At 43.1% G+C, this 136352-nt stretch overlaps 2 protein-coding genes across 3 annotated transcripts; one reads left to right on the top strand and one right to left on the bottom strand.

The window, feature by feature from the left end:
* Positions 1 to 5911: 5911 nt before the first annotated feature.
* Positions 5912 to 33894, bottom strand: BEST3 (bestrophin 3). Its single transcript, XM_077839399.1, has 9 exons — positions 33743 to 33894; positions 31074 to 31168; positions 30272 to 30505; positions 21975 to 22129; positions 21167 to 21244; positions 20565 to 20717; positions 11376 to 11456; positions 9748 to 9899; positions 5912 to 6833 (listed from the first exon to the last, which is right to left on the bottom strand). The coding sequence occupies exons 1-9, from the start codon at positions 33892 to 33894 to the stop codon at positions 5912 to 5914; spliced, it is 2022 nt and encodes a 673-aa protein (XP_077695525.1).
* Positions 33895 to 62625: 28731 nt separating this feature from the next.
* On the top strand, positions 62626 to 122763 carry RAB3IP (RAB3A interacting protein). Of its 2 annotated transcripts, XM_077832907.1 has the most exons (11): positions 62626 to 62753; positions 81351 to 81626; positions 81856 to 82117; positions 88885 to 88980; positions 93294 to 93371; positions 93777 to 93980; positions 97488 to 97616; positions 111497 to 111609; positions 116340 to 116439; positions 116541 to 116610; positions 122407 to 122763. In XM_077832907.1, the coding sequence occupies exons 1-11, from the start codon at positions 62635 to 62637 to the stop codon at positions 122487 to 122489; spliced, it is 1530 nt and encodes a 509-aa protein (XP_077689033.1). In that variant the 5' UTR covers positions 62626 to 62634; the 3' UTR covers positions 122490 to 122763. The 2 variants fall into 2 exon arrangements, with proteins under 2 accessions (XP_077689033.1, XP_077689040.1); XM_077832914.1 differs by lacking the exons at positions 62626 to 62753; positions 81856 to 82117 and having other exon boundaries at positions 81496 to 81626.
* Positions 122764 to 136352: the final 13589 nt, after the last annotated feature.

Genomic DNA, 136352 nt, shown 5'->3' with positions numbered 1-136352 from the left:
CATCTTGCTTGTTAGATCTGATTCTAGCTATTAACATACAAATGAATAAAATTTGATCAAGAAAAATTGGTTTGAGTTGGTGCTTTTTTCATTTCATTTTATATTTTCTTTCAATGGAAAATAAGTTATCTAGGGCCATGTTAATGAAAAAAAGGAAGGGAAAATCCCAAAGACATCATAAGGGAGGGGAGGGAAGCACACAGCCAAGCAACATGCTCCAAATGCCTCTTCCTCTCCTCCAAGAGCCATTGAATGTCCATTTGTGGCGATCCCACATGCTCAGAAGTCTGCTGGGGATGATCAGGACTTTGTGGGGACAGGTTGTAGGGCGGGGCAGCTGTTGTAGGTAGCATATTGCTCACGCAAGCAGAAGGATACCTGTCCCCAAGTTGATTTTCAAGGATTACATAAATCCTTCAGTCTTTTTCTGCCTGCAGCATATTCCCAGGAAAAGCTTTGTTACTTTAGTTTCCCGATATGCAGTCTAACTGTTGGTCTAGAAGATTAAGTATTGTGAAGGGCTGATTTATGTGGGTTCTAAATGTGCTATGGCTTCCACTTGACCAGGAAGTGTGGAGTAGTCTCATATAGTGACTACTCTTTCTTGGCTGCCACCTGACATGATCAGGGCAGCTTCTCAGTGGTTGCCGCACCCACTAGCATCACACCCTGTGTGGGAAGCATTCTGCAGAGAGGTGGCCCAGCAGCTGCAGGCAGAGGCAAATTAAGATTTATTGGAGCCCTGGTCACAAAGAACATTTTGGACTCCCAGACCCCAGGGGGAACCGGAACTCGGGGGGGGGGGGACAGACAGTAGGACATGCCCCCCGACTTTTTAACATGGGCATAGTAGCCTTGGGCAGGCATGGTGGCAGTGGTAGGGGCTGCACTTCACAGTGGAGGAGCTGATTAAGATGATTAGCTCTCCTGGTGTGAAGCACAGCCCCTGCTAGTTCTTCCCAGTGGGGGGCTGATATGGGCCTTAGCCCTGCCCTCGCCATGGGACCCTGTCCCCTGCCTCTCCTCTCCCCCCAGGCCCCACCCCCTGGCCAGTGCGGAGGCTGGAACCAGGCAGTAGTAAGAGCCTCCCAGGAATCCCTGGACCCTCCACCTGCCATGGGTTGCACTCCCGGGGGGTGGGGACATGGACCAGGGTCTGCTCTTTGGCAGCCTAACCCCCTGCCCAGGACAGGTAGAAGGTCCGGGGTCCCTAGGCAGCTCTTACCATTGCATGACTCCAGCTTCTGGCCTGGCCAGGTGGTGGGGCCCCAGGGGGTGGAGGAGGAACAGGGGCCAGGGCTACAGTTCCAGTGCAGGTGGTCCCCTCTACTTCCACACACATTCTGGTGCTCCGATAGGGGCCCACAAATTAGCCAGGACCCTGTGGGCTTGTGCATTAATCCATCACTGGCTGCCGGCGGTTTAAGCAGGTACTGTTCCTCTGGGTAGGCGGGGGTAAAATGGGTCCCAGCTGGAGCCATCTTTTCCACCCCCAGAGCCTCTTGGCCCCAGAACTATATTGACTTCTTGGGGACTAGGACCATGTGGCGTCCCTCTCCCCACAGACATGTGGCAGGGAGGAGCCAGCCAGATACTTGAAGGCAGCAGAGCAGCGGCTGGATATGTTTGTGCTGCGAGTGACAGACACTGATGATGTCAGCAGACTGCTTTCTGCAGTTCTCATTCTGACCACACTCTGCCCTGTGCTGACTGGCTGTTTGCACCAACTCTCTCCCTTCGTTTGACTTTCCAGATAGCTACGCCCCGCAGAACACCACGCCACTGAGAAGATTTAAATACACAGATAAATAAATAAGCATGATTCATGGAAGTAACATGACATTTGCCATTGTCACGTTGCTCACTTGGCTTGTGTATTCTACCCTTTCCCCTGCCCAGTCTGTCTTGTTTATTTAGACTGTAGGCTCTTCAGTGCAGGGACTGTCTCAGAGTGTGTCTATACGACAATGGAAGGTGTGATTGCAGCTCTCTTGGCCCCACACTATAGCTCTAATCTACCTAGCACATCGTGGGTTCTACAAGCCTACCTGGTCCCCCTGGCTCCATATTCGGCTTGCTAGCCAGGACTGAAGCCCATGCCACTGCATCTTCGCTGCCGGTTTTAACTCCAAGGTTATGCCTACCAGAGCTGCAATCACACCTGCCATAGCAGTGTGGACATATCCTTATTCTGTGTTTGTACAGTGCTTAGCATATCGCTTGGTCCCCTGGGCACTTCCATGATATATACATGTTTGAAATGACGGACACAGTCATTTACAAATGACACTTTATGCCGTCACTTCTGACACTCACTTTAAACTCTGGAATGCAAAAGCGATCAGCTGAATTCAAAGAAGACTTCTGGTGCTATGGAAATGTACACGTATTACAGCAAGCTTCCTTAAATCTCCTTCCACCGCTCTCCCAGGTGACAGGATTATGCGTTTGGGGTGTTCCCTCTGATAACTATGTTCTGATTAGTCAAAACGGAATGATCTGGGCTAATGTTTGGAAGGTTCTGCCAGATGAAGCCTACTATGCAGGCTAGTGCACAGGACAACTAGATACCCAATCTTACAGAATAGAAATTCTGAGGTTGGAGGGGCTGATAGGTTGGGCACCTAGCCCACATCAAAGTGAGCAGGTTCAATTGTTAACAATATGCTTTAAAATAATCTCCATGTTTAAGGACATATTCTTGAGGCAGCCATATTCCTACTCAAGGCTTGGTCCCAATAAACTGATTTCCTTTAGATGCAATACTCCAGACCAGTTACCAGATATAGGCGCACAGCATGTAGTCTCCCTTTTATGGAAACCAATCCTTTAAGAAGAGCACTGACCCAACAAATAAGGAGCAGTGTCAATTGAGAAACTTGATAATGCTGTACTTCAGGACAAGCTTAGTGGTTCTGAACAAATAGAAGACCCATTTCTGGCATTGACAAAGTTTGACACACGGACTTTTAGACTTGAAGCTTTTGTTGTTACAGACCTAGGAAGTCTATGCACAGATATCTCTGGAATAGTGGTTTTGGTTTCTAATGTGTACTATAGTATGTATTTATATTTCCCAGCATTATAATGTCATGGCTCTGTACTCATCAGTAAAAGGCTATACCGCATATATTTGATCTGACAGGCTATGTCCCAGCCCACAAGAGACAGTTGCCATTGACCAGTTTTTGCAGAATAGGGTAAGCTATACAAATATGATTTACTCCACGTCTATTTTGTGTATATGCTTTTTTCTCAATTTTATTCTTAAAGTATGCAGTGCTCATAAGCAAACTTTTCTGTCTAGATAAACTTTATTTATTTGGTCCTAAAATAAGACTTCATAAAGCTGTATCGTTTATTTAGCAGCAGCCTGGATATTTTTGCTTCCTTAGATGAGTAGTTGAATTACATTTTGTACATTTCCATTATATAGATATACATACAATTATTATTCTAACAGAAAATTACAGTCTACTCACATTTCTATCATATATGAATAAGTGTTGCCAGAAAGTTCCATAAAATGTGAACATTCTGCCGTCCGGGTTCTTTGAAATTCTGATTTAGAATGCAAACACCTAGAAAGTTGCAGTATTGGTCAGCTCATCATACCACAGACATTATGGTCATATATCCCACCTTGTCCAAGATTAGCCCCAGGAGATGGTAACAAACTGTTGCTTTAACATATGCCTCTGTTCTAGCCTTGTTTTCTCCCCAGTCTTTTCCAGCTTCACTAACATCTGTAGCTCCTGCCCTCTGATGCTCTTGTTCTCCAAAGTGGCCTACTCTATTGGTCAGGTCCTTGTTGGGGCAAGTCTTGACATAGTTTAATACAACCAAAGCAACCTCATTTTTTAAAAAATTGCTTTTTTATGTAATAAATTGTTACATTGTTTATGCTGGTAAACGTGAACCATAAATTGTTTGGGCTGCTAGTGTTATAATTAGTCAATTTATTAAACTAGTGTTAAAAAAAAATTGTAGCGAGAGGCGCTTAGGTGACCAACTTGGTCCAAAAGATAATTCAGCACCAGATGAATGCAATAGTGGGCTCAAAAACAAACTAACTAACAAGAGGAAATTTTGAAAATGGCCATAACTAAGTCCCATTCTGTACAAGTAATGGACAGAATATTTGAAGTTATTCCTGTAATTAGTTGCTATTTGTGAAATACCTGTAAGCATTTTCCCATTGTACCGTATCCTTTTCTAGCGTTATGAGACTCTGTGAGAGGACGCTAATCTCTTACACTGGTGGTCCAGGTTTGGTGCATGGCTACATGTAATGGAAGCATGAATGAAACATTAATGGAAGCAGGCCTACTACATGGGTATAAAGCAGGCCTACTACACAGCTACGAATGAGAGGGGAGAGAATTTGAATGACAACTCTGCAGCCAACCAGCAGGATGCAGTAGCTGGTCTTGAGGTTAGCCAAACAGGTGTGAAAGAAAGAGGAGGCCAAGCATTTAAATCATTGGTCAGCGGTTGTGTGATCAAGCACTGATGTAAAAGGTGTGGTGTGGAGTCAACTAGAGAAGCAGGCAGTGGAAGGTAAACACAGTTAAACAGTGGGGAAAATGTGCTTAGTTTTGTTTCAGCTGAGTACTGTGTGGGAGGGAGGGTAAACTGAAGTCTGGGATGGAGCAGATGATTACTGTGTTCCAATACAACTACGAGCCTGTTGGAAGCAGAGAGAAAGGAGGCTGAAGATGGTGGCAAGATGGTGATTGGACCCTGAAGGCAGATTAGGCAAGATCTCTGCAATCGGAAAAGACGGAGAGAAAAGAGACAAAAGAACCAGTGGCCTGGAATCCCAGGCTCAAATCCTCTCCCCTGAGATACTCCCATTTCCTCAGGCTTGTGTTCTGTCGGGGGCTGGCTATGGAATCCTCTTACCCAAATGGTGGACCTGCTTTGTGGTTGCTGTTACTCTCCCTCCTGCAGCTATGGCCATCCTTCTCCTCATGCAGGACTGGGGGGAGTTTGGTCAGTGAACCTACATAGCTGTGGATCCACTGGTCACACCCCACACTTCTCAGGCCTTCCTATGCTGCCATAGAGCAAGCCACAGAGGAGTGCTTCAGGCACACGGGAGCTGTGCACTCCCAAGGAGGGTGCTCTGCCTCCTGCCATGAGTAGAGTAACTGCATTAGTTCCATCGCTTTTGGAGCCATCTACCCCCCTGGGTGGTGGAGGAGGGATGTGGTGTTAGTGAATTGTACTGGCATGACATCAGTATGATTCCTTAACACTTGCCCTTGCTATTTCGTGACATTTGAATAAGACTTGAGGGGAAAATAATGACTTGGCTGTGTTATAAAAGCAATTTGATTTGCAAAAAGATGGATTCCAAGAAAGAAGAGCCGGGCGTGTATGTGCTGGAGAGAAATCTCCTTTCCCACTGCTGAAAGAGAGGGAAAACATCCCTTTCCATTGTGGCCATAGACAGCATGAGCTCCCTTTCCCGAGCCACGTATAAAGGTGGAGTCCGTGCTGAGAGAAAGGCCGAAGAACACTGCCAAAGCTGGGTACTGGCTGGTGAATGGGAATGGGGCTCCCGGCTGGCTGAGATTATTTTTCAATTTAAATTTAATATTGCCCTGCCAGAATCATTATTGAGAGAGGAAAGCTTTAACATAGCAATCTGAGTAATTTCCCTTGGGAATAAGATCAGCCGTATGATGTACTGTATGTCTGGTCTGAGCAGTGTATTTGTAGTTCTGTATTTTCAGAAATCTGAATAAGAACCAGTTTCAAAAGAGACAGAAAGTTCCAATTGTTTCGCAAAATGAAACTGTTCTGTGTTTGGGGAACCCCTGAATGGCTGCAGGGGCTCTTAAGCATTTCACCCCACTATAAATAATAGAATAGAATTGGAATCTAGAAGATTCTGACAACCTTGTCAGAGATTTCCTTCATTCTTCTCATGAATGAATTCTAGTATAGCTGTTTCTTTAGCATCCAGATGTTCCAATAAGTGATGCATATCAACTGTATCTCGAGCAGCAGAGGGAGCAGCAATGTTACTTTCACCACGTAAGGTGCTTTGTCCAGAGGGTGTTCCGAAATTCAATAAAAGAGGTGCAGCATCTGTACGCAATGTAATACTGAGTGTATGGAAGTCTGGGGAACATCTTTCAGAGCTCCTGTGTTGATCTTTGCTATCACCTGCTGTCGTACTTTTGTGTAAATCAGGGTTTGGGTCCTGTGTTACAATGGTGAATGATTTATGCTGCCCAGAATCAGTAAAAGACATAGCCATTTCTGAACGAGGTCGTGGCGCATCCACAGGATCAGAATGTCGCTCAGCTGGACTGCCTAGGGGCTCCTGTTCTGTTGGCATGTTTGTGGAAGTGTCTGTCTGTAAAGTCTGGCTGTCTGACGCGTTGGGTGTTCTGGCCTCAGTTGTAGCGACAACTGCTTCGGGGACTGGCAAAGCTATCTTAGTTGTCGTGTCATTGACACTAGATTGGTAGCTTTCTAAAATGTTGGTTCTGCTAGTTTCACTAATAGTTGCTAGATCTATGCTAGCGTGCAGTCGGGGATTCCTGTCAGCCAGCTCATGTTTCTTCTTGACCTTTGAGGCAAAATGTCTCCCTCTAGAATGCATTTCTTGCAAACTGCTGATGTGACCCTTTTCATGCGCAGGGAAAAACACAGAGTTCTCACTTGTCTGTCTGCTATAGTGCCTCCTGGTTGGGGAGGGAGAACTTTCATGGACACTCAGAAATCGCTTAACTCTTCTCAGCACTGAGGGCTGTCGCCTGTATTTCTCATCATCCCAGGGCCAGTTTTCCCCTCGGAGGAACTCTGTATCGGACAGCCTGTAAGATAAAGCGATGCAGCGTGTGTCACTCTGTATTTGTTTTATTCTAGAATCACAAGAAGTGTAGTGTTTGCGGTAAGGTTTCATGTTCAATGGAAAACAAGGTTTATATAATGATCCATTTTCTGTCTGCCTGTCATTAGCGGAATGGAGCTACATTAACAGTGAGTGATGAGAGTCAGAGAACTTAAGGAACAAATGCGTTCCTAATAAAGGGCCTCCATGAGGTATAGGAGGAACAAATATGAGCAAAGTAGGGCTGAAAATCTTCAGAGGCACTGAAAGGGGTGAGGAGCACAGCAATGCTGATGTGTTCTCCCTCCTGTCTCAGAACAATGGAACGCTCCTCGATGGCAGCTCCACATGATCAGAGCTTTGCGGGAGCAGGAGGAGAACAATTGCTCTGTGCAGTGTATTCCTCATTCTATCAGGAAGAGTCTCAGGCAAAAGTTAATGGTGCTCCTGGAAGTGTGGACAGTGTTTAATTTGTGCCAGGAGCTCTAGCACTTCTCGGCTTGGCAGTTCATAGCCCCAGAAACTCTAGGCTTGGTAGTTCATAGCTCCAGTACCACTGGGCTTGCCACTTCAGTTATGAAAGTAAAAAAAACTGCTTGAGCCCCAGCACCTAATTGCTTGAGCCCCGACACCTCTCACATTACAAATTGAGCACTGAGCATGGGGTAGGATTTTCAAAAGTGCTTAAGAGATTTAGGAGCAGAAGTGCTATTGAAAGTCAATGGGCCTTGTGGTCCATGTCTCTTAGGTCCTTTTGAAAATCCCACCCATTAGTTTCTGCTTTTCTGCCTGGCTTCTGAGGTTAATGATGAGTTACTGCAGCCACACCATTTGGTGAGTGGAGCACATTTAGTACTTGCCATGGGGTGTAAAGACAATGGGAGGGAACAGTAGAAGAAGTTGACTGTCCTGAGAGTAGGGATTTCAGGTATGGACATGGCAACTTTGATGGATTGATTAATTCCTTCCAGTACTTATAAATGGGATGCTCTGTGACAGTGGATGATTTAGTTTGGCAGAGAGCACCAGGGAGGATAGACTTGTCACTAGGAGGAGGACTAGAATGAAGGAGGAGAGTGGTGAATCTTCTTCCTCTCTGGAATTTGGCTGACGTGGAATTTGGCTTTAGATATTTGTTTTGGACTTGGCTGAAACAAGCTACACCTTTAGACCTTGGTTTTGAACTCTGGCTGAAGGAAACCTTGTTATATTTGTTACAGCTGGTTGGAAAAAAACGGAGAAATGGTTTGGGGAAAAATACAGAATTTCAAAGTTTTTACCATTTCAAAGGATTTAAAATGGAACAATATATATATATATATATATATTTTCATGAAATATTTTTTATAAAAATGTGAGAAGTTTGGACTTTGGGTCCTCCCCGTTCCTCTTTTTTCTCCTCCCCCTTTCTCTTCACAGAATGCAATAAATCAAATGATGGCCAAGGCGTGTTTTTTCCCTTCATTTTTCCTTTTGCTACTCTGTAACTTTTCCAAAGTTGAAGAACTTTGGAAAAGTTACTGTGTGGCAAAACAAAAAGTAGGAAAAAACATCCTGAACACAGTTCTTTCTGTTGTATTTTGTGGCAAAAAAGAGAATTAAGGAGAAAAAACTAACCCCTCCAAAAATTTCAACTTTTCTGGGTTCAGTGAAAAACTGGAAAATTTTTTGAAAAAAAAAAAGAAAGTTTTAGGTTTTGAAAAAGCCACTTTTGCTTTTTAAAAAAGTTTCAAATGAAAAATTTCTACCAGCGCTAGTATTTGTTTGGTTCTTAAAGGGACAGGATATTCTTCATGTTCACCGATCTGTTTTACGCTAGAGCACATCATACGTGTTTTAACTCAGCCTTTCATGCTCTGCCTGGCCTGTCCCCTTATTTTATGAGGGTACATCTATACTGCATGTTTCTTTTGGCAAGCGTGTAGTGTACATACTGCCCAGCATGGATATAAATAGCAGTGTAGATGGAGGGACATGGCTTAGGTGAGTAAAGTATAAACACTCCTGAAGGGTGTGTATGTGAATACATACCTTCCACAGCTTGCTACTCACTACTCTGCTAAACATACCAGTGTAGTGTCCCACTGCCAGAGCCTTTCTCCATTGCAGGAAGAGACTCTGCCAGCAGGGAAAAGGTCCGGCAGGAGGGAAAACAGACTTTCCCCGCTGCCTCCCCTCTGCCAGAGCCTCACTGACACGTGTAGCTACAGACGGCAGTGCGGACACAGCCTACTTTTCACTGTGGCGTGTAGCTACACGTACACCACACGCCTCCACCAGCGGTGTAGACTCAGAGTGCCAGAACAACGAGCAGTGTCACATACTCCGGCTGGTTCTTTGCAATAGGGTTGGTATACATGCAAGAAAACAATTCTGGGTTATTATTAATTGAAAAGTCATAAGACCATTTCTATAGTTTGTCTCCCAAAAGGTCTGGAATGATCTTACCCAGCAAGAAGAAAGGGAGTGTCTGTATAAGAAACAAGCAAATAAATGGGTATTGTGCTAATTGTTGTATCATGTACATAGAGGATTTAGTACCTTGACAATTTCTTTGAAAAACCTTGCTGTTTCTTTGGTTTATGCTGTTTTATACAGCTACAATACCACAAAAAACCCAAAGGGCTAAGTTTGTGTCACTCTCCTAAAAGGATCATGTAAATCACTAGTTTTCTAATGGCCACTGAGCTTTCCCAGGCGTTGAATTTGTACACGTCTGTGCATATCAAAAGAAACCATTACATAGTTTTAAACCTATTTATTTTTAAATGTTAAACTTCAAATTTGAAGTCATATTTATGCATGATATACATTTAAAATCCATAGGCCATTATGATGATTGGATACACATTTTTGTAGCCTTAATGACATCATGAAAAGATGGCAGCCTTACTTACCCCATTTCAATAGTTGAGCCAAGGAAAGATGGAATACAGTAATCGGCAGCTGCCAGTGTGTATGGTGGCTGAGCAGCTGAATCATCCCAGTAAATATCTTTGTCCATCTTTGGTAAGTTCATGTGCATTTCATCCACAGCCAGAAGTGAGACCTGGGGTCGTAGTTGTAATTACACTACTTTAAATATGGTTTTGTGTGTAATATACTATTTCCTGCTATATGGGAAATATTCTTTAGGAAAGTTTTATGACATTATGTAAGATGTACATAGTGACTACAGCCTGATCCATGTTAATAGGCACTATATAGAAAGCTGAAATAGATTATTTCTGCTCCCACAATGGCAACAAATTTAATTGACTTTAATTAGAATGGGATAGAGCCCCAGACGTTTGCAAAACAATTCCCTTCATCTTACATCACATTTAATCACAAATGATAAAGTATTAACTTTTCTGGCAAGCATTCTTATTAACTGGATTATTTAGCTAAATGGTCATAGAATCATAGAATATCAGGGTTGGAAGGGACCTCAGGAGGTCATCTAGTCCAACCCCCTGCTCAAAAGCAGGACCCATCCCCAATTAAATGTGATTCTCTGATGTGCCATGTTTTCAGGAAATATATGAGGACTATTATTGTGCTATTTGTAGAGATGTTTCTTATGCAGAAGTTCACACAGAGGAATCTTTAAGCAAACTTTGTCCATATTTTTAAAAATATTTCCAACAGAGCACGTGAACAGCCTTGTACCATTGACTTACGTATGTAAAAATAAAGGGCTCAGCTGTGTCTTTGTGACAAGTTGTCTTTAGCTGCATTCCCCCAGGAATGGCCAAGACTGACTCAGAGCCCTATATCAGGTGCAGATACTTCTCTGATGATGCAGGCTCAGCTGAGCTGGCCAGCACACTGTGAGGGGTGGAACCAAGGTTGCCTTGATTGCCTGTGACTCCTCCCTCCGCCCCCACTCGCTTCACACCTGCTCTGGAGTGGTGACCCCATGGAGACTGGTCACCTTCCTGTTCTGCTACCTCCAATGTGAGTTGCCCATGCAGGGAAGTAATGGAGCTCTTCATGTGCCTTACTCTCCTGGGCGGCAGGGTCACAATTGTGCCATAAGAGATGTAGGAATAATTTCAACAGCAAGATTTGGCAGTGCTGACTTCTCCTGTAAATTATTTACCGGCTCTCTGCTCTGTACAAATATAGGGCCAAAATCTGCTATCCATTATACTGGTGCAACCTTATTGATTTCAGTGAGTTTGCAAAGGTGTCAATGAGAACAGAATTTGGTTCAGAGTAGTCTTGCCAGGATCTCCTACGTGGCTGAACTGGTGAGTACAGGCAGGGTTACACGAAATGAGCTTGTGGTTAGAGGGCAGCTCAGGTGTCTTCGCTTTGCATCCTTTCCCCAGCAGACAAGGCATATGGAATGGTGAATTAATAATATATTGACTCTAAAAACAAAACATGGAGGATTCTGGAGATATGATCCCCTTTGGGTAAAGAATCATTTTGTATAACTCTCAGTCCCACTAGCTAGTGTCTCAGACCTATAAGGAATACATTTATAATATATTACAGTAAAGCAGAAGAGAGGAAAGTAGAGACCAAAAATACTGACCTGCAAATTTCTATCAATGCACCAATTTGTTTCAAAATCATCATCATCTTCCCCAAATGGATTAATAAGCTGCTCAGCAACCTACAATTAAAATCACAGACTGAATAAATGCCAATATGCAAAGCTTAATGCTGTTGCCTTAAAATGGCTTTGAAGAGACTGACTGTTAAGATTTCATTTTCTCTTTCTCCTGTGCCCCTTGTTTCCCCTAACATGAATTCCATTGTGATGTTTTGCCAGTCTAGTTGCACCGACTCAGTTGTAAAGGTACTTTGGCATTTTAGGTAATGTCAGCATATTAATTTTCGTTTGGTCACAGGTAATACAGATCTTAATGTATATGGAATTGCAGTGATAAAATTAACATATCTCAGACTTCTGCACCAAATAACTAACAAAGTTATTCCTACCGGGCAGCAGAGTCGGCCTTAAGTCACTACACCTTCAGGAGGTACCTTTAAGAAAATCAGTGTCTGTATTTCATAAAGGTAAGCCTGAACCAAAACAGATCTGTACTCCTCTGAACACAGGGAATGTTCAGCTCTGGGTCCCAGCTTTGAATTTAGCAGTCATGAAAGCTGTTTGATTGACTGTCCTGGATCATGAAGTGTTGTAACTGTGTCAGTCCTGGGATATTAGAGACATAAGGTGGGTGAGGTAATATCTTTTATTGGACTGACTTCTGTTGGTGAGAAAGACAAGCTTTTAAGCTTAATTACTTCAGGACCTGAAGAAGAGCTCTGTGTAAGCTCAAAAGCTTGTCTCTCTCACCAACAGAAGTTGGTCCAGTAAAAGATATCACAACACCCACCTTGTCTTGCCGGATAGTGAAGTCATCTGTATACAGTATCTGTAGAATAAGCACACAGTACCTAGGCAGTGCTATGGGACGCTTTCCCCACAGTGTCCAACAAATGTATCTCAAATTGATCTGGGGGGAACCATATTTAGAGAGCAGATTGAACTATCCTCTCCTTGCAATACTGTCAGTCACAACTGTGGTGGTTCTAAAGTGGACACCAATGCCCTAGGAACTGTACTGAGACCACCTGTTCATTCCATGTAGGTCTCTGTGATAAGCTGGGCCTCTCTCTAGGGTCACAGTCAGGCGGTTACAGAGTCTCTTTCCCTTTAAAAGTCCTTTCCCCACTTGGGAACGTCATTCCAGGCTTTCTGGGGTCCCATTTAAGGGAGTGTTCATTCTCTTGGCTTCCTTATAAAGGTCTAATTTGTCCTTGTGGGCAGTAGAGGCTTGCTAGCTGTTTCCCTTCTCAGTGACCCTGGAACAAGCATCAGCTTGCTGGGGCACAGAAGTTTTCTCGCTGATTGCACTTCTTTCTGTGACAAGCGCTCCTTTTAAACTTGCTTCCTTCAGCTCATGCAGACCCTGCAGATGTGCCTATCTGATAGCAGGTGAACCCAGAGGGGCTTGTTAGCTTTCTCCAGACTGGGGTGTGGGAGTGCCCCAACACAGTCATCCAACACCCACATCTTTGCAATAACATTTGATTAGTGGTGACCTGGACTGGATTTGAATTGGGGATTTTGCAGCTAAAGGCTTTGCATCCCATTACTAGCTTTCTCAAGGGGAGGAGGATGGCAACCTTCACGCAGTCCTCCCTGCACAATCAATGCCATCAACATGGCGACTGAATGCCGACTGATGGCCTCACTGTCTAAAAAGCAACTCAGGGGACCAGCCCTCTCAACTGTCTATGATAGTCTTTTACCCTGCTGAAAACATCACAGCTGGAATCTCCTCGAAATCAATCACATCCCCTTTCCATCCTTAAGTCTGGTCAGCATGACCCTGTGATGGGATAGCTATTGTTGAGCTTGCAGCCACACAACAGTCATACTGAGTGTTTCTCTCTAGCCTGGTGTTAGTCAAGAAAAGCACGCCGCCTTAAAAATGGAATGCAATGAAAGCCAGGGTGCCCTTTTACCTGGCTTATTGCAAACAGGAAACAGACTCTACATTTTGTTTTTATTCAGACTGAATTATTTTAAATTTTATTTTGAAATCATTTAAGTTGAGAAGGAGGCTCGGCCTTCAGGAAAGCAGGGGGCTCCCATTCTGTAGTGACGGTAACTGGGCAGAGTCAGGCTGGGACAAGGTCTTTGCAATGGGGCTAGTAAAGGAATCCACCTGAGCTGGCAATAGCCTTCTCCGTTTTTTTCTGAAAAAAGACGTATCTGTGGGATGGGGGACATGGTCACAGGGAGAGGAAGAGATCTCTGAGACGGCTTGAAATTTGTGGGAAACTCAGACTGTCCTCTGGGTTTAGGGCCTGAGACTGAAGCTTCAAGAACAGGATGAGCTGGAACTTGCCCTAAAGCTGGGGGTGTTTCCAGCCAGCCTCTCCCTCAACAGCCCAGGAAAGCAAGGCTGACTCTTGTAGCCAACAGGAAAGTCAGGATTGCAGTACAGGGCTATGGACAGCTTTGCTGGGAAGATGACTGGCCAGAGGGGTTTCTCCTAGCAAAAGGGGCAAATGACACACCATTTCCCCCTTATGTTTGCTCTTTCTTTTCAAACATCTGGCTTTCATTTGGAAAAGCCTTTGTGAACAATCCCTGGGGAAAGTCGTATGAATCCCAGAAAGCCCCGCGTAGGGGCAGGTTTTGTACTAACTTTGGAAAGAATTCCACAGTGTGGCCTTTGTTTTCTTTGGAATGCTCCACTTACAAAGAAGGGCTGTATATATAAGAATGGCTATATTGGGTCAGACCAATGGTCCATCTAGCCCAGTATCCCATCTTCCGACTGTGGCCAATGCCAGGTGCTTCAGAGGGAACGAACAGAACAGATATGTCTACGTAAGCAGTGTCAGGATGAGCTCCACCCTGACATCTGGTGGTGAGGTGTGGCAAGTTGTGGAAAAGAACTTCAGGGGCCGATCTCATTTGCATAGGCACACCCACCCTGCCTAGAATGAGGCCATAGCTGCCCAAATGGTCACTTTGGCTGCTGTGGGATCTCCAGTGTCTCTGTTATTGGGGCAGGAAGAATAAATTGTTGTTACGCTGATTATGGGAACTGTGCTTGGAACTGTACTTGGCCTTTTGTTATGATGAAGGGACTCACCATCAACTAAGTAGCACTCGCTAGGCAAGAGTCTTGGGTTTTAAAACTCTGTGAGGGGAGAGAGGCTGGGGACAAGTATTAATACTTGGTGGCATGGGCCCCTTGGTGAGGGCCTTACATGCTAATTGCACTTCCTCCTCTCTCCACTGTAGAATATCAGACTAATTTTGATTCCATTAGGAGTCTAGTTACAGGCTGCTGAGCTCACTTTGGGCTAATAGTGCACCAGCACTGAGGCTCCCCTTCTACAAGCTGAATTCACCAAAGATCTGAACTGACTAGAGCTGAAATCACTGAGCGTTGTGTCAAGTAGTGGGGGAGCCTGAAGATATATTGTGGAGCAGTTTGCGGGACGGCTGGAGTGCCTTGTGGACAGGCTGGTGGAGCAGTTCGTAGGACGGCGGGAGCTGCTGGTGGGACGCGGAGCAGTTTGTGGACCGGCTGGTGGAGCAGATCGTGGGACAGCGGGAGCTGCTTGTGGGCCGCGGAGCGGAGCTGAGCGAAGGAGTTCGTGGGGCGGCTGGCAGAGCGGAGGCCTATGGAGCTGTGGGGCGGTCAGTTTCAGATCATGTAAGGTGCCTCTTATCCCCATCCCATCTCCACCCAGGTTGGGAGGTAAAGCTCCACAGATAAACATTCGAACTCTGGGGCTGCCCTGACCAGGGACAGAGACTTTTGGGTCATTGGACTTTTGGGACTTTGGGTGATTTGGGGTTGCTGGACTCAAGAACCAAAGGGAAAGGGGCATGCCCCAATTTGCTTGGGGTGGGTTTTTTGCTCATGGGTTGTGTTATGAATCCTGTTGGTGGTGTTTCCCCAACATAATGCCACGTTGTTTCTCTCTGTTATGAAAAGGCTTTTTGCTACACTCAGACTCTGTGCTTGCGAGAGGGGAAGTATTGCCTCTTGGAGGCGCCCCCAGCGGGGGTGGTATATATTTGTCCCAGGTCACTGGGTGGGGGCTTGAGCCGGTTTGCCTTGTGTTATTGGAATGGATCGCCTAGATATTGAACTCGGCCCTTGTTGCTGCCAACTCTGACGGGCAGAAGGGTTACATCTATAATCTATGATTATCATAGAGGGGCACTCCTGTGTTTCAGCTGTTCTCTGGGGGGAGCACTGGATGTGTTAGTGACTCAGAGTCATTCTTTTAGGGGTCTATGTGTCTTAAATGAACCAGGAGGATCTCCAGTGATCTTCGTCACTCTCCCAAATCTTGCTTGCTTGGGCTGGGTGGAGAAGGCTCCTCCCCCTTTCAACCTGCCCACTGATTCTGTGCTATAACAGGTCTGGGGGTCTTGTGGTTAAGGCCCTGCCCTCAACCCAGGAGATTGGGAGTCAATTCCCAAATCTACCATAGATTTCATTTGACTTTGGGCAAGTCACTTAATTTTCTGGGCTTCAGTTCCGCATCTGGAAAATGGAGAGACAAATACTTATTTTCTCCCACTGTTTGCCTGTCATGGCTAATTAGATTTCAATCCTGCAATTTACAATTTGGGGGTGAATTGCTGGGCCGACCCAGAGCCCCTTAGAAGTCAATGGGTTTCTGTGTGGGTGCAGCACACTCAGCCTGCACATCGTAAATTGTAAGAGTTAGGGCTTAGATTGGAAGCTCTTTGGGGGAAAGGGTCTCTTCCTAAGTGTTTGTACAGCCCACATTCAGTGGGGCTCTAATCTGTAGTTGCTCCCATAATACAAATAACTAGCAAGAGTAATAAGAATAATTTCCTGTGCATTTGCGATCTAGTAAAGATTTTTCTACATCATGCCATTCAGTGTTCACAGGAAAATTGTATCTGGGTCTCATGCACTAGCTAGGGGAAGATAAGAATTAAAATCCCAGACTCAGCGAGGGAGGAGGGGAGAGATGCCTTTGGTATGTGGCATTAACATTGCAAGTATAGCTATGTTGCTGCTTGGATAGAAATAAACCAGAGAACAAGCTGCCTCGTGGCATCTAAGTGGAGCCACTTCCTCAGCTAAGTCAGCGAGCCCACAGCACGCACGGCACCTAACAGAAGCTGATAGGCACACTCAGGTGCAGTGGCAGGGAAAACCTCAGCCGGGGCCTTTTGACTGGCTGACCTGCCACCAGCATATAGCCCATGAGAACATCCTCTGAAAACGAATTCAGTGCAGTACAGTGAAGATCTATTTTTGGATTGCTGGCTATCACAACTGAATGGATTATAAATTAGTCTGGGACAAGCATCTCATGTGATGGGAAACCTTGTCCTGTGTATGGTATGGGTAACAAATCAGACGCACAGCCTAAGAATGGATAGCAGTTTAGCCACGTTTATGTTATTGAACTTCAAAATAGTGGTTCGAGACGCTATCTGCAATCCTGTATGAAGGCCCTGGGGAGTTTGTGGAAAACAGGATTTACATTTGGCCAAACTCCTGGATTCTATGGCACTCTTGGAGCAGCAGACTGGAAATTCAGTGGCAGCTTTGTTTAAATTGTAAAAGCAGCCCAGTGGCCCCTCTTTTTGTTTATTCTGTTATTAAATTAAGTTTATGCAGACTGTCACTACATTTTTGGGTTTTGATATAAAGTGATTTTTATAATGAAAATTACATCTGAAGTTGCCAGGACCAAGCTGGTAGAGGTCTTGAGCTCAACTAGAAAAGGTGCTATAGATGGACTTTAGATTAAGGGAATGAGCATTCCAAAACTGAAGGGCCCATCTCTCATCTTCTATGATTACATTGTTGGATGGACAATCAAGAGGTCCAACTCCACTGTTCGTAAGTCACAATTAGAGGCTGTGCAGCAGACTCAGGAAGACTGGCCCAGTTTTGCTTTGTATACTAACAATAAAACCTTTGTATATTAACAATAGTATACAACATACTACAAAACCTTATATACTAACAATATACTAACTAACCTTGGTATTCTATCAATAAAATCTTGAAGAATACTCAGTAGAGAATAAGTCCCATAAATGTATTTAATAGGGTGAGTTTCTGCACCTTCAAAAAACAAATGTTTCTACTCCTAAGTGTGTATTATAACATACATACACAACTATTTATACCTTTGAAAACAAAAGGTACCTGATTCTCCCACTGCAGGATCAGACTAACTGCCATTAATTTTTCCCAAGGTAAGAGAATGAAGTCCACTCTTTTGATAATTTACAATGAACGATTTTGTTCTTTTTTAAAAAATATATATTTTAAGGCAATAAGGAGCATAAATATCATCCCAGTTATTAAATTTAAAATAACATTAAACTCATCACATAAACCAATAATAAGCCCCCCCCCCCCAAACTCACTGTTTGGCCATTTCTTGTAAGAATGAATGTAAGACTTTATTCTGAATATTCAGAGTTTTGCTGAGTTGTGTCATAACGTGTTGGGGTTTTTTTGTATTTAAGATTATTACATTGCAGCTCGGTATATGTGTTACCACAAAATTGCACAAAACGTGCATGACAGACAGTGAAACTGTAAATACTTGGCTTGATTTGGTTACAAACGGTTTGCGAACCTTTGGAGTGAACCTGGGATGATTTATGGAAAGAATCAGTGTCACATGGTTTCAGCGTGAAACCAGGTACAATGTGACAATTCTGACTGATTTTGACTCTGTTTCAGGGTCTTTCTGAACCTGATACATAGGCATGGACCTACCTGCATGAGTCAAAACCAGAGAAAATGCTTGCGGACAAAAGGACTCTCTCAATTTACAAAACTCCCCCAGAGGGCTTCCTATATTAGGCCCTAAAAATGGCTGGTTTTGCACAATTTTTATCGTCTTGCTAGTGTCAACTAGCTTTTCAAAGCTTACAGTAATGATTTAATGAAGCAAGAGTGAGATTTACGTGACTGCTGGGCTTAATATATGAATTTGCTTAGTACTGCCTGGTTGAGTTTTCATTTCAGTTTCCCTTTGAATTAATCTAGTTTGTTATTAATTGCAGGGGCAGGAATCAATAGGGAGAATATTGCTTAATTGTTTAATTACACACCTGATGAGGAGATGTTAACTGATCTGTTAAAAAAAAACAAAACAAAACAATGGCCATAAAAAAATCCAATTTCTTTTGCAATTCTGCGCTTTAATTAACTGCTTCATGTGATGCTAGTAGTGTAGTCAATATTAGCTGTCACTATTTCATTGCCATCTGAAAGTGGGTAACTCCATTTGGCTTCTACAAGGCAGGCTGACTTTGACCATAAGCAAAACAAGTGGTTTAGAGCTCAGCTCCCCATTCCTCCTCTGCAACACCATCTCCCCAACTGGACACAAAATTGGAGAGGGAGGAAATTCATGGCCTAAATTTTCATCCTTCTTTGGACATCTTATTGTCCAACTCCCAGGTCCTGATTCTTCAAGGATAATAGGCCCATATCCACAAAGGTATGTAGGAACCTAATCCCCAGATTTAGGCACCTAGGCCCAGATCCTCAGAGGTATTTAGACATCTAATTCTCATTGATTTCAGTGGCACCTAGGACCCTAAATATTTCTGTGGATCTGGGCCCTAAGTCCTAGTTTTAGGCACCATTGTTATCCAGAAAAACCCTGCTTGGCTGCTGCTGAACCCTGAAGATACCTAAATTCACTCAATGCCTAAATTTTGCGGGTAACAGTTCCCTTGATGCTCTGAAGTTTCTGCCTCTGGACATGTGCACACTGATGCCTCCTTCTAGGTATTTGGACACCCGTCTCCCACCTAAGCAACAGAGAGACCCATGAACTGAGAGAAACTAGGTACTCTTCCACCTATCTTGCCCATGGGGCCTGACCCTGTAACTGTGCTCAGAGGCCATCTACCGGATCATGGCCCATTCAAAATCTTCTGCTGCTCCTACCACCACCCTTATAACTGTTAGCCCAGCGGTTAGCGCACTTACCTATGATGTGGGAGACCCAGATTCAATTCCCCCCTTGGGCAGAGGGGAAGAAAGTGAACCGGGGTCTCCTACCTTTCAGGAGCACTAACCACTGAGGTATGGAATATTCTGATCTGGGGCTCCCTCAGTCTCTCCTGTGGAAGTTGTTCTAATTTGGATTCATGCTTAAATAGTCATTGGGTCAGAAAGAGAGAGAGAGAGAGACAGAGAGGGAGAGAATGACTGCAGTCCAGTGGTTAAGGCACAAACCTGGGAGGTGGGAGACCCTATAGCCAGTCCCCTGGTTCCAATTACTCTATCGTTATTTAGCCACAGTGGAACAGCTTTGACAGATGAGATTGAGAGAATCCCACACCAGAATAGCTCAGTGGTTAGAACACTCTTTTGACCCCTCTATAAATCCTTTCTCCCCCTCAGGCTGACATCCAGGTGAGTACTCTAACCACTGGGCTAAAATGTATAATGTCAGCATCAGCACCACCTCCTCCTCTGGCTGTTTTATTGGATCGAGGCAGGTGCCTAATGTATTCCCACAAGAAATGGCTCAGGCATCTAAGATGGCTGACTCTGGGAGAGGGGCTCCTAGCTGTGGATTGCTAGCCAGGGGATACACTTCCCTGCAACCTGGATTTAGGTGTGTAAGTCCATGAGAGGGGCAGGGCTTTGGACACACCCCTCTTGCCAGCATCTTCCATTGGATAGCTTAGTGGTTGGTTGGTTCACGATGGTTTTGTGCATAGCATTCTTAGGTACCTATCTCTTCCCATTCATTGTATAGGGAGCTGAGGCACCTCACTTAGACTTTGTGGATCACGTTGTGTCTGTGATTTTCTAAGTGCCTAAAAGTGAGCATTGCAATACCTAGATCTCTTTGTGGATCCAGGCCGTACTTCACTGGGAGCTTTCAGTGCTCACGTCCTCGTAGGAGGTACTTTCAGGATCCTGACTCTTTCTTGCAACCACACTTATTGTAAGACCTGCCTTGGGTGGATTGAAAATGTAACGGATGATTTTCTAAGCTCTTCCTGAAGATCAGCCACTGGACACCTTGTGCTAAATTTATCCTTTTGTGTAACACCATTAAGCTTCAATGAATTTACAACAAATTTGAATCTAGACCCTTGACTTGAGCTGACTTGGGGGGATTTCACCTATTACCTTTCCCCAAAGATGTAGCCAAATCAACACCAAATTATTTGTTGTTGTAGCTGACAAATATAGCTTACCTTAAGCCATCCTGCGTAGAAGAAGAATTGTAACAGTGTGAAGACTGGAATATAAATATCCAAGTCATGTCCTACATAGCCTTGGTCAGGATCCAAAAACTGGCGTCCTATCAGACAGGCAAAGAAGAAGGTATAGACCGCAAGAGTAACAACCTGCAACAAATAAAAGCTACATTAAAATAATATAATAATCATTCTTTATGTATAAGGCACCACATTCCCAAAGGCTGCTGAGCACCTAACACAATAGTATTTTAAATATTATAGATAGACATTACAAATAAAATGGCAACATGATCTATTGGTGGCCATGGAATGGGTACTGCAGAATTCATAACCTACTCATCCCCAACGTATCAAACCTCCCAGTACCTTCCCAGCCTCCCAAACCATCCAGGACCTTCACATCAAACATAACTTAAAATATCTGGCCAGACAATCATCCTAGAGACCATGTCCAAGATGGCAGCTGCAGACTGCTCAGCATCTCTGAGAATCAGGTCACTTATGTGGGTGCCTAATTATGGACTTAGGAGTCTAACATTAGGCCCCTCTTTTTGAAAATCTTGGTCCAAATTTTGGGTATGGTAATATCTCAGTACCTGTGTGTAGACCAATGGAATTCCAACCCAGTTATAACCAAATAGAAGGCTACACCAAGACCGGTACTTATTCATTTCCTAAATAAGAAACAAAACAAAATGTGTGACATTCGCTCCCAAATAATAATGGGTTTGTCACAATTCATTTCACATAAACGAAAGGCTGTAAAACAGTATACTCTGCACCAAATTTAATGAATTAGAAACTGATCTGTTAAATAATATTCTGTAGATCATCACTATATTTAAAAATTCAGTTGTACAATAGATTTAGGAAGCTTGGTGTAATGCTTAGCTTCTTAACAAATTATCTATTGTTCCATTATTTTAAATTTGTATGCTGTCCAGGGATATTGGCAGGAGGATACATTTTACATTACAAAAAAGGGTTATAGATTGTTTCATGATATATTTGGGCAGACTGTTTTCCTTAAAATAAAATAAAATAAAATAAAAATGATAAGCTCCCTAAAGATAAACAACTTCTCCATCTTTTGGGTTTTTTTTAACTACAGTGGAGTTACTGTGAAAGTGAAAGTGAGAGCAGAATTTTGCTCACTGATTTGGTGTTTCAGTCAATTCTCTCTCATTTATATAAATACTGTCACATTAAGCACTTGGTGGTGGACTTGGTTTTGTGTATAGTATGTGCATAGACAAACACACTTGGTACAAATCTAGAGTAAGTCCACTGAGGTGGGGAGGAAAAGACTGGAAAGTTGCATGTAATAGATAAAGTTATATAGGTGAACAGACAATGCATAGTGATTTCAGTATCTGTTTCTGTAGATTTATTTTTCCTACTTACATTCATCAGTGTCTGCAGGTCTACACTGTCTCGAATTCTACCCTCTTTTCGCGCCTTATATGCTAGATTTCCAAACCAGACAAATGGAATCCAGTATTTAAGATGGGGAGACTTAAGATGATCAAAGTTTTTTCTTTCATCTACTGTCATAAAACCTGTTTACAAAAGAAAAATAGCTGGTTTATAGTGTCCCAAGGTGCAGTTAGTTTGCAAATTATTGGTTCCTATGTTACGAGCTCAAGTACTGAAATAGATTTTTATGGAACATTAATTTCCAGGCACCAGAATGATTCTGAGCATTGTGTGTGTATGTAATATTTATATAAAACTACACTGAACTCTACTCATAGCTTTCCCCATTAGTTTCCTTCTCCCATTCTTCTCAGTGCTAAACCCAACTTCCCAATATAGCGCATCAGCCTCCTTGCAAAATCTACCTAAATAACTCTCCAGGTTTAGATAGAAAGCTAGGCCTCTCAAATAATATACATTAGTCTAAAAATAACTTGTTTTCTTATATGCTGCTGCTGCAGTAGTGCATTTGTACTATACTAGGTATTACACAAATCACTCTGATTTAATGTTCTATTTTTAGGCAAGAAGAAACTAAATAATATCAAAAGATTATCATTCAACAATAGTTGCTTGTTGTGGTGTCTTAAAACTTGTTAAAAGTGATACTGGGGTCACAGGAGCTTCTGACTGATAAATTTTCACTAACATTTCAAAGGAGTGAATGGGCAATAATGAATAAAAGTGTGTTTAGTAAACCAAGTTCAATGGAGAATGGATTTACCACCCTTAAAATACTTCTCCGTAGGATTTTGTTTCTTCTGGTTTATTCAGTAGTGTTAAGAGAGGGAAAGAGAACTCTGCTCAGAAATCCCAAATCTCTGGGTTCACTTTACCTACAAACCCCTCCCCCAACCAGTTAGAAGGGAATTGGGATTCCAGGGGCAGAAGGAGATGGAGCCAGGATTGTCTCTAGCAGCATAGCTTCACTGGAGCAGCATTGTGCATATAGTGGAAGTGGGAGCAGCGTAGCCCCAGAGCTGGCTGAGAGGCAAGGGGACTTTGCCCAGGAAGTGGATACTCTGGGTTAGGGAGGGCGATCTCTCCATACCTGTTCCACTGTCCTCTTCCCACTTCTGCCTACTCAGTTAATGGTCTGGGAACCTCACATTTCCCCCCTGCAGTGGAGTGATCTGGCCCTGGCCACTGTCAGGCAAAAGCTGGTCCCAAAGATAGATTTGGGGAAAACAATCTTTTACTAATCCTAAGAACAATAGAATTGTTTCCATTAATTAAGTATAAACCATTTTTATACCAGTAAAACAGCCCCCTGCAGCATTTGTAACCTCTTGATCCCTACATTGTATTACTGCCTGAGAACCAGAAGGTGAAATTTACTAGAAACGGACAGTAAACAAAAGTGAACCACAAACATTTGAAGAGTTTCAGAAAACAACTAGCCATGAAGGAAATGATTGGTTCCTTACTTCCTTCATGCCTGAGTTATTTGTCATCCTGACTATTGCAATCTCCTGGCTTTCTAGCTCTCACTTTTCCATTCTGTTCAAAATGCTGCAGCTAAAATAGTCTTAGTAAGTATCCAAAAAGGATGGTGGTTATTTGATAATATTTGTGTGATGGTAATGCTTAGAGGTCCCAACTGCTATCTGGGGCCCTATTGTGCTCATGACTATACAAACACATAGACTCCAGTCTTACAAACAATTACACACACATGTTTAACTTTACTACTGGGAGTCAAGTTAAGCACATGCTTAAGTGTTTGCAGGATTGGGACCTAAATAGACCAGACAGACAAGGATAGAGGGGGAAACAGAGGCAGAAAGGTGAAGGGTCTTGAACTGATTATTAGCACATTGTCCGTGTGTACAAGATAATGGCCCCATTTTAGGTATCCCAGGGTTAATATGTCACTATATTTTTGTAACAGGGTGAACAGATTTTTCTGTGTCTCTAGGAGGAGGCCACATCAGGCCAGACAGCAGCCTGGGGCTGAGGTGGAAGGGGGTTTAATTCCCAGCCAGGCTTCAGAGTCAATTTAAGGAGGTACTCCATGTGGAAGCTAATTAGGTAAAGATGGGCTTATTTAGAATGAGCACATTACAAAAGGTGGCTGGGGAAAGATTGGAGTTGCTCAGTTTGGGTTGTATTGTTTGTTTGTTTGAGTTTACTGCTCAACAACCGCAATTAGACCAAAGTGTTACAGACCACTGGAGACTAGACTATTATGTGCCACAGCCATTATTTTTAAAGTTAAGATATTTATGCTTATATCCATTAATGATTAAACAGTTTGTCTGAGGGACAGTAATGGCAGGGAGCATTGTCCTTATTGCTGAATGCACTGGATTGCTACAGTATGAGCATGTTTAATCATTGATGAAGGTTATGGTGAAACAAGCCTCCAAGTAGTCCCGAACTAGTTATTTTCATTGCAGTGATAAAGGAAATACTTTCTGTTCAATCAATAACTAGGGAGGGTGTAAAACAGCAACTATTAAAGGTAACCATTTTTAAATTGGCAGGACTAGGTAACTTGCACCCAAGAGTATTAAAAGAATTGGCTGAGCAGCTCATGAACCATTAATACTGATTCTTAGCAAATCTTGGAACACTGAAACAGTTCCAGAAGACTGGAAAAAAACTAATGTTGTGCCAATATTTTAAAGGGTAAACAGGATGACCCAGGTAACTATAGGCCAGTTAGCCTAATATTAGGGTTGCCAATATTCCATATTATAAGGGATATCCCTTACTTAAATCAAAAATTGCCTTCCCCTACTACTAAATCAGTATGGGACACCTCTTATCCCATATTTCAAACAGGGAAGTAGTTCCGCTGGAGTGGTCTGGAGCATCACTCTGGCACCTGAAATCCAGGATGGAGTGGCGCTCCAACCGGTTGGCAACTTGACCTGTTGCTCGGGGTCACAATGCCACTCAAATTTAGTCCAGTTGCCCCTTTGTCGCCGGAGCCCCACTGACAACTGCCCCCCCACTGAAATCTGAAATAGTGCCCCTGCTGGCTGCAGTGAAGCCTCCTGCTGCTGCTGCCTTCCTCCAGCCCATACCCTTCGTGCAACCCCCACCCCCTAGCAGTGTACAGCACTGCTGCAGGCAGAGATCAACAACTGCAGCCTCTGACTCAGCTCCTGGCACCCACATGGACCATGAATAGGAGCTGCAGTGGCTGCCTGGCCTAGTGTGCCCTGGGGTCTCTGCAGCCCCCAGAGCTGGAGAGCCCGGGCTCCAGGCCAAGCCCAGAAGTTTACACAGCAATTAAACAGCCCCACAGCCTGAGCCCCGTGAGCCTGAGTCGACTGGCATGGGCCAGCCCTTGGGGTCTAGTTGCTGTGTAGACATACCCTCAGAGGCCCTAGGAAGGATGGGGAGGAGAAGAGTCTTGCCCCAAAGGCTCAATTCAAGACTGGGACATCTGAGGTCTGTCCCGTATTTTTGAAGTACAGTGTTGGCATCACTAGAAATCCTGGCTAAAAGCATGGAACAGTGTATGTGATGCAATCAGTAACGAATTAAAGGATGATAGCATAATTAATGTCAATCAACATGGTATTATGGAGAATAGATTTTTTCAAATAAACAGTGTAATTTTTTGAGGAGAAGAAAAGTTTGGTTGATAAAGGTAACTGTATTGATATCATAGACTTCCGTCGGGCATTTGACTTAGTTTTGTGTGACATTCTGTTGGAAAAATTAGGAATTCATGGGTGGTACATGAACCTCCTATTCGGGGAGGCTATCCCCTTGCCCCACTCCTTCTGCCCAAGGCCCTGTCCCCACTCCCCTCCACCTCTCCCCCCACTCTCATCCACTGGGGCCAAAGGAGCCCTAAGTCCCCCACCATGGCTGGAGCAGGCCTGCCTGAGCTGCCCTGAGCCCTGACCCGCCCATTCAAGCTGCCCCTGGTCCACCCACCTGAGCCACCCAGAGCTCTGGCTCGCCAGAGGAGCCCTGAGCCCCACTGCTGCCCGGTCCAGGGCCGTAGCAGGAAGCATTAGTGGAGGTTTGGGGAGGCTTAGCCTCCCACAGCCTCTGTGATGCACCACCCATGAACAAAATCCATACAAAATCATTGTAGCCCATATTAAATGGATTAAAAACTAGCTAATTGATATGTATATATCATATGATATGATATGATATGATATGTATATGTATATATATAAGTATTGTAAATGGAGAATTATCATTCAGTGGGGATGTTTCTAGATGGGTCTGTTCTTGGTCCAAAGCTATTCAATATCTTCATCAATGCTCTGGAAGAAAATATAAAAATCAAAGCTGGTAAATAACGGTGGGTACAGATAAGTTGTACAGAGTGATCTAGATCACTTGTTGAGGTACCCTCATTTGAACAACATGCATTTTGTCATACATCTAGGAACAAAGACTGTAGATCTTACAAGTTGGGATGCTGTATTCTGAAATGCAGTGACATGGAAAAGGACTTAGGGCTCATGGTAACTGATTGAACGTGAGCTCCCAGAGTGATGCTGTAGCTAAGAGGGAAAACGGGATCCTTGGATACATAAGCAGGGAATATCAACTAGGAGGAGGGTGGGCATATTACCTATGTCTGTGGCATTAGTGAAATCATTGCTGGAATGCTGTGTCCAATTTTGGTGTCCACAATTCAAAAAGGATCTTGAAAAATTGGAAAGAGTTCAGCAAAGAGCTACCAGAATGATTTGAGATTTGGAAAATTCACCTTATTGTGCGAGATTTAAGAAGCTTAGTCTATCTATTTCCCCATGTTAAGTATCCTAACACCTTCTTGTCAACTGTCTGAAATGGGCCATCTTGATTATCACTACAAAAGTTTTTTTTCTCCTGCTGATAATAGCTCATCTTAATTAATTAGCCTCTTAGAGCTGGTCTGGCAACTTCCACCTTTTCATGTTCTCTGTATGTGTATATATATCTTCTTACTATATGTTCTATTCTATGCATCTGATGAAGTGGGCTGTAGCCCATGAAAGCTTATGCTCAAATAAATTTGTTAGTCTCTAAGGTGCCACAAGGACTCCTGTTCTTTTAGTCTATGTAGTTTATCCAAGAGAAGGTTAAGAGGTGACTTACTTGCAGTTTACAAGCACCTCAGTGGGGGAAGGATTTCTTTGGCTGTTTACTTGAGCAGAAAAAGGCATAATGTGAGCCAATGGCTGGAAGCTGAAGTTAGACAAATTCAGACTAGAAAGAAGGTGCACACTGTTATCCGTGAGGGTGACTAAGCATTGGAACAAATTACTTAGGAACATGGAGGATTCTCCATCACTTGCAGTCTTTAGATCTTTCTAAAAGGTATGCTAGAGCTCAAACAGAAGTTATGGACTTGAGGCAGGAATCACTGGATGAGATTCTATGGCCTGTTGTATGTAGGAGGTCAGAGAAGATGATCATAATGGTCCCTTCTGGCCTTAAAATCTAATCTATTAATGTGTGAAATACATTTACAGGAAAAGCAAATGTGTAGCAATATTTTTGCTTTAGCAATTTTCAGTTTGACAGTGAGGTGAAAAATTGGCATAAGTGGCTTCAATAATTACTGGTTTCAGAGTAACAGCCGTGTTAGTCTGTATTCACAAAAAGAAAAGGAGTACTTGTGGCACCTTGGAGAGTAACCAATTTATTTGAGCATAAGCTTTCGTGAGCTACAGCTCACTGCATCCGATGAAGTGAGCTGTAGCTCATGAAAGCTTATGCTCAAATAAATTGGTTAGTCTCTAAGGTGCCACAAGTACTCCTTTTCTTTCAATAATTACTGATGCTCTTTAAGGGTCAGATTCTGCCACCATTGCTTAAGTTGAATGCAGGATCAACAAGTAGTCTGTTCCATAAAGCCATAGCTAACTATGAATGGGACTAATTGTGGAGTATTGTATTACTCAACATGAGAAAGATTAGCAGAATCTGGTCTCAAGTGTTCAGTACTGTAGCTGTGAAATATTCGTGGGACAAGATATATTCAGATGTATAGTGTTGATTATATTGTCATGACTTGTTCAGGGACACTGTGGTAGAATATTTTCTCCATCTGTTAAGAAATATATTTCTTTTCCAATCTACAGCAATGTATGTATAGTACTCATACACTGTATCTTTAAGAACAGGGTGTCTTTAGTACAGAGAGGCAGAGTGGGTTAGCTTGCAGGAATTGCTGTAATTTTCCTGTGTGTACTAAGAGTAGTTGGCTAGGAAGAATGACAAAAGCTTCACTGACCTCTCAGGCTCAGGTAAACAACTTGCTGTTGAAAAATGCTAGGAAAAGGATTTCAAAATTCAACATAATTTTGGGAAAAGGAAGACATCAACCTGAGCTGGTTCTGTCAATAAGAAAAATGCAGTCGGCTGGGAGTTTTTTCTTAAATATTCTAAAACTCTCATGTGTATATATACAGCATATTTTAACATAGTGTAACATCAGTGACTTACTGTTGTTTCCTAAAATAATACAGTTTACAAGATACCATTGAAGGCAGTGCTTTGGAGCTGTGCTCCGGCTCCACTCCAGCTTCAGGCAAAAACCTGCAACTCCACTGCTCCGGAGCTACTCCGCGCTCCAGCTCCAGGCTCCGCTCCAAAGCCCTGATTGAAGGAATACAGGAATTGCTCTGTCGGAACAGACCAATCAACATCTAGTCTGGTATCCTGTCTCTGACAACAGCCAATTCCAAATACTTCAGAAGAAGGTATAAGACCACACCACGCACTTAACTGTGCAGCAGGGAGGTTGGAAAGGGAATTTATTTTGGCTTAGTTAGCAACCAGCTTCTGCCTTGAAGCATGTGTATGCTCCTTGGTAGATATTGGGATAATACATGTTCTTAGGGGTGGTAGGGGGAACCCATTTCTTATGAGGTGTAGTGGTGGTCATGGGAACTAAATCACCAGAATATTAGAAAAGGGTATTTCCTAAGAGAAGGGATAAAAGATGCCATCTCATTATTCCGTGCACCATACAAAAATGACAATACCTATTGGGTTGGCCTGTTTGCTTATAAATGATGTTGTATGCTACCAAGCAATGGATCCACGTACCATTCCCAAACTCAGCTTCCAGCATGGATTGAGTTAAATCAAACAGACTAAAATCATGGTTTAAACCATCATCATAATCTTGTTTAGTGTTTGGAATTTTTAGTTATTTTCCTAAAGAAGGGTTAGTTCTCACTGGTTGCTAACCATTAAATTATGTTGATTTGCAATTAAATATAGCATTTACAACAAATGTGGTACTTCTTTTTGCTAAAGAGAATGCACTGTATCTGTACACATTTATTTATTAATTTTTTTATTATGTTAGAAAATGGTGAATGATGCATTTTTTATTTACTGGATGATGATTGTTTACTCATGATTTGTGTCAATCTCTATTTGGATGGATATTCAAATTAAAATTTTTTGGTTAGTTAAATAAAACTGCCTTAAATGTGCTGGATATATAAGGAAAAAAAGGTTTATCAAAACATATTTCGCATTTAAAACTAACTAATTCAGTGACATGAACAGATTTTTTATGGTCACCATGTCCTTCAAGATTTTAGAACTAGTAGATCTCCTCCTCTCATACCTCATTTTTAGTCATAGATTGGAAAAGAAAATCAAGCTTTCCTTCTATTTTGACTCCCAACTGGTTCCCTAATGTTGAATGAACTAGTTAATCAACTATACTAGTTGAATAAACTGAAATGAAGCTGTCAAAAGCTTTAGCAGTTCAACAAACTTTGGTTCCAGGTGGTTAGCCAGTGACTTCCACCACTTCAGTGGTATGACTTTCTTTGAAACTTTGGCAGCAAGCATGTAATATTTAATATTATTCATTTAATTTAATGATTTTTTTAGATTATAGTAAGTTTAGGCCTTAACATAGTTTGTCAGAATTTCAAATTGGGTTGTTTTAAAAATAAACTCATATTTAATTTAAATTAAAAAAAACATTTTTTTTAAATTCACTCTGTCATCCTCTCACTCCCCTGTCTGAGAAAGGCTGAGTGCAGAGGAGATGTAGCATGCTCAGTCATAAGGGCCTCATCTTCTTCTAAAATGGACCTAGATAAAGAATTTAGCAATGCTGGACTCTTAAGGGCATTTTATCTAATCCTTCTCTGCCAGTGGGTAGATTTGACATGGGGTGATCTGACAGGGATAAGGGATTAAAGAGAAGAAAATACAAGGCAGATCTCCAACATCCCCATCTGTAAGAGAAAGGGAAGAACTTATTGGGGAAAGGAAATTGACAATACCTGCTTCTACCACATGATCCATGGTTGGAAATCTTTTGTATACAGCTGTGCTCACTGAGCGGAAGATGATCAGGGAAGTTAAATTCACATAACGCATTAGAGTCCTCCTAAGTAAGCGCCCGTATTCATCTCTTCCCTGAATGCTGCTAGAGATCAAGAACATAAGTCTGTCTGGCCAGGGCAGATTCACAAACTGGTTCCACCAGCGGTTCACCACCAAAGTAACGTAGAATCCTGCATGTTAAAAAAGTATATCAGCATCACTGTTCTTGCTGCAAAACTGACACACACTCAGGTCCTCTAATGTTGAGTTTTAGTTCATTCTGTAGCATGTTACCTAGGTTGTAAGGTAACTTCATTTGCCAGAATAATTGTTATAAAATATGCACAATATGATACAGTTAAAGCCTATTATTAAGTAGCTATTACATTCCAAAGGCCAAATCCTGCAAGGTCCTAAGTGCTTCATGCAAGATGTTGAGCACCCACAACTCCCATTCACTGAAATGGGAGTGAAGGGTACTCACTTCACAGGATCAGGCTCAGATAGTTATTTAAACAAACATAGTTAGTGAATAAAAACTTAAATCTTCCAATAGTAAAGTGATAATTCAAGCACATGTGGTGTTGACTTGACAAAAGCAATTTGACTTTAAGGCAACCTTACTGGATGGCAGTGGTTTTATTGTGAGACAGATTTCCAACATGCCTTTCAGCTCTGAAATACTTCCATGCATTGCCGTTTGTGACATCCTAATGGAGGCAGCTTTGTGGATTCTTTCCACAGGTACGCTGTACTTACCAAGCACAAAGGTGACTGGGATTTGTTCAGCATATTTGTCACAGTAAATTGATAATTTTTCAAAGAACCGTTTTTGGCTTCCTGTAAGAAAAAATCTGTAGCAAAAATAAAATGTATATATCCCTTTGTAATACCGCTGCACACCTCGGGTATAAAGTGAAGACAATTAAGCATAAATAACGAGATAACTGAAACTAGGAGTGATCTTGGCTAATGTGCACAGATGAATCTTTAAGGAATTAAATTGATTAACATTTAGGGTGTTAATATTTGTAGCATGTAATAAGGCAGCTGATGGGTGGAGGAATATTATTCACTAGTCATAAAATGTTTCTCATTACTGAAGTGACAAAATCCACTTGTGCTATTCACCTGTAGTATGCCACCTAATACAAATCAATGGTCTTGGTGCAAACTACTTCAGCAAATGCATTTTTCTCCCATTTTTCAACTGGACTACTTAATAAAAGTGATCTGATCAGATCTTCTGAAACTGGAAAGGGGCATAAATCTCTACTTGCTGTTATGTGAAAACTCTACTCTTTCCACATCAGGAGGTATATCTCATTTACTACTAAGAAATTTTTCTTGGCGATAAGTTAAAATGCACAAAAAAATCAAATATATTTAAACTAGGGCAACTATAAGCCGTATGTCAGAAAAAAAGAATGGAGTACAGTGACTGATTCCCACAGAGAATGATAGCTAAGGAAATACAACATTCTTAAACACAAGCAATTATTTTATTTATATATAAAATCTTACAGTTATTTTATCCCATATAAAAGATATACATGGCAAATATTTGGGGTTGTTTTACATTTGTAAAATAAAATCTGCTGTTCATATAGAATGCTTTCCACAGTGTACACTGAATAAAGGGGAGAGTTTTTATTTACTGATTTAAAGAAAGAATAGATTTTTTTTAATTGAAGGTTTTTGTTGTTGTTGTTTCTTTAGATGCCAGTGATTTAGTCTTGCTACCAACTATACCTTTCTGTATGCCTGTATATCTTGGCAGATTAGTGATCGCCCACATAGACAAAGTAAGTCCAAAGAACTTGTTTTACGCCAAAAAGAAAAACGTTGAGCTCCAATTATATTTCTAAAGAGGGACTGAAAAATAATTTGAAGTCTCCCACTTATTTTATCAGTGAAAGTCTTCATTCCATTAGAAATCTTGTCTTCACCGAGGTGAAATTCACCATGCGCAGAGGACTAGCATGAGACATACACCCCACTTAAGTCACACTTGAGGAATTAATTGGGACTGAAGTGTCACATAGGTCTTGTGCTGGCCTTTTGCACAGGAATAAATGTCACCCTGACTTACACACTGATCCTGCAAGGTGCTGCTGTTGAGCCTCTCCTCTGAGGTAGTGAGGGAGGGATCCACAAAAGCACTTAGGTGCCTAAATCCCAGACTTAGGGCTTGTCCACACTTACAACGCTGCAGTGGTGAAGCTGCGCTGCTGTAGTGGTTAATGAAGACACTACCTATGCCAAGGGGAGAGCGTCTCCTGTCGTGGAGGTACTCCACCTCCCAGAGAGGTATGTCAATGGGAGAAGCTGTCTATGCCTGGGGTTAGGACGGCATTACTGTGTCACTCAGGGGTGCGGCAGCATAACCAACTCCTTCTTCAGCTGTTTTGTGTAGAGTGAGGCAGGTGCCTCACTCATTCCCTTCAAGAAATGCCTTAAGTTAGGCACCTAAGCTGTCTGACTGCAGGGGGCAGATGCCCATTTGTGAATTGCTAAGCAGAGATAGGCACTTCCCTGCACCCTAGACTAGGTGCCTACCTTCAGGAGATAAGCAGGACTTAGCACACACCCCTTTTATCAGCATTTCCCATTGGCTAGCTCATGCAGCTCCTGGCCTAGTGTGTGAGCTTTTGTGGATCACATTCTTAAGCACCTATCTCTCTCCATTTATTGTATAGGGATCCTGGTCACCTAACTTGGCTTTGTGGATCAGAGTGGTGCTCCTGGATTTTCTAGGTGCCTAAAAGTTAGGTGCCATGGCACTCAGCATTGCAATACCTACGTCTCTTAATGGATCCCGACTTGAGTGCCTCCAATTTCTACTGAGTAGATGCTTGGCACCTTGTGAGATTGGGCTCTTAAAAACTATGGGCTCTTATTGCAGTCCTTACTCAGGCAAAACTCAACTTTCCATTTCCTGAGAAAGGACTACATAACTGGACCATAAGATAATCACCTTTCAGCATTTCCTATTAAATTGCCATCTATTAATTGGTGATGACATAGATGCATAAGTATGACAATATGTCTAGACTTCGCCGTTCAAAACAGGTCATTTAGTCAGGGCAGAGTTAGAGTGGCAAAAACCATGTAATGACCTAGGAGTCCTGCAGATGTTTATATGGCATAATGTTTTTGGAACATGACATATACACAACAATCATCAGCTAGCAGGTGGCTGAGATTAGAATCACTGGAAGATGATGGTTCAACAGTAATTTAACATTCCAAAAATCATGTGAGATATAAATAAAGGACATTAAAAAAGGTCTAAGCAAAAGGTTATGTTTTTTAGTACAAAGTCAGTCATCAGCCAAAGGATTTGAAGTGTGAGACTGTCCCCTTTACATAGCATTTGATTCTTATTAAGAAGGAGACGTGAATATGTCACATGGAAATGGATGTACCTGTACAACACACTTATTGCTGTGTAAAGACTAGCAAAGGCAATAAATTCCCTGTACAGCAATTTGTAGATGCTGCCTTTCCACCTGAGGAGTAATCTGTGAAATCCAAAGAAGGTGGCATTTGCTACTTTACTGGAGTAAGTGACTGTCATTGTCTTGGCAGGTTGTTTCTAGAAAAGTAAAAACAAGCAGGAAATTGACTGTTTTAGAGTGTATCTTAACTTTAATAGTCCCATATATAGCTATAGTTAGCCATGTCTTTGTGACCTGCAGATGGGATTAATGCAATGCTGTCTATGTGGGGTTACTCTTGAAGACCACCCAGAAGCTCCAGCTGGGGCAGATGTGCCTTCCTGCCTACCTGCTTGGCAGCGTCCGCTACCTGGAGCATACAACACCTATTCTTCAAAGATTCTACCAGCGTCCCACTTGCTCTGAGCCTTGGTTCAAGTGACTGACTAGGACTGCATGACATTTTTCAAAATTTGCAATTTTGTTGAATTTTTTTGTTCAAAATTTCAACAGAAAAAAAAACAGAAGAACAAAATCATGCATTTCCCTGCCCATTTTCAGCCAGCTCTGGTATGATCTATACATCCCAATGTGATCTAGGGACTGCCTCTCCCATTTTATGTCTCTTCTGTTTTTTTTCTGTTGAAATTTTGAACAAAAAATTGAACAAAATTGCAAATTTTGAAAAACCTCAACCTCCCTGGTCACTCAATTACAGACCTAAAAGTGGCAATTCTTCAACAAAAAAACTTCAAAAACAGACTCCAACAAGAAACTGCAGAACTGGAATTAATTTGCAAACTGGACACCACTAAATTAGGCTTGAATAAAGACTGGGAGTGGATGGGTCATTACACAAAGCAAAAAGTATTTCCCCATGCTATTTTTCCCCCTACTGTTACTCACACCTTCTTGTCAACTGTTGGAAATGGGTCATCCTGATTATCACTACAAAAGTTTTTTTTTCTCCTGCTGATAATAGCCCACCTTAATTGATTAGTTTCCTTAGAGTTGGTATGGCAACACCCATTTTTTCATGTTCTCTGTATACATATATCTTCCTACTGTATTTTCCACTGCATGCATCTGATGAAATGGGGTTTAGCCCACAAAAGCTTATGCCCAAATAAATTTGTTAGTCTCTAAGGTGCCACAAGTACTCCTTGTTCTTTTTCCTGATATTTGAGTGGCTGGTGGTAGGACATTCTCGTTAGTGGGTCCTCATGCCTTCTTCTACTCCAACAGTGCAGTGCCCAAGCTAGGTTATAGTCCAAGACCTAGCTGTTTTCTCAGGTCTGCACCAGAGCACACTGTAGGTTTCCCAACCCTCCAGGATTGTGCTGGAGTCTACAGGAATTAAAGATTAATCTTTAATTAAAGATTATGTCATGTGATAAAACCTCCAGGAATATGTCCTGCCAAAATTGGCAACCCTAGCAGGCTGAGTGGAGGATTAGGAATTTAGCTGATGTAAGCAGAGTCAGGATGAGCTCCACCCTGACATCCGGTGGTGAGTTGTGGCAAAGAACTTCAGGGGCTGATCTCATTTGCATAGGTACACCCACCTCGCCTAGCATGAGCCCATAGCTGCCCAAATGGTCACTTTGGCTGCTGTGGGATCCCCAGTTTCTCTGTTATTGGGGCAGGAAGAATAAATTGTTATTATCCTGATTATGTGAATCAAGGACAGTGGAACTGTACTTGGCCTTTTGTTATGATGGAGGGACTCACCATTGACTAAGTAGTACTTGCTAGGCAAGGGACATAGAATATCAGGGATGGAAGGGACCTCTGGAGGTCATTTAGTAGAACCCCCTGCTCAAAGCAGGACCAATCCCCAATTTTTGCCCCAGATCCCTAAATGGCCCCCTCAAGGATTGAACTCACAACCCTGGGTTTAGCAGGCCAATGCTCAAACCACTGAGCTATTCCTCCCCCCATAGATTCCAAAACTCAGTGAATTGAGAGAGGCTGGGGACCGGTATTACTACCTGGTGGTATGGGCCCCTGGTGAGGGCTCTACATGCCAATTGCACCTCCTTCTTCCTCCACTGTGGAATGTCAGAGCTAATTTTGATTCTATTAGGAGTTTAGTTACAGGCCTCTGAGCTGAATTCACTTTGAGCCAATGGTGCACCAACACTGAGGCTCCCCTACTACAAGCTGAAATCATGAAAGAGCTAAAATTACTAAGCACTGAAATCACAGAGTGTTGTGTTAAGTAGTGGGGGAGCCTGAAGATATATTGTGGAGCAGTTTGTGGGACGGCTGGAGCAGCTCATGGGACAGCTGGCAGAGCGGAGTGGCTGGTGAAGCGGAGCAGTTTGCAGGACGGCTGGAGCAGCTCATGTGTGGGGGCTGGCAGAGCAGAGCGATTCGTGGGACAGCTGGTAGAGCGGAGCAGGGGCCCATAGAGAGGTGGAGCAATCTGCTTTGGACCACATAAGGTGCCCCTTAACCCTGCCATTTCCATCCAGGTTGGGAGGTAAAACTCTGCAGCTAAACTCTCGAACTCTGGGGCTGCACTGACCAGGGACAGAGACTTTTGGGTTGTTGGACTTTTGGGTCCTTGAGTGAATTTTGGGTTGCTGGACTCAAGAACCAAAGGGAAAGGACATGGCCCAATTTGCTTGGGATGGGTTTTGCTCATGGGTTGTGGTATGAATCCTTTTGGTGGTGTTTCCCTAACATAATACCGCATTATTTCTCTCTAAAAAAGAAAAGGAGTAGTTGTGGCACCTTAGAGACTAAGAAATTTATTTGAGCATAAGCTTTCGTGAGCTACAGCTCACTTCATCGGATGCATTCAGTGGAAAAAAAAAAGGCTTTTGCTACATACTGACTCTGTGCTTGCGAGAGGGGAAGTATTGCTTCTTAGAGGTGCCCAGTGGGGGGTGGTATATATTTGTCCCAGGTCACTGGGTAGGGGCTTGATCCGGTTTTGCATTGTGTTATTGGAATGGAACCCCTAGATACTGAACCCGGCCCTTGTTGCTGCCAACTCTGACGGGCAGAAGGGTTACACTTGTATTTGGTGGTGGTAAGAATGTTTTCTTATTGACTTTGTCAAAGTGATGTATAGCTCTTTTTGTTGTTTATGCACCTATGGATATTGGTGACAAGTACAGATATGGAGAGGAAAACTTTGCACAGCATTTTAGGAAGGAAGTGGATAAGACCCAGTAGCAGTTAATGATTGTATAAAGTCATTTGCATTGCTCTAGCATAAATGTCACTCTTGCATGTTTTTCTTTATGCCACTGTAGGCTATTTACTTTAATTTAAAAGAGAAACTATCAAACCATGAGTGCTGCCTTATAGTGGACATCTTGGCTAGGCCTCTGATGCTGAGCATAAAAATAAGTCATGAAAATTTAGCTTTAAAATTGCTAATTTCTTCTTTTATTCATAGGGGGAGTAAACAAGGGGAACGGACACCCATAAGAATTCCATTTCTGACCGATGGTCTCTCCTGAGAGTTCTGATTTGTGTGGAGAATGGCCTGGCAGTTTGTATATGGTATATGGTTATTATTCCTTGGCTTCTAAATGATAGATGTGCTATTGCTGACATTTTTTTCCACATCCGTTTTTCGATTGAAGTTTGATAAGTGAAACTAAGGGGTTACATCCTGGCTGATCAGTGGGCAGAGGTGACATCTTGCATGCCGGAATGCCTGGGGTCAGCATGGGGAATGTAGATTAAAAGTCGACAGCCTCGATTCTAGTTCCTAACGAAACAGATGGCTTCACCAAGTGGTTATAATGAGAAGAGATCTGGTATGAATGAGGCAACAAATCTTTCTAATGGGAACTCCAGTGAAATTCTATTGGAATTGTGAAAGCCAAGTTAGCACACCTATAGCCCTAGCTAGGACTGAAACTAGGAGTACCTCCAGGAGGATTTATACTGCAGGGATAAATTCAGGAATATTATCTAAAAAGCACTATCACATTATTTTTGTATTAGTAAAACTAAGTATAATTGTTTTTAGACTAGTGGTGAGCGAATGATCGCAGTATATCTATTTTCTTTCGCTTCATATGGAAATAAATGTTTCACAACACAAGAAGCACAGATTTGGCACTATACTTGTGTTTTTCTCTGGGAACATGTTCATAGTCTCCATTATACTTTTTTAATATATAAAATACAATACATAGCAATGGGAAGACATGGTATAAACAAGACCGAAATTCATGGTTCATGGCTTTGCTCTTGCAGATACTAGGCACTAGATATATGGTGATTGGTGCTATATAATATCTTATACAGATATTTTATTATTATTTACCTCATTAGCAGATATAGGGCAAAATTCTCTTCTGGTGTAAATTGGCACTGTTCCATTGATATCACTGCAGCTGCACCAATTTACATCAACAGAGAATTTGACCCATACCTGTAATCCTGCTTTTCCTTCCCTTCAGTATTGGTTACCTCTCTGGAATTTACTCTGTTACTGTGACTTATATTTTATTTTACTTTTGCTAAGGCAACCAGAAGTCCTTTGGCATTGGTGCCTAAAAATAAAAGAATATTGTTGTTCTATTAACATTACTCCCAAAGTTAATGGGAGTTTTGTCCAGGTCCGGACTTCAGGATTGGAAGCATTACAATTAAAATAGAAACCATCGTAGAAAAGGATGGCAATTAATAACATTGTAGATACATTACAGTATATACAAATAAATATCGCCTACATGCAAAATTAACCATCAATTTTCTATCATTTTATTTCCTCCTTTATATTATAGTGGAGAGAGGGATTCAAAGGTACAGATTAAGTTCAATTAAAAAAACAAACCATTAAGCACGTTCTGTATACACTAACCTGCTATTCTGATGTGGCAGCCCAAACATGAAGGAAAATCCCAGACCCTTTCTTTTCCTCAAATGTCCCCAGTGAAGAAGCCTTCAGTTATGAAATAGTGTCTTTGCTCCTTCTTCACCATAGGAACATAGGCTATTGGGGGTTTGCTTACTATCCTGGAGGAGTGGACTGACAAGCACAGGGGTTAAAATGTCTTTCCACTTCTGGAAGTCTGTTTTTGCCAAGTCCCTCACTGCTGTCAGTTACAGCAGGGAACAGACGCAAGCAACAGCAGCTGCTGATCTTGCTCTTTTCTAGTCTATAATTATAACTCCACTTGCCATCCAAAAGACCCCTTTGAGTTGAATGAAGAGTCTCTGTAATGGTTTGGATGGCACCAAAACCTTTCACCACTTTCCTTCTGTCCCCACAAATGGAACATATAAGAGGGAAGCATTTTCCTCTGAGATTCAGAAAAGAGGATGAGTCTTGCCTCAATCCTGCAGTCTTATGAACATGTTTTGTATTATTCCCATGAGTCGTTCCACTGCTTTCAATGGATTGACTCATGGCGATGAAGTTAAATCTTTGCATGATTGGAGCTTCTCTCCCCACTCCAAAGGTCAGATGAACTCTGTCTTTCAGGAATCATGGTGTTAACAGGAAGCTGTGAAACGTGACAGACAATGAGACAAGGAGGATGCCATTCAGTGCTCCATGATTCGTCATAGAATCTTTCACAAAATGAATGAAGCAAGATGATTGCAAAGTGAAATAAAATAGAGCAGAGGGAGAGAGAAATAAGATGCTGTGTAGACCAGTGGGGAAAGCTATATTTTCTGATAAGAGATTTTTCTTGTTTGAGTCCCATCATTATGTACAAAGTGATTCAGGAGCATGTTTTATTAATTCAGCTTGTCTCTGAAGGAAATGATTTGGGATCATCATCTGCTTTTTCCTCTTCGACAATAGCAGACAGAAGACACTTAGATGTCAAAACACAAAAGACATTACTGTACGGTGTGTGTGTTTTGTGGGCAGGCAGTGGGCTATGGTGAAATATAATAAAGCATTTTAACACTTAATGGTCTGGCATGGAAAAAACATACTGCCCGATCCTATTAGAGTGACTGCTTTTCATAGGAGAGCTCCTACCAATGAGGATATTATAAGATCACTGTTTATAATAATTACTTACGCCTAAGTTTGCTTGAGAAACAGGCCCTTTAGTAGATCCTTTGAGCACAAGCAGTGCTTAATTTGTGCCAGGGCTTGCCAGGTCTGAGACCCAGCACCTCTAGGGTTGGCAGTTCATAGCTCCAGGACCTCTGGGCTTGTTGCATCAGTTATGAATGTAAAAAAGTGCTTGAGCCACAGCTCCTAATTGCTTGAGCCCCGACACCTCTTTCATTACAAATTAAGCACTGAGCACAAGTGACACTACTTAAATAACTAATAAGGGACAAAAAGAAAAGGAGTACTTGTGGCACCTTAGAGACTAACCAATTTATTTGAGCATGAGCTTTCGTGAGCTACAGCTCACTTCATCAGATACATACCGTGGAAACTGCAGCAGACTTTATATATACACAGAGAATATGAAACAATACCTCCTCTCACCCCACTGTCCTGCTGGTAATAGCTTATCTAAAGTAATCGTCAGGTTAGGCCATTTCCAGCACAAATCCAGGTTTTCTCACCCTCCACCCCCCCACACAAATTCACTCTCCTGCTGGTGATAGCCCATCCAAAGTGACAACTCTTTACACAATGTGCATGATAATGAAGTTAGGCCATTTCCTGCACAAATCCAGGTTCTCTCACTCCCTCACCCCCCTCCAAAAACCCACCCCCATACACACACAGACTCACTCTCCTGCTGGTAATAGCTCGTCCAAACTGACCACTCTCCAAGTTTAAATCCAAGTTAAACCAGAACATCTCGGGTGGGGGGAGGAAAAAACAAGAGGAAATAGGCTACCTTGCATAATGACGTAAAAGAATAAATGGACACAAATCAGATGTCAAGAATTATAACATTCATAAACCAGTCGGAGAACACTTCAATCTCTCTGGTCACGCAATCACAGACATGAAGGTCGCTATCTTAAAACAAAAAAACTTCAAATCCAGACTCCAGCGAGAAACTGCTGAATTGGAATTCATTTTCAAATTGGATACTATTAATTTAGGCTTAAATAGAGACTGGGAGTGGCTAAGTCATTATGCAAGGTAGCCTATTTCCTCTTGTTTTTTCCTCCCCCCCCCCCCCCAGATGTTCTGGTTTAACTTGGATTTAAACTTGGAGAGTGGTCAGTTTGGACGAGCTATTACCAGCAGGAGAGTGAGTCTGTGTGTGTATGGGGGTGGGTTTTTGGAGGGGGGTGAGGGAGTGAGAGAACCTGGATTTGTGCAGGAAATGGCCTAACTTCATTATCATGCACATTGTGTAAAGAGTTGTCACTTTGGATGGGCTATCACCAGCAGGAGAGTGAATTTGTGTGGGGGGGTGGAGGGTGAGAAAACCTGGATTTGTGCTGGAAATGGCCTAACCTGACGATTACTTTAGATAAGCTATTACCAGCAGGACAGTGGGGTGGGAGGAGGTATTGTTTCATATTCTCTGTGTATATATAAAGTCTGCTGCAGTTTCCACGGTATGTATCTGATGAAGTGAGCTGTAGCTCACGAAAGCTCATGCTCAAATAAATTGGTTAGTCTCTAAGGTGCCACAAGTACTCCTTTTCTTTTTGCGAATACAGACTAACACGGCTGTTACTCTGAAACCTGTAATAAGGGACAGGTGGTGTCAGATGGTTTTCCAGGGCGTGCTCCAGTATTTTCATATAATGAGATGAGCAGCTTGATACTGCTCCATTAGCTTTGTGCAGTTTTTCAGAAGACACAGACTCGGAACTTTACAATTTTGGAGGCAGAAATAAAATAAAGTTTCCATAGTGCAGATCCACTGAAACGGCCACGGAGAGCTGTAAAGTACATCTCCCTCTACCACTGAGATTTGCTATATCCAGGGAGGATTCATCCCAAAGACAGGAGGTGTTTGCTCTATTGCTCTCCCTTAGGGGTATCCTCCCCCCACCCCGCTCCTCCATACCTGAGGGAGGCAAAAAGAGCTCTGCAGGAACCTTGCTAGCCGAGGCTGCTGAGGGGATACAATGATTCAGTGCATCCTCTGACCAAGTTGACCATACCCTTTCCCAGACACTACTACTCACATTTTAGGCTGGGATGGTCCCCTAAGGCCTTCCTGATTCATGGGAGCTTGTGCCACTCCAAAATCCCTACCTAGTGACCTTACCACAGTTGGGGGTCTCTCCACCAGAAGCAAGCATAGACCCTTCATGATTTTAGCCCCATTATGAAAATTTTAAAATATCTTTGTATTTGGATACAGCTTTTCTGTTTTAGATTTAGATCAGTGTTTCATACTCATGTCATTAACAACAGATTTCAGGTGCTCACGAAAAGCTCACACACTATAGCAGGGATGTGAAAGCAATCACAGCACCATGACGATCCATCTGACCCTGTTCCCACCAAGGACTTGTTATAGAAGTTCACCAAAAGCATTTTTAATACAATGTTAGGAAATGCCTTCAGCTTTCAATGAGCGAGGGACAAAGCTTGGGGCTTCAATGTGCGTTTTGCCTGAATAAGGGTGAAGGCGCCACACATTCAATGAAAACAGTGCTGAGCCCATGTAAGGATGCTGAACATAGGCTTTGTTTCTGGATGGTATGCAAATAGTATCTGTACTGATTTATCTATGCCCTCAAATTTGCAAGCGAGAGAAGGTGAAATTTCTGCAAGGGTTTTTCCTTTTGTTTTCTCGTCTCTGATATGTGAATACCAGATTCCATGGTAAGACACAAGGGTGGTCAAAATTTTATTAGGTTAAACCAAGTTTTATAGTAAACTCTCAAAATCCCACAATAGGGAACAAGGACCTGCAAACTACTGCCCTCTGCAGTGCGACACGACACCATAATATAAACACATAAATACTTTTGCCTTTGTATCTAAGGTCTGAAATAAATGTCTCAGTTATCACCAACAGAATACCTTGGAGCCAATTAAAAACCTGTAGTCTTATTTTTAGGGAACGTTAATTCTAATGAATGCAACATCAGGACATGACAGATTGGTAATACTTTTGCTTAAGGTATTTACACCTCAGTATCACACTCAGCTATTTTTATAAGGTGTCAGTGGCCGGATAGGAATCAAGAATTCTATTTATACACATGATACTCCTGAAAGAGTAAATAGAAAGGATGGATTTTGCTAAGTATATAAATTATTTCACATTTGCAATGAATATTTTAACTCTATCACTTTGACCATTCTCTGATATCCCTCGATAGATCTCCTCAGCTGTTATAATTGCAATGATACCCTGGAGTGCACAGTGTAAGCACTTCCTTTCTCATGAGCTTATAAATCAGAGAGGTACCACAGAGGTCTCGTATGGGTAATCCTCTTACTATTGCACTGCCCTAAGGGCAGCTCGACTTGTGATAGCATCACTAGTGTACAGGTCATGGGGATTTTACCATCAAGTGCTCTAACCTGCTCTGACCAAATCTAGACAACACAGTGGTAAAAATGCCTGAGCCCATACTCGCATGGTCACTATTGTTACCAATGCGGGAGGTAAGAGAGGCGCTGTGGCCCAGTGCATAGGGCACTGAACTGGGGCCCTGAAGAGCTATGATCTCTTCCTGGCTCTGCCATAGGCCAGCTGTTGTGATCTTGGGTAAGTCATTTCTCCTTCTGCTGTCTTCCTCTTAAGTTCTCTGGGGCAGGAACAAATTCTTACTCTGTGTTTGTACAGAGTGCAGTGGGGCCCCAATCTTGGACTGAGTCTTGAGCTGTGGATATAATACAAATAATCCATAATAATAATGTCCAAATTCATCCCAGTTTAAACAAGGCCAGTGGGTTTCTAAGTATCAGAGGTTTGAGAAACCTGAAAGAGTTTTCTCATTGAAAAGAAAAGTAAATGACTAAAATTTTGGGCAAATTGCAATAGCAGAGAACAACAGCAATATTGATTTTTCTCTGAATAAAACATTTGGTTTTTTTTACATACAGTCACTTGCCATTGGAATTACCGGCTTTATAGAACTCTTAAACAAATTAACATAGGATAGGTGTATAATTAAGCTGTCCACTGACTCTTTAAAATGAATATGTAAAGACCTGCCATGAAGTCTAGTAGTTTCTTCAGTGAGAGGGATTGAAATAATTAACAGTAATTCCAGTAAAAGAGATACCGCTGTGCTTAGCAGCACTCACTGTGGGTTGTAGAATATACTTTAAAGTAGGCTGCTTTATCTCCAGCAGTCATATGGTAAATATGTCAGAGGATCACAAATGCACTCTGTATGCAGGATAAAGCCTGCTGCCTCAACAGATTAATTGCTAGGATACTGTAACTCCACATGAAGAAACACTTTGATATGTGATGCCCTTTTAACAAAATATGCTTCATTTTCTAGTCACTGGTGCAGACTTTGGTGCCTTGATAAACATTATGCTTTTAGCCGGTAGTGGTGTTGTCCATCATGACAATGTCTTTATTGCCCTAGAACACCCACACAGGGGAACTGCTATGCAAGCGCAAGAAGCTGACATATAGAATGTGGTACCAGAGAGGCTCCTTCTGTCTCTGTGTGATTCACCCCAGCAGAAGGCAGGTGGGGAGCTGGAGTGAAGACAGTCATCCAGCTGACACAAAGCACTAGGAGACATCAGAGAAAGCAGTGGCTCCCCTCTGTGCCAGCAGGAAGGGCAGGGTGCTTTGTCTGACTGCTGGAGAGAGACTGACTGGCTCCAAGACACTTCTGTGTCAGCTCAAAGCTCCTAAATGAAATATTTTCTGGGGAGAGGACAGCATCCCTTTGGATTGCAGTTTGCCTCTGGGCTCTTGTCCTCTGTAACTCCCAGGTGGCCAAGGTCCCACTAGGTCCTCTCTCGGCATACAGTTACTGCTCCGGAGCTATGAGATGGTAGTGTGTGTGAGGCTACATGGGATTATTCAATTTACTCATTGGCTCCATACCAAGGGGAAAGCCTGGCCCCATTAATGTCAAATAAGCATTTGATTTTGACTTCAATGGGGCCAGAATTTCACTGCTGGTGCTTCCTCTCACCAGGCACATCTGTCTTCAGGATTGACTGAGTCTGTGCAAAATCAATGTAAGCAGGAATAAAGGACTAACATGCCCCCTACGCCCACCCAATATATTTTCCATGTGGTATGGAATATGTTACTTCTACTAAAATTCTTAGATCGATTAATGGATCTCATTCACGAGGAGTTTTATTTCTGGTGAGTATGACACCACCTTTGGTACACTCACTGTCTGTTCCCCTTTAACTTCTCCTTTTGTTATGGTCCTTAGGGGTCCAGCAAGGCAAAGATGGTTTGTCAGGGTGCACAGGTAGACACTAACTCAGCGGGTCTGTCTCAACTGTTTACACTGTAATTGTTTGCAGGGCTGTCCCCAGGAGCCTCATGATTGCAAGTGGGAGAGAATGTTTGATTTTGAAGAGAAAGTGGTGGGCATCCAGCCAGCCAAAGTAACAGCTTTACCATCTGCACCAAAGTCATACATCATAATGATCTTTCAAGGTCGATCTTGCAGCTTAACAAAATAAATGAGGACCCTGGGGGGCGGGGGGGGGGGGGGGTTGGATCCTGGTCCCAGTGAAGACAATGGCTAAACTCCCCTTGACTTCAATAGGGCCAGGATTTCAGCCTATGTTATTTGAGAACATCCAAAATGCTATTAACAGTGCTTACTTGTGCACCGAAAGAAATAACATAAGTCCACCTGCTCATGGCAATAAAAAACATCAGGAACAGCAAAAACAAGCTCCAGATGACACTTATCTGTAAGGTCTTGTCTAGACTAGGGTTTAAAGGTGTGATGTGAACACCATTAGCTAATTTGTGCTAATATGCTTTAAGTCTAGTGTCGAGAAGACACACTACCTTCACATGGGTGACACTGGTCAAGGTAAAATGCAGGTAGCTGAAGCCTAGACTTTAATGTGTCCACTGTAGAATGTGTTTATATTTTATCTTGTCTACGTTACACTTTGACCATGGTAGACACCGCAGATGTGCTAACAACACACCTCTTATTCTGCTCTAGACAAAGCCTACAATACCCAACAGATTACTGTAGAAGGAACCGTTGTGAATCAAGGGCTTGGTTCTGCTCTTATTTACACTGGTGTCATTAGGGTGTAGCTCTGCTGAAGTCAGTGGAGTCTGACTTTGCAAGACAGCCAGGAATTCATAGGTTATTGCTTATGAAAAACATTTGCTTTCTTTCATAAAAATGCAGCTGTGTACCCATTTGCCTAATATTACTCATTTGCATATGGAACCCTGCAAAATCTTAAACCCATTACTGTTCATCAATGAAATTCTATTAACAATATTTTGTACTGTAGTAGACATTGAACTATATTGAACTTTGATAACTATAGTTTAGGCTCCAAATATATGTTTACGTTTCCCTAATGTTCTCTTTATGATTCAGTAAACTGGGTTAGATTTGAAATTATGGAATCTTTTTTCATGTCAGAAAATTTGTATTGGTATATTTCTATTATATGAATGCCACGAGTGTATATTTATACTGCAGTTAACACAGTACTTTCCCAGTATTTTCTCAGTTAATATTTTGTGGGAGAGGCCATAAACTGACAATCTTTTCTGGCTAGGATGCTAGGTTTTTAGGGGTCCTATTAAACCTTTGAAAATAACAAATATTGACAGCTTGTTCATTTTATGGACACCCCTAATAATTTACACCAGAAATAACAATAAATTGAGCGTGTAATGTTAAAGGGTCACTGAGGCAAAACTAAGAAATTATTAACACTTTCACTTCTTCATTTTCTTTGGAGTACCTTTGATAGACAGTACAGTACATGAGTGTTAATGCGATGGTGTACTTCCCGTGTTATTCACAGTTGTTATACCATGTCTGGCATCTTTACGTTTTTGTGAGATACAGCAGCTTTTGCTGAATTGTGATTTATCTGATCAAAGGCATTCAAAGAAAATACCCTTAAATTTGCTGTGTGTGAGAGAGAGGGCGTCTGCACTGAGTTGCACTCTCAGATCTTGTTCCACTTCATAGCTAGTATGTAGTGAGGAGAAGGAAGGGATCTAAGGAGAAACTATCAAGTGGGAGAGAAAACAGGAGGAAGACTGAACCAACCCGCTCCAAATGCACCCCTCCTTTCTTTTTTCTACAGACAATTCAATCCACTTGCTCTCAGCACCTACTGCAAGCAATCAACCCTCTCCTATCCTCCTCTCCATCCCATCTTCCTGCAACTCCCCTCTTTAAATAAAAGCTAAACAACATGACACTGTATTTTTTAATGTAGGGTCACAGCAAGGGAGAATGCAGTAACCCTAAACTCAGAAGTCACAGTGCTACCTAAGAACTGAATTTTAGTCTCTGAGCCCTTGTCTATATTAGGGGTTTGGGCAAATAATTTCCTATCATTGCGAACACTTTAGTTTCTGCTGTTTAGTATTAAATAATACTTATTAACTCCTTCAAAAGTAGCAATAGCATGATACATTTATAGGCACTGCCAAACAGTATCAGACCAGTGCTCCATCTAGTCTCATATCTTGTCTCCAGGAGTGTTCCGTACCAGATACTTCAGAGGAATGTGCAAGAAACTCCATAGTGGACAATTGTGAACTAACCTGCTCAGAGAGAGGAAGTTTCTTTCTAATCTTTGTCAGGTAGTGATTGTCTTATGCCCTGAAAAATGAGAATTTATCTCCTTTATACTTTCTTTATCCTTACTAATTAATTTGAATTCTCTTTATCCATATATGTCTAAACCTTTTTGAATCCTACTAAGCATGTGAACCCAAATCCTCAGTTATTTAGGCACCTAACTCCCTTTGAAGATCTGGGCCCAGACATCCATGATGTCTTCTGTCAGTGAGTTCTATAAGTTAATTATGCGTTGTGTAAAAAGTATTTCCTTTCATCAGTTTAAAATCTGTTGCTCTTCAAGACTTAACATTTTGTTATAAACACGTGAAATTCCATTACTGGGTTAGACTGGGACAGACCTGTCCCTTTTCTGAGATCATTTTAAGCTTTCATTTCTTATGATGATTCCAAATGTTATTAAATGGAATTATTGTTTAATTGAACAGAAGAGCGAGAATTAAATATGGATTCTGTTCCTGGTTCTGCCGCAGTCTTGCTGTATGCCTTGAGCAAGTCACTAAAGTAATTTTTATATTGGAGAAATTTACAATAAACAACAACAAATCTCCACTGGTTCTAACACAAATTCAGCTGAATTAGTGGAAGTGATGGTGGGAGCCCCATTTAGATAAGGTTCCCACAGCTGAATGCCCATTTTTACCAATGCTTCAATTAGCATTAGCTTTCAACTGGCTTAACTAAAATGGTGGCGAAAAAATGTCTGGTTGCAGGAGCCTTGTCTATAGTAGGGTTTCACTATTGCTAACATGAGTTCAATTGAACTTGCAGGATTATTTTTTTAAGTTTCCCCAGTGTACACATGGCCTTACATTCTCTGTGCATCAGTTTTCTCATCTGTATAAAGGAGGCCAAATAATTAGGTACTTTACTAGTGTATTGCAACTCACTGATGTCTGTAAAGTTTTTTGAGATCCTTTGACGAAAGGCATTTAGCATTCATATACATATATTTTTGAAGAGGTATAAGACTGAGAATGTTGTGTTCTAATGGCATTTTGAATGTCTGAAGGTTTCTTTCTGTTGCAAAGCAACATTTCAAATCTTGGTCTACAAAATGTTACTGTGACCTTGTTATTATTGCAGGAGAGGATATCGACAAAAAATGAATTACAGTATTAAGCCTGGCTTCTGCACTGAGAACCACATGGACAGACTCCAGAACCAACCTGGAGCCCCTCTAAGTTCTTGGTGCAGGTTGGGGGCCTTAAGTTGCGAAAAGCCCTGCCAAAGAGCTGGTTCACATGTGTTTTCCATTACAAGGTTTGCAGTTTTGTTTGCTTGCACTTATGTTTTTGCCATCTACGTGGAATGGGAGTTAAAAATTAAGGTTTGTACAGTATATTAAACCAATAAAATAAGTAAGAAAGAGTTATTGCAGGTGGTTGGACTCTAGATTTAAGGACTAGATCTTATCTATCTGTCTTACCTGTGTAGGTGCTAAAAAGGGCTCCATCACAATCTTATTTGAGAACTTCCCAATACAGAAAATAATAATCTCATTCTTCTTCCTTCCCAGCCTGGAAGAGGAATAGTTTGATTAACAGCATTTTGCTTTGTGTGAGTGTGCATATGAAGACCTGCATGAAGGAAAATAAAGTCAAATAAGTGGGCATTGCACTTAGTTTTGAATTTGGTAAGTCCTCTGCCCATTCTTATCTTTTGCATGAATGACTTCCATAGTATGGGTCCAGCTCCTGCGAAATTTCTATATCCCGTACTCATGTGCCTCCCTTTGTTGATGAATGGATTCCATGATTCCAGTGAAATGTAACTTTCACAGGTGGTTATAGTCACATTGGAAGAGGCTATCTCTTAGGTTGCTAGATTGAATCCAAAAGCTGAATATTAGAACAGAGACCTAGAACTAGATTTTATATTCAGTGAGGAGCTAGTGCAGAGAAAGGCGTATTGGGGAATGTGCTCCTAGTGATGTGTGATGCTATGCAGACAGGCTGCTGCGTTTTGTACTAAGGCATTTGATTCCTTTTCTAGACAGGAGTTACAGTAATCCAGCCTGGCAGTCATCAGTGCGTGGCCAAGTCTGAAAATAAGATTAGGCAGGATTTTGTGGCCAGTTGGCACTGGGAGTTGGTATTTTTTGCTTCCATAGCTATTTGGGCAACCAATAACACTGAGGAATCTAAAAGGACTGCAAAGGTGTGGGATGACTTAACAAACAGAGCTTGAATATGTTATAGGGGGATAGCAATTATTGGTATCCATTGGGAGTAAGCAAGGTCTGAATGAGCTCTCCCCTGACATCTAGTGATGAGCTGTCAGGGATGTGGGGGGACGGGACGGGGGGTAAGGAGAGGAAGACTTCAGGGCCAGATTATATTTACATGAACCTATTCTACTTAGGTGAACAACAGACAGAGCTGTGTTGCCCAAATGATCAGTTTTGGCTGGTATTGGGTTATTATTCACCTTTAGTATTGAATGCAGGGGTAATGAAATGTTGTTATCCTTATTGCAGGAGTAAAGAGCAGCCAGACTATACTTAGCTTGTCCTAATTGAGGGGGTCACCCTCAACTGAATTGAACTCACTAAGCAGGGGGTTCAGATACCAGAGCCCAGTGGAAGGGAGAGAGTGTGGGGACAGGTATTTCTGTGGGTGGGGGAGGGATACTCAGTGGTTTGAGCATTGGCCTGCTAAACCCAGGGTTGTGAGTTCAATCCTTGAGGGGGCCATTTAGGGATCTGGGGCAAAAATTGGGGATTGGTCCTGCTTTGAGCAGGGGGTTGGACTAGATGACTTCCTGAGGTCCCTTCCAACCCTGATATTCTATCATTCTGCCTGGTGGTGTGGGCTCTGCCGAAAAGTCATAGGCACCATTTGACACTCCTCTCCACTGTTTAAAGACAGAGCTGATTAGGCTCAATTCAGAGTCTTTTGTTCAGTGATCACTAGAGCAGAAATAACTGATAATCAAATCTAAGTGCTGAAGCCTTAGACCTGCTATGGGACAACATTTCTGTGGAAGAGACTGCCCAGCCTGCACGAGCAGTGAGGTTCCCCCACTAGCCACTGAAGTCATTGAGCAGAACCTCAAGAGATTGACTCACAGAGGTCACAGTAGAGAGGCAGGTGGCAGCAGAAGGTGACGGGGCAGGGCCATCTGCAGCGGAGTAGATGAGGCCACTGGTGCCGGAACTATGGTCCCGCTCCCTGCTCCTCCTCTTTCCCTGGGGCCCTGCCTCCTGGGCAGGCCAGAAGCTGGAGCTGGCCATGGTAAGAGCTGCCCTAGGAGCCCAGGTTGCTGTGGGGAGCCCTGGGCAGAGGGCTGTGGTGCCCCAGAGCAGCCCCTAGCCCATGTCCCTGCCCCCTGTGGCGCACTGCCCAGGGCAGGTGGAGGGTCCGGGGCTCCCCAGGTGGCTCTTAGCACAGCCTGGCTCTGGCTGCCAGCCTGGCCAGGGGCCAGGGCCTCCAGGGGAAGAGGAGGAGCAGGAGTGGGGTCCCATGGCAAGGGGGGGCTAAGGCCCACCTCAGCCCCCAACTGGGAAGAGGCTGGCAGTGCTGGCAGGGCCTGCACTTCACCTGATCAGCTCACCAGCTGTGAAGTGCAGCCCCTGTCGCCACCCTCTGCACCTGCCCAAGGCTACTATGCCCATGTTAAACAGTGGGCAGGCATAGCCCTCCCACTTTTAAGTGGGGGGCCATGGCCCCCCTGGTTCTGGAACCTCTATCTCCACCCTCACACCCCCCCCCGGCACGTGGGAGGTGAACTAATGTGAACGCACCTATGAACTCTGGATCTTCAATGACCAGGAACAGCAGCGGTGAGTGGGGTGTGGTGGAAGGAGAAGGGAGTGGCATGTTAAAAGGATATTTGTTGGACTTTCACACTGCAAAGTGAGAAATGGAGGCAAAGAACACTGCCTGATGTACTCTGGGTTGGGAATTTTGCTCCTGGTGGGATGTGTTGGAATCACGATTGTGGTGTTTTTCCAAATTAATACCAGGTTCCTTTCCACTTTTAATAAAAAGTTTTCTCTGCTATATGTAAGGGGACTGCTGCCCCCTTACTAACATTCAGTGGGGGTGTTTTAGTTGCTAGCTCCCAGTACTAAAAGGGGAAGGGTCTATGGGAAACCAGGACCCTGAGACTGACAGTCCCCAGGAACAATGGGGAGAGGCCAATGCTCCAGGTCAGCCTGAATGACAGGGCGGGCAGGCTAATCAGGGAGTCAGGAGGCCAGGGAGGTCCCATCTTCCATGTGAGCTGGAATTGCCTGGGTCAGACAGAGTGGGGCCGAACTAAGGAGAAAGCAGGGGCCCAAGCTGAGCTGGGGAGCAGAGCTGGGCCAGATCCAGAGGGACCAGAAAAGCAGCCCAGAGAGAGCAGACCCTGTCCTGGAAGCAGAGCTGCAGCCCCAAAGCCAGAGGCACAGTCCAGAGAGAGCAGACTTGCCTTGGGAGCAGAGCTGCAGCAACCAGAGCCAGAAGGGCCAGAGAAGCAGCCCAGGGAGCTGGAGGCAGAGCAGCAGCCGTGCTGAGGTAGAGTGGAGCTCGAGCTAAGACAGAGTGGAGCTGGAGCTGGAGCTGGGGCTGGAGCAGTCTGGAGCCGGGTGTCGTGAGCAGCTGGGAAGAGCGAGGGGGGACCCTGGGCAGTGGGCCCAACGCAGGGAGGCGCCTCAGCCAGGAGGCTCTGCAGGCCAGACTCGAAGGGGGATTGGTAACCCTGACAGGGCAGGGGCAATGCTGGGAAGAAGGGCCCTGCCACCTAGAGCCTGGGGCTACCACCAGAGCGAATGTCCAACCCACAGCATCCCTGCAGCACAGCCAGGGCCTGAGAAGAAGGCCTGGGACTTGCAAGGAACAGACTGTGAACTGCCCGGACATTCCAGAGACACTGTTTGTGATGTTCCCTGCCACAGAGCGGGTTGATGTTTCCTTTAACCTTTCCCATTTCCCCTTATTCTTTTTAAAATTAATTGTTGATTAAATAACTTGCATTTGCTTCAAATTGTATGTAATAATCAGTGGGTCAGACAAGTGCCCATTGTGGAGAGAGTACCCCGGAGTGGGGACACCCTAGCCCCTGTCCTAGGTGACCACAGCAGGGTTGGGGGTTGAGCCCCCCAGGAATCCTGGACCCAGCCTTGTTGGGGTTACAAGGACTCAGCCAGACAGGAGAGTGGAAGGGGAGGCCACTGGGTAAAGGAAGTCGGAGCAAGGACTCAGATCCTTTCACTAGCCCACTTCACCGGGGTAGTGCAGAAGCCAGGAAAGTTTCCCACAATAGCGGGACTATTCCCCCGCTTACATATACACTGACTCAATGCTTTTGAGAGGGGAAGTATGGCCTCTTAGAGGCACCCAGGAATGGTGTTTAATTTTCCCAGATTACTGGGTGGGGGCTTGAGACAGTTCTGTGTTGTATTGTTAAGAGGGACCCTTAGATTTTGAAGCTCGCATTTGTTGCTGCCAACTCCACCTGGCAGAAGAGTTACAGAATTAATGCAATTTGTGGGAGAAACCCCCAGATTTTAGGGCAGGGGTGGGCAAACTTTTTGGGCCGAGGGCCACATCTGGGTGGGGAAATTGTTTGCAGGGCTAGGGCAGGGGGTTGGGGTGCGGGAGGGAGTGCAGGGTGTGGGAGGGGGGGCAGTGGGCAGAAACGGGCTCAGGGCAAGAGATTGGGGCAGAGGAGGGGTGCGGAGTGTATTGGGGCTCAGGGCAAGGGGTTGGGGTGCAGACTGCAGGAGGGGGCTCAGGGCAGGGGTGCAGGAGGGGTGCGGACTGTGGGAGAGAGCTCAGGGCAGGGGGTTGGGTGCAGGAGGGGTGCGGGGTGTGGCAGGGGGCTCAGGGCAGGGAGTTGGGGTGCAGGGTGCAGCATGGGGCTCAGGGCAGGGGGCTGGGGGCTGGGGTGCGGCAGGAGGCTTAGGGCAGGGATTTGGGGGGCAGGGTGCAGGAGGGGTTCAGGTTCTGGCCTGGCGCTGCTTACTTAAAGCAACTCCAGGGTGGCAGCAGTGCGCACTGGGGCCAGGGCAGGCTCCCTGCCTGCCTGCCCTGGCCCCACACCGCGCTGCTCCGGGAAGCAGCTGGCACCACATCCCTGCATGGCCCTTGGGGGAGGGGGGCCGCAGGGCTCCGCATGCTGCCCTTGCCATGCCTCCAGGTACCTCCCCCAAAGCTCCCATTGGCTGCGGTTCTCCACCAATGGGAGCTGCGGGGGGCAGTGCCTGGCGGCAAGGGAAACGCACGGAGCCCTCTGTCCCCCTAGGGCCTCAGGGACGTGGTGCTGGACGCTTCTGAGAGCGGCATGGAGCCTGCAGCACCACGGGGGGGCAATCCCGCGGGCCGGATCCAAAGCCCTGAGGGGCTGGATCCGGCCCACGGGCCATAGTTTGGGCTGTGCAGTTTTGTTGAGCAGTGTTTTGAGGCTACACATTAGTTACACAGCCCACAATCAGGGAATACACCAGTCCAAGGTATATTGATAAACAGGTTCCTGTCAAGGATGTTAGCTGCACCATCATTTTACCAGCAGCAGCAACTTTGCTGATTTCTGTTTACAATGAAATGTGTTTTTTAATGAACTTTCATCTTTCTGATTGTGCCTGAGAGTCAGCCTGTGATGAAATCATGTGTCACATAAGAGCTCTGTTTTTAAATAGATGTTTAAAAACAGTTAATTTATTTTAATTTGATACTGCATCAAGAAATGTATTCTTAGTAGTTTTAACTTTAACCACATTCATTACATACTATGCAATATGTAACTCTGATTTTTTCTGAGGTGTGTAGAGATAGCTAAATATGAGAGTTTATTTTGACAAAATAATTCTGTTAGTGATTAATTTTTGCTCAGCCAAATGTCTTTGGAACTGTATTGTCTTTTATTCTGTTTGCAAGCTGTCATAAATATAAAGGGAAGGGTAAACCCCTTTGAAATTCCTCCTGGCCAGGGGAAAGCTCCTCTCACCTGTAAAGGGTTAAAAAGCTAAAGGTAACCTCGCTGGCACCTGACCAAAATGACCAATGAGGAGACAAGATACTTTCAAAAGCTGGGAGGAGGGAGAGAAACAAAGGGTCTCTGTCTGTCTATATGCTGTTTCTGCCGGGGACAGACCAGAAATGGAGTCTTAGAACTTTTAGTAAGTAATCTAGCTAGGTATGTGTTAGATTATGATTTCTTTAAATGGCTGAGAAAAGAATTGTGCTGAATAGAATAACTATTTCTGTCTGTGTATCTTTTTTGTAACTTAAGGTTTTGCCTAGAGGGGTTCTCTATGTTTTGAATCTAATTACCCTGTAAGGTATCTACCATCCTGATTTTACAGAGGTGATTTCTTTACTTCTATTTACTTCTATTTCTATTAAAAGTCTTCTTGTAAGAAAACTGAATGCTTTTTCATTGTTCTCAGATCCAAGGGTTTGGGTCTGTGGTCACCTATGCAAATTGATGAGGCTTTTTATCCAACATTTCCCAGGAAAGGGGGGGGGTGCAAGTGTTGGGAGGATTGTTCATTGTTCTTAAGATCCAAGGGTCTGGGTCTGTAGTCACCTAGGCAAATTGGTGAGGCTTTTTACCAAACCTTGTCCAGGAAGTGGGGTGTAAGGGTTTGGGAAGTATTTTGGGGGGAAAGACGTTTCCAAACAGCTCTTCCCCAGTAACCAGTATTTGTTTGGTGGTGGTAGTGGCCAATCCAAGGACAAAGGGTGGAATATTTTGTACCTTGGGGAAGTTTTGACCTAAGCTGGTAAAGATAAGCTTAGGAGGTTTTTCATGCAGGTCCCCACATCTGTACCCTAGTGTTCAGAGTGGGGAAGGAACCTTGACACAAGCTAATTAATTGGACTGCAGATTGTGGTGCCAATTATAGACATTTCAAAGGATTAAGGTCCATAGGATTACCTCTCGTCAATAGATGAGAATGAATAAGTAAGAAGTGGCTTGTGCTTTCTACTAAGTATTCTGCTTCCACTTGTAACGTCTGTTATACAACCATGTTTTTTTAATCAACTTTTCCCCTAATGTGCCCTCTATCTTGGCTGACCTATGTTCAGGCAGCATTGGTTAGATTCTGTTCCAATTAATTAATATCAGTGAATGAGACTGGTAAGGGTTTGCACGATCAGGGCCATGTACTTGTACTCTTAAAATCCAATATCTCTTTCTCTGAGGCCCACTTTTTTGTAACCCTTACACCCCTTTGAAATCTATGGCCTAGCAAATACATGTCTCCCGCCTTGCAGGATTTCAATAATTTGTAGATTAGAAAAGCTTGAGAATGTGACCCAAGTAGAGCCTTAAGACTCAGAAACTACAGGACAAATAAAAAGGCACCCCACCACCTTTTTTTTTTTTTTTTTTTTTTAATTCAATGTGTGCGGGTTGGCAGCGCACCTTTGGCACTCGGTCTCCCTAGGAGTCCAGGGGGCTTTGACTCTATTCAGTAAGGGAATGTCTACATTGCAATTTAAGCCCAGGCTCAGACTCAAGCTTAAACCCAGAGCCCCCTTCTGTCTACACACAGGGTATTTCTCCACTGCAGTGAAAGCCCAGAGTTAGTAGAACTCAAGTTAGCAGACCCTACATTTGTTAATTTAGGGCTTGAGCATCTACAGTAATTTGTAACCCCAGGTTAGGACTTGTTAAACCCTGGGTTCTAACCTGGAGCTCCAGCATCTACACTGCATTATGAGGGCCTGAGTCCAACCACCCATATTCCAGACTTCCTAATGTCCTCCCAAAATGTGGCCACTCTGCACCATGAACAAAGGGCTAGTGTGAGAAAACTTGACTGAACAGATGACATAGAAAATCAGCCCATGGGATTGTAGGATACTTTTGGCAGACTCCCAGAGCAGGAGTCCAGTGGGGCTGCATCTACATTGCAAAGCAATAAGGCTTGAACCCTCAGTCCTGAGTTGACTCAGACTCAGACCCTCCACCCCCATGGGGTCCTGGGTCTCTGGATCCAAGTGCTGGGTTAGCATGATTTGTGTATAGACAGAAGGGGAGTTAGGTTGGGCTTACATTGCAGTGTGGATATACCCACAAATACTTCAGACTGGGGCTCAGACCTCGGGTCCTAGGACCCTGCAGGGCTGGAGGGTCCAAGCCCAAGTCAAGCCATGATCCAGAGTTCAAGCTCTATTGTTTTGCAGTGTAGACACAGCCCGCCCCACTCTGACTCGGGTCCTGAGAGTCCACCAAAAGTATTCTACAATCCTGTGAGCCAACTTTCTTTGTCCTCTGTATCCCAACAATCTCCAGTTGACTGCAGTGAAAACAGAAGCAACCTGTTCTGGGCATACAGCAGCAGCTCGGTGAGTCAGCGTGAACCTTTCCATTGACTTCTGACCACTAAGTTGCAAATACACCATCCGAGAACCTTCGGTGTTTGCAATGGAGACTGAACAGAAGAAGCCTCTTGCAAAGTGCACTGCTTCATGGTCATAAGAGCACAGCCAGATTTTGGTAAATGTCTGGCATGAGGCCAGCAAAACTGTGGCCTTTAGTAAGAACACCAGTAATGACCACGCATTCCAGCAGATAGTGAAGGAGTTGTCAGCGTTGCAGATTTACTGGACTGGTGACCAGCCCAGGGAGTGAATTAAGCAGCTCAGGAGCGAGTGCAGAAAAAACAGGGACCACAGCTGCACACTGGGCAACTCGCCAACATTATGCTGGTTTTATGAGGCGTTTGACCGGGTGCTGGGTACTGCTCTCAGCCTGAAGCCAAGAGTGGTGTAGGACGACCTGGTCACCTGGGATGAGGCCTTGCTTGGGGAATGATGGGAGCCAGCAGCAGGCATTGAATGATACATAGATATTAAGGTCAGAAGGGACCATTATGATCGTCTAGTCTGACCTTCAGGTCACAATGAAGTCACTCCGTTGCTGAAACAAGTCCCGGAGTAGGCTTTGGAGCAGGAGTAGAAGCAGCAGCACATTCTGGGTCCATGCTCAGAGGAGCTATTTGATCTTCTCCCCCCCCCCCCCCCCCACACACACACACACACACACACTTCCCCCTAAGGAACAGCCTGCTGTGAAGCCTGCAGCAGACACAGAAGGGACAAAAGCTGTCCCTGAGCCCAGTAAGTTTCTGGCTCCATTTTAACGTTTATTACTTCAGTAATAGGAGAAATTTCTGCTCTGTGAACCCATGCAAAATTTATGAGAAACCCCCCCAGCTTAGCAGCATGTACCCGCTAATGGCAGTTTGTGTGTCAGGACCTTGGTACCTCCCTCTCCATCCCCCACTGCACATGAAGTTCAAAATGGTGATTAGGAAATGCAAACAGTAAAGAACACTTCGAAAGTGTATTTTTACTGGAAAGGCACAGAGTTTAGGTAGGGCCATTCCTGTTTCTTAAAAATAACCTTGCATTGCCATGCCTGTAAGTATGTTGCTCTGTAACCACTAAACGATCTGTCGAGCTGCCTAGAAACAGTGAACCATACAGGGAAGTAGAAATGTGTTCCATTTACAAACCTAGTCCACTTCAGATAGAGGTAGTCCATGCAGTCCATGGGTGACAAAATCATTTGTGTTAAATATGACTGGGGTTTGAAATCTTGTCCAGAAATGTGCCAGGGGGCAAGAGGAAAGGCTGTGGAGTTCTGCATGTTTGCATGCAGCCATAACAAGGTAAGCCATGTGGAAGCTAATGCAGCATCCTCTTGATTCTCTCATGAAATCTGACCCAATTCTGGGTGCTAATAGCTTCCAGAAACAAGAACTTCAGATAGGTAGTTATTTTTCAGGAAAGGGTGAATTTTCCAGGGCTACCACCTCTGTCACTGACCAGTCCTCTCCACTCGTAGATGTGCTGATCAGTCACTATATGTTTGAATACTTTGGTTGCATACATTGCAAGTTTCCCATCAGCAGCTTGGAAGAACATCTCTCTTTGCCAGTCGGGCACCACAAGAACTGCTATGGCCTCCAAAATGTGGAAGGCCTGAAATGATAGAAGCAGCTTTTGTAGCCTGACAGATGTCAACCCCCATTGCCCCATTCCAAACCAAAGAATTCTGCAATTTTCTAAAATAAAAAAAACCCCAGCTTTTCATTTTTAACTTACTGTTGCTTCTTTCACTGTGATTGAGCAGGCTGCATCCAGGGGGCTTCTGTGTTCTGAACCATCCCTCTCACAATATACTGAAGTTGAGTTTCTTAAAAGTATCATTTTATGTCCTTGAAATTCCACAGGGATTTTTTTCTGTGCTCCTGCACTGAGCTATTTGAAACTATAACCCTCTGTATCTTGTCCTGTTGAGGTCCCTTGACCTCTACTGGCTCCAGTACCTCCACAGCTTGCCCACTCTGCAGCACAAGTCTGGGCCAAGGTACCTCCATGGATCATTACAAGAAGCAGCATTTCCTTGATGGACTTACGGTTGAAGTTCTGGGGAGGGCAAACAAGCAGGTCTAGTTCCAAAGTCAGAGGGACTTGAGGCTGAGAAAGGCATGGCGCGAGAGGCGAGAGGAAAGGCTCGGGCTGTTTGTAAAGCTTGAGGACAGAGTTTCAGCACAGGAGCAAGCACTTGTTTCACAGTTCCTGGAACATTGGCTACGGGAGGAGGATAGAGCTCAGCAGAAAGAACTGTCTGAGCAGCTCATATCAGTAATGACTCCAAGAGTAGTGGCTCCTGCTGCTTCACCCACACCACAGCCCGAGTCCCTGCACGCTACCCTGTGCTGCAGTCCAGAAGCAGCTTGGAAGACTCCATGGGTGGGTGGCCCCTGGCAACCCCCTGAGTAGCTGGGAAGGACAACCTTGCCCCATGCAGCTCTCCATATTGACTCCCTTCTCTGTGGATGCCTCCCCTCCTCCCACAGTGCCAAGGGAGTGGCAATCAGGGAAAGAAGGGAAAGGAGAATGGTGGCCGGGAGACACCTAGGGCAGGGGTTTTGCTATCACTGCTTCATATCATACAGTGTATTCAAAATAATAAGGGTAAACATATGATCAGGGACAACTAGGAATTTAGTATGCAAAGATTATCCCTCAATACTGTAATCTATAGCAATTCATACTTCAGTCACTTCTGTAAGTGAATCCCTACTGTGAAAGACCACCATCCTCCTTTGATAATTGGTTATGTCATTCATAAGTATATTGCATGGCACTACACTCACCACCCCTCCCGAAACACTGAAACTCCCACAAACAGTGAGCCCCTCCCCCCACAAGCACATTCGTAAAGTACCATTCCCCCTCTTCCATCAAGCCATGCAAGTCCATACTGTGGGAGCACAAAGCATCCCTCACTTCTTTCCCCAGGACGCATCCAGCTCTAGCTGTGGTAGGTGCACTTTCTGGCTGAGGGAACCGATTCAGTGGCCCCTTGCTGTTTATGTCCATTCAGGGGGAAATGGCTCACTTCTGACTTCACAAAGATTGTGAAGAGCACACCAACCCGCAATAATGCAGACAGCATTGATGACCCTGGCATCCAAATGGGTCTGTAAACGTCTCCAGTGGAATTTCAAGCTGACAAAAGCAAATTCAACAACCATTCAACAACCGCTGAGAGTGTAATTAAACTGTCTTTTACCAGGGCCTCTTAGATGAAGGTACAGTTTCATAAGTAAGGCAAAAGTTGGTATGTGGGGGCCCCCAGAGTAACAGTGGGGACAATAACTCCATTTATGGCAATGTCATTTGGTGGGAATAGTGTCCCAGTCTATTCATGATCAGAGAAAAACCCTGGCATCATGATCTTTCCTAGTGAAGCCCATGTTGATGTTCAGAAATCAACTTCTCTGGTCCATGAAGGCCTGCATAACAATGGAGTAGTAACCTTCGTGGTTTATGTACTCCTTGAGGAGGGCAAACTATGGGTACATGAGTCCCATCAATGGCCCCAGCACAGTTTGAAAACCCTATTTTCTCAAAGCCAACATTTATTTCAGGAATAAATTTTATGCCAGCCACTTGGGATAAAACCACACTCTTGATTGTCTCAGAAACCTTTGCCACTACTTTTCCCACAGTTGACTTCCGAACCCCAAACTGGTTGACATCAGATCTGCACAGTCTGAGATAGCCAGCTTCCAGACAGTTATAGCAACACACTTCTGGACCAGCAAGGGTGGCCTCCTGCAGGTGTCTTTACGCTGGAGAGTGAAGGCAATCTACCTACAAAGCTCAGAAATGTGGCTTTCTTCATGAGAAAGTTCTGGTCATCCCAAGTCCACATGATGATGTGATCCCACCAGTCTGTGCTTGTGGGCCCACACCACTCTATGTAGGGGGCATCAGTGGCTATGACAAATATCATAAGCAGCATCAGGGAATGCAAGTCTGCCATGTCAGGAGGGGTCCTGCTGCATCGTAAGCTCTGTCAGGTGCCTTCAATGGGTCAGAAAATGCCCCAAAATGTCCACCAATGCACCTCATGCCTTTTTGCTGACAGGAGTGAAAGCACAAACAAGAGAAGTTCTTCAAAAGGCGCCTCCTCCATGTTGCTGGCTCTGGTGGCTTGGAGCACACAGACCAAAATGACTGAGCAGCAGGATGTATTGGCAGCTGTTCAAACTTCCTGTCACATGCAAGGTGGACCGTCAAGTTCTCCCACAGTTCACCACAGTCAAAGGGCTAGAGCAGCCACATTTCAGGAGGGCTCTAGGGCAGGGGTGGACAAACTATGGCCTGCGGGCCACGTGTGGCCCGGCAGCCGATTTTATCCAGTCCTTGAGGTCCTGCTGCAGAACAGGGTCCAGGGCTTGCCCTGCTCCAGCCAGGGTTGGGGGCTGCTCCGCATATGCGTGCCATGGCTCCACGCGGTTCCTGGAAGCAGTGGCATGTCCCCCATCCGGCTTCTATGCGTAGGGGCAGCTAGGGGGCTCTGAATGCTGCCCCTGCTCCAAGCACTGCCCCCCCCCAGCTTCCATTGGCCGGGAACTGCGGCCGATGGGAGCTGCAAGGGTGGTGTCTGTGGACAGGGCAGCACACACCGCGCAGAGCCACCTGGGAGCTGGAGGGTGGACATGCTGCTGCTTCCAGGAGCTGCTTGAGGTAAGTGCCGTCCAGAGCCTGAACCCTTTGATCCCATCCCAGAGCACACTCCTTCACCCCAAACCCCTCATCCCCAGCCCCACCCCTGAGCCTGCACCCCACCCTGATGCCCCAACCCCTTGCCCCAGCCCTCTGACCCACTCGGTCCGAGCCTGGAGCATTCTCCTATACCCCAAACCCCTCATCCCCCCAGCTCCCCCCCCCAGAGCCCGCACCTCCAGTCCAGAGCCCCCTCCCACACCCTGAACTCCTCATTTCTGGCCCACTCTGGAGCCTGCACCCCCAGCCAGAGTCCTCACCCCTTCCTGCACCCCAACCCCAATTTTGTGAGCATTCATGGACCGCCATACAATTTCCATACCCAGGTGTGGCCCTCGGGCCAAAAAGTTTGCCCACCCGTGCTCTAGGGAGTCTGGGGTATGGCTGGTCTGATTCAGGTCTGAATGCTGCCACGTGGACGGCAGGCATGGGTGCTGGAAGGACTGCAAGAGTGGAAGGACCAAGCCCCCCCTCCCCAATTCTCCTGAAGCCCCAGCCACCATCTCCAGTCCTATCCTACCAGATCCCCTGCCTCTCCCAGAGCCCCAGCCTTCCCACCCTGTCCTACCCGACCAGAGCCCCTACCCGCTTCTACCAGCCCCAACCTCCCAGAGCCCCTGCGCCCCCCCCCCCTTGCTGACCAGCGCGAAGCCCTCAGGTCCTAGGCACCGAGAGGAGCAGTTTTGGTAGTGACACGGGAGGCCCAGCTGCCAGCATGTGGCGCAGTGCAGAATGGGACCCAGGTGCCAAGTCACAGCGTGTGCGCGCTCCCTCTGAGCCAGATTTAAAGGGGGAGGGACAGACGACAACGGCCCTTTGGGTGCCAGAATCCTTGTAGTCGTGTGTGTGTGTGTGTGTGTGTGCGCGCGTGCGGCGGGGCAAAGTCAAAGTGGCAGAGGAATTAATAAATATCCCGCAGCGTGTGCACAGCTCTGCCGGAGCCCCAGGCAGAAAATGCTCAACGTAGGGTTAAAGATCAGTGTAGAGGCTCCACCCCAGGTTCCCTAACACGGTTCGGGTGACTCAGCCCCACTCGCCCTGGCCCTGCCTGGCAGAACAGCCAGACCCTGGGGCACCATCCTGCCATAACGTCACCGGGGGCGGGGGAGGGGCGGCGCTACTACGGTGCTGTGGGCTGATCACCGCCCCGCGCACCCGGACCGACCCTCCCGGACCAGCCCCAGGGGGGCGTGTGTGGGAGGGGGAGGAGCAGAGGGAAACGGGGACTCTGCGCGCATGCGCCCTCCGCCCGGACTCGGCGGAGCCCCGCCCCGCGCCAGCAGCTCGCTGTGGGGAAGCTGCGGCGCTGAGGAGCCTCTCGCGGCGCCTGCGAACGGCCTGGCGGGGCTCGGCAGGTAAGAGGCGGGGGTGGCTGGTCCCTGTGGGCGGGCTCAGAGGAAACCGTCTCCCTTCCCTGCAGCCACCCACAGCCCCTCCCCCTTTGTCCCGCACAGACCCCCCCCCCCGGGCACCCAGCGTCCGCCATCCAACCCCTGCCTCCCGCACAGCCTCCCCGGCTCCCCCCTCCCGCACCCCCCAGACACCCCCCGTCGCCTGCACAGCCCCCCCCAGCCCGCACCCCCCAGACACCCGCCCTCGCCCGCACAGCTCCCCCCAGCCGCCACCTCCTGCACCCCCAGACACCCGCCCTCGCCCGCACAGCTCCCCCCAGTCTCCATCTCCCGCAACCTCCAGACACCTCCCATCGCCCGCAAAGCCCCCCCCAACTCCCACCTCCCGCACCCCCCAGACATCCGCCCTCGCCCGCACAGCCCTCCCCCGAGCACCCACCTTCTGCAGCCCCAGACACCCACTCTTGTCCGCACAGTCCCCCCTCCAGGCGCCCTGACCCCCTGCATCCTCCAGATACTCCTCACCCACCGTCCCCCAAGATACCCAACTCAGAGGCAACTCAGCCTCTGCACCTATACAGAGCCCCTGCATGTAGAGAGAACTAAGGGGCTGTACTGAGTGCCCTGTCTTCCTCCTGACAGTACCCATGACTTCTCCCCCAGCAGCATATGTGTGTCGAACCCAAGCCTCCTTTCTGAGACCCCACTTAGGCTCCTATACCTTATTCTCTCCCTATGACCCAAACAGACCCTTTCTGTTTCCTCTTCTTTAAGCAACCCCTTGCAGACTCAGTACTCACATGATACCAGCAACAACAGAGGCCTCTTTCTGCCCATGAACATTGATTGCTTCTATACAGAAATCTGCAGTTCATACAAATACCTTTTCACCCCCCACATTCCCCCTGGGAATGTTTCATTTATGCCTTTATTGTGCCATCAGTTATTCAGCAGAATTTCCTACTGGAAATCTGTGGGAAAGTCTGCCTTAATACTGATTGCATGATATAGCCGATAGGTCAGGTCTTGCAATGAAATTGTTTTGTGTGTGTATGTGTTTGGGGTGGGGAGGGATAGCTATTCTCTAAAGAAACATATTATTTGCCTCTTTGCATCCCTCTTTGGTGTCCTCTGGGACTTTGCTGACAACTTAGTTGATGAGTAAAGAGATATTGTCAACTGGAAATCCAGTTTAAAAAAAAAAAAAAGTTTCAGGTACCACCCCCGAAACTGTCTTACACACCTGTTGTATAAAAGATCAGACAAACAGGGAAAACTCAATCTGACTACAGAAAGAACTGTCAGAAGCACAAAGTAAATAACCAGAAAAAATGAATGTTTTTCTCTAATATTAAAGTAATCATGCTACAATTAGCATGAAACCAACCAGCCAGTTTTTAAGTCAATGGTTTTTAAGTCGTTTTAAGTCCTTTAAATTCCTGCATATTGTTTCACATTCCAGCAGAACAACAAAATCAAGACATTGGGGAAAAATGAGTGAAATTAGAGGCTTAATTTTTGTTGTTTTAAAGGTTGATGAGATATGCATATAGTAGTAGTTATGCTTGAGAACATTTTCAGCAGTAATTTCCTCGACTACATCTGGCATTAAAGCCAAGATAGAAAGAGAGACGCTGTTATAAAAAGTGAAAATCAGGCTTGTTACTGTTCAATTTGATAGTGAAACTTTGTCCTTGAAATTCTGGTCTGAAGCAGCTCCCGGCTTAAAGTGACAATCTTGAAGTATTTAAAAAAGTGCATATCTGCATTCTTGATATTTTCATTTTGTGTTGTGATAAAGGTTGTGGAGTTGTTTACAAAGTGTTTTTGTTTGCAGAAGAGAATAGTTGCATGTGATATAGAGGTTAATACCATGTCACTGTAAAATCCCAGCACTATTAAGTAGTAAGGATTTCAGTTAACCTCAATTTCGTAATGCAATTAAGTTGGAGCAAGAACAACAAGGCACAGATTTTGCTTGTAACTTTTGTGTAGCTGACCACTTGCAATCAAATATGACAGTAAATATTCTAAACACTTTTCTGATACTGTACTAGTTTCATAAGAATTATGACAGATATTCATTGACAAACAAGCATCCTCCAAGGGGCAAAATCCTGAACAATTCTGTAGACCTAAAATACACAACTGCAATAATATTTTTCCCAGTTTCAAAGCGTTGTCATTTTGTTTAGTTCGCAGTTGGCACATTTTTGTTCACTTACCTTTGCTTTGTATTGTTTGTTTACTCCAGTCACATGAATGTGTCTCTTTACACAGTCTTAAGGATAATGGCCTAAATGGCTAAACCAGCTCTAGAATTTGCAGTAACTGAGAAATTAATAATCAGCCTCTTTTTAGAAGCAGAAGTAAACTTTGTTGTTTTTTTTATTTAGAAGTTTGTATTGACAGATGTCATCTGCTCAGTTGTATCCATATTCCTTGACAAAGTGGGAGATGGGGAATATGGGGAAGAAACTGAAGCCTGATTAAGCATTAATATCCTGTTAATACTTTGTTGTATTTTATTACATGACACATACTAAAGTGTAGGTGTTCTGAGTGTGGCCACATCATGCCTTTCATGTTTTTGTCTCATTTAGCAAGGTTACGCTTCCATTGCACTAGGTTAATGTTACCTTGTGAGCAAAGTAGACTAAATAATTTACCATTGTCGTTATGCTTTTAATAAATAATGTGCGCACACCTTGTAGCTGACACCATAATACCCAGCATTCTTAAAATCTTGTTACAATATATTAAAGGATATGTCTACACTGCCCATGTTACAGCATGACAGCGGCAGTGCTGTGATGTGCGCAGTGTAGGCTCGCTTTATGACCGGGGGTTAAAAAAAACCCACCCCGAACGAGCGGTGGTAGCTTTATTGTCTGTACCGGCGCTTTTCAGCGCTAAAACTTTTGTTGCTCAGGGGTGTGTATTTTCTCACCCCTGAATGACTAAAGTTTTAGTTCTGAAAGTGGTAGTGTAGACACTCGCAGCAGAACAGTTAGAATTGTCCTTTTCAATAAAATCGTCTGTTTTGCATCCATGCAGAAGAAAGGTAATTGGTAGTCTTTCAGCCTGTATTAATTTTATTTAAAATTCAGTTTCAGTCATTTTAAAAGTCCAGTGAACTACTTTTATAGTTGTCTTAATGCTTATCACGTCTGTCAAAGAAGCAACTTTTCTTTTTAGCTTTTATATTTTTTGATTTTGATTTCAAATTGCATGCTACCATAACATTAAAAAATATATTTAAAACTAACTCTATCACAATTTCAGTAAAACTGTAACTGAATAATTGAGTCATACTTATGTAGTTCATATGTTAACCGTGTTTTCCATAAAAATAAGAAAAAGGAACAAGAAGAGAGGAAATCTTTCATTAAAATGTGTCTCTGCAAACAAAATATCTAAACATTGCAGTCATGCACTTTGGTTTTGTTGTTGGTTACAACATTTCTGCTGTTAAGACAAAGTTGAAGGGGCTGCTCCTTTTGAAGCAAAAATTCCACTGACTTCAGTAGCAGTGGCATCAGGTCTAAAATCTAGAAAGTAGTGTAAAGTTGAGAGGAGAAATATATTGCAGATCGGTCACATTACTTAAAATAGATGAGTGTTCACAGTAAAAATTGAGTCAGTTTAGAGAGAGTTTCTTAAATCTTGGGCAGCTATATGTTAACTAAAAAACAGAAAAATCAATTTGTCATAAAATTTCAGTTGATTATATCCAGCAAAGTACTGGCTTCCACTCTAACAAAAGATACAATAACCAGCAAACTTTAATTTATGTGACAAAATATATATTTTAGGTTTCAGAAAAGCTTCATAAGCATATAGGTGTCTGACAGTCCTAGAATCTTGAACGTTACCTGTAACTATAGTATTTCAACTTTTCCAGATTCAAAAAGGATTTTTCAAGTTGTCCTTTTCACATCTTGTTTTTATTAAAATAATTCCATTAATAAGCTTTGTGAAATCTAGTATTTTAAACAAAATCTTGTTTTGAAGGGTAAAAAACACTCAGACAATTTCTTCTAAAGAATGTGAAATATTAAGTGTTCAGACGCCCAACAGAGAAAAATACATTAAATGAATATGATTATACCTGTACTGTGTGATACTTATAGCAGAAGAAATATCATTGCTGCCCCAAAATTGAAAGTACATTTTTTTCACTAGTCCTCAAAATAGTGTATTTTTTTCTAAAAGCTTCTGAGTGACCCATTCATTGGGCACTGTTACACAATCATTCTCAAAGTAAAAATGAAGAATTTTGAATTTGGAAAACAGTTCCCCTCCAGCCTTTCCTCACACCCTACCTTCCCAAAATAATTTCTGGAAAATATTTTGCTACTTCTATCACATCACCTTTTCTAAAAGAACTGAGCGTAAAGGTACCCTCTTCAAAATTTTATTGAATTGCTTTGTCTCTAGAATATCTAGTAGCCAGGATGTTTTTGTATTACAAACAATTGGGAGATAAAATGTCTCAGTAAGAGATCTTGAAAGTCTGACTTTTTCCTAATCTGTTGCATCATGTGGTATTTAAGTAAGGATTTAAAATATAGCTGCAATCCTTTTTAATTCCAGCAGCAGGACTATAAATATCTCATTGTTATATTATGGAGTAGCAGTAGCTAACAAATTGCATAGGGTGCTAATGTAATGGCAGTTGGGAACTGTAATTTGGGGTGGAGTGGGATGGATTGTTGGGAGATAAGGAAGTAGTGACCCAAACTGTGCTGGGACTTCTGCTACTGAATAATTCTTAACCATTAAAAAAAATCTAAAGAAATTCCCATGCAAAATCTTAAAATGGATTTGTACAGAGAGTTTAAGTTCTGTTGTAGGTAATAAAAAAGAAGTAATTAGAAAGCCAGGAAATTCAGAGCTAAGTTTAAACTTAGAACCCAAGCATTTTAAAATACAGTTAAGGTCACCTTTACAATCTTATCTCTGCCCCATAGTGACACCTTGAGAGGTAAAGAAATAAAATAAAATTAAACAGAGGCCTTGTCTGCATGTGAATTGCATAAATTTGACTTATATCCACTTTTAAACAGACTTAGGGTATGTCTACACTGGTAGAGTTACATCCTCGTCCAAGATTTCCTCCTCCTGGCTCAGTCCACTCTCGAATGGCACGCGAGCCACTGAAGTATCCACAGGGGCCTTCGCAGTGGAGGTGGGGTCGCCACTGAGTATCAGGTCCAGTTCTTTGTAGAACTGGCAGCTCGTGGGCGCAGCACCGGAGTGGTGGTTTGCCTCCTGTGCCTTGTGGTAGGCGTTCCGCAGCTCCTTCACTTTGACCCTGCACTGCAGTGTGTCCCGGTCATGGCCCCTTTCTGTCATGCATTGTGAAATCTGTTCCTAGGTATCATAATTCCTACGGCTAGAGCGCAGCTGGGACTGGACAGCCTCTTCTCCCCAAATGCTGATGAGGTCCAGCAGCTCGGCATTGCTCCAAGCGAGGGATCACCTGGCGCGTGGAGCAGGCGTGGTCACCTGGAAAGATGCGCTGAGACTACTGCATGCATCACCGAGCAAACTGGAAGGGGACTTTCAAAATTCCCAAGGAATTTAAGGGGTGGGGCTCACGGTTGGTCACCGGAGGGCAAGGCAGTAGAGTTCAAACCGATGACCAGAGTGGCGAGAACAGGCATTGTGGGACACCTTCTGGAGGCCAATTGCGGCGCTGTAGTCGACCAGGGTGACTACTCTGGCACTGAGGAGCTGTAGCCCCAGCGCAGAAAGCTTTACGCCTCTCATCGGGGTGGTTTTTTTACAGCGCTGCAACTGGGCAGTTCTGCAACTAAGTGGCTTGGCAGTGTGTACATCTTGGGAGTTACACTGCAGATAGCTGCTTTACTGCGCAGAAACTTGCCAGTGTAGACAAGGCCTTAAGTAAACCGTTGCAAATCCCTGTGTGGACACTATTACTTCAATTAAACCAAAGAAGAGTGTGCCTGGTTTAAACCAAAATGAGAATGTTCACATGGGGGGTTTGTACTATTTTAACTAAAACCTATATAAGTTTTAAACTAATTAAAACATCTATATAAATTAAATTGATTCAACTTTCTCGTGTGGATAAGGTCTGAGACATTTTATTAACCTTTATGTTCTGGACAATTAACCAGTGATCACAAAATCTTGAAGACCTTAATTGTACAGTATGTGTACTTAATTAGGCCACCTTTATGACTATTCAGAGTCCACAGAAAAAGACATATTCTTGATTAGCCCATTAGAATACTGAAGATAGTTATTCCCCCTTCAATTCTTTGTGATAGAGCATAAAAAGCATATTAATATTACTGATTATGCTAAATAGTGTTTCAAGCCTTGCTTCTTTAGCTTACTCAAAAGAGCATGCCTGTCTAATATAGAGCTAATTTCAGGCATTTTGAAAACTAGTTTTAGTGCAGAATAAAAAACCCTCTGGCAGAAACAAGTTCTAACAAATTCTCTCTGAGACGTTATTACTTATGCAAAAGAAGAACTGTGTGGCGATAATTGTACAGTGCTTTTAAACATACACACTTGTTTGTTTTTGAAAATGCTAACTAGAGTTGACTTTCCCTCACCAAAATCATATTAAAATGGTATTTTTTCCTTCTCTCCTATATTTCTTTCTGTTAAATAGTAACAACACAGTGTATGGGTTTTGCTGTTCTGTAGATGCTCCTGAGTGTTGCAGCTAGAATTTTTGAAATACATGGAATGAAGAGTGAGAGTTGTGGCTGTAGGTTTATAGGCAAGCTGTTAGTCAGGCAGATCACTTCTGACTGGCTGCAGGGGCTTGTGATGACAAACTTCTGAGGGATCTGAGCAAGGCTCCATCGTCAGTACTAGATAATTTAAAATAAAATGACTTTTTTGGGGTTCCAAATGAAGATATGGCATGATTTAACTATTGTTTCGCATTGAACCATCAATCTTTTGGACACTTGCTGCTTTGACTCAGGCTAGCAGTTGAGCTGCTTCAAATTCACGTTGTTTATATCAAATATAAATAAGTTAAACATGCTGGCTTGTTTTGTCCTTTTTTCCCCATTGAGATAATTCACAATTTGACTTGCTGTTGGAAAACATTTATCAATTTATTAAACTGTCCTTCCTTGTTTTAGTGATGATCTAATAAAATAAGGTGTAGTGAAAAGTAAGAAAAATCCTTGTTTGAACTGTGCATATTCTAGATCTCTAAATTTGTGTGGGGATAGCATTGGGGGAAAAGAAGAGGGTTAACAGACAGGCACAGAAGTTTGGCTTATATTTTGACTTATATTTGCTTGTTAGGTGAAAGAATATGGGGTAAACTATTTGTAAATCTGAGACAGTGTGGCTGAGTGGAATAGATTTGGGCTTTATTTCTGTCTGTGTCCCGACTGACGCAAGCAACCTCTTAAGGTATGTCTACACTCCACTGTAAGCCCAGGGTTAGTGGGACTTGAGTCAGGTGACCCATGTTAGAAAGCCCCAAGTTTGAGTGTACACTGTTCCTTAACTTCACATTAAGACTTTTCTAACCCATGCTTGAACCTAGGGTTCTGGCATCCAGACTGCAGTGCACAGACCTGACTCGAAGTAATCATATCCCAGAGTGCCAAGCAGACTCCTGAAATGTGGCTACTCTAGCCCTAAAACTGTAGTACGTGGTGGGAAATCTTTACTCCCCGCCCTGCTTGTTACAGGAAGTTTGATCAGCCCGCCAAGCAGTCATTTTGGTCTGTGCACTCCCAGCTACTGGAGCCAGCAACATGGAGGGAGGCATCTTTTGATGAACTTCTTTTGCTTGTGCTTTCACTTCTGTGTCAGAAAACTGGCAGAGCATCCAGGAGGAGCAGGTGGACATTTCGGCAGTGTTTTTTGTCCCACCGAAGGTACCTGATGGATTTCCTGGTGGAGCTGCAGGAGGAGGAGGAGTACTCTCACTAGCAGATGCTGTTCTGTATAATTGGCATAGCTGCTGATGCCCCCTACGTAGACTGGCACTTCTAGTGCAGGGCCACAAGCACAGACTGGTGGGATCACATCATTATGTGCAGCTGGGATGACCAGCAGTGTGTCCAGAACTTTTTCGTGAAGAAATCCACGTTTCTGGAGATTTATGAGCAGCTTCCTCTGGTGTAAAGAGACACATCTGAGGTCACCCTGGCTGGTCCAGAAGCAGGTTGCTATAACTATCTGGAAGCTGGCTACCCCAGACTGCTACAGGTCCATTGCCAACCAGTTTGGGGTTGGAAAATCGACTGTGGGTAAAGTGGTGGCAGAGGAAACTAAGGCCATCAGGCATGTGGTTTACCCCAAGGTGGCTGACATTGGATATTCTGGAAGTAATTGCTGGCTTTGAGAGAATGTGGTTTCTGATCTGTGCTGGGGCTATTGATGGGACTCATGTGCCCATAGTTTGCCCTCCTCAAGGAGCATGTTCAGCCTCAAAGGTTACTACTCCATTGTTATGCAGGCATTAGTGGACCACAGATGCAGATTTATGAATGTCAATTTGGGTTGTACAGGAAAAATTTACGATGCCAGAGTTCATCACTTGGGAATCTACATTCATGGACAGGCTAGGATGCTATTCGCACCAAATTACATTGACATAAACGACGTTACTGTCCCCAGTGTTCTTCTGTATTCTGGGGGACCCATTGTACACTCTTTTGTCTTGGCTTATGAAACCATACCCTGATTTCAGAGGCCTTGGCCAAAAAAAAAAAAAAAAAGGTTTAATTACACTCTCAGCAGGTGTAGAATGATTGTTGAATGTGCTTTTGGCAGATTGAAATCTCATTGAAGGTGTTTACAAACCCATTTGGATGCCAGTGTCATCAATGCTGTTTGAATTACTATGGCTTGCTGTGATCTTCACAACCTTTGTCAAATCTGAGGAGAGCCATTTCCCCCTGAATGGATATATGACAGTGAGGGGATACTGGATCAGTACCCTCAGCCAGAAAGTATAGCTGCCACTGCAGGAGCTGGTTGTGTCTGGGCAGCAGAAGTCAGGAATGCTTTGCATTCTCACTATATGGACTTCCATGGCCCTATGGAAGAGGGGGAATAGTACCTGTATGAATGTGCTAGTAGGACAGAACTGGCTCGCTTATTTTGGAGGGGTGGTATTTGGCAGGGGGGTTGGGCTTGTTTGCTATGCAGTGTAAGTCTGAATGACATGATGAACAATGAATTTGGTTGGAGTGGGCACAATGGCTGTACAGGTGGAGTTCATAGAAATGTGAATTGCTGTGAACCCTAAATAGAGGAATACCATTTGCTTACTAATGCATAATTGCTCCTGAACATATTTTCAGTTTTATTATCGCAAATCATGATTGTGTAATGTGATGTAATGGCAGCGACAAACTTTCTTGGCATCATAACATGCCTTATTTGTAAACATGTCTTAAAACAGTAAACCATTTCATCACGGAAATGCTTCCTCTTGGAACAGTCTGTGCAGGTACAAGGGGTCAGGGTTCGAGTTCCTGAAGAACAGCAGGCAGTATAGATTGAGGGTCCTGAAATAGGACAAGAAACAGAGGGTCATTGTCTAAAGTAGTTCAGTAGAGCAGGACAGAATTATTGTGAAATTTCCAGGACATAAAATGTAACAGTTCTAAAGTGAACCAACACATATTGTGAAGGGGATGCTTCAGTCCTCACACTGTCTCTGCACACAGCCTTGTTAATTGCCATTATAGAAGGGCAGAGACCATGGTAATTTTAGAATTATAACCTGTATTCTGTTACATGAAAATTTCATAACTAATTACCATTTGGAGTTGGGGGCGGGGAGGAGGGGCATGTATAGTGCCCTTGCCGCCAAAGGCTTTCTCTCTCATTTCAGGCCTTTCACATTTTGGAAGACTTAACTGTTCTTGTGGTGCCCCACTGGCAGTGGGAGATGTTATTCCAAGCTGCTGGAGGGAAACTTGCAGTGTATGCAGCTGGAGTATTCAAATGAATAGTAACTGAACAGCACATTTTAGTGGAGTGGGCTAGTCAGCTATATGGGGGGGCCTGAAAAATACACCCCTATCTGCAATGTGACTAACTATCTGGAGTTCCTGCTTCAAGAAAAGTTTGTAGCTATCAGCAGCCAGGATTGGGTCAGAATCCATGAGAGAATTAATATGAATTATCCTGTTGTTGCTGCATACAAGCGCATTGAAATCTGCAACTTTACTCCATCCCGCACCCAGCACAGTTCTGGGAAAAAACTGCCACCACACTCGTACTTTGGAGAAATGATTTTGTGACCTGCAGAATTGCATGGATTACCTCTAACTGAAATGGACTAGATCTGGAAATAGAATACTGTTTCCCAAACGCACACACGCAGTTCACTAATTACAGGTGTCTGCATAGACCCAGGAGACGTGATGGCAGAGTGGCAAATTTCTAAATAGTGAAAAGAAAACAAGAGTGACCCTAGCAACCCTCTGTGACTTAACAGTTAAAATAATCTTTACAGCTGTTTATGAATGTTTGAAATTCCAAGTCACTGTTTTGAACTCCACATGGTGGGAGGAAAGGGAAGAGGGAGAGGGGACGCCTAGGTGGTGTGATACAATCGGCCACTAGTGGCCAAATGTTGGTAGCCAGGGCTTACCGTTTTTGCTTCTCTCCCATTACTGTAATAATAAACTTTTGAGTCATACACTTACCAGGCTCTGTGGCTTCTGTCTCCACCGGATTCTCTGCAGGCTTGGCAGCCGGCTGTTCCTCATGGGGTGGAGTGGGGCGGGGCAGTGTCAAACAGCTCTTTCGAGTAGGGACTGAGAATTTGTTATTGGTCCTGATCCACTGTCTGCTCTGGAGTCACTTCATGCTCCTGACTGGGAGCCTGCTGCTGGCTCCCAGCAGTTCCCCAGGCTGGATTCAAGGGCCAATGGGGTACCATCCCGGCTGACCAGGTCATTATGAAGCACGGTTGGCTTCCTGCTGAATGCAGTGCCCGGGACCTGGTCAAAGACATCACAAAATTGGCATGTTGTTGGTGAGTTGCCTGAGGTGCAGTTATTGTCCCTGGTCTTCTGGCACTCACTCTTCAGCCTCTTTATATGCTCGCTGCACTGATTGCCTGTCCAGAAAATCTTGGAGAGCTGGCAGTTTTTACCTGTCTGCTGGTATGTGTGATGATAGTTCCTTCACATTAAAGTTTTTCATACTGGATGAAATGGGAGTCACGGAGCAAAGGGATTGACGTACAGAGGAACTGGCAGGATTGTTGCTCCCATTTTACTTCCTAGGCCGTATTCTCCACTTGTCTGCTAGTTGGGCATGTAAAAGGCATGTCATTCAGGCAATTGTTCTCCCTTTCAGTCATGCAGAGGACTTGCCTCCCTGCTTTTTCTTCTCATTGAAGAAATTGGGATGCAAAGGAGAAGTGGGGAGGCAGAGAATGAGAATGTGATTGTGGAAAGTTTAGATTGGCTTATTGAGGAAAGGGGGAACTGAACTGTGAAGTGGTGGGATGAGTAGGAGAAATTGAATTGACTTATCAGGGTGGGAGGCAGTGGCTTTGGGTATGTTGTGGACATTTTTCAACTGGTCTAGTAAGTTCCTTTGTATAGCTGCAGGGGCAGTTTTTTAGCCCTGGTCTACACTAGGACTTTAGGTCGAATTTAGCAGCATTAAATCGATGTAAACCTGCACCCGTCCACACGATGAAGCCCTTTATTTTGACTTAAAGGGCTCTTAAAATCGATTTCCTTACTCCACCCCTGACAAGTGGATTAGCGCTTAAATCGGCCTTGCCGGCTCGAATTTGGGGTACTGTGGACACAATTCGACGGTATTGGCCTCCGGGAGCTATCCCAGAGTGCTCCATTGTGACCGCTGTGGACAGCACTCTCAACTCAGATGCACTGGCCAGGTAGACAGGAAAAGAACCGCGAACTTTTGAATCTCATTTCCTGTTTGGCCAGCGTGGCAAGCTGCAGGTGACCATGCAGAGCTCATCAGCACAGGTGACCATGATGGAATCCCAGAATCGCAAAAGAGCTCCAGCATGGACCGAACGGGAGGTACGGGATCTGATCGCTGTTTGGGGAGAGGAATCCGTGCTATCAGAACTCCGTTCCAGTTTTTGAAATGCCAAAACCTTTGTCAAAATCTCCCAGGGCATGAAGGACAGAGGCCATAACAGGGACCCGAAGCAGTGCCGCATGAAACTGAAGGAGCTGAGGCAAGCCTACCAGAAAACCAGAGAGGCGAACGGCCGCTCCGGGTCAGAGCCCCAAACATGCCGCTTCTATGATGAGCTGCATGCCATTTTAGGGGGTTCGGCCACCACTACCCCAGCCGTGTGGTTTGACTCCTTCAATGGAGATGGAGGCAATACGGAAGCAGGTTTTGGGGACAAAAAAGATGATGATGATGATGATGATGAGGTTGTAAATAGCTCACAGCAAGCAAGCGGAGAAACCGGTTTTCCCGACAGCCAGGAACTGTTTCTCACCCTGGACCTGGAGCCAGTACCCCCCGAACCCACCCAAGGCTGCCTCCTGGACCCAGCAGGCGGAGAAGGGACCTCCGGTGAGTATACCTTTTAAAATACTATACATGGTTTAAAAGCAAGCATGTGAAAGGATTACTTTGCCTTGGCATTCGCGGTTCTCCTGGATGTACTCCCAAAGCCTTTGCAAAAGGTTTCTGGGGAGGGCAGCCTTATTGCGTCCTTCATGGTAGGACACTTTACCACTCCAGGCCAGTAACATGTACTCGGGAATCATTGTACAACAAAGCATTGCAGTGTATGTTTGCTGGCGTTCAAACAACATCCGTTCTTTATCTCTCTGTATTATCCTCAGGAGAGTGAGAGATCATTCATGGTCACCTGGTTGAAATAGGGTGCTTTTCTTCAGGGGACACTCAGAGGAGCCCATTCCTGCTGGGCTGTTTGCCTGTGCCTGAACAGAAATGTTCCCCGCTGTTAGCCACAGGGAGGGGGGGAAGGTTGAGGGGGTAGCCACGCGGTGGGGGGAGGCAAAATGTGACCTTGTAACGAAAGCACATGTGCTATGTATGTAATGTGAACAGCAAGGTTTACCCTGAAAGAGTGTAGCCACTGTTTTATAAAATGTCTTTTTAAATACCGCTGTCCCTTTTTTTTTCTCCACCAGCTGCATGTGTTTCAATGATCACAGGAGCTTCTCCTTCCCAGAGGCTAGTGAAGCTTAGAAAGAAGAAAAAACGCACTCGCGATGAAATGTTCTCCGAGCTCATGCTGTCCTCCCACACTGACAGAGAACAGACGAATGCGTGGAGGCAAATAATGTCAGAGTGCAGGAAAGCACAAAATGACCGGGAAGAGAGGTGGCGGGCTGAAGAGAGTAAGTGGCGGGCTGAAGACAGGGCTGAAGCTCAAATGTGGCGGCAGCGTGATGAGAGGAGGCAGGATTCAATGCTGAGGCTGCTGGAGGACCAAACCAGTATGCTCCAGTGTATGGTTGAGCTGCAGCAAAGGCAGCTGGAGCACAGACTGCCACTACAGCCCCTGTGTAACCAACCGCCCTCCTCCCCAGGTTCCATAGCCTCCACACCCAGACACCCAAGAACTCGGTGAGGGGGCCTCCGGCCAACCAGCCACTCCACCACAGAGGATTGCCCAAAAAAAAGAAGGCTGTCATTGAATAAATTTTAAAGTTGTAAACTTGTAAAGTGCTGTGTGGCATTTTCCTTCCCTCCTCCACCAACCCTCCTGGGCTACCTTGGTAGTCATCCCCCTATTTGTGTGATGAATGAATAAAGAATGCATGAATGTGAAGCAACAATGACTTTATTGCCTCTGCAAGCAGTGATCGAAGGGAGGAGGGGAGGGTGGTTAGCTTACAGGGAAGTAGAGTGAACCAAGGGGCGGGGGGTTTCATCAAGGAAAAACAAAGAGAACTTTCACACCGTAGCCTGGCCAGTCATGAAACTGGTTTTCAAAGCTTCTCTGATGCGTACCGCGCCCTCCTGTGCTCTTCTAACTGCCCTGGTGTCTGGCTGCACATAACCAGCAGCCAGGCGATTTGCCTCAACCTCCTACCCCGCCATAAACGTCTCCCCCTTACTTTCACAGATATTGTGGAGCACACAGCAAGCGGTAATAACAGTGGGAATATTGGTTTCGCTGAGGTCTAAGCGAGTCAGTAAACTGCGCCAGCACGCCTTTAAACGTCCAAATGCACATTCTACCACCATTCTGCACTTGCTCAGCCTGTAGTTGAACTGCTCCTGACTACTGTCCAGGCTGCCTGTGTATGGCTTCATGAGCCATGGCATTAAGGGGTAGGCTGGGTCCCCAAGGATACATGTAGGCATTTCAACATCCCCAACAGTTATTTTCTGGTCTGGGAATAAAGTCCCTTCCTGCAGCTTTTGAAACAGACCAGAGTTCCTGAAGATGCGAGCGTCATGTACCTTTTCCGGCCATCCCACGTTGATGTTCGTGAAATGTCCCTTGTGATCCACCAGAGCTTGCAGCACTATTGAAAAGTACCCCTTGTGGTTTATGTACTCGGCGGCTTGGTGCTCCGGTGCCAAAATAGGGATATGGGTTCCGTCTATGGCCCCACCACAGTTAGGGAATCCCATTGCAGCAAAGCCCTCCACTATGACCTGCACATTTCCCAGGGTCACTACCCTTGATTATCAGCAGATCTTTGATTGCGTGGGCTACTTGCATCACAGCAGCCCCAACAGTAGATTTGCCCACTCCAAATTGATTCCTAACTGACCGGTTGCAAGCTTCCACAGAGCTATCGCCACTCGCTTCTCAACTGTGAGGGCTGCTCTCATCTTGGTATTCATGCGCCTCAGGGCAGGGAAAAGCAAGTCACAAAGTTCCATGAAAGTGCCCTTACGCATGTGAAAGTTTCGCAGCCACTGGGAATCGTCCCAGACCTGCAACGCTATGCGGTCCCACCAGTCTGTGCTTGTTTCCTGAGCCCAGAATCGGCGTTCCACAGCATGAACCTGCCCCATTAGCACCATGATGCATGCATTGGCAGGACCCATGCTTTCAGAGAAATCTGTGTCCATGTCTTCATCACTCACGTGACCGCGCTGACGTCGCCTCCTCGCCCGGTTTCGCTTTGCCAGGTTCTGGTGCTGCATATACTGCTGGATAACGCGTGTGGTGTTTAATGTGCTCCTAATTGCCAAAGTGAGCTGAGCGGCCTCCATGCTTGCCTTGGTATGGCGTCCGCACTGAAAAAAGGCGCGGAATGATTGTCTGCCGTTGCTCTGACGGAGGGAGGGGCGACTGACGACACGGCTTACAGGGTTGGCTTCAGGGAGCTAAAAATCAACAAAGGGGGTGTCTTTACATCAAGGAGTATTTCAGGCAGGACTTCACGGAGGGTTCCAGTAAGAAATGGTGCACCTAAGTTATTGTTCTTATTGGAACAAGGAGGTTAGCGTGGTCTCTGATTGATACATGGCTAGATTTACCTCGCTGCACCTTCTCTGTGAGTGACTGCAGTGTGACCTAGAGGAATGAGTCCCCTAGACAGGAGAGGAGGCAAATGATTACAAAACAAATCAGGTCTATTTCTTGTTTTGATCCACTCCATCTATCTTTTACATCTTTGGCTGGCAGCAGATGGTGCAGAAGGACTGCATGCCATCCACATCTCATGGCTGCTCGGCAGAAGATGGTACAGTACGAGTGCTAGCCATCCTCATCTCTTGCCTGCCCGGCAGAAGATGGTACAGTACGACTGCTAGCCATCCTCATCTCTTGCCTGCCCGGCAGAAGATGGTACAGTACGACTGCTAGCAATCCGTATCGCCTGCCCGCTCACCATAAGACGGTTCAATAGGACTGACTGCACGACTAAAGAGAATGACCTGGTCAAGTCACTCCAAATTTAGTCCCTGCGCCCATGTCTGCCCAGGCGCTCCCAGCCGACGTGGCCAGGAGCACCTCGGACATGACGATGACGGCTACCAGTCGTACTGTACTGTCTGCTGCCACAAGGCAAGGGGTTGCTGCTACTGTGTAGCAATGCCGTACCGCGTCTGCCAGCACCCAGGAGACGTAGGGAGACGGTTACCTGAGTGGGCTCCATGCTTGCCGTGGTATGGCGTCTGCACAGGTAACTCAGGAAAAAAGGCGCGAAACGATTGTCTGCCCTTGCTTTCACGGAGGGAGGGAGGGAACGGGGGCCTGACGATATGTACCCAGAACCACCCGCGACAATGTTTTAGCCCCATCAGGCATTGGGATCTCAACCCAGAATTCCAATGGGCAGCGGAGACTGCGGGAACTGTGGGATAGCTATCCACAGTGCAATGCTCCGGAAGTCGACTCTAGCCTCGGTACTGTGGAAGCACTCCGCCGAGTTAATGCACTTAATGCACTTAGAGCATTTTCTGTGGGGACACACACACTCGAATATATAAAACCGATTTCTAAAAAACCGACTTCTATAAATTCGACCTTATTCCGTAGTGTAGACATACCCTTAGTCCCTATGTTTGAGCTTCTAAAATGTTTAAAAAAAAATCCACTTTCACTCTAGTGATTGCAGTAGAGGGAAGCTGAAAACATATTGTTGAAGTTTTAACTTTGAAGAAATGGTCTGTACTTTTGTCAGCCTGCTCCCATCCATCTTTTCATTTGTTAATCTAACAGGCTTTATCCTCAAAAGTACATTAATGGAATATTTTATGATAGTTAAGCACAGGTGTAGAAAAAATAAGATTCATATGCCAAAGAAATTGATTACATGGAAACTTAAAATTAAGCTGCTCATGTTTGTGGTTCAGTAGAGAAGCTGTAGATTTAGAGTTTACTCTGCTTACAAAAGGAACACTGTGCAACCGGAGGAGATACTACTGTTGTAGGTAGTTCTAAATAACACATTTCTACAGAAAACAGGAATGGAAGGAGGGTCCCTTTTAAGCCATACATGGTCCTTACTGTGCATTTTCTGGGATTTCCTGCAAAACATTTCTGTGAAGTAGCAAGGGCATACTTAACACAGAAACAGCACGGCGAAGCCATTGTGTTGAGGTGCAGGCACATTTTAGGGTTTTGGGGTGTGGTTTTGTTTTTTTTTTTGGGAAACCTTACCTGGCAATGTATTTAAATAGCTAGTCGCATTAGGAAATAATTATCGATGTACATCTATCCAGTCAAATACAATACTGGCAGTAGAAAACCGTTTGTTTTATTAAATGGACCAAAAAAGGGATGCAGTTACTAAATTACTGCAAATGCAAATTGCTGATCTCCACCCTGGACACTGTCCCTACATTGTAATAAGTATTTTTAAAAATTCACAAATGGGCTGCAAATGTAATAGTAAGTATATCACATGATCTCTGACTGTTTTAAACCTCATCTCTGCATACCTCCTCTCTTGCACCACCCTTTGTCATGATTTGCGGTGCTATGTCTTTTTAAATTGTAAGCTCAGAGCAGATTTTTGTCTGTAAAATGCCATACATGCCTGTTGTTTAAATGCTGTAATTCTTTCCTATGGTACTATGCAGCTACATGAAGAGACATACTTTATATTTATATTGCATTTATTTATACTTCTAAACAATGGAAAAACCTGTTTGCATTGCCACCACTTTCAGAGGTGGTCATGTAAGTACTTGGTACTTAATTTGCCCCTCAAGTCTCCAAATGCTACCCTGAAATGTAGAATCCTGACTTTTACAAAGGGTTTGGATGTCATGTGAAATTTCTGTAAATTTAGAGTTACCTGGTCGTAAAGGGCACATAGTCTCCCTGATTTTATGCTGAAAACAAAGAAATTGTGTTAGAACCTGGTCAATTCAAAATAGTGAATTTTCACCTTATGGTGAATATGGGGAAAATGCAGAGATTTGTGCTTGGCAGTTTTATTAGTATTTTACTACTTCATAGTATTACTATTTTGTATATCTTTGGGTTGATATAATACGCTAAAGATATAAATTTAAGGGCTCATTTGTCTGAGTAGTCCCGTTTACTGTTTTTGCCGCTTGAGCGAGCTATTTCAGGAACAGGCCTGTAGTTTAACAAATCATAGAACTTTGGGAGACTTATTTACAGATACACTGATTGGAAATACTTCACACACTGGAATATGAGCTTTCTTATGTTCTTTTCTGTGTCTATTTTATTGAGATCAAAAGAGTACTGATCTAGGGTAGAAGAGAGGTTTCAGAGCAACAGCCGTGTTAGTCTGTGTTCACAAAAAGAAAAGGAGTACTTGTGGCACCTTAGAGACTAAATTAGTTAGTCTCTTAAGGTAGAAGAGAGGTTTTACTTAAAACTTCCATTTTTCTCCTGTAACTTCTGTTCCCTACTCCACTACATACAACCCATGTGTTCGGCACATTTGCGTAGTTTTACAAGACACCTGTAGTCTAGTGCAAGCTGACTTCATTGTATAAAACAGAACACACATTCATCACAATACATTCAGTTCCCATCACTCTGGTAAACCGGCACCTAAAGCTTAGTCCTAAGCCCCCTGCTTCATCAGCCGTGCTGTCCAGTGTTTGAGTAAGAATGGGTTGCTTGCATTTGAAGTTAATAATGTAATATATAAATGTATTCTTTACTAATCATTCTAATAATTTGCTTGTTTAATTCAGGGTTTCATATGATGAGGCTTTTATTATGGCCAGTGACCCATTGGAAGGCTTTCATGAAGTGAACCTCACTTCTCCCACTACACCAGATCTTCTTGGAGTGTATGAGCCAGGTACTCAAGAACCAACTACCTCACCCAGCGTAATCTACCGCCCACATCCTTCTGCTGTGTGCTCTACACCTATCCAACCCAATGCATTAAATGTTTTTGACCTACCCACACAACCTGTTTATTCATCTCCAAGGCACCTAAACTGTGGGGAAACATCAGGCATCAAGTAGGTTATTGATGATTAACATATCTGATTTATTTAAATGCAAATCTTGTTAATTTATTTAAATGGTTTACATAGCATGTCTTTAGTAAAAACATTATGAATATCTTTAACATCCTATGTTAAGTTATGCTTATAGTGGCACATGTAACAGCAAAACTGACATTTCTAAAAGTTTTATTCCTCTTAGTGTGTGTTCTTATTTAAATAAAGAAATGTCATTTCTTTCCAGCATCAATGTTACAGACACGGTTCCTTGTTCTACCTCTGGACCCCAGAGTGGGTCATCCAAACACAGTAGTTCCAGAAAGGAGAGCAATAATGCAGAGAGAGAGTTTTTGCAGGGTGCTACACTAACGGATGTTTCTGAAGGGAATGAAGATATTTTTGGGCTGAGTACAGACAGTCTGTCTCACTTACGGAGCCCATCTGTACTGGAAGTAAGAGAGAAAGGCTATGAGAGATTGAAAGAAGAACTTGCAAAAGCTCAGAGGGTAAGATTTGTTTTATTGTATTCTCTAATGATTTTTGCTTGCAGAATAGAGAGGTTTGTACTGTCAAACTTATAGATGGGTCAGAAGTCAAAATAGTCTGGGTCCCCCATGTTTTACAGGATTATCACTACCTCATTATTTTATGTAACCTGATCCCCAATATCTGCAGTGATAATGACTCAAACCTCCTCTGGTAGTTTTCCAGTATTGATTCTTCTTGTTATGAAAAACGTTTTCTGTAATGTCTAAATTAAAACATTTTCTTTCCTTAAACTTAGGCCGTTTCTCCCTTCTGAGAATAAGAATAATTCCCTTCTGTTCTGGTGTTACCTTGTAGGTGTTTATAGACGCTGATGATGTACCTCTTGAGGCTTCTCTCTCCCATACTACATAAATGTAGCAGATGCCATATAAAATAGAAGTATTTTTATATACAGGTGTTCACATACTATAATGATGTATCATAGGAATGAATGTATATGAAAGAAGAAATATGAACATCAGTGGCACTCTTCACAGTACCAGTATGTCATACTTTGAATGGAATGCTGTCTTCTGTCAGATGGAATAGCCTTGTTGTTAAAGCATGTGACTGGGAATCAAAACATCTGGTTTTATTTCTTGTTCTTTCCGCAAACTGACATGTAAACCAGAGCAAGTCCCTTAAACTCCTCTTCTGTTCCTTTATCTGTAAAATGGAAGTAATACTTTTTTACCATGCAATGTGCAGAGGTGTAATTCATTAGTATTTGTAAAGCGCTTTGCCTTCCTTGGATGGAAGGTGTGCTATATAAATGGAAAGCATTATTATTTATTGTGATAACACCACTTCGTCTTTCTTAGAATTGCTAGTTTCCTGGTGGATGTTACCCAGTTTGTAGATGTGCTGTCTTTACTCTCTCTCCACATTTATTTGTATTTAACCCCATCTTGCCACATGTTTGGACCAGTCTTCCTGAATGCTTTCCCTCCCTCAGTGTTGGATGTTGTCATTAATTCTATCATGGCTGACTTTACCCCTTCATTATGATGGTCACTGTAAATGTGGGTTCTCATATTATTCCTGATATTGATATTTTTCCACTAAATAATCACTCTTTGCCAACTTTCAATTCTTTGCTATACTGTTTTATTTTGTTGTAATTTGGCAAACAAAACAAAACCAAAAAACAATTGTGGTTAAGTTTTTGGGGAAAGTCAATCACTGTCACTAACCAGTTCTCAATTCATTGTAGTTTTCTAAGTTTAAAGTTCCACTTTACAGAAAAACCCCAAACACTTCAAAGTACACAAATGCATAGCTAGGGTTACCTAAACAACTTGACATAGCCCTGGTATTGTCAACATGAGAGCAACCAGAAAATCTGAGATAGGTTGACAATAGTTTCCCAATTTCAAACTTCCCAGATAAGGCTATCTGCCTAATGGGGTCCAATATTCATGTATGTATTTGAATATGCCTTCTCTCTCTCACTGCTGGACAGAGTTCTCAGAAAGATATCAGAGGGAACAGGGCATGTACTACACTGGTAGTGTTTCTGGGCCTAGAAAATCTGTTATGCTAATGATTTGGATGGTGGTGGAAAACCCACTTATTCCCTCAGAGAGGCCACACACTTTAGTCACTTCTCAAGATGCTTGGCACCATCGGCGAGGTGGTAAAAAGGAAATACTCTAGAATTTCTGGGGGTCTCAGTGACAGGTATGCTTACTCTGCTTCAGTCTAGATGAGCCACCACATCCAAAGCTTATCATAAGATTGTGGGAAATTTTGCTGACATAAGAGCCAGGATTTCATTCACCTTTATTCTAGGCATTTCTTGAATTCAGATATCCTAAAGCATTCTCCTGTCCACAGAATTTCCCTCTTGCAAACTTAATTTTGTCTGAGCTCTTTGTGAACCTCCTTTTGAGCTTATTCCTGCTGTTTCCACTTTCTCTTTCTAATCCCTAATCTTATTTCTAGTGGCTATCTTCTGATAAGAGTGTTGGAGTTGGTAGGAAGGTTGATTAAAGCTCTCTAGTTATTTATTGGAACTAGACTGTATCTGTCTTTAGATTTAAACGTCTCTGGCACGAATTTAGTGTTGTGAGTGTGCATTCCATAAATAAAAAAATACATATAACATAGCAATATAAAGGACTGCCCATCCCACCATGACAGATAAACAGTCACCAGTAAGTATAATAAGAATTATATAAACCTCAAACCCATCCCTTCTTAAAATAAAGTAACCATTTTGCAGCATAGCCAGAGGTTAGCCAAGACGGGCTCAGGTGAACCAATGCAAAAAAGCAGTCTTGTAGTCAGAAAACTTGAGTTGACTCAGTTTCATCAACTTCATATTGAAGATAACAGGGACACGGGGTCAGTCAGTGAAAGTAAACTTTCACTTCAACCCACAATGGTGTCTTTTGTGTGGGCTGTTCAAGTTTGCAACTCATCAGCTATATTCCTTCATTAAAGCAAATATCAGGAAATTCAAATGACGGTTAGCCAAGCATGGTCATTTCAAGACTCGTTTCACTGACTCAGTACACTTGTACCTAAGACTTTTTCCACTCATGTCTTTATGCACTTATATTTTATCTGCCAACCTCAGATTGAGGTGTTTGTGAAAAGTGGTTAAGAAAAATGAGCCAACCACATTTAGATGTCATCCAGATGAATAGTGACCATGTCTTGACGTACAGCATTCCGTGACCTGTTGAAGAGTGCAAGAGAGTGGCTTCAAGGGAGTTCCTTTTGTTTGTTCCCCATTTTAAGTAATTGGCATCTCAAAATTGTCTTTTGTTGGGAGCTTATCTGGAATATCTGATTATGCTGTGGCATTTCAAGGAAAACCAGACTTCCCATAAACAGATAAGTGCTGAGAGCAAACCTCTTGGTCCTTAAGCAATTAAAGGTGAATAAAAGCACTACCATTGCTATCTATCTGCATAGGGAGACTATTTTTGACTTTTGTTTTTGGGTGAAATAATTCCATAGTAATTTTGTGAGTTTTCAGGTTTAAAATAGTTGATTTTTTCCAAGTAGCTTAACTTTTTTTTTTTTTTTGAAGTAGCCAGGTGGGGAGTTCCTCTAAACCAGCTGTCTCAGCTTGTGCTTTTTATTTCTTATTACTCACAGCTGAGTTTAGCTAAGTCTTCAGTAACAGCTTCAGACATAAGAGAGCCTTAAGCATCTGCCTAGATATCTTTACTTTTAAAGCACATCAACCCAAAATATGTAGGTTGTTTGACAATATAATATATAGTATATGATATTCCTCCTAAATAACAGCCTGGAAACTTGCCCAACAGGATTTAAGATTTGACATGTCTAGCCAAACTTCTAAAAGCAATAGGCTATGTATGGTGTCCTCTGCTTTTTTTGTTATGTTTCAGTAGCCAAAACTGAACTCCTGCTTGGACAATTTTATTGTTTAAGTTTACACTACAAGTCTGATTTACTTTGGCAGCCTACACTGAATCTTAAAAAGGCAGTCTTTCCAATCACCACAAGCTGAACAGTTAAAAAAAAAAAATCCATGTATCTAAACCACAATATTTTATATGTATGTTCTGTCACTTTAAAGGTTTAAAAGTGGGCAAAACTAGTTTTACCTTTCAATGTGACTTGAAGATAATGCTTGACCTAATGTTATTTTAACTTCCTTTTGAGATTTACTGATGCATGTAATGTTTCATTTACAAACAGTGAAGTTGAAAACTAAGTGCTGGTATGTTCCCTCTCCATTGTAGAAACATACGAGGCCTGAATATTCACCACTCCTGGATCAAAACCTGCCTTTTCCCTTCTTCAACTCCCCTACTTTTTCCTCGAGAAATACAGTTAAACAAAAAGGAACATGAGTAAATATAAACTTGCTGACCTTCAGTGTTGTCTTCCCTTGGGTTTATTTTTCTGTTTAATTCCTTTATTGTACTTTGTTTCTCTCTTTTTTATTTCCATGGTCTTCCTCTTTTTTCTCTTTCTTTCTGTTCTCCCACCACAAGATATGCATCTGTCTCCTTCCCTAGCCTCTTTCATTTTTCTACAGCATTCTCTTTGGGAAAGCTAGCTGCTTGTGTATGGAACAATATATATTTAGTTGGGAGATATATCTTAATTGCTGTGCCTTTGCATACATAGTACCTCTCGAAATACAATCTTTCAAAAAAGTTAAAAGGCTGCAGATCGGAAAAGCAAAAAATGAAACTTTCACACAAACAAACCCAAAATAAACACAACTCCCAAATTAAATAAAAAAATCTACAAATTCCAACCTAGGTGGACCTATAACTGTGCCCTGAGGCTTGTCAAACTTTAGTTGTCCAAAAGCAGGATGTTAGAAAATTTTTTATTCTAGGAATTGAGATTAAGAGCTCAATTTGATGCTACAAAGTGAGATGTGGTTTCTCATGACTATGTCCTAGGGTGTTTAAGCTTTTGAAGACAATTGGGAACACCTGCCGTTGCATCCAGAACTGTACAGGAAGCCAATGCAGAGATTTGGGCATTGGTTCTATGTCTTCATAGTGATTTCTTCCCCCAAGGAAGTGCGAGGGTTGGCGGGTGGGCAGCTGAATATTCTGGGTGACTTTCAAGGGAAGTTTTAAGTAGAGTGTATTAGAGTATTCTATTGTGGCAGTGACAAAATTGTGAATGGCTGAGTTCTACATCACAGTGGAGTGGCGGTAGCCTCATGTCCCACTGGGGAATGCAGGGTGCTAAGACCTAAAGCTGTAACGTGAGAATTCAGAAACAGTGATGGCTTCTCCATTTTTAAATATCTAAAAAAACCCCACATTACTGTGTATTCAGTGGTGCTATTTTATTGCTTTCATTGAGTGTCATGAGTAGAGTAAGCTGATGATTCGAGCCTATTGAATGTAAGCCCCACCAAAAATGTCTCGTGTATGTAATGTGATGTACTGTGGAGTACAGTGTTACATGCTGCCATTTGGAGACTTAGTGGGGCACCTGGAGGCTTCAGTAAAGGTGGCTTCCAATGAGGTAGTCTAGCTAAAGGTAACATGGACTGAGGGCAGCAGAGGGAGGCGGTAATAAGTAGGGAATACAGGCATCCATAGAGCTGTTTCAGATCACATGCACACCCTCCCTGCTGCCTCTTCTGCTTTTCCAGATCCATCAACAAGTGGAGTGGAAGGATTTCTGAGCATGGTGGTGGTGTTGGATGTCAAGTAGAAGGGAAAAGAATTCTGAACCTGGAGTCTTGGATAGAAGAGAGCTTAGAGCTGAGGTGGGGGGTAGTTCTGAGCTATTGTAGGTTTAAGCAGGAAGATGAGGGCTTCTTGACTACGGAGATAAATTATTGTGTGGGGGTGTATGTGGAGGTGCTTCTGAGTTGGTGGGAGTTGGCTTGGAGGGAGCTGATGTACTCTGGCATGCTGTGAGCTGGAAGGGGGATGAGTTTAGTTGGCACAGATGAGAGCAAGGGGAATTGAGAGTCAATTGGTTAATGAGTTGGTGTACGTGAGGAATGGTAGATAAGAATCGAATTGAAAGAGGAGAGGTTGTGACAAAGACAACACCAAAGGCATTAAAGTGGCATATATACTGTTTTCTCCCACCCTGCCCTTTCTTGTAAAAGGTCCCAGGTTTTCATTTTGAAAGGGCCAAGCAGTGGGGGGGAAGGACCAGAGTGGCCCCTCCCCCTTTTCTTCCCACTTCCTCACCAACCTCCCTTATACCTGTCAAAATACTCCAAACCCCAGTGTTTCAGTTTTTCACTTTGAAAACATGATCAACCTGGGCACTCTGGGAGGTTGCCACCTGCAGCACTATCACTTGTTTTGGGCTCCAGCTCCCGCTGTTCCTAACTGTATTTAGCATTCTAATGTCAGGAAGGACTGGCAATAGGAAGACTCTTCTGAGCTTTTCCTTCCATTTTTAAAATATATTCAAGAAATCTTGGACCATATTACCATTTACACAAAGACTTCTTTACGCTGCTTTGCTCGGTGGTAAGACCTTAAAGTTGGAGTAAATGTAATTTATGCCCACTTTACAATGTTCTGGCAGTGTAAAGGGGCCTGATAGGGGTCTTAGTGTAAATGAGATTAAGCTACCCAGTCCCCAAGCTTTAATGATTAAACTGATTTGATTTGACTGCATATTGCTGCCTTTACAAGGAGCAGGGATATAACTAGAGTGCTGTTTTGGGGTTAGCTAGAGCTGTACTGTAAGGAGGCTCTCTGGAGACAAAACTTTATATTAAAAATATATAAAAAAAGATTCTGTGAACTGGGACTCTTCTTCAGACAAATGTTTTTCTTTAAAGGAAAAGAAAATAAAACATTATTGCTTTAAAATAAAATTAAAATTTTGGAAGGTATATATTATCTATATGGCTATATCAAGTACTAGTGAAAGCAGTATTCACATTGTCACAATACAAAACTTATGAAATTAGCAAACTTATAGAATTCTTTTATATATTCTCTTTTTGGTTTCTATATTCTGTTTCAGTGAATGTGGTCTTCTGTATTTCAGGAAAGAAGCCTTTGTACTTCAGAGAATTTTGGAAACACACATTTAGCTTAGTTGTATTTTTAGATCAGCCTGACAGGTTGCCATATAGAAGGAAATACTAGGTATACATATACAGCATTAATGTTGTTGCCTCTAGTGTTAAGATCAATGTTTTGAAAGGTTTTATTTAGCAAAGGTTATCTGTTGCACTGATTTACTTGTGGCAGAGCTTTAAAAGCCCACAGACTACTACATTAAGTTAGAATAAATAATTTTCAATTTTCCGTAGGAGCTGAAATTAAAAGATGAAGAATGTGAAAGACTTTCTAAAGTGCGAGATCAACTTGGACAGGAATTGGAAGAACTTACAGCTAGTCTGTTTGAGGTTTGTTTGAGTCATTGCTGTGATATAATTAAAGGAGACTGGGCAAGGTGTGTTATGTAGCATCAGTACATTGTACTCTGATACAGAAAAATCCAGCTTGTAAAAGAATTTGTGGTCTCAAGGCTTGGGCCTGTTGAAGTGGAGACTTGAGAGCAAGAAATCATATAGCTTTACATGTATGAGAGAGAGAGACCTCATTAGCCTTGTTAGTCTGCCTACTGCACCCAAAATGAGGGATGTAAGAAAAAATAGACCAGAAAGCTTAAAATGTGTCATTCTTCTCTTTTGTATAACCATTTTCTATCAAAGTCAGATTATCTGTCTAGAAGATTGCATAAAAAAGAAGTAAATTTGGGGCCACAATGAGGGGGACATAAAAATGAATAACTTATCATGCTTCCAGCTTTTAGATTTGGGGCCAGGTGCATTGCTCCCCAAAACTTTGAAATAAACCTATTAAATATACACAGTTATTTATGTGCATTTGTGTAATCAGTCAGAATAGAATCTGGTTGCACAATTAGAAGCATAGATATCAAAGGGGATCTCTAAAGTTAAGATAAGGATAGTTATCATAGCGAGAATGAATTTGTGCCATCTCAGGAAACCATTCTAAAGATATATTTATACTTAAAGGAGGCAGCATACTGATAAAATATTGAGTTCAGAGGCATGTAATTGGAAAAGAATGAATAGAAGGCTAGAAAGAGTAAGGTAGAATGTGTGTGTATATGAGAGAGAGAGATGGTAAACAAGAGAAAGGAGAGGGGAAAATGAGAGAAATTGGGTAAGTATTTCACATAAAAATAAATATACCTCTGAAACATTAAATTGATGCCATGTCACAGCACCATGAAAAAGTGTATTAATCTGTATTAATTAATTAATTTGTATTTGATATGCAAAACATGAAATATGGGGCATTTAGTAACTATTCGGTAATGTGTTTAAGTGTTCAACACTCCCAAATGTTAACATACCACTGAAGCTTTACTTCTGTGATTACTTCACTAGGGCCTTGGGCCCTGATCCTGCATTGGGATCCACAAGCCTGGACCTTCGTGTTTATGCAGAGTCTCATTGGCTTCCTTGGGTCATTGAATGGGCACAGGGGCTTGTACTAGTGTAACCTATGTAGAGGGGAGGTAAGTCAATCTACTTACCAATTCTGGCTATGGAGTTCCTCTCTCTGACTTAAAGTATTTATACAGACCATGAATTCCTGTCATCGTAAGAGACTACAGCTGGATTATATAGGACCATATAAATACTAAAAGTGGAAATTATAATAAGATTCACTTTCTTTCTCATCTTGGGAATCCTGTACCAGTCTTTACCATCAGCCAGTTATGCGCGCACACACAATTAATAATTTAAAATTCCTTTTTATGAATAACACTCCAAAAATAAACTGTTACAACACAGTGTTACAATGCACCCTAGCTAGATGAATATCACTAACTAGAGATTTTGTTGTTTTCCTTGAAATGAAGACTATAACACAGGACCTAAACCTGAAGCCACATATATAATTCCTTACAAAATAAATACAGGAACTGGGATTCTGACAATCAGAGATCTTCTACCTTCACATAAAGAAAAGGAGTACTTGTGTACTCCTTAGAGACTAACAAATTTATTTACAAGTAGGTAAAATTGACAAGTAGGTAAAACGTTTAGTTATAGTATATAACCAACTATTTCAGCATCCACGCTATTGCATATGTAAACTTCAAACAAGAAAGAAAAGAAAACTTGATAATTACCACAGCTTTTAGGCTCACACACTGTCTTTGGTTCGGTGATATAGTACACCTCCTGAAGACATTTGGCCTCCAATCTGCAATTCCTTCTTAATGGTGTTTCCCAGTGTCATAAATATAAAGGGAAGGGTAAACCCCTTTGAAATTCCTCCTGGCCAGGGGAAAGCTCCTCTCACCTGTAAAGGGTTAAGAAGCTAAAGGTAACCTCGCTGGCACCTGACCAAAATGACCAATGAGGAGACAAGATACTTTCAAAAGCTGGGAGGAAGGAGAGAAACAAAGGGTCTGTGTCTGTCTGTATGCTGGGTCTTGGCCCGGGATAGACCAGGAATGGAGTCTTAAAACTTTTAGTAAGTAATCTAGCTAGGTATGTGTTAGATTATGATTTCTTTAAATGGCTGAGAAAAGAATTGTGCTGAATAGAATAACTATTTCTGTCTGTGTATCTTTTTTGTAACTTAAGGTTTTGCCTAGAGGGGTTCTCTATGTTTTTGAATCTAATTACCCTGTAAGATATCTACCATCCTGATTTTACAGGGGGGATTTCTTTATTTCTATTTACTTCTATTTTTTATTAAAAGTCTTCTTGTAAAAAACTGAATGCTTTTTCATTGTTCTCAGATCCAAGGGTTTGGGTCTGTGGTTACCTATGCAAATTGGTGAGGCTTTTTATCCAACATTTCCCAGGAAAGGGGGGGTGCAAGTGTTGGGAGGATTGTTCATTGTTCTTAAGATCCAAGGGTCTGGGTCTGTAGTCACCTAGGCAAATTGGTGAGGCTTTTTACCAAACCTTGTCCAGGAAGTGGGGTGCAGGGTTTTGGGAAGTATTTTGGGGGGAAAGACGCGTCCAAACAGCTCTTCCCCAGTAACCAGTATTAGTTTGGTGGTGGTAGCGGCCAGTCCAAGGACAACGGGTGGAATATTTTGTATCTTGGGGAAGTTTTGACCTAAGCTGGTAAAGATAAGCTTAGGAGGTTTTTCATGCAGGTCCCCACCTCTTTACCCTAGAGTTCAGAGTGGGGGAGGAACCTTGACACCCAGTCTAACTCTTATTGACTTCTGTAAAATTGTAGGAAATGGCACTAAGATTCAACCCAGAGATTTAGTCTGGGTTACCCCGACAGCTCTATCTTCTCCCTGCAGGACTGGGTGGGATCTGACTGGTCCTCCAAATGGCTGCCAGTTTTGTAACCCTGACAGAATTCACTACTGATTGGCTTGCCACCTTGTCTGGGAATGTTTCCATATCTACTCAGAGCAAGTAGAAACAGCAGCAGTAATAACAGCAATGAGTGTGTTTGGCTGAACACCGTGATGTAAGAAAAAGAAATAGGGGTTACACTAGCATATCCCAGTGCAGGATCCAGGATTTATTTTGTATAGTTGTGTGTGTGTGTTTTACATCCCAAATACTTAAATTGTAATAATATGACACACTTTTTGTTTTGTGAGATGCATCCCTGCTTGGAAACTGCATGTTCAATGTTAAATGTACCTGTACAGATTGTATAAATGTGTGTGTTCTTATTCCTGCATGTATCTGTTGTGATTTAAGGTAATTTTATAAACCCATAATCTAGAGCTCTCATGTAAGCCAAGGGGAGCGAAGTCATTCCTGCTTTAATGATTTATTATTTTTTCTTTTATTTATATAGCATCCAAAAATATGCTAGGCGCTCTACAGATATAAGCTAGGCCCGTGTCCCAAATATTTTATAGTCTAAATCCATTGTGTTGACTTTCCTTGGCACCAGCCAGTCACAGCATTTACCCATGTGCAATAAGTTGTTGAATCAAGGCTTAAATACACATGACATATACAGACAAAATGATTTTTTTTTTAAATAAAAAAAATCTTAACCCCTTAGCTCTCTTCTATTTCCCTTTATTAGCTGAATCTTGCTTCCTTATCTGGATTGTTTTTAACACGTTACTATTTACATTTTTTAAATGTAATTTATTAATCTCTAGCCTGATATATTTGTTTGGTTTTTACGTTGCCCGTTTTCCTGTTGAATTTATTTTTACTGTTAAGTATTAGACTTCATATATTCATTCAACGAGCCGCCTTCATGCACAAATTAAGATTATTGAGGTTGGCTCTGCTGGCAACAGGAGAGCAGAAGCAGGCTCCTTTGAGTATGAATGTGTGTCTATGTTGCTTCTCTTGCTGCTGGTCCTCTTTCTCAAGAGAGGAGTGGGGTCTTCAGTTGGCAGCCACCAGAGCTTGATTGGAGTTTGGAGGTCCTGCCAGGCATGGTGCTTAGGGGTTGGCTGCAAAGGATTTCAGTTGCCCAGTGTCTGTGATCAGGGCCTGCTGATCCCCTTTGTTTTGCCATTGCAAAAGTAATAGGTTTATAGATATTTTGAGTTAATAACTATTTTATTTAAATTCCAAGAGACATCACAAATCTTACTCTTTTTATATGTAATCTTCATGAAGAAATGGGTGGTTATGTCATTTATTTTTAAAAGTTTTTTTTCCCTGGATTTTGTAGGGTGGCTATTTTATGGGAAACATGCACACTACAAAAACATTTTGTTTTATAGGAAGCACACAAAATGGTGAGAGAAGCTAATGTCAAACAAGCTACTGCAGAAAAACAATTAAAAGAAGCACAGGGAAAGGTGAGTTTTTTTCAAACTTATTTTCTGTGCATTTTATTAGTGTTTAAATCCAGAATTGTTCGTGGGTAAAAAATTTAAAAAGGATCCTCACTTGTGTAAATCTGTGCTAATAATTACTGAATTGTTCTGTGCCATCTACATATACAGTCTGTAAACGCTTTTGGGTTTGGCATTGGATTTTTCCAGCACAATGTTGAAAGTTGGCAGTGGACACAGCAAAACAGCAGTGCTACTGCATACTGTGCTCTGAAGGTGTACATGTTGCTGTTCTTTATGCAAATCAAGACAATTACATTCACTATCCATATTTGAAAAGTATCTAACAGTATTGCCAATTGGCATTTATATCCTGCCATAATGTGTGCCTAGGTTGCAAGTGCTTAATTGTATTTTCTCATTTTCAAGATTGATGTCCTTCAGGCTGAAGTAGCAGCTTTGAAAACACTAGTACTGTCCACTTCACCAACATCACCAACTAAGGAGCTTCAGTCTAGTGGAAAAGCTCCATTTAAAAAAGGACATGCAAGAAACAAAAGTACAAGTAGTGCTATGTGTGGCAGTCATCAAGACCTCACCACAGTGCAGCCCATTGTGAAAGACTGCAAAGAGGTAACAGTTCAAAGATTGTGTTCTTTTTGGCTAGTGGGATGGTCATTAATGTTTCCTGAATTAAAAAAGCAATTTTATTTTCATTCCCTATAAAATTGTGTATGGTTATGCATGTGTCTGTAAAATCTTTGTGTACCACTGATTGCTTTCAGAGATTTTTTCTGTTAACTTCTGTTTCATCTTGGAGTTCCATATCAATAACTGGTGAGTTTCTGAATCTTCCTGTTTACCTTTAAATGCTTTCTTCGGGGGAGAAGATTCTAAATATTTGAAATATTATAAGATAGTTACCTCTAACATTTTCTGCAAGAGTTTTTTATACTGTCAGCTTTTTTGTTATACATTTGGAAAATGTATGAGACTTGGTTAATTTCAGGCCTTTCTGCACTATTGGGCATAGAACTGGGAAGAATCAGACTAACACATGGTAAAGTCAAACTATAACTCTGAAATCTAGTTAATCTAAAATAAAAAAAAAAAGTTGTTTCCTACACTTGCTTCTTAGTCTACTTGCCAATTTTAATTGTTTTGCAACTAAATTAAAAATGTTTTTCTTTCTCTTGTTGCTGTTCAAGGGAAACAAACACAAAGGAAACTGACTGTATAGAGGAAATCAGGAAACTAATTATATACAAAATGATGTTATTGCACCAGTATTTTTTTAAAGGGCTGTAATATAATTCTCTAATCTTTCATATATTAGTAATTTTAGGTGCTGTTTGTAAAGATGGAAAAATATTCAGACAGAAGAGTAATTTATAATGATTGTATCCCTTTTAAAATTTTGTTCCATTATAATTCACTGCTGATTTGATGAGGGAAAGAGTGGGGATAGAAGAGAGATACACATTCAGTACCTAGAAAGGAAATGAATAAGGCACTCAAAGTACGAAGCAGAAAGCCAAATAAAAAGAGCTTTTCAAGTCAGCTTGGTTTCTTTTAAATATTGGATGAAGAGGGAAACTCAGCAAAATACTAAAAATAAATGCAATGTAAATAATGACTGTTAGATTTCCAAAATGTTCAGTAAACACATACAAAAATTATGCTTTTTTTAAAAAAAGTTTTTCACCCCTGTGGGTGACTCTTTAAGGTATTGATAAACCATTCATTTTCTCATGCCTCAGAATTTTGATTGAGGCTTTTGATTGAGGCTACGGGGAATGTTCCTTTACGGAACAGAATACATTTATTGTGTTTCATTTGCACAATGAGATTGGTGGCTTAGCAACAAAGGCATTTACAATCTGGTTTAACTGAGACAGCTGACTTTGATTATACCTAGGTGAAAGTCAAGTGGATCTAATAGAAAATAAATTGGCCTGCCTAAATTCTGTGTTTTTTTTAAAACTAATTATAGGAAAATGGTAAAATGCTAAAGATCAGGGAAAACTCTGAAAATGGATAGACTAGAATAGTATACAGGAGGTTAATATACATAAACTAATCTTTTGAGTTTAGTCAATTAGGATTGTTCTAGTGTGAATTATTTTCCCTCTGCAGTGCCTCATTTACATAGAATATTTTAAAATGATTTTTAAATGGTAATTTAAACCTTATATTCTTTCTAACAAGCATACCATAAAATAAGCATAATTAAATTCTCAGTTGGGTGTGTCTGCTTGTCGAACGTTACTTTCCTCTAGAACACCCACCCCATTCATAGTTTCTGAACTCTTGCTCACTCCATCTCACTAAAACAACAGCTTCTTCTCTTTCACAGTCCTTAATCATGAGGTGGCCCAGAAAATCCATCAATGGGCTTCTCTTCCTTTTTCTCTATTTCGAACTTTTCCTGTTTTCAGTTCTCCAAGTTTGTCAGTGAGTTTCTGTTTTCTTCTCAGTCCATAACTGTCCTCTGCCATCCTCTAGGTGGCCACATCTTCCCCATCTCTTATTTATTTAAATGGCATTCACCCTTCCTCACCTCACAATCCTCGACCCTCTTCAGCTTTCATGCTATTGACCTATATATCCAACTCTTTCCTTCCTGCTTCCCTCACACATACCTCCTCATTTGACCTTTGACTGTGGATTAATTTACAGACAAAACCAAGACCATTCCCTGAACCTTCATTTATATTATGACAGTAGTGTGCAAGGGCCCTATGGAGGTAGGCACTACACCAACTATAGGAAGACATGGTTCTGGCCCCAAAGAGTTTACACTCACTCGTGTCATCATATTAGATTGTAACAAACAGTAGGAAGGAAAGGAGATGAGGGTAATGGTAATAAGGTCACAAAGTTAATTTGGCTAGTTAGTGACATCTTCATAACTTCAAATCTAAAAGGTTTTTTTATTTTCAAATATAAGTAAGTAGATGGACATCATCGGTCCTCATTGGAACTCTGTGTAGCTATTTTAATTTCATTTTTCTGTAGGCAGGTGTGGATCTTGAAGGGGTTGTGAGGAGACGGTAGTAGCCTTATGAATCAGTTCAGGGAGGGTATTCTGTGTGTTAAGGAAGACAGGTTTGTAGGGCAAAAGGACAAGTGGGTGATCCATCCTCAACATCCCATTTATTTGTTTCGCTTCTGCTTCTGTCTCCTTTAGTGCTGCTGCCTGTGCATAAAATACCATTCCAATCCCACTTCATCAAGACACTATCTTTCTCATTCAGAGCTCTCATAAGCTCCATCAGTTCCATCAAGAAGTGAATTAATAATAAAAACTACGCCAACTCCCACCCTTTCCCCAAAACCCCACCAATTATTTCCCCTTCATGCTTTCCCAATGTACCTTTCCAGCACCCCCCCCCCCCCCCCCCGAACATGATCTCATGTGGTTTGGCTTCATGTTCCAATAAATGCTATGTGGTACCTGTGAAATTATAGCATGAGATAGGCTTAGCAAAGTGGGAGAATGAAGTTTTTGGACTTTGAGGGACCTCAAATGAAGAATAACAGCGAGTTTAAAATGATGGGCTCGATTCTACTCTTACATTAAATTCTGTAGACATACAAAGGTATTTGTTTATTTACTTTGCTTTTAAATATAATATTAACAGATCACTTAGATTTGGTCACCTTACCAAACTTTTCAAATTCAGAAAATAAGCAGTGGACAGACTGAAAGGATGTAACAGATGCACAGATGTAAAAGAATTAGTGACTTCTTCCAGTTAAACAGTTTCTCTTGTATTGCCAAGGGTATCCTGACTTCAAGACTTCAATGACTTGCCAGTTTCCTCTCTTGTCTCATTTTTTAATATTTCAGTGCCCTAATACTGCAATAAGTTCAAGATACATGAAACAACACAACTTAAATTGCTTATTTTTGTATACTTAGGCAAAGCAGAGATTTTAAAAAGAAGTGTGGTTAATGTGCAGCTGCTGGAGCTATAGAATAATGTGGAATAGTGGTATTGGTTCTAATGCTTGTTGATTGAAATGCAGGTGGTATTAACTGTTCAGTTTTAGCAGAACTGCTGTAATCCATAACATTTGTCACTAGAATATAACTTCTTTTTGTTTAAAAAGTATCTTTCTGGGTTTGTTTGTTAGGCTGACTTATCTCTGTATAATGAATTCAGATCCTGGAAGGATGAGCCGACGATGGACAGAACATGCCCTTTCTTAGATAAAATCTATCAGGAAGATATCTTCCCATGTTTAACCTTCTCAAAAAGTGAGGTAATGTATTTATTCTGTCTAAATGTTGATGCTGTCTTTATATAATGTACATAGGTACTCATGGAACAGTTGTTTCCACATGTTTTACTCAGTACCTGAAGGCTGTAAATTATTTCTTCACATAGTTACATAATATTTAGCTATTTGCCTCATTATAAAAAAAATTGCACTAGTCAAAGTGAAGGGCTGAAGCCTAACTTAAAGTGGTAAGATGTTGTACAGCAGTGGTCACCAGCCCGTAGATTGCAATCTACTGGTCGATCCTGGAGCCTCTGACAGTCAATCACAATCTCCAGCCGCTCAAAGTTCAACTCCCTCCTCAGGCCCTACACCACCAGCACTCCCAGCTATCTTGGAGACACCACTGACTTCCTGAGGAAACTACAATCCATCAGTGATCTTCCTGAAAACACCATCCTGGCCACTATGGATGTAGAAGCCCTCTACACCAATGTTCCACACAAAGATGGACTACAAGCCATCAGGAACAGTATCCCCAGTAATGTCACGGCAAACCTGGTGACTGAACTTTGTGACTTTGTCCTCACCCATAACTAATTTCACATTTAGGGACAATGTATACTTTCAGATCAGCGGCACTGCTATGGGTACTCATGTGGCCCCACAGTATGCCAACATTTTTATGGCTGACTTAGAACAACGCTTCCTTAGCTCTCATCCCCTAATACCCCTACTCTATTTGCGCTACATTGATGACATCATTTTCATCTGGACCCATGGAAAAGAAGCCCTTGAAGAATTCCACCATGATTTCAACAATTTCCATCCCACCATCAACCTCAGCCTGGACCAGTCTACAGCAAAGATCCACTTCCTGGACACTACAGTGCTAATAAGCGATGGTCACATAAACGCCACCTTATATCGGAAACCTACTGACCGCTATGCCTACCTACATGCCTCCAGCTTTCATCCAGACCACACCACACGATCCATTGTCTACAGCCAAGCTCTACGATACAACCGCATTTGCTCCAACCCCTCTGTCAAGGTTCCTCCCCCACTCTGAACTCTAGGGTACAGATGTGGGGACCTGCATGAAAAACCTCCTAAGCTTATCTTTACCAGCTTAGGTCAAAACTTCCCCAAGGTACAAAGTATTCCACCCGTGGTCCTTGGAATGGCCGCTCCCACCACCAAACTAATACTGGTTACTGGGGAAGAGCTGTTTGGACGCGTCTTTCCCCCCAAAATACTTCCCAAAACCCTGCACCCCACTTCCTGGACAAGGTTTGGTAAAAAGCCTCACCAATTTGCCTAGGTGACTACAGACCCAGACCCTTGGATCTTAAGAACAATGAACAATCCTCCCAACACTTGCACCCCCCCTTTCCTGGGAAATGTTGGATAAAAAGCCTCACCAATTTGCATAGGTAACCACAGACCCAAACCCTTGGATCTGAGAACAATGAAAAAGCATTCAGTTTTTTACAAGAAGACTTTTAATAAAAAATAGAAGTAAATAGAAATAAAGAAATCCCCCCTGTAAAATCAGGATGGTAGATATCTTACAGGGTAATTAGATTAAAAAACATAGAGAACCCCTCTAGGCAAAACCTTAAGTTACAAAAAAGATACACAGACAGAAATAGTTATTCTATTCAGCACAATTTCTTTTCTCAGATTTTAAAGAAATCATAATCTAACACATACCTAGCTAGATTACTTACTAAAAGTTCTAAGACTCCATTCCTGGTCTATCCCTGGCCAAGACCAGCATACAGACAGACACAGACCCTTTGTTTCTCTCCTTCCTCCCAGCTTTTGAAAGTATCTTGTCTCCTCATTGGTCATTTTGGTCAGGTGCCAGCGAGGTTACCTTTAGCTTCTTAACCCTTTACAGGTGAGAGGAGCTTTCCCCTGGCCAGGAGGGATTTCAAAGGGGTTTACCCTTCCCTTTATATTTATGACACGCCCCCCAAATCTTAGCTAGGGTGAAACACTGGCTGGGATTTCTTCCTGGAGCTCTAGGAAAAACAGAGTTAATAAGACACATGCATCTCTAAATATACTACCAAGTACATAAAGACTAACAATATTTTCCACATCTCAAGGACGATTTTAACCAGTTGATTCTGGGAAACTTTCACGGGAGAGTGCATCCGCCACTTTGTTAGAAGCTCCTGAGATGTGTTGGATGTCGAAATCAAAATCTTGGAGAGCTAAACTCCACCGAAGAAGTTTTTTGTTAGTTTCTTTGACGGTGTGAAGCCACTTCAGTGCAGCATGGTCGGTTTGCAGGTGGAAACGCCGTCCCCAAACATATGGGCGTAGCTTTTCCAGAGCGTAGACAATGGCATAACATTCTTTTTCAGTGACTGACCAGTTGCTTTCCCTCTCAGACAGTTTTTTGTTGAGAAACACTACAGGGTGGAATTCTTGATCAGGTCCTTTCTGCATTAAAACTGCTCCCACACCACGCTCGGATGCATCTGTGGTTACTAGGAACGGTTTGTCAAAGTCTGGGGCCCTTAGTACAGGGTCAGACATGAGTGTCGCTTTAAGCTTGTTAAAGGCCTTCTGACACTTTCCGGTCCACTGAACAGCATTTGGCTGTTTCTTTTTGGTTAGGTCTGTCAGTGGGGCAGCGATTTGGCTGTAGTGCGGTACAAATCGTCTGTAATAACCAGCCAAGCCTAAGAAGGATTGAACCTGTTTCTTTGACTTTGGGACAGGCCACTTTTGGATAGCATCCACTTTGGCCTGTAGGGGGCTGATAGTTCCTTGACCCACCTGGTGTCCAAGGTAAGTCACTCTGTTTAGGCCTATTTGACACTTCTTAGCCTTAACAGTTAGTCCTGCCTCCCTTATGCGCTCAAGGACTTTTTGTAGATGTTCCAGGTGGTCTGCCCAGGAATCCGAAAATATGGCCACGTCGTCAAGGTAGGTGACTGCAGATACTCCCAATCCTGCTAGGAGACCATCTACAAGTCTTTGGAAAGTGGCGGGTGCATTTCGCAGCCCGAAAGGGAGTACATTAAATTCATACAGCCCGAGATGTGTGATGAAGGCTGACCTTTCCTTGGCAGATTCATCTAGCGGTACCTGCCAGTACCCCTTGGTTAAGTCCAAGGTAGAGATGAACTGGGCCCGTCCCAGTTTCTCTAATAGTTCATCTGTGCGTGGCATTGGATAGTTGTCTGGGCGAGTTACAGCATTTAGCTTACGGTAGTCCACGCAAAAACGTATTTCCCCATCTGGTTTGGGAACTAGAACCACTGGAGATGCCCATGCACTTTCAGAGGGGCGGATTACACCCATCTGTAACATATCCTGGATCTCCCGTTCTATAGCAGTTTTAGCTTGAGGAGACACCCGGTAAGGTTGGACCCTAATTGGGTGAGCATTACCTGTGTCAATGGAGTGGTATGCCCGTTCAGTCAGTCCTGGGGTGGCTGAGAACGTTGGCGCATAGCTAGTGCACAGCTCCTGGATCTGCTGTCGCTGCATACTCCCAAGGGTCATGGAGAGGTTCACCTCTTCCACACCACCAGCACATTTCCCTTCGTAGTAGACACCTTCAGGCCACTCAGCATCATCTTCTCCCTGGGCTGTAAACTGACAAACCTTTAATTCTCTGGAATAAAAGGGCTTTAGAGAATTAATATGGTACACCTTAGGCTTCTGGTTGGAGGTGGGGAATGCTATGAGATAATTAACAGCTCCCAGGCGCTCCTGGACCGTGAATGGCCCTTCCCACGATGCTTCCATTTTATGGGCCTGGAGCGCCCTTAAGACCATGACCTGGTCTCCTACTTTGAAGGAACGCTCTCTGGCATGTTTATCATACCAGGCTTTTTGCTCTTTTTGAGCATCCTGTAAGTTTTCTCTAGCAAGGGCTAAAGAGGTTCGGAGGGTGTTTTGTAGGTTGCTTACAAAGTTCAGAATGTTAGTTCCTGGAGAAGGTGTAAATCCCTCCCATTGCTGCTTCACCAACTGCAATGGCCCCTTAACCTCACGGCCATATACAAGTTCAAATGGGGAAAACCCTAAACTGGGATGTGGTACAGCTCTGTAGGCAAAGAGCAACTGCTGCAACACTAGGTCCCAATCATTGGAGTGCTCATTTACAAATTTACATATCATGGCCCCCAAAGTTCCATTAAACTTCTCCACCATGCCATTTGTTTGATGGTGGTAAGGAGTGGCAACCAAGTGATTTACCCCATGAGCTTCCCAAAGGTTTTTCATAGTTCCTGCCAGGAAATTAGTCCCTGCATCTGTGAGGATGTCGGAGGGCCAACCTACCCTGGCAAAAATGTCTGCTAGTGCCTGGCACACACTTTTAGCCCTGGTGTTGCTTAGAGCTACTGCTTCCGGCCATCGGGTGGCAAAATCCATGAAAGTCAGTATGTACTGCTTTCCTCTGGGTGTCTTTTTCGGAAAAGGACCCAGAATATCCACAGCTACTCGTTGAAATGGAACTTCAATGATGGGGAGTGGCTGGAGAGGGGCTTTGACCTGGTCTTGGGGTTTTCCCACTCTTTGGCACACCTCACAAGACTGGACATAGGTAGAAACATCCTTGCCCATTCCCTCCCAGTGGAATGATCCCCCCAAACGGTCTTTGGTCCTGTTCACCCCAGCATGGCCACTAGGGTGATCATGGGCTAAGCTCAAGAGCTTGGCCCGGTATTTAGTTGGAACTACCAACTGTCTCTGAGGATGCCAGTCTTCCTGGTGTCCACCAGAAAGAGTTTCCTTGTATAACAGTCCTCTTTCTACAACAAACCTGGATCGATTAGAAGAGCTGAGAGGCGGTGGGTTGCTCCGTGCCGCCGTCCAAGCTCTCTGGAGGCTTTCGTCTGCTTCCTGTTCGGTCTGGAACTGTGCCCTTGATGCTGGGGACATCAGTTCCTCATTGGATTGTGGACCTAGGCTTGGTCCTTCTGGAAGCGATATAGGGGATGGAGCTGTTTCTGTTGACTGTGTACCGCTCTCCGCTGGTGCGCTATGTTGGTATTCAGGCTCCGGCTGAGCCTCTTGTGTTGGGTTATCGGCTGCTGCCAGTTCAGGGTCGGTGGGGCCCTCTGGTGTTGAGGTTGCAAGTACTGGATTCAGTGCTGACACTGGGTCTGGTGTTGGTTGTTTGGCTGGTTCCGGTTCTGGGACTGGTTCCGTCTGGGTCTCTGGGACTGGATCCACTACTGCTGTTGCAGACATTGGCCTGGGGTCCGGGTCCATCACCTCTGACCGGGTCCTGATAGAAGTTTCCGGAACAGAGCTAGGCCTCACGGCTTGTTTAGCCTGGCTGCGGGTGACCGTTCCCACCCTCTTGGCCTGCTTCACATGATTGGCCAAGTCTTCCCCCAACAGCATGGGGATGGGATAATCATCATAGACTGCAAAAGTCCATGTTCCTGACCAGCCCTTGTACTGGACAGGCAACTTGGCTGTAGGCAAATTGAAAGAGTTGGACTTGAAGGGTTGAATCGTCACTTGGATCTCTGGGTTGATTAAATTGGGGTCCACCAAGGAAGCATGGATAGCTGACACTTGTGCTCCGGTGTCCCTCCATGCGGTGACCTTCTTCCCGCCCACACTCACAGTTTCCCTCCGCTCCAAGGGTATCTGGGAAGTATCTGGGCCTGTGGACCTCTGGTGTGATTCCGGTGCAATGAACTGTAATCTGTTGGGGTTCTTGGGGCAGTTGGCCTTTACATGCCCCAGCTCGTTACATTTAAAACATCGTCCAGCTGACGGGTCACTGGGGCGAGGAGGGTTGCTGGAGAACGGGGTGGTGGGACGATAAGGGGTCTGGAGGGTTCTTTGGGAGGTAGGTGGGGCCTTGGGCGGCCCCCGGTAATAGGGTGTGGTCTGGGGTGGTCCCTTCTGGTCTCCGCTCCAACTGCGACCAGTTTTCTTCTTCTCTGCCACCTCCACCCATCTGGCTCCAATCTCTCCTGCCTCGATTACAGTTTTGGGTTTCCCATCTAGGATGTATCTTTCTATTTCCTCGGGAACACCCTCTAAGAATTGTTCCATTTGCATTAGGAAGGGCAAATTTTCTGGAGATTCAACACTTGCTCCTGATATCCAGGCATCCCAATGTTACACAATGTGGTAGGCATGTCGGGTAAATGACATGTCTGGTTTCCACCTTAGGGCTCTGAACCTCCGACGAGACTGCTCGGGTGTTATCCCCATTCTGACTCTCGCCTTGGATTTAAACAGTTCATACTTGTTCATGTGTTCTTTAGGCATTTCAGCTGCCACCTCAGCTAAGGGTCCACTGAGCTGCGGCCTCAGCTCTACCATGTATTGGTCAGTAGAGATGTTGTACCCAAGGCAGGCCCTTTCGAAGTTTTCTAAGAAGGCCTCAGTATCATCACCTGCCTTGTAGGTGGGGAACTTTCTGGGATGAGAAGTGGTACCTGGAGAAGGATTGCTAGGGTTTGTTGGTATATTCTGCTGGGCCTTTATCCTCTCCACCTCCTCCACATGCTTCCTCTCTTTTTCCTTCTCCTCCTCCACATGCTTCCTCTCTTTTTCCTTCTCCTCCTCCACGTGCTTCCTTGCCTCCATTTCCCTCTTGTGGGCAGCCTCCTGTACCTCCTTCTCCAGCCGCATGAGTTCTATCTGTCTTTCATGTTCCCTTTGTTTTTCCTCAGCCTGAAATTTGGCTAATTCCAGCTGTAGTCGAGCTGAGGATTTGGTCATTCTAACCTCTCTGTTTTTAACTAACTTTACACCCGAGGTTTAGAAATAAACAAACAAAACTTGGCTGTAAAATTTTGCTGTGCTGGAATAGAATACCTATTCTCTGATAGTGATTGTCAGCCTACAGAAAAAGACAATTCCCTTGTCTCTGCTCTGGGCCCAAATTAAAGCAAAAAACCTCCAACTACTTGGAAACCTGCTTACCCAGCCCAAAGAAAAAGCAAATGGGTAGAACACACACCCCCTATTTACTTTTAGGAAGAAAAGAAAAAAAAACCTCTGGGTTGGAAGACTGTGAATTTCCCTGCAGGAGTTAAGTACCCTGCCTCCAGGCAAAGAAAACCTGCAATTCACAAGATAATCCCCTTTTGTCTCTGCTTGGCCACAAAGCAGAGAAAAAACAATCTGCTTTCAGTTTCAACTGCTTTCTGGACTTCCTTTCCAAAGGAAAAAATAATTTCTTTTTAAAATCTGTATTTCTAGTTCAAAAAATCTCAACTGGATCTCAAAATGATTTCAGGTTAATCTCACCACTATGCCACCAAGTCAAGGTTCCTCCCCCACTCTGAACTCTAGGGTACAGATGTGGGGACCTGCATGAAAAACCTCCTAAGCTTATCTTTACCAGCTTAGGTCAAAACTTCCCCAAGGTACAAAGTATTCCACCCGTGGTCCTTGGAATGGCCGCTACCACCACCAAACTAATACTGGTTACTGGGGAAGAGCTGTTTGGACGCGTCTTTCCCCCCAAAATACTTCCCAAAACCCTGCACCCCACTTCCTGGACAAGGTTTGGTAAAAAGCCTCACCAATTTGCCTAGGTGACTACAGACCCAGACCCTTGGATCTTAAGAACAATGAACAATCCTCCCAACACTTGCACCCCCCCTTTCCTGGGAAATGTTGGATAAAAAGCCTCACCAATTTGCATAGGTAACCACAGACCCAAACCCTTGGATCTGAGAACAATGAAAAAGCATTCAGTTTTTTACAAGAAAACTTTTAATAGAAAATAGAAGTAAATAGAAATAAAGAAATCCCCCCTGTAAAATCAGGATGGTAGATATCTTACAGGGTAATTAGATTAAAAAACATAGAGAACCCCTCTAGGCAAAACCTTAAGTTACAAAAAAGATACACAGACAGAAATAGTTATTCTATTCAGCACAATTTCTTTTCTCAGATTTTAAAGAAATCATAATCTAACACATACCTAGCTAGATTACTTACTAAAAGTTCTAAGACTCCATTCCTGGTCTATCCCTGGCCAAGACCAGCATACAGACAGACACAGACCCTTTGTTTCTCTCCTTCCTCCCAGCTTTTGAAAGTATCTTGTCTCCTCATTGGTCATTTTGGTCAGGTGCCAGGGAGGTTACCTTTAGCTTCTTAACCCTTTACAGGTGAGAGGAGCTTTCCCCTGGCCAGGAGGGATTTCAAAGGGGTTTACCCTTCCCTTTATATTTATGACACCCTCAGACAAACACCTACAAGATCTCTATCAAGCGTTCTTACAACTACAATACCCACCTGCTGAAGTGAAGAAACAGATTGACAGAGCCAGAAGAGTACCCAGAAGTTACCTACTGCAGGACAGGCCCAACAAAGAAAATAACAGAACGCCACTAGCCATCACCTTCAGCCCCCAACTAAAACTTCTCCAGTGCATCATCAAGGATCTACAACCTATCCTGAAGGACGACCCATCACTCTCACAGATCTTGGGAGACAGGCCAGTCCTTGCTTACAGACAGCCCCCCAACCTGAAGCAAATACTCACCAGCAACCACACGCCACACAACAAAACCACTAACCCAGGAACCTATCCTTGCAACAAAGTCCATTGCCAACTGTGTCCACATATCTATTCAGGAGACACCATCATAGGGCCTAATCACATCAGCCACAGTATCAGAGGCTCGTTCACCTGCACATCTACCAATGTGATATATGCCATCATGTGCCAGCAATGCCCCTCTGCCATGTACATTGGCCCAACTGGACAGTCTCTACGTAAAAGAATAAATGGACACAAATCAGACGTCAAGAATTATAACATTCAAAAACCAGTCGGAGAACACTTCAATCTCCCTGGTCACTCGATTACAGTCCTAAAAGTCGGAATATTACAACAAAAGAACTTCAAAAACAGACTCCGAGAGACTGCTGAATTGGAATTAATTTGCAAACTGGATACAACTAACTTAGGCTTGAATAAAGACTAGGAGTGGATGGGTCATTACACAAAGTAAAACTATTTCCCCATGTTTATTCCCTCCCCCACCACTGTTCCTCAGACGTTCTTGTCAACTGCTGGAAATGGCCCACCTTGATTATCACTACAAAAGGTTTTCTTCCCTCCCACCCCCCCTCCTGCTGGTATTAGCTCATCTTAAGTGATCACTCTCCTTACAGTGTGTATGATAACACCCATTGTTTCATGTTCTCTGCGTATATAAATCTCCCCACTGTATTTTCCGCTGAATGCATCCGATGAAGTGAGCTGTAGCTCACGAAAGCTTATGCTCAAATAAATTTGTTAGTCTCTAAGGTGCCACAAGTACTCCTTTTCTTTTTAAAAGTTCAATGGCGCAGCGGGGCTAAGGCAGGCTCGCTGCGGCCCCTGATGGGGGTGGGGCAGGGGTTCTCCATGCACTGCTCCTGTGTGCAGGCATCACCCCTGCAGCTCCCATTAGCTGGGAATGGGGAACAGCAGCCAATTGGGACTGCGGGGGCCATGCCTGCAGAGAGGGACAGTGTGTGGAGCCATGCCCCCGCCCCAGGCACCACAGGGAGATGTTGGCCGCTTCTGGGAGTGGCGTGGGGCAGGCAGGGAGCCTTAGCGCTGCTGCGCTGCCACCTAAGGTAAGTGCTGCCTGGCAGGAGCCTGCACCTCTGCCCCAGCCCTGAGCCCCCTTCCAGAGCTTGCACCCCAACCCCCAGTCTTGAGCCTTCTCTCAGAGCCAGCACCCTGAACTCCTCCTGCATCCTGAACCCCTGTCCCAGCTCTGCAGCCCACTCTCAGAGCTAGCACCCCATACCTCCTCCTGCATCCCAGCACTCTGCCCCAGGCCAGAGCCCCCTCCTGCACCCAAACTCCCTCCCAGAGCTCACACCCCTCACCCCCTCCTGCACCCCTGCCCCAGGCTCAGCTCGGAGCCCCCTCCAACACTCTGAACCCCTCGGCCCCAGCCCAGACCTCGCACCCCAGCCCAGTGAAAGTAAGTGAGGGTGGGGGATGGAGTGAGCAGGGTGGGGCCTCGGGGAAGGGGCGGGGTAGATCCTGGGTTGCACTTTAATTCAAAAAGTGATCTTGTGCGTAAAAAGGTTGGAGACCACAGTTATTCAGATTCCCCCTTCCCTCCCTCTGTCACTGTGTCCAATACTAACTTGGAGTTCTCTTGCTATTCCAGACATGACTCTTTCAAGTAGAGACTCTCATTCTTCTCCTATCCCTCCTTCAAACTCTAGTGCCCTGAGGAATTGGGGATTGTGTACTTCTCATCTTACTAGGGACCTTTTAGGAGGGACATTGTCCATTTACTATCTTTCTTACTTACGCCTTTATGTAAATGGCCATACAGGCCACAACACCCTTTACTCAGCAGACACCTGTCTTCTCTCCCAATCTATCAGCGCAGCAGAGAAAGTCAGGCTTTGGAGCAGGCAGCCAGGGCTGTGGTGCATTCTGCTTTCTTTGAGGAGGGAAGCCTTAGACAGAAGGGCTAAGCTCAGAGAAGGGTGAAAGAGTTGGGAACATAATTGATTTTGGATTAAAACAGTTGTGTGAATTTCACCTTGTTTGTTTTTTTTTCTGCATTTTGAATTTTCATTTGTTGCTGTAAATATTTTCCTAGCCTGTCGCTTTGACCATGTCATCCCTCCACTGGCACCCTCTTCTCTATCATATCAACCCTAAGGTATTTGTCAGCACTTTCAAGGCCCTTCATAGCCTATCCCCACCCTATCTATTATCATTCACTACCAAGCTGTTGATACTTACCTCTGATTGGCCCATGATGCCAGCCTCCATAGCTCACTTGTTAAATTTTCAAACAAGCACTTTTGTGCTTTCTCCCATCCTGCCCTGTATGCTTGGGATGTACTCCCCGTAAACGTGTGTAACGCCATTTTACTGTTCTTATTCAATCATTCCTTAAAATGCTCCACTGTGGTGATGCCTATACTTGAAAACAGCTAGGCTAGGCTGCTGTTGTCTTGCCACAGCCTACCATGCTGACCAATATTGTCTCGTTTCCTTGTACTCTCCTGTTGGTTGGTCTGTATTCCTCTGTCTTATACCTAGTTTGTAAGCTCTTTGGCAAGAGACTGTCTTTTTTGTGCTGTTTGTACTGTACCTCACACAGTGGGGGCCTGGTCCATGACTGGGGCTCCTAGGCACTACGATAATTTAAATAAGTAGAAAAGTTACCTTTTTCATCATGCAAACCATTTTTATTTTTCATCCACCAGATATCAGTTCTACACAGATTAACTTGCTCCTCCCTTCTGTCAACCTGGCCTTTGCTGGTCATGGCCAGATATATTTTCTCAGTGCCTTTTCTCCGGTTTCTACCTATTGTAACTTATTCCATCTAGAAACCCTTTATACGGTTTAATTAAAAATATTGTTAGTCAATTAACTGGACAGAGGAGACTGTACAAGGATAAAATATGCAATCCCTCCTGCTCCTAGCCTGGCCTATCAATTTTACAGAAAGATGGAGATGCAGATAGTTCCAAATGACTGTGGTGAGATCCAGAGTTAATAAATAAAAAAAAAAAAAGTAAGAATTCTCATGTTTCAAGTAGGGAGAGGTATTACTGTTTTGGAAATCTGCGTGTTTTACAGTAAAGACATGAAAGAGGACGTTCATTTTGATTGCTAACCTCCTCCTCCCCCGACCGTAAAGAAAGAAACACAACCTTTTACAGTAAATTGTAAATGAGATCAAGGCCTCAGGTGGGACAAAAGGGATGGAAAGCTGTTGTAGCCAGTAAGCAGCCAGTTGTGTATTTGCTGTCATGGGGAAGTCTAAGGCTGGTTCTACACAACTCCTGGACCCCATTCCCAGATTTTCCAGTGATGCTGTGGGGTCAGAAAGAGGTGTGGTTGGAGCATGCTACACTCCTAGAATCACTATCAGCAAGAGAGCTCATTACATACCTGCACTGTTTAGAGCAGCCCTAAGAGTGTCCTAAGCTGTGCTGGAAAAAGCACAGAACTGGCCCAGGTCATTCCTTCTTTGTGAGTTTGCCCCTGTCACCTCTACACAGCACTTACTGGGTACAGTTGAAGATTCAGCCCTAAGAGTAAAAGAAATTTATTCTTGGATCTTCCTAAAATACAAGAGGCAAGATTGAATCTTTTAAGTCTACAGAGATTCATTTGTTTGAAGCAGGTGAACATTGACAGCCTTTCCTGGCACAGTGCTAAATTTTCCTCCTGCATACAACATGATGATGATTTAATTGGGGATGGGTCCTGCTTTTGAGCAGGGGGTTGGACTAGATGACCTACTGAGGTCCCTTCCAACCCTGATATTCTATGATTCTGTGATTCTATGAACAGTCTCATGTCTTCACTTGACTGGTGTATCACTCTATCATGATTCATCCAGTCTTCTTTCAAATGGCCATTGGCACACCATCTGGGTAGCTATTTGCATATTGGTTCATTTGCAATCCATGTAGAGCAGTACATTAACTTCTTTCAGTACAATGTTTTATCTGTATGCTCCTGTAGTTCATATTTGTGTCTCTAATTTATATAACTAGGCCATCTTACTGTTTTCCCTCTGTAGCCCTCTCACCCTGTTAATTGCTACTGTAGACTTATTTGTTGCCTGAAAAGGCCAGGATGCAGCTACTACCACTTCTGTGCATAAATTACAGATAATCACTGTACATGGAGTGACCATCTTTTATTTTCCTTTAAGTATAACCAGACGAACTGAATGTGTAAACTAAATGGTAACTAGATTAAGTTGTGATGTCTGCTTATGTGATTAGTTGATGTGTTATATAAATTCTTGCCTGTATAAATATGCTGTGAATGTGAACTATTTTATTTTATTTCTTGGGGGAGGGGCAAACAAGGAATATTCTATTTAAACTTATTTAATACTGTATTCTGTGAGTTGATTTGTAAAATATCCAAAGCAGAATAACACTATATAGGCGGTAGCAAAGATCATTGGTACAGAGTTGTTTTAATAATACAGTTAGGAGTTTAGTGGAAACCATTGAGGAATAACCCTTTAATGGACTATATTAGCGAAACAGAACTGTTGAGTCTATTTAAACAGTCATATGGGCTGATATTGAGTCACATCCTGCTTAGTTAGCATTTTCCTCCAGGCAGATTGGAAGAGGCCCTGAGGCTTTTCGCCTTCCTCTGTAGCATGGGGCATGGGTCACTTGCTGGAGGATTCTCTGCTCCTTGAAGTCTTTAAACCACGATTTGAGGACTTCAATAGCTCAGACATAGGTGAGAGGTTTTTCGCAGGAGTGGGTGGGTGAGATTCTGTGGCCTGCGTTGTGCGGGAGGTCGGACTAGATGATCATAATGGTCCCTTCTGACCTTAGTATCTATGAATCTATATGTAAAAGCACTTTAAAACAATGAGTCAGGAAAATGAGTTAGGGAAAGGTATTTTAATTTCTGCTTTATGTTGTTTCCACAGGAAAATATTATAACCAAGCCTACTTTGACAACATTGATAATGATCTATTGTTTTTTAGGTATTCTATAAATTAACAGGTTTTATTCCTTCCTGAAAATCTTTTAAATAATAATTGGCTTTAAAAAAATGTTAAAAGTGAATGTCCAGATACTTGGACTGAAACACTCCTTGCTTTAAAAGCATTTTTGATTCAGCTTAAGAAGAATAATTTCACTATGAGTCAATGCTTAACCAGAAAACAAACTAGACTTTTTGTTTTTGTTGTTCTAAATGCAGTTACCTCACAGCTTGGAGTTCAGGGTTATTTGGAGAGGAGCCTGGGAGTTAAAACCAAAAGGTCCTATTTACACTGACATACAGGGCAACTTCTTAACCTATCTGGGGTGTTGAATTTGCATGTTTAGACTTTGCTTTAATTAAATGATATTTATATAGCTGTAAATCTTGTATTACTTCAGTGCAATGGATAATGTCAAACTACTTCTAATTACTTTCTTTGCTATCCTTTTGTAGTTGGCTTCAGCTGTTCTAGAGGCTGTTGAAAACAACACCTTGAGCATTGAACCAGTTGGCCTGCAACCTGTTCGATTTGTGAAAGCTTCTGCAGTTGAATGTGGGGGACCAAAGTATGTTACACCAAATATTCTGTCATATGAGAGGCACAATATTTTTCATTTGGCATTTGAATGGTTCTTGTGTTTGATTGAACTGTTGTAACTGTTGCATGACCCTAATAAAATGGATATATCTTAACCTTTTGTTTATGGCCTCTGCATCAAGAATATTAGAATGCTATGCTGAACTCTGTTAGGGGAAAATAAATGAGGACAGGGACCATCTTTTTGTTCTGTTTGTACAACGCCTAACATAATGGTGTCTGGGTCCATGATTAAGTTTCCTAGGTACTGTGGTGGTGGTGGTAATCATCATCCTCATCACCACACATGTAAAACACAGGCAGAATAACACTGCAGAAAAAGCCTATGAGGAATCTAATAATCTTTTGGTACTTAAGTAAGACACATAAGGAAGAGTAATATTTAATTCATTAAAACGATCCAGTTCTTGACTTAAAGGTTCAGTTTTCTCTGCTGCTCTTTTGTGTTCTGAAGCACCATCTACACTTAAACAAAGTAAACCCTCACAAAGTTTCGTTTCTGAAGAGTGTTTGATCTAACATCAGATAGGTAAGTTACATGCAATAAGTTAAATTGCAAGAGGCTGTGAATGTGGACACCATCTGAGGGGACACTATCCATTGAAAGGCTTCATGAAAGAAGTAGGTATGAAGAAATAGAGAGTGAGTGTTTGATATCTGGAGGTGTTTCAAGCATAGCAAGCTGCATGAAAAAATTCTGGAACCAAGACAAAGGAAGCAGTTGAAGGCACTCAAGAGGACGGCAAGGAGCAAGGCCTCACCAACAAGCATAGATAGGAGGGTGGAGTTGAGATGAGGATGAGTTTGAAGCTGATGCAGGAAGAGAGAAGAGGATGGGGTGTAAGTAACAGGAAATAAAGATTGTGTTAGCAGCTGCATTCTGGATGGAACTGCAGCAGTATGAAGTAAGCTATGATGATGGGAATTTGGAGAAGAGGAGGCTGTAGCAATTGGACCGAGAGGTGACTAAGGCATTGGAACAGGGCTCTTGCAATAGATGTGCAGAAGAAAGCAAGGAGTTTAGAGGTCATCTATAAAGAGAGAGCCAGGACTGTTTAAGCAAATGGTGAGCCTCCTGGCAGGAAAACCCAAGTCGTCTACTCTCTTCTGTCAAAACAATTTGTCAAATAAACATGTTCCCACAAAACATTTCACTTTGACAGATCTGCATTTTCTGATGGAAAACTGTTCCAGCTCTACTTGTATATTTAAAAAATTACAAAAATCATTATGGTGTCTCGTATCATATTTAATGTAGGATATTTGCATTTTGTTTTGCTATTCCCCACTTTTCCTAAAAAAGAGAAAAGGAAAATATTTTGACCACACTTTGAAGGAAGATTCAGAATTTTTTTTTTAAAGAAGCTGTTTAATGAGAAGTCACACACTCACTACTTTTGAACCATGCAGAACCCCAAAATCATTAAAGGGTTTGCATATTCTTAAACGTCAACTTAGTCCCTCGGCCATAACTGTCATTACTACCAGTACTCACAAGACAAGTGCAAAAAATCGTGGGGTTCCACCACTCCAGGTTAGTTGCTGGTATGATATTTACTTCAGTGCTATATAATACATGCTGCTTAGTTCCGAGTACCTTGTGGGAATAATTATCTGAATCCTGTGGGGGTAATCAAGCTCTGTCCCCCTCTTTATTGCAGCCCTGGTTGGGGCACATCATAGGTTCTACTCAACATCCTCTGTATGAGAAGAACCTCCCCCCCCATCATTGTCTTAACTCCCTCCCACTCCTTCCCTGTTCTGGGAATATTACTCATTCCGTTCTGCACTTTCTGTTTCTTCATACCTACTTCTTTCATGAAGCCTTTCAACGGATAGTGTCCCCTCAGATGGTGTCCACATTCACAGCCTCTTGCAATTTAACTTATTGCATGTAACTTACCTATCTAATGTTAGATCAAACACTCTTCAGGAAATAGACATTGTGAGGATTTATTTTGTTTAAGTATAGATAGTGCTTTAGAACACAAAAGAGCAGCAGAGAAAATTGAATCCTTAAGTCAAGGACTGGATCATTTTAATGAATTAAATATTATTCTTCCTTATGTGTCTTACTTAAGTGAAGTACCAAAAGATTATTAAATTCCTCATAGGCTTTTTCTGCAGTGTTATTCTGCCTGTGTTTTACATGTGTGGTGGTGGTGGTGATGATGATGATTACCACCACCACCACAGTACCTAGGAAACTCAATCATGGACCCGGACACCATTATGTTAGGCGTTGTACAAACAGAACAAAAAGATGGTCCCTGTCTTAATATTTCCTCTAACAAAGTTCAGTTCCCATGCGGCAGGGAGTCATAGAATAAAATGTTTCATATTGACTTCTATGTTTTATTATACATATTTAATATTTTGGAACCAAAACATATTTTGAATTTCCCATGGGATATAAACTCCATTTTATGATCAGTTATGTGTTTAATAACAATTTTGTCATGGAGAACTTCCTAGCAGATTGATTTAAATAGCTAACCCAGGCTAGTTATTTACTTGTAGGCAATACGCTAGACTGAGGGTTTTGTCATTCTAAGACCAAAAAAATTGGTTATAGGTTGTTTTTTGTTTGTTTTTTTTTAAAGTAGGTCATTAATATTCAAATGGTATAGGGGTGCCGCCTTCCAAGCTGGGCACCTGGCTAACAGCCACCGCTCTCCGGCCGCCCAGCTCTGAAGGCAATACCGCGACCCCCGCCCCTGCAACTCTTTTGGGTTAGGACCCCCAATTTGAGAAACACTAGTCTCCCTCATGAAATTTGTGTAGCATAGGGTAAAAGCGCACACAAGACCAGATTGCACAGTCTGATGTGTTTTTCATGACAGCTAATTTGGTAGGGCCCTATTTATTAGTTTTAAATGAATTGTAGTGAACTGCTCTTCTCTGTCATGTGACTTGATGTGTTTTGTCACCATCACAGACTATCTCCTATTTTCGTCAATGGGATACATGTCACAGTGGTTTATCTTTGTTCTAAAGCATTGGTTTGAGCTTCTAAATTATTTTTAGCATATTAAAAGGACTTAAGAATATAAGAATGGCCATACTGGGTCAGACCAAAGGTCCATCCAGCCCAGTATCCTGTCTACTGACAGTGGCCAATGCCAGGTGCCCAAGAGGGAGTGAACCTAACAGGTAACGATCTAGTGATCTCTCTCCTGCCAGCCATCTCCACCCTCTGACAAACAGAGGCTAGGGACACCATTCCTTACCTATTCTGGCTAATAGCCATTAATGGACTTAACCTCCATGAAATTATCCAGTTCTCTTTTAAACTCTGTTATAGTCCTAGCCTTCGCAACCTCCTCAGGCAATGAGTTCCACAGGTTGACTGTGCGCTAAGTGAAGAAGAACTTCATATGAGACTTGTATAACCATAAGAACATAGCAGGAGACATTTTCTAGCTTTTAAAGTCTTTCCTCCTCTCCCCAAAAGCTTTGCCAAAATTGAGATCAGCTAGTCTGATAAACACTGAATGTATACTTTTTAGGTAAACACAACAGAATATTTTAGCTATTGTGCTTTTAGTTGCTTTTGTTTCACTTTTGAAAAGAGTGTGGTTCTTGTACCTCCTGATTTTGGATAATGTAGAATGGAAGGGAGAAGAGCAAAAAACTTCAAGTCCACTACTCACCTTGCCATAGGAACCTAACTTACCTGTGAGATGTGCTGTTACTATGCTGGTGGTTGCTACAGAAAAATCTAAAACTTTTTTCTAGTTATATATATGAAGCTTTTATTGTAGCAACAGTTTTTTTCCATCAGATAAAGCGGAAGATGAATTATTCCAAATTGTAAATACCCCCTTTTCTGTTGCTAAGGAATGTAGGTGAAAATTCATTTAAACTTAGTGCTTTCCCTTAATTGTTTAGCTGGATCACCATTGGCTAACATGACCCTTCCTCTGGGACTCAATGTATTATATCTGCCAGCATGCTTATTATATTCAGATGACCACAAACAGTGGTTGGGGTGCGGCGGGGAATGGACCTGGTCATTTAACCGTAGTTTTCTGTAAGGCAGCCCAAAACATTGCTGTCAGGCTTTCACTTCAGTCCCTCTATTCAGGATTTTTATAGTACCTTGAATACAAAATGCAATATAAACGTCAGCATAAAAGCAAAATTGATCTTATAAAATACATCTTACACAAATGTTTCAGGGTTGAGCAGTGTAACAACATAAAATATCAGTGCTTTTGGACAAATAAATATAATGTCAAGCGCAGTTCTTTAACTGATTTTCAAATAATTGACATTAACTCAAAATATAATAGCATATTCCACAGATGAGGAGCTCTGTTGGACAAATCCCTAGCTCATTGTTTCAAGTTATATTCAACCAACTTGAAATGTAATGAATGAGGGAATATATGACTAAGAATGATCAAGTTTTCTCAGGTTCTGCCTTAAGGGTCTTAAAGAAGATGTTAAAATTAGTAAAATTTAATGGGGCGAGAATGTTAAAAACAGAATAGTCATTGTGAACCATAATAGCTGACAACCTAGAATAGTAATTGCAAACTACAAGTCAAGAGGCTGGAAGGGGAACTCAAGCAACTATTACTACATATCTTTCTTTAAAACAACTAAAACAGCATCTTACATCCTAAAATTTGCAGGTGGTTGAGTTTCCAAAATTTCATTTAAAGCAAAATAAGCAAATTTTATATTTTACAGGAAATGTGCTCTCAGTGGACAAAGTAAATCATGCAAGCATAGAATCAAGTTAGGGGACTCAAGCAGCTATTACTATATTTCTCCTTTTTGCCGATACAGGGTAAGTATCTACCTTTATCTTGAATTCATTTGAGCTTACATTGTGTTTCCATACAGATATGTAATACATGAGAACTTTTCTTTTCCTTCCCATTCATTTAGATCACTTCTGTGTGTAACTTCTTTACATACATTCGGTATATCCAACAAGGACTTGTGAAGCAGCAGGATGGTAAGTGGAACTGTAGTTTGGTACAGATGTAAATATCCAGGTAAATGGTGTATCTGTGTCTAAAACATACCAAATACCCACTTATGCACGGCAATAGTGACATGATATGACAGAAAGGTCCTTTGCTGGTACCCATATACTAGTCATTACATTAGGTGTTCTCATACAGTATTTACATGAACAGTGGTTATTCTGAGCTTAATGTGTAAAAATGTGCAAGAGCCAAATGCAGATGGAAAATATGCTTTTAGCCGCTGCTATCAGGACATCATGAAGCAGTCTGCTTAGACACCCAGTTTACAGTGTGAATGACAAGCAATAGGTGAATTCTCCAGTAAAGGGAACAGATAATATTGCTGCCATTTCCTCAGGCTGTTTCCCCGACCTGCTAGCTTCATTCTTCTCTGGACTAAGCTTTGGACAGCTGGCGCTCTATCCAAGCTCCTATCTAGGTTAGTAATTAGGGAAGCAGCTCAGTTGAACTGTTCAGTTCCAGTAAAATGGATACATAAAGCTGGCTATGAAGACACTGCAGCCCACAATTTAGATTTATACAATTTTAGAGAGATATTTTGCAAATTTACTGCTTTTTGGAGTAGGCTTTGAGCTTCATTTTTTAAGTGCACTAGCCTTGCAAAGTTTCATGGTTGGTTTGTTATTTTTTAAGTCAGGAGGGACAGTTATGATTATTTAATCTGATTTGCATAGCATAGGTGTCACAAAATATCATCCAGCAATGCTTACTTCCACTCCAATAATCTGATTGAATTACAACAGTGGTCCCCAAACTGTGGGGCGCACCCCCCTAAGGGGACATAGAGGAACATTTAGAGGTGTGTGGTGGGGCCTGGGCCAGCCTCCATAGGGAGTGGGGAGGGAGCTCCACCCAGCCCTGCTCTGCCCCCAGCCCCACTCCAGCCCCAGCTGCAGGTCTGGCCACGGGAACTGGCTCCCGGCCCCGACTGTGGGCCTGTTCTCAGCTGTGGCAGCTGGCTCTGACCGTGGCCCCACTCCCGGCCAAGGCCCCAGCTGCAGTGCTGGCTACGCTCCCGGCCCTGGTGCCCAACCATGGCTCCTGGTAGTGCACAGACCAAAAGGGGAAAGGCGCAGACAAAAAAGTTTGGGGACCACTGCCTTAGAAAGACATATAGACTTGATTTAAACACGTCTGGTGATGGAGAATGTACTATATCCCTTACTAAGTTCCAGTGATTGATTATCCTCACTTAGAAATTTGCTGTCACTGTTAAGTTTTGCTAATATGTTTGAGGCAAATGACTTTATTTTTTATAAAAGAGTAAAATAATATTGTCACGGTTCAGGACTGTCTGCGCTTTTGCCACTCCTCCATCTTCCTTCCCACCCCCCTCCCCCCCCATCTCTGAGTGCACCCCTTCAGGAGACAGGCCTCTTGCCTTTCCCTCTTTCAGGGTGGAATCCTGCAATTCTCCTACCTTCAGACTTGTTCCAGGGGCACAATATCAGCTGTGATTCCTCAGCAGCCTGACTGGGTTTGAGCCTTAGTGATCTTCCTTTTGCGAGCTATGACTAGTGTGAAAATACACAAAACAGCCTGTTCAAAACAAAGTACCTTTTAATCTTAACAGCAGGAATGAGGCATAACAAGAAAAAGGGTTTTCAAGACAAGTCTACATGCATCTGTCTTATCTAAAGGCTAGGTAGGTCTAGCTTATTCAGACACCCCCACCACTGCTCTGCACCCCTACAGTCTCTGTCTCCCTCTCTCCTGAACTTCAGGGGCTCAAGGTTTGTAACCACTCTCAAGTTCTTTGTTTCTCTTTCTCACTTGGAGTCTCCCAGAGGTTTCAAGTTGAAACCTTCCCCACCAGCCAGACTGCTGATCCTAGCATGGCGGAGGTAAAACGTCTGAGGAATTGACACCTCCATTGTCTTTTTAAGTATCAGTAAATAGAGGGTTATCAGAAATGTTTGTCTGCTTTCCTGTCTAGATACAAACTAACCTATACCTAAATTAATCCTTACTAATTATATAGCAAACACAATAACAATCAAATTCATAGAATGTATAATCACAAAATATTACATCCTTCACAATCCATTAATTTTCTTTATTATCAGAGTAAACTTTGCCTTGTGCTGCAGCTGCTAAATTTTCATAGCTAATAATATAGATGCTTTTCAAGAAATTCCCCATAATTGCTTGTTTCCATTATCTCTAGAACTTCAGTAATGTTGATTGCCACTTCAGTATATTGGCAACAATATGTGTTGGATGCGTCAGTTGTCACTTCATGTTCACGATGTCACCTGAAAGTGCGAACAGGTGTTCTCATGGCACTGTTGTATCCAGCATCGCAAGATATTTACGTGCCAGATTCGCTAAAGATTCATGTTCCTTCATTCTTCAACCACCATTCCTGGGGACAGGTGTCCATGCTGATGACAGGTTCTGCTCAATAACAATCCAAAGCCGTGCGGACCAACACATGCTTATTTTCATTATCTGAGTCAGATGCCACCAGCGGAAAGTGGATTTTCTTTTTTGGTGGTTCAGGTTCTATAGTTTCCGTATCGGAGTATTGCTCTTTTAAGACTTCTGAAAGCATGCTCCACACTTCATCCCTCTCAGAGTTTGGAAGGCACTTTATTTTCTTAAACCTTGGGTTGAGTGCTGTAGCTATCTTTAGAAATCTTACATTGCGTTTTGTGAAATCTGCAGTGAAAGTGTTCTTAAAATGAACAATATGTGCTGGGTCATCATCCGAGACTGCTGTAACATGAAATATATGGCAGAATGTGGGTAAAACAGAGAAGGGGACATACAATTCTCTCCCAAACAGTTCAGTCAAAAATTTAATTAATGCATTATTTTTTTAACGAGCATCATAAGCATGGAATCATGTCCTCTGGAATGGTGGCCAAAGCATGAAGGGGCATGCGAATGTTTAGCATGTCTGCTATGTAAATACCTTGCAATGCCGGCTACAAAACTGCCATGCAAATGCTTGTTCTCACTTACTGGTGACATGGTAAATAAGAAGAGGGCAGCATTATCTCCTGTAAATGTAAACAGACTTGTTTGTCTTAGCGATTGGCTGAACAAGAAGTAGGACTGAGTGGACTTGTAGGCTCTGAAGTTTTACATTTTGTTTTGTTTTTGAGTGCAATTATGTAACAAAAAAAATTCTACCTTTGTAAGTTGCACTTTCATGACAAAGTGCACTACAGTACTTATGAGGTGAATTGAAAAAGACTATTTCGTTTATCATTTTTATTGTGCAATTATTTGTAATAAAAAGTACTTTGATTTCAGTTACAACACAGAATATCATCTATATGAAAATATAGAAAAACATTCAAAATACGTAATAAATTTCAATAGGTATTCTGTTTAACAGCGCGATTAAAACTGCTATTTTTTTTAAAATTGCAAAACATTTTGAGTTAATCACATGAGTTAGCGGCGATTAATCAACAGCCCTAGTAAATTTACATGAAGACAGCCTACTTCTGAAGCTATGGCTGCACTAGAGATCTTACAGTGACGTTGCTGTAAGCTCTCTAGTGTAGTCACTCTAAGCCAACTGGCGGGGCTCACCTGTCTATTTAATTAATCCACCCTCAGTGAGCGGCAGTACTTACGGTGCTTTCTACACCGGTACTTAGGGCAGTGTAACTTACATCACTGAGGGGTGTGAATAAGTCACCCACAAGTGACATAAGTTCCACCGACATAAGTAGTAGTGTAGACATAGGCTTAGTGCAAATATATGTAATGCATATGTCACTGGTTTCTGCTAATAATAATTTAAGGAAATTGCAGGAAGTATGCTTGGAAAATGACTGGCCTTAATTTTAAAGCAATTGAATTTAAGAGGAGGATATTGTTCTGACCAAAAAAGCTTATATTTATCCCAGTTTGTGATATAATGCTTGCCACAATACTGTGAAGATTAAAAGACTGAAAACTATTTGAAGGGGAGAGATTATAATAGATAACATTGGAAACATTTTCCTATTTACCAGAATTGTTAATGTTTAACAGCTATGCTCTGAACTCAGTATTTTGGCTTGATGTTCCAACTACATCACACTTTTAGGAAAATTAATTTTTTTATATAAATTGGACCTGTTGCTTTATGCAAATATTTTCTCAGATAATGTATACAATGAGTTAGGGGAATATAGGCTTTTTTATGGTGGTCATCCACATACTGTATTGTATGCTTCTTTGCTACTTGTATGCTTCTGGTGCTATCTTTTTATTTTAGATAGAACTCTATCTTAGAGTTCAAGAATTTCTGAAAGATGACGGGGAAAACATTTTACTTAGTTTTTAGTCTTAATTTGAGCAATACCTTTACATTTACTTAGAGCCAGGACTATGATCCTAAGGAAGATGATGATGTAAGAGTGGTGTGTCTCTTGTTGTCTTATGTGTTTAACCATGTAATTCATTATGATTATGATTTGTATTACTGTAGCATGTAGGAGCCCTAGTCATTTACTGTACCATCTTATGCTAGGGGCTATACAAACACACTCTCATTTGATAACATTTTTCATATGTAAAATCATAAATTTTTGATGTTCCTAGATTACTGTTTACATCCAGTAGAACCAGCTGAAAAAGTTAGTTTAATTTTCATTCCCAGGTTTTGAAAAGGAACACTTTTTCGTAATCCAAAAACTTTGGTTTTCCTTTTTCCCTTCTGTTTCTACGCCTTTCTTTTTTTTCCATTTGCCACTAAAAAAGATCCCCTCTTTCAGAAGAAATAGGCAAGATGAAAATTGATTAAACTGAAAAAAGTAGGTCAGTGTTTGTTCCATAGTTTGTTTTTTAAAAAAGGGGGGGTGGCACCCCCTTGCCCCCCAATTTTTATGGAAATTTCTGATTTTAAAAGCCATTTTTAGTGTGAAGATATTTTTATATGGGAAACTTCAACTCTGACATCCAGTAAAATGAGAGATAAGGTGGGTAGGATATCATCTTTTATTGGACCAACTTCTGTTGGTGGAAGATGGAGACAAGCTTTTGAGCTACACAGAGCTCTTCAGCTCTGTGTAGCTGGAAAGATTGTGTGTCTCTTCACCCATGTGTCTCTCATATCCTGGGACCAACACAGCTACAACAACATTGCAAACAATATCCAGTAAAGTGAATAACAAATACATGTATGACTGCCAAACTTCCATGTTTTTATGGTCTGGTTAGGTACAGCGATGTCAGCAAGGTTGCTATGAGACTTTGCTTTGAAACTGTTCATACGCATCCTGCAGAAGGAAAACCATTTCTGGCAACAGGCACGCCAGCAATCAAGGATGCAGAGGAGTTAATAGTTTAAGCCCTTTATGTGGGGATTCAAGGTTTCCTTAATGTATTATTACTGCACATAGTGGCAAGGCCTCTGGACTAAATATTTTAAATTCTTGCATTTTTTACATCTCACAATTCCAAAGGTCACTTAAAAGAGCTCTAAACATGCCTTCTTTTAAGGCTGCCAGTGTGTTGCAGATCTGCAGTTATAAAGTGAATAGAAAGCCCACTCCTGACTGGGATGACCTCTGTGTGTTGAAGGGATGGTTTTAAAAAAAAATAAATGAAAAACATTGTATATTCCTTTGTGCAAAATAAAAGGATGGGATTTTGAAATTGGTGAAATTAGCTTTGAAATCATGCCACTTTGTAAAATGTTTCTAAAGATGAAACTACTGTTTGAATAAGGTAGCCTACATATTTCAGTTAAAAACCCTGAAGAAATGAGGATGGAGATTTAGTTTCAGTAAGTTTTCTACACTTTCTGTTTTGTACAGCGGATCAGATGTTTTGGGAAGTTATGCAGCTGAGAAAAGAGATGTCATTGGCAAAACTTGGATATTACAAGGAAGAGCTCTAATTCTTTACAGTCTGGCGCATGCGTGAACTTCGATATGGATAAACTCTAAAATGGCTGAAATTTTTTGTCACTTGATATTTATTTCCAACAAGTCGGTCCAAGATCTTTTCTCCTTTTTGCAAATTGCACTAAGTACTGTGATTATTTTAAACTCTCCTATGCTGTGTATGCTTAGATATGATACTTCAGTTGAACAAAATGTGGCAAGTACTCGTTATTGTAATTTACAATTGAAAACAAAACCTCTGATTAAATAAATGTTAGATTGAAGATGTGTTTTTATTGTCCTGTACAGTTTATGATGCAGAATGGCATGTGAACCACCACCCCACATCCCCACCACCACCATAGTCACTCTAAACTCTGTACTCTGTAGGGTACTGACCCTTAGAAAAGAGTTGGTTTGAGGTACATCTCAGAATTTTATGAACAGGTGGGAGTAAATGTGTCTCTTAAACACTTAAAACGTTCCCGTCACTGCCGTATCTGGGCAATTGATCATCAGTATAGAAGGAAATATCTAAGAGGATTTGGGGTTCTCTGAAATATTTTTTTAAATGTTGCCCTCTCCCTATGTTTCTCATTTATAAATTTGTAGAGTTTAAGGCCAGAAAGGACCATTAGATCATCTGGTCTGATCTGTGTATAACAGGCCCTTAGATTTAACTCAGTTACCCCTTTTATTGAGCCAAGTAACTCGTTGATTAAATCCTAACTTGGATTTTTGCTAAAGCAAATCTTCCAGAAAGGCATCAGTCTTGATATGAAGACATGAGAGATTATGCTTTCTCTCCTACACTGAAGAGACCTTTACTACCTAGTATTTATTCTTTGAGAAGGTACTTAGACACTGTAATCAAGTCACCTCTCAATCTACTTTTTTATAAATTTAACAGATTGACCTCTTTAAGTCTCCCACAGAAGGCATTTATTCCAGTCCTCAAATCATTTTGGTGGTTCTCTTCTGCACCCTTCTCAATTTTTCACCTCCTTTTAAAAATATGGACACTAGAACTGTATGCAGTATTCTATGATCTGTCTCCCCAATGCTATATACAAAGGTAAAATCAACTCTCTACTTCCCATTTTATACATCCAAGGTTCACATTACCCCTTTTTGCCACAGCATTTCACTGGGATCTCATACATGTTGAGTTACTTGTTCTTAAGGCTAGTTGAGATGGAAAAACAATCATACTATGTAGTATTCTAATGGGGGATATGTTCAGGTAGCTCACCCCTAAACTTTGGTGTACCACACAATTCTGCTCAAAGACAATACTATGGTTATCAGTGTTAGAACACTGCTTCGATTTCTAATCTGTATCCTACTCATAGCCACCTTCTGGTTATGCATCCTTTTTTCCCACCCTGTCCTTCATTCTCTCTGCATGTATCTGGTTTCTTTTTCCTTACATCTTTTTTTTTCCTATATTAAGAATCAGTAATTCTTTACACATCAGTTTCCGTCAACTGCCATTGCACATGTAAATCATTTCTGCCCTCCTTCTTAGATGGAAAATTAAGATTAGCAAATTTCTTTCTGTTAATCTCCTCACACGTAGAACTGCTTGCAAAGGGAAACTGAAGAAAGATGATCATGGCTCCTTAAGAAAAATACTTCTTTGCTCAAGTGCCACTTTGCCTGCTTTTGTTACGAAGTGGCACTTTGCCTGCTCCACCGGCAGACAACTGATCAGGATTTGTGGAACATAGCCAGCACTGTATGGCAGACTTACTACACATAATCACTTTGGGAAAAACAGTAGCTTGTTTTTGATCCTGACAGCAGCTCTTCATTTACAAATATCCTAAGATTATTGGTGGGTAAATTGATTATCAAATTAAAATGTAGAGACAAAAAACTTTTGCTCTAATTATAATAAGAGCACTTAAGTAGTAAACAGATCTTTCATTTATTATGAAAGATTCGAAACATACATAGTTCCCAAGTGATTTCTTTTAACCACTAAATATATACTTGCAAAAGATATCTCATTTTTACACAAAAGTAAATCAAATGAGCTGCAAGATTTAATGGAATAAATGTGTTTAACACAGTATTTCAGGAAAAGGTGTATGTGTGTATGGGTGGGGGGCCGCGGCGGGTGTTTGATAGTCATTCCAATAGTGAAATACAATTTTTTCCCCAATCACTCTCCATTGCGAGCAACATATTCATTGAAACCATTGGTGAAAGGATTTTGTATATCCTACCACTGGTTCAATGGTTTCTACTGTAGCAAGCTGGATGAATTTTAATAATGTCAAAGGTTATTAATATTCTGTTAAGCAATAATAGCCTAAAGGTCTGTTTAATTCAGTTGCTATTTTCAGTAGAAAACATGACCATATGTTCATGGTTATCTCTCTGTGCTATACACAGAAATGCTTGCTAAAGATCTTAAATTATCATTATTTCTTATTTTGAGTATTTGAAAGATTAAAGATTTCAGAGTGTTAGCTGTGTTAGTCTGTATCATCAAAAACAATGAGGAGTCCTTGTGGCACCTTAGAGACTAACACATTTATTTGGGCATAAGCTTTTGTGGGCTAGAACCCACTTCATCAGATGCATGGAGTAGAAAATACAGGAGCAGGTATAAATACATGAAAAGATGTGAGTTGCCCAACTCAGACTTAGACTGACTTCTCACTTGTTGTTTTTGAAAGATTAAACTTTTCTGTTGTTGAAATCAAACCATTTTCAGAATTACTTTATTCTGTAACCGAATGATACCTGATACCTAAAAATCTACAATTTACAAACTGATTACAAACAACACTCATCCCAGCAGAAAAGCTGTTTTGGTATCTGGTACTGTGTAGGCACAAAAGGTATTTTTTATATATATATCTGAAAGTTTATCATGCACACTTTTTTTTTTTTTTTGGTAGCCAAGGACTACAAAGGTATACCCATTGGGTTCTGGCTTCCATGAGGCAGTAACCCTGGCTATTAGTCTGGTCTCAATAAATTACCACCCTTTAACACTGATCTGCTAGTCTCTTGTCTTCTTTCTTCCCCCGCCCCTTAAATCCTATTTCCGCTCTATGCAGCTGTTCTATTGTAGTGTAAACTTTATGGTTAAGAGACCAGCCTCTTAGGAGAAACTATGCAGCTCTGTGACTGGATGTAAAGGGACATAACAGCAGTTATACAATTGCTGCCTCTGCAGTGACCTTAACGTCTCTGTATCTGGTCTTCATGCAGGTTTCTTGAGTTTGTATTCAGACCTTGATACTCCAATCCAAATGCCCCTTGGAGTTACCCACCATATTAGATATGGTCGATTTCCAATTTAGTCTTTGGGGTGAAAGGGAACAAACTACTTGGAGTGCATACGGTATTGCTCTATATACATCAAATAAATGAGGAAAGGTGGACTGGTGGTAGTGCCCTGTATTCAGGAGATCTTAGATCAATTTCCAGCTCTGATGCAGACTTTGTGTGACTTTGGGCATGTTGCTTAATTTCTGTGCTTTAGTTTCATGACTATAAAATGGAGATACTACTTCCCATAGGTATATTGTGAGGTTAAATTCATATTTATGAAATACTCAAATATAATGCAGGGAACCATAATAAAAACCCAGATAATGCACAATTATGGTACAGTGGTGTTTTTCTGTTACGTTTGATCATATCAATTTTTATCTATAGTACTTACTCATTTACACATAAATACACTAGTGCGGAAGGAAAAATACAAGATAAGTAATTTTTATTGCCTTCTTGCTTGCGCATGTGTAGCTAAGAGCATTACTGGGGGCAAAGGTCCTTGAAACAAGGAAGAAATTAGACTAATTTTACATAGTTTTCAATATGAAGTAAGGAAAATATGCCTTCCAAAATTTTCCTCCTAAAGTCTTGTCAGGTTCTTCTCTGCATGCGGTAGAAGCGTTGAGTCCATTGCTTGGAATTAGTTTTGAAAGAATCAACTTCCCTGGGGCAAAGACAATCAATCTGCTTAGGACATGTTCTTTAGCAGCAGAATGACATGATTATGAACATGTTCAAAAATACATCCGCTGGAAAAGAGAGGATAGTGCAACTGTTTCATAGTCTGATGTCCCTAAACTTGTGAAGAAAAAAAAAGCTTCTACCTTCTTGTCATGGATGTGGTGGGAGAAAATGAGGCCCTGCAGCAGTTCTTTGAAGGTAAGAGTACAGTTTCTAAAGTAGCTCAACAATTTCTGAAAGAGAAACTATTTCAGATGGCATGTGCGTCTTAATAAGATGTACTTAGTATTACTTTTTTTAATTTGAATTTTTAGTTTGGAGAAGAAAATATGCGGAAACACTAAATATTCTGATATTTACACAGCAGTTCCATGTAACAGGATACAAGAGGACTAATGACATAAGAGCACTGGAAGGATTCATTTATGCTCTCCTTTATACAGCAGAGATAGGAATAAAGGAAACCATGATCCCCAAGAGTTCCCAGTGATGAATGACAGGGAGGAAAGTACCAGGGAATGGCTGGATCTCCTAGTAAATGTCCAGAGCTCTTTAAAGAAAATCCTTAGGATATGGCAATATCCATGGAGCTTGAGAACCATTCTTCCCCACCAAAGTGGGAGCCAAAACTTGCTCAGCATGATGTTACTCTATTGAAGCTGACTGAATATCATTTTCTTGGTGTCTTTAGTCCTCTCCCTTGGACTTTTTTGGGAGGCTGTTATCTGATCTTCAACTGTGTCTAATTTTCTTTCTGTAAAAACTTCTTGCCAGATGTGTCACGGATTTCATCATCAGCCAGACCCCACTACAATCTCCACCTTTCCTCTTCTCCATCACAGTTAATATGCACTTTATTATGGGCAAATGTACACCTCTAGGAACAAAGAACGTAGGCCATAGTTACAGGAGACTCTATCCTGGCACGCGGTGACCCTGAAAAAGATTTGGGGGTTGTGGTAGTTAATCAGCTGAACAAGCGCTCCCAGTGCAATGCTGTGGCCAAAAGGGTTAATGTGATCCTGGGATGCGTAAATGGGAATTTCGAAGGGAGTAGAGAGCTCATTTTGCCTCTGTGTACTATATCCAGTTCTGGTGCCCACAATTCAAAAAGGATGTTAAGTGGGGAGAGGTCAGAGAAGAGCCCCTAGAACGATTAAAGGATTAGAAAACATGCCTTATAGTGATAGACTCCAAGAGCTCCATCTATGTAGCTTAATAAAGAGTACTTGTATGGGGAACATATTTGGTAATGGGCTCTTCAGTCTAGCAGAGAAAGGTATAACATGATCCAATGCCTGGAAGTTGAAGCTAGACAAATTCAGACTGGAAAAAAGGTAAGTTTTTAACAGTCAGGGTAATTAACCATTGGAACAATTTACCAAGCAAGGGTCATGGTAAAGACTCCATCACTCGCAATTTCTAAGTCAAGATTGGATGTTTTCTAAAAGATACATTCTAGGAATTATTTGGGGGAAGTTTTATGGCCTGTGTTATGCAGGAGGTCAGACGACATGATCACAGTGATCCCTTCTGGTCTTGGAATCTATGCATATTTCCATTTTTTTGATTTTTGTAATCAAATAAACCTAATTTCTCAAGCCTCCTAACATTGAATGCAACCTGTTCAAAATGGTTATTCAAATTTAGATGATAAACAAAAGAACACGCAACTTCCTTTTTTTCTTCCCTGATTTTTCACTTTGTCAAAAAAATTTAATTTGAATTGGCTGGGACATTTGTTCTCGCCGCCATAACTCAGGTGTAAATACTCTTGATGTGAAACTGAGCCTCAGTGTAATATAAAAAAGCCTCATCCAATACATTAACTTATTTAGTTAATAACTATAGATCTTCCGTTGCCCTGTGCTCTTTTTATAAGCTAAGCAGTTCATACTATTAACGTGAATCTGATAAAAATATACTGAAAGTGAAAGTTAAACTGTTTCTTCTCTTTGCTTTCAGAAAGATTTAATTTTGATTTAAACAGACTGGTGGGTTTCTAACAAACCTTGCACTGTACTGAGTAACTGTTAGATACTTTATGAAAATCAGGAATTTAATCTGGGAGGTGTGTTCAAAACTAACTCTAAGCACGCTGGAAGTACCTGCAGAGCACCACGGAAAGGTCGCTTCCAAAGCAAGGATTTAGGAGAACTGTGAAGCATACACTGGTGACTTCTGTGGCAATGATAATGCAGCAATGGAATCTCACCCTGGGAGAATTCCAGCAGCTCTTTTAGCGGGTGCCACTTCTGTAACTATAATCACTAAGGTTTTTAACCCTTTCAGTATACTGGATATATAACGTGTTCTGGGAACTAGATGAAAGCTTTGTCTTCAAATTAATGTCAAGTAACGAGACAAAGTTTGGAAAGATGTTCCTATAAACATTTGTTCTAAGTAGAGTGAGTTAACAGTATACCGTTGTAATACAGGTGTCACACAGCAGTGCTGGTAAAAGGCTGAATTTCATTTTCTGGCCACAGTCACGTAGTATGAGTCAGGGTTACAAACAGCTTAATAACCTTGTCATATGACAAGAGTTGGTGTTCAGAGGCCAGTGGCTACTTTTAAAACCACAGCTAAAGCACAAAAAGGAGCAAGTATGTTAGCTGGATTTTGCTTCAGTTTAGGGTAGTTGTCACATTCACTACATATGATGTCAACTACTATTCTATTCTTTGTAGGTATCTATCCTGCACCCACCCCCATAGTATTTGAGATAATTTCAGTAGTGCAAAGAGATCACACATCTATCACATGTTGTTTGTTCTCTTTTGCTCTCCCCAAAAAGAGAAATGTATGGAGTGGAGTGTCTTGTTTCGGTAGTTTTTTTTTTTAATTGTTAAACATATCTGTTGCTATGTGTTTGTTAGAGAAGGCAAGGTCAAAGAAATACACCTTGCACTTGGCAAGGAAAATGGTGAGGTTTGTGATGGTCCTTAGTTCCCAGGGCAGTTCACTGCACAGGTTCAGACCATCTCCAGAGAAGGCCGTGTCTCCCTCAGACAGCTTTACTGTTGTTGTTGAGAGTTCCATTGGGCCAGAGCAACTGCTGCATTGACCACAATCTTTGTCCAGGAGCTTTAAGTGATGTTTTCAAGCCCAGGCCATGGAACACTTCGAAGATAAGGACTGAGACTGTAAACTGGATTTGAAATTCTATGGGAAGCTAGTGGAGAGAGCAGAGGACAGGTCTGATGTGTTCACGGCAGCCTGTGTTGCTCAAGAGGGTGCTGCAGCATTTTGACTAGTTGGAGTTTCCTAAGTGCTGAAGGTTTTATGCCCAAGCATTTTACATTGCTGACATCCAGCCGAGAGGTGCGGAAGACATGAATAACAGAAGCCAGGTCTTCATTTGCCAGAATGGGTCTGACTTCTGCCTGGGCAGGGCTGTGGGGTTTGGAACATGTGTTAATAACATCACCCCGGGGGATCTTATAACTTCCCATACAATGTTGCCACACACATTTTATCAGGACAATACTGACCAGCAAATTATGAGTTTTCAAATGATACTTTACAAGGCATACTTTGTACAAAGATTATTACAATGGCTTGTAGGGTATGAACACATGTATTCCATCAAATACAAACTTTTTTGTCAGTAATGTAAGCAGATATTATTCCAAACACCTATGAAGTGTGTACGCGTGTGCACCATTTTTAGGTCTCTTCGGATCAGTGCTGTTTCTAGATTGCTTTCAGGGTGGAGTGGCAGACATTTTAACAATTTTTGCTAGGCCCAAGTTGAAAGAAGAAATATGTCCCTCTTCACAGGTGGAAATAAAGAGCAATTTCTACTTGGATGAGAGATCGGAAAATGAAAGAACAAAAGGATGACTGAGGGAAATCTTTCCTCTAAATAAGAAAGTGGTGTTTGGGACATATTAGAAAAGGGAGATATCAAGTTCACCCTCTGAGAAAATACATTGAGGATACAGTTAAGTCTGGGAACAGGCCACCTTTAAGACCTTGTGTGTCCTTTTAAAATGTTCATGTTTAACCTGTACAAAGACGTGGTCGTGAATTTTTTTTTTGTTTGAGTGCTTGCTCATGTCGATTCCATTCTAGGTGTGTGTGCACACTCGTGCACAGTTGTCGGAGACTTTTGCCTTAGCAGCATCCATAGGGCCAGCTGTTTCGCCCCCTGGAGTGCCATGATCATGCATCTGTATATTAGGTGCCAACCCTATGCCCTCTCAGTTCCTTCTTACCGCCCGTGACAGTTGGAGTGCCTCGTCTTGCCATTTGCAAGTGTGTTAGCGGTTCTTCATAGACCTGTGTTCTACTTAATCTGTACATAGTGTGACAAAGCTCTGTCCTTGCCTCCATGGGTCCCACGTTTCCTGGCGGATTTTGCTAGCCTCAGAGGCTCACTGTGACCCTGCACGTAACCCTTCTCTCTCTACAGACAAGGGTCACAGTCTACTGAGCCATTTTCATCATAAGCCAGCTAGGGAGGTGAGGGGAAGTTATCCTTCCTTGCATAGTCTCTGTTGTCTTCCAGGCTCAGTGATTAATCAGGGGTCAAAGGTGAGGGGGGAGCCCGGGCCCACCCTCTACTCCAGGCTCCAGCCCAGGGACCCTAACAGTATCAGCTATGGTAGCTGACCTTTTAGAAACATGACATGTACAATTCCCTGGGCTACTTCCCCCACAACAGCCCTCACTTCCTCAAGCTCCACTTCACCCTTACCTCAGGGCATCCTTCCTTGTGCCTGATATAGTGTGTACTACTCAGCCTCTCCAACAACGCAGCTTCCTCCCATAGCTCCTGACATGCACACCCACCTGACTAACTGGGAGGCTTTTACTAGTTTCAGCCAGCCCCTGATTGGCTTCAGGTGTCCCAATCAACCTAGCCTTCTCCCTGCCTTCTGGAAAGTTCTTAATTGGCCCCAGGTGTCTTAATTGACCTGGAGCAGCTGCCATTTCACTTATCCTGGTACCAGGGATTTGTTTAGCCTGGAGCTAATATATCTATCTCCCACTACTTTTCTATAGCCATCTGGCCTTGCCCCGTCACATATTCCCCCCTCACCCCCCCCCGGCTCAACACCGTAGAGTTAGGCAACTTGGGACGCCAGGCAGTATGCTCGTGACAGACCATCAGCGTTGCCATAGTGGCATCCAGCCCTGTTCCGTATGCGGAACTGGAATGGTTGGAGGGATAAGAACCACCTGGTGACCCTTGCATTCTTTTCCTTATTCTGCTGCATCCACTGGAGGGGTGCATGGTCCGTCACAAGAATAAATCGCTGGCCTAAGAGGTAGTAATGCAGTGTCTCCATAGCCCATTTGACAGCAAGGCATTCTCTCTCGACTGCTGCATATTTCTGTTCTCTTGGGAGAAGCTTTCTGCTTAGGTAGAGGATCGGGTGTTCCTCTTCTCCCACCATTTGCAACAGAACTGCCGCCAACCCCACCTCAGAAGCGTCTGTTTGTAAAATAAATTCCCTGTTAAAGTCCGGGGCTATGAGTACGGGGTCATTACAGAGGGCCGTCCGAAGGTCTGTAAATGCCCCCTCTACTGCATCGGTCCACTTTACCATGTCTGGACCTCGGGCCTTCACCAGGTCCGTTAGGGGACTTGCCCTAGTGGGGAATAAAACATGGGTAGTAGCCTACCACGCCTAGGAATGCACGGACCTGCTTATTTCGGGTCGGCCGGGACCAGTTTTGAATTTCCTCTAGCTTATTCGTTTGGGGCTTCGCTATGCCCCTTCCCACAATATATCCCAGGTACCTAGCCTCTGCTAGCCCTATGGCGCATTGAGCAGGATTAGCAGTGAGGCCAGCCCGCCTTAAGGTGCACAGTACTGCCTCAACTTTCTCCAAGTGGGTTCCCCAATCTGGTGTATGGATGATGACATCATCTAGGTATGCAGCTGCATAACTAGTATGGGGGCGCAGCAGCTTATCCATGAGGCGCTGGAATATGGCTGGGGCCCCATGTAGCCCAAAAGGGAGGACGGTGCACTGGAATAGCCCATCCGGGGTGGAGAATGCTGTCTTTTCTTTAGCTTCCTTGGTCAGAGGAATCTGCCAGTACCCTTTTGTCAGATCCAGTGTAGTTAAGAATCGGGCACTACCCAGTCGGTCAACCAGTTCGTCGATGCGTGGTATGGGGTATGCATCAAACTGGGATATTTCATTCAGTCGGTGAAAGTCATTACAGAATCTCATGGTACCGTCAGGTTTAGGCACTAGAACAATTGGACTGGACCACTGACTGTAAGATTCTTCAATAACCCCTAATTCTAACATTTTCTTTACTTCGGCCTTGATTTCTTCTCTTTTGGCTGCTGGGATTCTGTAGGGACTCAGTGTTACCTTGGCTCCGGGGATCGTGCAGATATGGTGATAGGTCTCAGTCGTCCACCCTGGTTTTGTAGAGGACACATCTTGGTTGCGATTAATCATGTCGGCTGCCTCGATCTTTTGGATCGGCGTCAAGTTGGATGATATCCTCACTTGCTCGTGTAAGTTATCCTCCTGGGGAAGGGTCTCCTGCATGACTAAGCATGCCTCACGATCGTGCCAAGGTTTTAGAAGATTGATGTAGTAAATTTGCTCCGATTTCCAGGGACCTGGCTGCCGCACCTTATAGTTCACCTCTCCCACGGCTTCGATTACTTCATAGGGTCCCTGCCACTGGGCCAACAGTTTACTTTCTGCTGTGGGTACCAGTACCATCACCCGATCCCCTGGTTGGAACCGTTGAAGCTTCGCTTTGTGGTTATAATGGGTTCGTTGGGTCTCCTGTGCTCTCTCCAAGTGTTCCCGTACAATGGGCGTAACTCGGGCTATCCGATCTCTCATCTGCAGTACATGCTCGACTATGTTCCTTCTGGGATTGGGCTCCTCTTCCCAGGCTTCTCTGGCTATATCCAATATGCCCCAAGGGTGGTGCCCATATAGTAGTTCGAATGGAGAGAAACCCGTGGAGGCTTGCGGAACCTCCCAGATGGCCAACATGAGGTAAGGCAATAGGGTATCCCAATCTTTCCCATCCCGGCTCACCACTTTCCTGATCATAGCCTTGAGGGTCCTATTGAAACTTTCCACAAGGCCATCTGTTTGCGGGTGGTATACAGAGGTCCGTAGGGCTTATACATGGAGCAATGAACAGAGATCTTTCATCAACTTGGACATGAAAGGTGTCCCTTGATCAGTCAATATCTCCTTGGGTAGCCCAACCCGGGCAAAGATCTGTACTAGCTCCTTAGCTATTGTCTTGGAAGCTGTGTTGCGCAGGGGAACAGCTTCCGGGTACCGGGTTGCATAGTCCAGTACAACAAGCACATGTTGGTGGCCCCGAGCTGTCTTCTCTAGGGGCCCTACCAGATCCATGGCTATCCGTTCGAAAGGAACCTCTATTATTGGAAGAGGTATCAAAGGAGCCCACAAGTGCGGGTGAGGGCTATGTAACTGACACTCCGGACAAGAGGTGCAGTATCGCCGGACATCTTCATGTACTCCTGGCCAGAAGAACCTCCGTAGGATCCGTGTCTGGGTTTTCTCTACCCCTTGGTGTCCTCCAAACAGATGACTGTGGGCGAGACTCAATATGGCTTTTTGATGTTTTCGTGGCACCAGAAGTCATCGTATCTCTTGCTCCTGCATTTGCACCACACGGTACAGGAGATCTTTCTTCACTATAAAGTGAGGTCCGGGACTCCGGACCTTCCCATCCACGGGTATCCCATTGATCTTGGCCACCTCTTTCCTGGCATTATCATATCTGGGGTCCTCCGCCTGGTACCGCCAAAAGTCTCTCTCCCGGGACTAACCTGCCCAAGCTCCCAGGGGCCGGCTTCTGCTTCTTCCAATGGCTCATCACCGTCATGGCTGGGGGCAGCTTCTGGCTCACCTTCTGTGGTGGAAGTTTCTCTGTTGGCTGTTCACGTCCATCTGCCTACTAGGGAGGTCTTCTGACCCTGGGTCAGGATCTGGGTTCTCAAGGCCTTCGTGGCCTTCCTCTCTTTTTTTGTCTTCCAGGTCTTTCGGGGGGCTGAGAACAGATCCTGAGAAATCTCAGTGAACATTAGGGGTTGACATTCCCCAGTGAAGAGTTACTGTCCTCAGGGTTCCCACCTCCCTCCAGCCTTTCTGGGGGGAGTAAATTATCAAACCCTGGATAGTCCCTCCCAATGACTCCAGGATATGGGAGTTTAGGAACTACGCCCACGGTCACCTCAATGGGGTTTCCCTGAACCTCTGTCTCCACTGGGATGGTGGGGTAATGGCTCACGGCCCCATGCACCCATGTCACTGCTACGCGTTTGGCTTGTAGCAGCTGACTACTTTTTACCAGCTTACCCGATATGAGGGTGATGGCACTCCCAGAGTCCACAAGCGCTGTAGTCTCTGCTCCTTTTATCCTCACTGGCCTGGTGTAATTATGCAGGGCTAATGCGACCCCCCATGAGGTGGAAAAGGGAGCATGGGACTTCCCAATCCCCCAAGTTACATTGCATAGGCTCCTCGGTGCTGGGACACTGTGCTGCTATGTGTCCCCACTCCCCACATACATAACATCTATAATTGCTTTTAATCACTCCCCTATCCCAGGGGTTAGGGGCTTTAGTCCCGGGGTGCCCCCCCTTCTTCCACTTAGGACTCCCCGGGGGTTTAGCTGCCCAGCCTTCCAGGGTTGGAGTCCGGTGCTTGCTTCGAAAGGGGCCTTCCTTGGGTAGTCGGGTCAGTTCCCTGGCTGTCATTCATCTTTCTACCAGTGTGATCATCTCGTCGTACGTGGACGGATCATTCTGGCCTACCCATTTGCGGAGATCTGGTGGCAGTCCCCACATGTAATGGTCTATGACCAGAGTCTCCAAAATCTCCTCCGGCCTGCACAACTCGGGCTGTAACCACTTCTGCGCGAGGTGTATGAGGTTGAATAGTTGGGACCTCAGGGGTTTGTTCTCCTGGTATTTCCACTCATGGAACCTCTGGGCCCTTACTGCTGCCATTACCCGTGATTGTGCTAGGATCTCTGCCTTCAGACGGGTATAGTCGCATCTGTGGCAGGTAAGTCAAAGTAGGCCTTCTGGGCCTCTCCACGCAAAAAAGGGGCGAGAATGCTGGCCCACTGCTCCTGGGGCCATGCCTCACGCTGAGCAATCCTTTCAAATGAGAGGAGATATGCCTCTACGTCATCTCCTGATGTCATCTTTGGCAGACAACCAGTGGCCCTCAGGGTTCGCGTCCCATCGGACCCCCAGGCCTGGATGATGAGGATCTTCAGCTGGTCCACCACCTCTCTCAAGAGGGCATGATCTTGGGTCACCAGCTCGTTAATAATTGATTGATTTCCTGCTGTAGCCACATAGACTCTTGTTGTTGTGCCATTGCCTGAACCCGGGTGGCCTCCTGGTGGGCTGCTGTGGCTTGTACCAGAGCTCTTACCACCTCCTCCATTGTGGTACAAAGCAAACAAACAAACCAAACAAAAAAATGATCCAAAACCCCAGTGCACTTTTTTTAAAAACCTCTTTCTTCCGCCATGCTGTGAACGAAGTCCCACTCCTGACACTAGTTGTGACAAAGCTCTGTCCTTGCCTCCGTGGGTCCCACTTTTCCTGGCGGATTTTGCTAGCCTCAGAGGCTCACTGTGACCCTGCATGTAACCCTTCGCTCTCTACAGACAAGCGTCACAGTCTACTGAGCCATTTTCATCATAAGCCAGTGAGGGAGGTGAGGAGAAGTTATCCTTCCTTGCATAGTCTCTGTTGTCTTCCAGGCTCAGTGATTAATCGGGGGCAAAGGTGAGGGGGGAGCCCGGGTCCACCCTCTACTCCGGGCTCCAGCCCAGGGACCCTAACAGTATCAGCTATGGTAGCTGACCTTTTAGGAACATGACATGTACAATTCCCTGGGCTACTTCCCCC

Source organism: Eretmochelys imbricata, chromosome 1 (assembly GCF_965152235.1).
Source record: "Eretmochelys imbricata isolate rEreImb1 chromosome 1, rEreImb1.hap1, whole genome shotgun sequence".
NCBI classification, from domain to species: Eukaryota; Metazoa; Chordata; order Testudines; family Cheloniidae; genus Eretmochelys; species Eretmochelys imbricata.
This window is presented reverse-complemented; position numbering and strand designations above follow the sequence as displayed.

Bases quoted from the DNA above. Each gene is read 5' to 3' on its own strand.
- BEST3 (XM_077839399.1), bottom strand. From the start codon at position 33,894: ATGACAGTCACTTACTCCAGTAAAGTAGCAAATGCCACCTTCTTTGGA. The intron at 30,506-31,073 runs GTAAGTACAGCG...TTTAACATGCAG, and splicing joins CCCAGTCACCTTTGTGCTTG to GATTCTACGTTACTTTGGTG. The intron at 11,457-20,564 runs GTAAGCTATATT...TTTTAATTGTAG, and splicing joins TCTACGCAGGATGGCTTAAG to GTTGCTGAGCAGCTTATTAA.
- RAB3IP (XM_077832907.1), top strand. From the start codon at position 62,635: ATGCGCCCTCCGCCCGGACTCGGCGGAGCCCCGCCCCGCGCCAGCAGC. The intron at 88,981-93,293 runs GTTTGTTTGAGT...TTTGTTTTATAG, and splicing joins TTACAGCTAGTCTGTTTGAG to GAAGCACACAAAATGGTGAG. The intron at 116,440-116,540 runs GTAAGTATCTAC...CCATTCATTTAG, and splicing joins CTCCTTTTTGCCGATACAGG to ATCACTTCTGTGTGTAACTT.